Source organism: Acipenser ruthenus, chromosome 2 (assembly GCF_902713425.1).
Source record: "Acipenser ruthenus chromosome 2, fAciRut3.2 maternal haplotype, whole genome shotgun sequence".
Lineage (NCBI taxonomy): Eukaryota > Metazoa > Chordata > Actinopteri > Acipenseriformes > Acipenseridae > Acipenser > Acipenser ruthenus.
In genome coordinates, this window is record NC_081190.1 from 9,948,165 (window position 1) to 10,059,582 (window position 111,418).

The 111,418-nt window shown below is 39.9% G+C and overlaps 4 protein-coding genes across 9 annotated transcripts in view; 1 reads left to right on the plus strand and 3 right to left on the minus strand.

Moving 5' to 3' along the window:
• Nucleotides 1-15,215, plus strand: part of LOC117962571 (urea transporter 2-like) — an 18,326-nt gene extending 3,111 nt beyond the window's left edge. For both annotated transcript variants that reach the window (XM_034925586.2, XM_034925589.2), the window contains exons 5-9: nucleotides 2,435-2,627; nucleotides 5,257-5,404; nucleotides 5,793-5,927; nucleotides 6,113-6,162; nucleotides 14,496-15,215. In XM_034925586.2, coding sequence (XP_034781477.2) covers nucleotides 2,435-2,627; nucleotides 5,257-5,404; nucleotides 5,793-5,927; nucleotides 6,113-6,162; nucleotides 14,496-14,678 — 709 coding nt within the window. In that variant the 3' untranslated portion in view covers nucleotides 14,679-15,215. The remainder of the gene's footprint in view (nucleotides 1-2,434; nucleotides 2,628-5,256; nucleotides 5,405-5,792; nucleotides 5,928-6,112; nucleotides 6,163-14,495) is intronic.
• A 13,058-nt stretch (nucleotides 15,216-28,273) lies between these two features.
• On the minus strand, nucleotides 28,274-61,384 carry LOC131697728 (leucyl-cystinyl aminopeptidase-like). Of its 2 annotated transcripts, none has more exons than XM_058988784.1 (18): nucleotides 60,930-61,384; nucleotides 48,982-49,831; nucleotides 47,809-47,947; nucleotides 46,956-47,087; nucleotides 45,801-45,921; nucleotides 45,112-45,263; nucleotides 44,166-44,279; nucleotides 41,870-42,001; nucleotides 41,150-41,281; nucleotides 40,464-40,615; nucleotides 39,724-39,815; nucleotides 38,819-39,002; nucleotides 37,867-38,023; nucleotides 36,870-37,054; nucleotides 33,719-33,880; nucleotides 32,853-32,993; nucleotides 31,334-31,415; nucleotides 28,274-30,344 (listed from the first exon to the last, which is right to left on the minus strand). In XM_058988784.1, the coding sequence occupies exons 1-18, from the start codon at nucleotides 60,946-60,948 to the stop codon at nucleotides 30,213-30,215; spliced, it is 3,078 nt and encodes a 1,025-aa protein (XP_058844767.1). In that variant the 5' UTR covers nucleotides 60,949-61,384; the 3' UTR covers nucleotides 28,274-30,212. The 2 variants fall into 2 exon arrangements, with proteins under 2 accessions (XP_058844767.1, XP_058844762.1); XM_058988779.1 differs by having other exon boundaries at nucleotides 28,275-30,344; nucleotides 39,724-39,818; nucleotides 60,930-61,383.
• Nucleotides 61,385-63,443: 2,059 nt separating this feature from the next.
• LOC117404068 (endoplasmic reticulum aminopeptidase 2-like) lies at nucleotides 63,444-80,377 on the minus strand. 4 transcript variants are annotated; one of them, XM_058988820.1, is made up of 20 exons: nucleotides 80,243-80,377; nucleotides 79,643-79,715; nucleotides 77,824-78,496; nucleotides 77,308-77,446; nucleotides 77,057-77,191; nucleotides 76,505-76,625; nucleotides 75,825-75,979; nucleotides 74,861-74,974; nucleotides 74,435-74,566; nucleotides 73,875-74,006; nucleotides 73,589-73,654; nucleotides 73,138-73,313; nucleotides 72,711-72,790; nucleotides 72,397-72,580; nucleotides 69,485-69,641; nucleotides 67,084-67,268; nucleotides 65,662-65,823; nucleotides 64,861-65,001; nucleotides 64,645-64,726; nucleotides 63,444-63,988 (listed from the first exon to the last, which is right to left on the minus strand). In XM_058988820.1, the coding sequence occupies exons 3-20, from the start codon at nucleotides 78,327-78,329 to the stop codon at nucleotides 63,836-63,838; spliced, it is 2,820 nt and encodes a 939-aa protein (XP_058844803.1). In that variant the 5' UTR covers nucleotides 78,330-78,496; nucleotides 79,643-79,715; nucleotides 80,243-80,377; the 3' UTR covers nucleotides 63,444-63,835. The 4 variants fall into 4 exon arrangements, with proteins under 4 accessions (XP_058844803.1, XP_058844795.1, XP_058844798.1 ...); XM_058988812.1 differs by lacking the exon at nucleotides 80,243-80,377 and having other exon boundaries at nucleotides 79,643-79,974; XM_058988815.1 differs by lacking the exon at nucleotides 80,243-80,377 and having other exon boundaries at nucleotides 79,603-79,974.
• An 873-nt stretch (nucleotides 80,378-81,250) lies between these two features.
• LOC117966184 (endoplasmic reticulum aminopeptidase 2-like) lies at nucleotides 81,251-99,098 on the minus strand. The gene is made up of 19 exons (XM_058988840.1): nucleotides 98,983-99,098; nucleotides 97,511-98,172; nucleotides 96,079-96,217; nucleotides 95,075-95,209; nucleotides 93,390-93,510; nucleotides 92,580-92,734; nucleotides 91,442-91,555; nucleotides 90,635-90,766; nucleotides 89,783-89,914; nucleotides 89,329-89,397; nucleotides 88,636-88,811; nucleotides 88,457-88,536; nucleotides 88,024-88,207; nucleotides 87,016-87,172; nucleotides 86,528-86,712; nucleotides 85,944-86,105; nucleotides 84,397-84,537; nucleotides 84,124-84,205; nucleotides 81,251-83,571 (listed from the first exon to the last, which is right to left on the minus strand). The coding sequence occupies exons 2-19, from the start codon at nucleotides 98,011-98,013 to the stop codon at nucleotides 83,425-83,427; spliced, it is 2,814 nt and encodes a 937-aa protein (XP_058844823.1). The 5' UTR covers nucleotides 98,014-98,172; nucleotides 98,983-99,098; the 3' UTR covers nucleotides 81,251-83,424.
• Between the last annotated feature and the right edge of the window lie 12,320 nt (nucleotides 99,099-111,418).

A 111,418-nucleotide genomic window follows, 5' to 3' on the forward strand; every position in this document is an offset into this window, starting at 1 on the left:
TAAGTGCTGGCATTAGAGCAATCAGCATTCTCTTAAAATGCATCTTGATTGGTAAGATTATCACAAGTATTAGTCAAAGTCTACAGCATCAGAGAAGCACAGTCATACTACTATAGGTCAAATATACCTGAAATATACCTGGAAGCAAAGAAGGAATGCTGAGATACAGGCTTGTGTTGTTACTTGAGGACAAGGCTACTTGCCATCTTTATTAAATGACCTGTGAACATGCCAGTGCAGAGATATGGGACATTCATGCTTGAAATAGCTCTAATGTTCAGTTATTGTGTTGTTTATTTGATAGTTATTTTGATATGGCTGAAGCATACGTAATGGTCACGTGGTAAGTGGCAGACGCCCTCTCAGCCATGTAGTTTTGATTCTATGGCATGATACTGTACCTGGTTTAGTTTCTCTCCCTTAAACCAGGTCCAGGCATTAGTGAACAATATCAGCATTTAAAACATTACAAAAATGTATCTTGACTGGTGAGATTATCACAGTGGTTAATCAAGGTCTAGAAGACCTGAAAAGCATAATCGGAGTGCCGTAGGACAAATCCAGTATACCCAACAGCAATAAAAACAATAATGGTATAGTACAGGCTTCCTGTGTTTCATAGACTACCTGCCAGCTTTTTTAAATGGACTGAAGTTGTTGTTGATGAAAACAGAAATGGGGAGATATGATATATTTAAGCTTCAAGTAACTCAAATTTTCGAAAATCAATTGCACAAGAGTATATTACACAACTCCCACAACCTGATACATAATACAAATACAGTAGAACCTCAGAGTTACGAACACCAAAGTTACAAACTAACTGGTCAAACCAACGGCCCACTTCTTGCTGGAAGTATGCAATCACTCACCCATGCCTACAATACAACCACAACCCAGTTTAAACAAACAGCAACATTAACCTACTGAAATGGGAAGAACTGGGAAACGCAAAAGTGCAGCACTTTCAATTGAAAAATAACATTACAAATATTGTGTTTAACTTGACCGAGGTATCATACTCAGAGAAGGGGGAATTTGCATTGTTTAAATTTCTCAAATCATGGAATTGAAGTGATCACCACCCCTGTATAACCTGTGCGATTCTGTGTGTTTGGATGAAAGGAGAACAATGTGCCAATCATTGGTATCTTATCTTAGTTGACAGAGGTAACATCTGTGAATTAAAAAAAGAATGTATGATTAGAAAATGAGAATTGAAGTGATCCAAACCACTGCATAATCAGTGAATTGTAATGTATTTACATGAAAGAAGCAAGTTGTGTGAGTAGGTTTTGGGTTAACAGACCAATGTCAAGCGATGAGAGTGGTAGAAGAGATATTGCCTGAGAAATGTTGTGGTGGAGTGTCCCGCCCCTATGTATTTATTTATTATTATTTATATTATTGTTTGCGGTGCAGATAAAAGCGCCGCGTATTTGTTATTTGTTATTTATAATTTAAAACCCTGTGAGGATGCGTGGCTGCTCAGCTACTGATTACCAAACGCGTGCAGACTGTGGCCGAGGGGTAATAAGATAATTAACAGCTAGTTAACCCCTCGGCCAGAGTATAAAAACCTGCAGCTGTCAGTGCTGCGGGGTTGAGTGTACAGAGGAGAGTACGGGAGAACACGGGAGAGCGAGCGAAAAACAATTGCTATATTTAAAGATATACTTGTTTCTGTTTGTTTGGCCATCGCGCCTTTTTGTTTTGTGTTTTGTTGTCTGTTTAAATCTTTTGTTTTGTTTATTTAATAAATCCAGCTGACCGCCGTTGCGTTCAGTTTCACCCGCCCATCCATTGTTTTGGTTCAGTTACTTCCTGGTCCGTGACGTCACCACACCTCACAACTGCAAGCCATCCTGCCACAGATGTATGTGGAGATCTCTTAAGCAGGAGTCAAAACTGTAGCATTTGTCGAGATTCGGACATAATGGACGGAATTTTCTAAATGATAAGAATCTTAATGTAAATCTCTTCCACTATTTAACACCTACCCCGATTTGGAACTAAAAGAGAAATCTTAGGGCCTGCACTGACAAAACCTGGATCTTAATTTCAACCTTTTAACACAAGGCAGTTTCCGTTCCTCTGATCCACAATCCTGGTTCCCATATTTATTGATTTTCTCAGATTGTACATTGCAGCATTAAACACATTCTAATGTAGCTAACTCATAAAAAGGATGTCTAAAGTTCTACAATGGATTTCCGTTTAGCAGCTTATCAGTCAGAAACTCATTTCAATGCCTACTGTATGCTCTTCACATTTACTGTACTATAAATGCAGATAATAACCAAGATAACCTTACTGCTTTTTTAGTTTGTTTTTTTTCATGTGCTGGAGCTGAGAGGTGTTGGTTGTGCTGTTTAGCACTATAGACCTTGGGTACCTTGCAAGTTATGCTTTTTATTTCTAAATTATTTTTCAGCCCAATTGTTTCAAGTGCCCTGGCTTCTATCAACAGTAAATGGGGTCTTCCAGTTTTCACACTGCCCTTTAACATCTTAGTCTGTCTGCACATGGTGGCTACCGGACACTACAACAAACACTTTCCACAGGTCCTAATTGAGCCAGCAAGATCCCTGCCAAACATCACATGGTCAGAAATCAATGTGCCTTTGGTGAGTAGCAGCATCTGAATAACTGTGTCTATAGCAGGATATGTACTTCCATTATATGCACTTGAGTGGGATAGACTGTTTATATATGTAGTAACACTTTACATTGTGTCTCTAATTACTGTCCATTTACATAGTAGTTACTTAGTAAATACATGCATACTTACACAATTACAATGTTATTATGCAGTTACAATGTACTGAATGTGTACATTGTTTTGTATGATATAACCCTAACCCTAATCCTAGGGGTGAGGTTAGAGGGGTTGGAGGAGCAGCGGCGGAGAGAGGGCAGAGGACGAGGGCGAGAGGACAGAACAGGGATGTGAGAGACAGTCATAGCAGGACAGGCAAGACAAATAGGCACAGTGGGAGCGGTGGGGTGGAGGGTACAGATCTGACTAGTAGATGGCATCTTCCAGAACGCTGTTAGGTTCTGTTAGGAACTTAGCTTTATATTTTTAACAGATGTTTTTTTTTTCCCCTGATTTCACATAAATCACATATTTTGTCCTAGATTTAACCACAAAAAGTCCAGATCTAACTAAATAACAAATTCATCATTTAAAATCAGCCTATAAATCTTTTTTTTTTTTTTTTACACTTAGCGAGTAAACATTTAGCTGACATGTTAAATCCGGGTTTCTAACAAATAAATCTGAATTATTATTATTTTTTTTAAACTTAGTGATTCAACATTTACCTAACACATAAATCTGAAAAGCATTATCATTCACCATGAATCCTTTTGTGGAGAAGAAATAAAATAAATAAAACTCAAAGAAATAGAGTATGGGTACAGCACACTAAAACAAAGGAACAGTTCGGGGAATACCACCGGCTTGTTAAGGAGCTAATGTGATTGTTATTATTGGTCAGCATTATTAAAACAAGAAGCGTCATTTTACAGAAATACGAAATCAGTGTGTGGTGAGTACACTTTGACTAAAATTAAGGTGAAATAAAGAGAGCTAGACATACCCTCAATTTCCAATTGTTCTGCTATTTCTTGCCATGTGGCGTCCTTCTTTTTATTGTCTAACCACTGACACTGGCATCATAAAGAACATTATAGTGGTTTGCAGAAGTATTCACCCTCTACTAATAATGTCACATTTTGTTCAATTACAAATAATGTAGGCACATTTTTTCAAACAAATTTTTTTATTCAAAGCTGTAGTGGTTAAACTGACCACTGTTATATGAGGGGGAGGTTAAATGTCAGCAAAACTTGCAAAGAAAATGTACAAAATGAAATTTACTGGTTGCATAAGTATTCAGCCCCTTAAGTCAGTACTTGGTAGAAGCACCTTTTGCAGCAATTACTGCTATGAGTCTTTTTGGATAGGTCTCTACTAGCTTTGCACAGTAGGATGGTGAGATTTTTGCTCCAGTTCTGATAAGTTTGTTGGGGATCGTCAATGGACTGCAATCTTTAAGTCTCACCATAAATTTTCGATTGGATTCAAGTCAGGTCTTTGACTGGGCCACTCAAGAACATTAATTCTCTTCTTGTTCAAACACTCCAGTGTGGCTTTGGCTTTGTGCTTCGGGTCATTGTCCTGCTGAAATGTGAATTTCCTCCCCAGTTTCAGAGTCTTGGCTGACTCAAACTGTTTTTCCTCAAGGATTCACCTGTACTTTGCACCATCCATTCTCCCCTCTATCCTGACAAGCTTCCGAGTCCCTGCTGAAGAGAAGCATCCCAATAACATGATGCTGCCACCACCATGCTTGACAGTTGGGATGGTGTTGACTGGGTGATGTGCAGTGTTGGGCTTGCGCCAGACGTAACGCTTGGAATTTAGAACGAAAAGTTCAATTTTTGTCTCGTCTGACCATAAAACCTTTTTCCACATCTGCAGTATCGTCTGCATGCTTTTCGCAAACTCCATACATACTTTAAGATGAGGCTTTTTGAGTAATGGCTTCTTTCTTGCTACCCGTCCATACAGGCCAGCTTTGTGTAGGGACCGGCTTACTGATGATGTGTGAACACTGTCTCCCACATCACACAGAACTTTACAGATCTCTCAAAGTCATTGCTGGCTTCAGAGTGACATCCCGAACCAGTTTCCTGCTTGCCCGGCTGCTCAGTTTGGGAGGGTGACTTGATCTGGGTAGTGTCTGGGTGGTATGATGCATCTTCCACTTCTTAATGATGGACTTCACTGTGCTGAAAGGGATAATCAGCGACTTTGAAATTTTCTTGTACCCTTCTCCTGCTCTGTGCCTCTCTACCACTTTATCCCTGACTTGTTTCGAAAGCTCCTTGGTCTTCATGGTTGCTTTGTTGGATCACGTTACAGCTTGAAAATCTTTATATACCTGAGGGAAATTATCTACAAGTTAAACCACTTTGAGTATAAACATTTCACTAATTTTATGACCTTTCAAACAAATCATTTGCACCTGAGCTGATTTAGGGCTGCAGTAGCAAAGGGTACATTTTGACCTTCGAAGGTTCGAACCTTCGATGGTACTAATTTGCATAATTTATTGGTGACGTCACCATAGCTACTTGTTTATATTTTATTGAAAATCCTATTATTTTACAGGTAAGCCATATAAATGGAATAAAACATTAAAAATACATTTTCGCCTTTCTAAATGAGCCTTTATGTGTTCCCAGTTATTCAGGGCGGTGCCAGTCGGTGTTGGGCAGGTGTACGGCTGTGACAACCCTTGGACAGGGGGCATTTTCATTGTCTCTTTGTTTATCTCATCTCCAATTACCTGTTTGCATGCAGTAATTGGTTCCACAGTTGGTATGCTTTCAGGTAAGATATTTATCATATTTTACTCCTGCTTTTCTACCCGATTTGAAATATCCAGTACAAATTTTGCAACCCATTCTGAACATCAAAACAAGCAATATTTTCTATGATACCAAAGCCAACATTTCCTGTTTTTAATATTATTCCCAGCACAGAAATCCTCCTCAAACAGGTGTTAGCTCTGACAGTAGTCCTATAATCTCTACCCATGCCTCTACCTGCCATTATTCTGTGCTCTGGTGAATACAGTAATTTCCCCAAGAGAATTCATAGCCTCCTTGGGTTATCTAATAAATTAACTGATGTCATCAAAACTTGCCGTGGTGGTTGTCTTTAGAACTAAGCCTATCATTTATTTTGAAAGCACAATGTATGTTTTTCTGACTCTTAGGTCTGGCCCTTGCATCCCCCTTTCAGAAGATCTATGACGGTCTGTGGGGCTACAACTGTGTGCTGGCCTGTATAGCAATAGGAGGGATGTTCTATGCCTTGACATGGCAGGCTCATCTTCTAGCAATCACCTGTGGTAAGAGTCATTTACTGTAGCAAGCTGACTGGACGTTAATGCTTGATGCTTGATTCTTCAAATAGTACTTCATTAAGTAAAAGAAGTTCTGAGTTTGCTTGCCATGCCTTCCAGGACGTGTCTGATTCTAATGTTCATTATACTAGTGTTTAATTCTGTTTGTTCTTGTTTGTTTTCTTTTTTAGCATTTTTCTGTGCATACCTGGGATCAGCTATAGGCAATGTCATGTCTGTGGTAAGAACAAGGCTTTAAATATGAATACAGTATTGTACTGCAATCCCTGCGCATCTAAACTTTCAGTGTTGGCCCACATGTGCAAGTATACTTCGATACATTTGCACTGTAATTTTCCCATGGTTATGCTATGCATTTATCATAGTTTACCAGAGTTTGCCATGTTTTTAAATATGCTTCACCACACCTCTCTGGGCTTTACAATACTTACTTATGTTTTAACGCAGGGGTTCCCAAATTTTTGAGGCCCACCTGTTCAGCTGCATTAGGCACTACGGCCCACTATTAGCACTCCTTGGGAACATGTCAAATTAAAAACATGTTGTATGTTTACACCCTCTAACATTATAAATAAACATAATCTAAACTGTCCTTTATTCATTTGAATAAATATTGTGAAAGATGAAAATCACATAGAATATGCACGGAGTGAAAATAAAAAATGCTGAAACACTAATTTTAGTAAATAAAATAAATTGAAAAAACTAAACAGATGTTTGTATCAAACATTTAAATGAGGTACCTTTGTATAATTGAATTTTAGAAATGCATTTATTTTTCTTGGTCATCAAACAAGAAAGTGCATGTCTCTTATTATTCCCATTCATAAATACCTGAATAGGAATCACTTTTGATTAAAACCAGTACAACGTGCACAAAAACATAATGCTTAAATCCTAATTTCTGAACACTGTGAAACTAAAACGTCCAGCCGTTATTTGTCATGCTGAGAGCTGTCATGCACACAAAATACGAATGCGCACAATACAGAAGGAAATGAGCGCCTTGCATAAGTTACTTTTTTCGCCAATACTCTGTACAACCAAATACAACGCGCAAAATCACATTCAGTTGGCTTGCAACATTACTCCCCCTAAAAAAAAAAAAAACAGCTGCGCCACTTAACCAAAAGAAAACATATGAAAATAAATCAGTCCAAAAATGTTTTTTTTATTATTATTATTTTCCAACAAAACATATTCTAGCGTTATTTTAAGAAGACTGTGAACGAGCCAGTAATCAATAAAATAGCAGTATACATACATGCCAACAGTCCCTATATGGTCGGGACAGTCCCGATTCCCTAGGAAATGTCCCGGGTCCCGATGCATAGGAAGAAAGTCCCGATATGTACCCATAGAAAAAAATAATTTATTCTGCACAGTACTTAGTGAAAACAACACGCTGTGCTCTTTGTGTGGCTGATCTGCTGATCACTAAGTTATACAAAAGTAAGAACGCTTCATTGTGTCTATTTTTATTGTCATGATGGTCGTGTCGTGTTGAGTTGGGGGGATACGTCTATTATATTGATAATGAGTGTCTGGCTTGCCGCTTTCCTTGAAAAAGACAGAGTTTTTTGTCTTTCTGTCTTTCAGCGGACCCCCCCTGGGTGGGCCGCTCTCTCTTTGCTGTCTGTTTTATGTGAGCGGCTGTCTGTGCAGCCACCCGCGAGCGAGTTGTCTTTTCCTATAGAGAGCTACACAAGTATCCTCCACGGGGCTAGGCCTGCCGTATCCCCGCTGTAGAGTGACCCAGCCACGCTCCCTTCCTCGGGGCTAGGTACTACCGTATCCCCGTCCGAGCGGAGCCGCCGGCCGAACCTGACCGCTGCGGTGTGTCGGTTCATGTGCGTTCGGTGTACTCTCTCTCCTTTTCTTCCTTCTTATAAACTGTGATTTTTGCTTGACAAAAACTTCTCCCCAGTCACTTAGCTAATATTACCATATATGGATTGTTATTCTTGTATTAGGGGAATCAACTTTGTGGGGCCTGATAGAGAGTGTGGTAGAAATTTGGAGTTTGTGACTGTCACAAAGACGACCGGAGTGGGTGGCGTCAGACCAGAGCCAGGAAATAAACAACAGAGACTTGGGGTTTTGGTGAGGCTGAGCGCGTGATCGCGCTCAGCATTTAATTATCAGAACAGAAAATAAAAGGTTTGAACAGACAAAAACACTGGACACGGCACTATACGCCAAAATAAAAGGACAAACAAAACGAACTAAACAGTGCACAGACAGACGAACAAAACACGGTGAGCAGATTTAACTATTCTTTACTTTTCACAAATACCTCCGTCTCCAATCCCGTTCTCCACTCACCGAACACCCAACCCCGAGTGGAAGAAAATGTGTCTATATATACTGTTGTGCTGGGATTCAATTACTAATTAATTATTCACTTGAATCCCAGCACGTGAATTAATTCTGTGCAACCCCATGCTCACATATTACATTTAACCAGCACGTGAAGTGATTTGTGCCCTCCTCGTGCCTAAATACAAATCTACACTTTTTAAATACACGTGAAACACAGACCCGTTTATATCCCGTGTACCAATGACTATACACCAACATTAACACACGCACGCAACATACAACACATAATATGCACACAGGGGCGGGGCACATTGCCACAGTGACAGGTAGAAAACATGTGTGCGTGTGGTCTTATACCACACATAGTTCTTTGTTTTTAGTTTGCATGAAATGTATTTGCTTACGATTGTAAGTCGCCCTGGATAAGGGCGTCTGCTAAGAAATAAATAATAATAATAATAATAATAACCTATGGGTGTGTTAAGAAATAGATTAGTGCTGTAACTGCAAGATGTGCCAACATGTACCACAGTCACGTACTATGTTTGTTATCTAGTTCTGCTATAAGCAAATAATTATTAGGAACTGGGTTGGGTTGCATGTGAACTTCTCCTATCTAATTTCTGCTTAACAGTGCCTTTTATATTATATTATATTATTTATTTCTTAGCTGACGCCCTTATCCAGGGCGACTTACAACTGTTACAAGATATCACATTATTTTGACATACAATTACTCATTTATACAGTAATTGTATGTCCTTTTGTGCTGTAATCACGCTATGTGGTTTTGGGTGGTGTGTTCTATGGAAATGTTTATGCATTATTGCATCAGCCTAGCGTGCAGAGCTAGGCTAGGCAGAGCTGCACGTAGGCAGTAATTCTGGCTATACCACTTTGTGACATACCTTATTTGGATGTAACTCTCCCTCTCTGTTTTGAAGTTTTCCTAATATGGGCCTGTTATATAACTTCCTGTAGTAGCAAATGCTTTATAAGGCAGAGCCGGACTTAGTTCGGAGAGCTTCTTAGCGAATTGCTTGCAGAGTCTGTGTTACTCTGTTGAATGCTCCAGTTTGCAAACTAATAAAGTGTGAATTTGCTCCGATTTGTCTCCGTCTCATTCGTTTCCTCAGTACGGGACAGGTGCCTGCAACATTGTATGCAGAAAATTCCACCACAATAGCCTGATTCTCTTGTCACAGGCTGCGTATTATCCAACACCAGTGTAGAAGCTTAACGCATACGATACTTGGTCCCAGTACGAAGTGTACGCAGAACAATATTCACAGCGCATACAACGCGCAGGTGTTCGTTGCTCCTTTCCAAAAGTTACGCACAGAGCGCAGAGTACTCAACTACGCTCCCGCTGCGCAAGGCATCTGGAACATTCTAGGACAAGCAGTGCTGTGCATGTTGCTCGCATTGCGTAGGCGCTGAGCTGCTAGTGCATACCTCGTGGTGACGCACTATACAGTGCAAGCCTAGTCTGTTGCGCATTAGTTCCTAAAAAAAAAAAAAAAAAAAGGAGGGAACTATGCTAAACAAGAACAGACCCATGCCGGGGTTCCATGCCTGTACGGCTTGTAACGCCAGTATCCCACAATGCGCTCGTTGCTTAAGTACTGCTCTACTAGCGCATAGCTCGTGGTGCTGCACGGTAATACCAGTGCGCACTGAGCTCAGCTCAAGCGCTGCACGCGGTGTACATACTACACGGTGCAGGCGTAGTTGGTTGTACACTAGTGCCCATATGCTGCGTAGTACATGGTGCACTTGTGCCCATGGTACCCGGCGCAGGGTAGGCGGTGTTAATAGCCTTAGCTGTAGCGCTAGCGAAATTTACACTGTGTTAGTACTTGTGGGTCAAACGCAGTGAAAGCAGTGCTTAGTGGTATGCACAAGCCAGACGTCCTCGAATGCAGTACACAGTGCGCTTGGGACGCACAGGTTATTGCGTAAGCACTGCTCAACCTGGCACATAGCTCACGGTGCTGCACAGTATCTGTGAAAACAGGATACTCAGTGCGCATGGGGCTCAGCATACCTTGCTGTAACGCTAGTAAGTGGACACACTACGTTAACACTTACCAGTGTTCAACGTAGTGCGAGCAGTGCCTCAGTGCTAATGCACAAAGTCAGCACCATATCGGGGTCCTTCCCTGTACGGCCTGCGACGCATCATACCCACATGACGTATGGTGCTCGGTAGGCAGGTGCTTAGTACATCAGGGCGCATAGCGCCTCGGATGGTTGATGCACGAGGTGCCTCGTTGCCTTCTGCCTGTAGAAGGTGCTTCACTCCGCGGTAAGCTACGCGCTGCCCCGGTCGTGTGACTGCACGTAGTCCAGGCTAGACACCCCTGTCCAGTTACTATGCTGTGTTTACTCTTTTTCTGCTTAACAGCCTACATCGCATTGCGATTGCAGTCTGCTGAAAACCTTACAGCGATTGCTGTTTTCTGCTTTTCTCTGCTATTAAGTCGCCCTGGATAAGGGCGACTGCTAAGGAATAAAATAATAATAATGTTGCAGTTTAAAAGCAATGCTGAGCCCCACTGTCGAGATGCTTACGCCGGCTTGTTTCAGCCTGCCTACTCGGTGGGCTGGTAAAAACAAAACAAAATCAGTTACCCGCATTGCCATGGTAACTATTATTTTTACCCGCACAGCTTGCGTGGAGGGTGTGTATTTTCGTTTCTTTACTGCCTTGCAGTTTAGAAATAAAAAATAATGCAGCGATTATTTCCACCGGGACCCAGCGCTGCTAGCCCCGCTGCTGAGCGGCTTCTGCTGGCTTGTCTCAGCCCGCCTACTCGGTGCGCTGTTTAAAAGCAGTTACACGCGCTGCCGTGGTGACCGCTATTTTACCCTCACAACCTTGCTGTTGTGTGTGTGTTATGTGTTTTTTCTTTACTGCCTTGCAGTTTAGAAAAATAAATAAATAAATAAATAAATAAAAAAAAAATGTAGTATGATATCAAATGGCAGCGCTGCTTCGCCCCGCTGTTGAGTTACATACGCAGGCTTGCTTCAGCCCGCATACTCGGTGGGCTAGAAAAACAAAACAAAATCAGTTAACCGCATTGCCGTGGTGACTGATATTTTTACCCACACAGCTTCTGTGGTGTGTGTGTGCATTTGTTTCTTACTGCCCGGCAGTTAGAAATAAATAATAAGCTGATTCTTCCACGGGGTCCCAGCTCTGCTGTGTCCCACGGTTGAGTTGAATCCACCGGCTTGTTTCAGCCCGCCTACTCGGCGCGCTTGGTCACCCGCCTGGCATGGTGAATGTGTTTCTCCCATAGCTGAATGGCTGGGTATAAGCCTGTATGTTCCTGTTACTGCCTTTGCAGTTAAAAAGAAATAACAGGTTGCTGCTCCTTGAGCCTGTGCTCCACCCTGGTATACGCTATGCGCTGCCACATTTATTATTATTATCCACGTTGTGTGACTGCACGCGGTCCGGAACCAGGTTATCGCCGCTCTACACCATGGTGCAGCACCGTGCGCACCCCTGTACTGCTCTCCTGGTTGCCTACCGCAGCCACTCGTTTGGGTATCCACCCCGGTGTATGCTTTGCGCTACCCCAGGTTGTGTTTACTTCACGCGGTTAATGCTGGGCGCCCCCAGTCGGCACCCTCGGTGTTTAGATACTCCATGCCTCAGTGCTTAGCGCCACAGAATGTGAATAACACCTGCACTCGGTGCCCCGATGCTTCGGTGCACCAGTACTGTATTCTACCTCACTCAGTGTCCTCGGTGTGTCTGCACCCTTGGTGCCTGAGTGCTTCAGTACACGGCTGAGCTGTACGCGGCGCTGGGCCTGGCCAAGCAGCAGGCTCAAGCCCTTGCTGTGGCCCTAGCTCAGCCAATAGCGCCGGCCCTGGAGCTGACCCCGCCTGCACCGGTGGTTGCCCCGGATGTTACGCGCTGGCATCTGCCGTACTCGGCAGGCTGTCTGGCCGGGCGAATGGCTTATCACACTGGACTGAAAGAACGCAGATTCCACGTTGCTGTTCGTCTAGTGCACAGGAAGTATCTCCGCTTCGCCTTACAGGGGAACATCCTGAGTTTTCTGTGCTGTGGTTCAACCTCTCCTTAGCCCCCGCATGTTTCAAAGTGCATGGATGCCATCCTAGCTCCCTTGCGGCTGCAAGTGATCAGGGTGATGAATTAGCTGAACGACTGGTTGATCTGCCCAGTCGCAGGAAGGAGCAGTGGCCCACACAGTGCAAGCCTACCTGTCGGACGACAGAGTGACTGCCATTTGCAACTGTCTGGCCCTGTTCAACAAGGGTTCACAGTATGATTGGTGTTGTGTTAAAAACTGTTGGGTCTGATGGCCTCGGCTTCATCACCCACCCGACTAGGGTTACTCCACAAGTGCCCAATCCAAGTGTGGCTCAGTGCCTTAGGCTGCACCCCAAGCGCGACAGACACCGTCAGCTGACAGTGTCTCGCCTAGGCTGGGAAGCCCTACGCTGGTGGAAGCAAGCCTCTCTTCTGAGCGAAGGCGCAAGCATAGGAGTGATACACAACTGTCAATTGGTGATGACAGACGCAGCCAACTCTGTTGGGGGGGCCGGTCTGGGCAGGTGGAGGAGTTCGCGGACCCTGGTCGGATCGCTGGACATAATGCGTGGGAACTGAGAGCAGCCAACGAATGGTCCAAAGCGTTTTTTGTACGCTTTCCCACTTTTCTAGGAAAAGTCGGGTTAGAGAAGCAGCAGTTCTCCCAGTGGCCAGGAGAATGTGTTTTTCGACCCTGTGCCAGCTGTTGTATAGCCAGCCCTGGGAGATTACATTTCGTTGGATCTCCTCAGTCAGGCGGAAGGCTCTTTTTGGCACCCGGAGCCACGCAGGTTCCAGCTATGGGTCTGGCCCCTGTAAGGGACTGCTGGCTAGCCCTAGGGCTATTGGACGCAGTTGTGGGTACCATGCAGAGCGCTAGGGCGGACTTTTATACCTATAAGTGGAAGTATTTTCAAGCTTGGTGTCTGGCTGGAAACCATGACCCCATCACTTGCCCTAGGCCAGTCATATTGCAGTTCCTGCAGGAACTGCTTGGTGCTGGAAGGTCATCTTCCACCTTGCCGGTGTATTCAGCGGCTATCTCTGCTTGCCATGCCCCCGTAGATTCTATGTCTCCGGGTGTGCATTTTTGGCTACCCATTTCCTTAAAGGCACACAGTGATTACACCCTCCTAGGAGGACTGTTCTCTCCGAATGGAGCCTTAATATTGTACTAGAGGCTCTCACGAAGGCCCGTTTGAGTCCTTAAACTCCATTGAGCTGAAGTATCTGTCTATGAAGACAGCCTTCCTCTTAGTTATCACCTCCGTAAAGCGGATCAGTGAGCTGCAGGTGCTGTCTGTGCACAGCTCCTGCATGCGCGTGTGGGAGGATGGAAGCGGAGTGTCGCTGCGCACCAACCCCGCTTTCCTCCCCAAGGTGATTACAGCTTTCCACATTAACCAGTCTGTGGAACTGGAGTCTTTTCATCCACCTCCGTTGCTTCAACAGAGGATGAGAGATTTAATTTTCTCTACCCAGTGCGGGCATTGAGATGTTACGTGCTTAGGACAAGAGCGCTGCGTCAATCTGACCAGCTCTTTGTCTGTCACGGAACACAGACCCTAGGACAGCACCTCTAAGCAGTGTCTGTCACGCTGGATTGCAGACATGGTGTTGACTGCATATCATGGTACTGGGTTACACACACCTGGCTGAGTAGATACCTTAACACTGCCCTTTTGTCAGAGCTCTCGCTTTACATCCCACCTACAGGTAGGCAATCTGTTAGCTCTGATTTGTGAATTTCTGCTTTGATTGACAGTCCGCCAGTACTGCTTTGCTACACTTTATTTTTCTACAGTTACAGCGGACGCTGGCACCTGCTTTTCGTTATTAATAGAAAAAAAATACATAGAATGTCATTGCTACCGCAGCCCACAGTTTGGGAACCCCTTCTTTAACATACTTTCACTATGCATTATTTCATTTTGCTAATCATTTACTATGGTGAACTTTTATAAGGGTAGGTGGGAAAAGTATAGCCTTCAGTGAAATGATAGTCATGGAAATAAGGGTTCTGTTTCCACGACACTGCATTGTTATCAGATAATACATTGGATTACAAAGAAGCCATATGTTTGTTGGAGGTGTCTTGGGGTTCGCCTCATGGTTTTCCAATCCTAAAACAAGATGTTGTTTGTCTTGTTTTGCAGTTTGGGCTACCTGCTTGTACCTGGCCCTTCTGCCTCTCTGCGCTCACCTTCTTGCTGATCACCACAGAAACCAAAGCTATATACAGACTGCCCCTCTCAGAGGTGACCTACCCAGAGAGAAACCTCAAATATTTCAAGAAGATAAGAAAAGCTGAAGCAGATTTGACAGATGTGCAAACATAGTCTTAAAAGAAGTCCTGTAGTACACTTTTAAAACTTAACACATTTTTGAATACTATATATAGTTTTAGAAGAAATAACATTAGATCATGTACAATACATAAGAATACAGGAAGTAAATAGATAAACAGACTCAATACGTCATTAACTGTGCAGTAAATGACATGACAAACACATGAATAGATTTAAATAGAAATAATTGAATGGTGTTACCATGTGTTTGACACATTATTTAATAACAATGTAATTGCACAGTGAGTATTTAGTAATAACTCTTGAATTTGTATGGCATTAATTGATGAATAATACTCTCTGTGACCATAATGTCAATAATTAGAATATGTGTTGACTGTTAAATTATTGATGTTTTGTTGTTTTTTTACCTGGTCTTTTTTGTACTGCATGTATCATCATTTTTGGTCTTATATGAATACTGTATACCCACACAGATGTGTTCTGTCTTTGGCAGCCCATACCTGTATTAAGTATACATGTATTGAGTTGGCAACAGGTCCCTGTATTAAAGGTTTTCAATCTAAATGTGCATTCATATAACCATGAAAAAACATGCTTTAAAAACAGTACCTGTAATAACCTACCCCTCTCAACTGAAAGAAGCACTTCCAATCCCATTATATTATTATTATTTATTTCTTAGCAGACGCCCTTATCCAGAGCGACTTACAACTTTAACATTATACATTATTTCACATTATACAGATATCACATTATTTTTACATACAATTACCCATTTGTACAGTTGGGTTTTTACTGGAGCAATCTAGGTAAAGTACCTTGCTCAAGGGTACAACAGCAGTGTCCCCCACTGGGGATTGAACCCACAACCCTCCGGTCAAGAGTCCAGAGCCCTAACCACTACTCCACACTGCTGCCCTATATATATAGTGAACGATACGTTCTGAGTTTGATTGTGGTAGCCAACTGACTATGAAAGGTGACAAGTAGACAGAAGTTCGGGGTGAAAATAAAGGCACTTATTTTTAAGCAATTATTTTCAGTTATCACCCTTAAAGAAAATAATAAAAGAAAACAAAAGAAAACCTTTCTGTTAAACTCACTTCTTCGCCCCTCTCTAGTACCTTGCCCGAGCTGATCTCATGGCAAGTAACAGCAGGTATTGCTTCCAGCAATGGTACAATTAGTCCATGGTTTTTATTTATCCAGTGCTGGCTGCCAAGGGTTAATCTGGCCTTGGATCATTTATAGCAAGCCAGGCAAGTGTCCCATGTTCTTTGTTTGGTACAATCCACAAGGCTGTTGAATGAACGTGTTGGTGGTCCTTTTCCAGGTAAACAGGTACGTAATCCAAGGTTGGTTTTACCCTCTTAACCAGAACGATTGCAACCCTGTGTGGTCCTTGAGCACCCTCTGCCGGGGAACACTGGAATGCGCAGCCTACTGCTTGGTAGGCTCCTGGCTGATTTGTAATAAAACAAACTTTCACAGTCCGTATGGTTTGCTTGTTCTTTCCCACTCACACAGTCCATTTAAACAAACGTTAATTTAAATGCACAAAACCTTTAATTCACAAATCCCAGACAATTATAGCCATCTCACAGTCACCTTGACCGTAAGATAAAAATGACGTTTCTTTTAATTTCGTTGATGCAACCAGCCTTAATTATATTAACACAGTCCCAGGAATTCGGCTGTTGCTTAAACAAATGAAAAGACCAGTCCACAAATAACTCGCGTTTATATCCTCAGTGCGTGCACACACTAAACACTCTGAAATAAAGCTGAAATCAAGAGTCCCGTTTGTCATAAACAGATTAAACGTTGCACACAGCAGGTAAGTACTGTATGCACATCACAAACACAGTCCTAATATCCTTGTGGCTTCCTTGTTTTTAAAAACAGGTACAACACAGAATGCTGCCTTTCTTTCAAAGCAATACATAATATTGAATACCATCAGTATGTGGCTTTGGTTACTCACGATAGGGTCTTTGTATGACGCCTACACGAGATCACTTCACCTGCAGACACATTGCAGCTCCACCGGCCGGCCAAACAAAGCTCTGCTCGCTTTATATTTGTATGCGTCCCTCCACGCAGGTACCGTTGGTTATGGACTCTGAAGTCGGTTCTGGTTATAATGTATACTGTAGCCCTATCGAACCCTTGTCTCCATACAGCTTCTGGAAACACCGCTGCTCTTTCTTTATTCCGCTGTAACTGTGCTTCTTTGGCCCTGTCCACACTATGCCTTTAAACCGTATTAGTTACATTTAAGCCGGCTTAAAAGTGCTAAATATGGTTTGCGTCCACACTGCGCAGCATTTAATACCGTACTCGAGAACCGGACGAGACCACCTCAGGCGGTAGTCTCGAGTCCGGTTCTAATTAGATCGCATCAGGTAGTGCAGTTTATCACAAGTGTGGATGCTGTAATACCAAAATACATTTTTTATGTATCCTCCAATAATATTCCAAAATGCTTTGTGGTATGTTTGGCGAAATACTCAGAGCAGGCGCCCGAAGGACTTGCTATCAGTGTACACTCCGCACTAGGTATTCATTTTTATTCTTCAAAAAATCTGTCAGGACATCTCTGTTAAACTAGTGGGGAAAATAACAAAAACACAACGTTAAATTAGGCAACTGCAAAAATGAAATGCGAGTTAAAAGTAGGATCGGTGATGAACAAATTACGTAATGTGTCGGCTGTTTTTGAAATAAAATTAAGAGGACCAGAATTAGGCTCAGGCAAGATATGAAGGTAAAAACAATTATTGTTTTGTAATTAACAGCTTTTCTGAGTTTAATTATGAAACGGAATCAGCTCAATTTGTTTAAAGGGACTTAACTTATGAAAAATAAAACCTGAAAACTTCAAGCCCTACTTGTGTGTGTGTGTGTGTGTTCGGATTTACTTTTTTCCGCAATACTTATATTTCATTTATGCAATATGGATCTCTGTTAATATGGGGCATAATACATTATTTTAAACTAAAATACAGTGCATGGTGAGATACCATCGAATTAATTTCCACGGTTCGTTGCTGGAAATTGTAACTGAACTATTCTAATGGTGTGTGGACGCATTAAGCCTGAGTAAACATGAAACGGTACTTCAGTGTGGACGCTTTGAGCTGGATTAATTAGAGTGGTTTCGAGTACGGTTCTCGAGATCAGTTATGTAGTGTGGACAGGGCCTTTATTCTTTGCTCCACCGACAACAACACTCGGTAGCTCAAACTTGTTCTTACAAGTCAGCGCACTTACATCTGTAGTCTCCACCGTCTCTATACACTCCTTCTATCCAAAACCCCCCCTCATTTGTTCTGTCCGCTTTTTAAACCTGCATCAATTACCGTGGACCGATCACCTGAATCTACCTCTCAGGATTATGGGGATTGAAGTTTCTAACTCCTCCCATTTTACAGTGTACGCTGTTGTCTTCTACCAACAAACGTCGTTTTTGTTTTGAACTCAGGGGCCAGATATCAGAATCCCCACGTTCCTGACATCTTCCCCTAGTGTTCCAAACTGACAGTTTGTTACAATATATACTTTACACCTTTCTCTATTAAATGTCATTTGCCATGTGTCTGCCCTGTTCTGAATGCTGTCTAGATCATTTTGAATGACCTTTGCTGCTGCAACAGTGTTTGCCACTCCTTCTAATTTTGTGTCATCTGCAAATTTAACAAGTTTGCTTACTATACCAGAATCTAAGTCATTAATGTAGAGTAGGAATAGCAGAGGACCTAATACTGATCCCTGTGGTACTCCACTGGTTACCTCGCTCCATTTTGAGGTTTCTGCTCTAATCAGTACTTTCTGTTTTCTACATGTTAACCACTCCCTAATCCATGTGCATGTGTTTCCTTGAATCCCTACTAGTGGTGCGGTTAACCAGAGATATTCCCAAAACCTTGCACTTTGGGTTAGAAGCATGAAACCTGATATGAATAATCATTAATATGCTCTAAACATTTTCTGATATGGAACCACGCTCTCTTCCTAAGTGGCAAAATGTTAAGCTTTTATTTTTGTGTGTAGTACATATCTGAAAACTGCAAGCACACTAAAACTATTTATCCAATTGATCATACATTGTTTTTCAAACAGGTTATAACAAAGATATAATACATGTCTGTTACAAAAGACATAAATATTTACAGTACACAACAAAATATTCACCTATTAGCATATTTTCTATTATCATATTCAACAATAACCTGGCAGAACAAAATGAGCACAATCGTACTGTCAAGCAAGACATCTCCATTTAACTAATCATGGAAGCAGTTTCCTGAACAGTTACAGAAGGCGGTACATTTGAGACTGGCCTTGTAGCATTTGCACTGGCCTCTGCATGCCCTCTTACAGCTACAGTGTCTCAGCTCATAGCATGCGTCATAAACGTGATGAAGGGTTGTCCACATTGGTTTCCACCCAGAACCGTCACTCTTCTGCCAACCCCAGCCTGCAGGACTGGGTATCTTGGGATCCCTTTGTAGTGCTTGACCCCATATATGTCCTTCCTGTTAGGCTGACGCATGCTGTGCTGTTTCAGAGCTGCCTGTGTTGGTGGGATGTTGTCCAAGGCCCGTGACCTTGAAAATTGCTGCTGCCTAGCCTCATTGACCTTAGTCAGTCCACTGGTTCTATCATACATAAATACAACAAATTTCTCTATGAGAACCATAACATTGTCTGGAATGTGTGGTGGGGCTACAGCTAATGTCAGAAAAGCATCTGTCACATCGGGAAAGGCATTCCATGTGTCCCATGCTGTCTTCTTGCCTTTTCCGGCAAAGAACGAGACTGTGTCACACCCGGTAAATCTATGATACATTGGCAGTGCCTTTGCTTTCCATGAACCTAATGCTGCTGCAATGTCATGTGCAGAAATGTACCTGAAGTGTTTGCCTACACCGAAGAATATCCATACTTCAGTAACTGGATTGTGTTGTATGTGAGCCATTATGATTGCAATCACATCTGTGTCTGCTGTCCTGACCATGGTCCATTGATGTCCATGGTGTGCTGCATCTGACACATGCAACATGTTGCAAGTGTCTGCTTCCTCGTGCATACATGGCTCTATGGTACTTTTGTCCTCCCTAACGGGTGGACTCAGTACTACTTCACCAAGAGTACTGTACACTTCTTTGTCATCCACATGTATCAATGCAAATTGTTCTGCTAGAAGATGGAACAGTTCTGTTTTGTTTTCATTCACACAATTTCCTGGCACTTGTGAAGAGGGAACCACCCTTCTTCTCATGCCTGTACCTCTTTTCGCTCGCATAGCTGCCTTTAGACTGTCCGGTTTATAAACATCCCAAACAATGTCCAACCTGTCCACTGACTGGAGCTGTCTTATGATGTATGACATGAATACAGTATCTATATAATCCTGGAATGTCTTTGATGTGCCTGGTGACAGCATTTGAACTACTACAGCACAATCCAATACCGTTGCATTCACTTGTGGGGTGCCTTCTGGAGCATGGGAAAGAGCCTCTAGTGACACAAGATCTGATTTTGTGCCAGATTGCATTTCACCCGGCTTAGACAGTGATGGGGGTGAAGGTTGATTTTCATGTGTGAAAAATTGCTCCAGATTACCATCTAAAACTGGCATGCAATGTACAGCCGAGAGATTAAAGCACAGGCATCCTTCAGAGCTGCTACCTGCCTTTTCTCTTTTGAAGGAGCTATTTTTTGGTAAACAGTGGTAACTTGTTTTTGTGCAGTGGTTCTGTAATTGGTTTGGATTTCTCTATAAATCTCTCCTTGACAAAGAGGTCATATTGTGCCTGGCCCACTTTGAGCACATCTTTGACTGTTTGCACTATATCAGTGTCCATGATGTCTTTGGTGTCCAATGTGAGAAGATGCCCACTATCCTCTTTGAAAGGGTTGCCCAGAGTTGACCAGAGCTATAACCTCCTTTGCACAATATACCTGTACACTTGGTACATGTTCATGGTGTTTTGTGGATTCTTTGCTGCTATTGGTGTCCTCAAATTCTTGGATAAGCCGGGATACCTCTGGTTTTGTCAATAAAGTTGATTCAAAAGAAGACCCTTGAATAACTATAATTTAGATGGAAAACAGGGACACATAGTGTTGAATAATTTGAATGCTAACAGTAAGTTGTAAGCAGATGACTAATTTTATCTTTTGAATAATAATATTAATACATTAATAATATTATATTAATTATAGAACGAATGGTATTTTATTAATTATGAATATTTTTAATTAATTATTAATGTTATAAATATAAATTATGATATTGTGATGAAGTGTGGGGCACTGTGGTTGAAGTCTTTTGTTTGTTTAGCTTGGATGTTTTTTTTTTAAGCACTGCAAATAATAAACTCACAGGTGCCGACCTGTTTGAACCACATTCCTGGGAGTTTGACTTTTTTATGCTAGAGGTCAGTGTAAAAGGTCCAGAGGAAGTGACAAACATAACACACATTTTCAGAGTTGCCACTATATATATATATATATATATATATATATATATATATATATATATATATATATATACATACTATATATATATATATATATATATACAGCTCTGGAAAAAATTAAGAGACCACTGCAAAATTATCAGTTTCTCTGGTTTTACTATTTATAGGTATGTGTTTGAGTAAAATGAACATTTTTGTTTTATTCTATAAACTACTGACAACATTTCTCCCAAATTCCAAATAAAAATATTGTCATTTAGAGCATTTATTTGCAGAAAATGACAACTGGTCAAAATAACAAAAAAGATGCAGTGTTGTCAGACCTCGAATAATGCAAAGAAAATAAGTTCATATTCATTTTTAAACAACACAATACTAATGTTTTAACTTAGGAAGAGCTCAGAAATCAATATTTGGTGGAATAACCTTGATTTTCAAGCACAGCTTTCATGCGTCTTGGCATGCTCTCCACCAGTCTTTCACATTGATGTTGGGTGACTTTATGCCACTCCTGGCGCAAAAATTCAAGCAGCTCGGCTTTGTTTGATGGCTTGTGACCATCCATCTTCCTCTTGATCACATTCCAGAGGTTTTCAATGGGGTTCAGGTCTGGAGATTGGGCTGGCCATGACAGGGTCTTGATCTGGTGGTCCTCCATCCACACCTTGATTGACCTGGCTGTGTGGCATGGAGCATTGTCCTGCTGGAAAAAACAATCCTCAGAGTTGGGGAACATTGTCAGAGTAGAAGGAAGCAAGTTTTCTTCCAGTAAATTGGGAAGTGTCCTTAAGAATGTATAATAAAACTAGTATTATATATTAAAATCTTTCAAATTAGGAATCCATACTAGTGTAGAACAAAAAAGCATCTGTTCACACAGGAAGAAGGCAGCAATCTATTGCAAGACATGAGTAGGAGGCTGTGTGGTCCAGTGGTTAAAGAAAAGGGGCTTGTAACCAGGATGTCCCCAGTTCAAATTTCATCTCAGACACTGACTCATTGTGTGACCCTGAGCATGTCACTTAACCTCCTTGTGCTCCGTCTTTCGGGTGAGACGCAGTTGTAAATGATTCTGCAGCTGATGCATAGTTCACGTGCCCTAGTCTCTGTAAGTCACCTTGGATAAAGGTGTCTGCTAAATAAACAAATAATAATAATAATAATGAGTATCATTTTCAGATAGAAGCTGAAACAATATTCTATATTTATTTATGGTCTTAAACATATTTTTAATCAAGCAATATCTGTAGTCTAAACAGGGCAATTTGATTGTATATATACAGGATTTAGAAAAAAAATATTGATAAAATGTATTGGTTTCAATTACGGTGACCAGAGGACACTGCCAATTGAGTTCCATATCCAGATATATTCAGCATGGGTCAATATATAATTGTACCAAATTTCAAGCTTCTAACCCAAAGTGCCAAGGTTTTTGCTTAACCACCTCACGTACTGCGTTCAGTTTGATTGCAGGATCAATACTGTTACTGTTACTGTTACTGTTACAGGATACTGTTACTGTATAGGTAATTTTCCATTTTGGATCTTATTATAGTTTCCATAAGTTTACATATAATAGAAGTCAGTTTTTATTTGTCAGTAGTTAGCTAGTTTTGTTTTGTCTCCCTTTTTGTGGCTCGGTATTACATTTTGAAATTCTCCAGTCTGTCGGTACAACCCCTGTCTCAAGAGACTGTTGCATGATCTTGGTTAATGGTTTGTAAATAACTTCTTTAATTTCTTTGAGTACTATTGGGAGTATCTCATCCGGTCCAGAGGATTTGTTTATTTTAAGAGCTACTAGTGCCTTTAACACTTCTGCCTCTGTTATGCTAAAAAAACTGGATAGGAACAGGTCGACATGTGGGGCATGTCAAAAAGCTTGCAGGTAGTCTATGAAACACAGGAAGCCTGTACTATACCATTATTGTTTTTATTGTTGTTGGGTATAGTGGATTTGTCCTGTAGCACTATGACTGCGCTTTTCAGGTCTTCTAGGCCTTGATTAACCACTGTGATCTTAACAGTCAAGATACATCTTTGTAATGTTTTAAATATTGTTCACTAATGCCAACACGTGGTTTAAGGAAGAGAAACTAAACCAGGTACAGTATCATGCCATAGAATCAAAACTACGTGGCTGAGAGGGCGTCTGCCACTTACCACATGACCATTACGTATGCTTCAGCCATATCAAAATAACTATCAAATAAACAACAAAATAACTGAACATTAGAGCTACTTCAAGCATGAATGTCCCATATCTCTGCACTGGCATGTTCACAGGTCATTTAACAAAGATGGCAAGTAGCCTTGTCCTCAAGTAAACATTTAAAGTGAAAACAGATAGTTTTACATTAAACCTTGAACCCTTTTTACAGCCAAGAGTTTTTGTCATAGATGTCACCCCGCAGCCAAGCATTTATGACTGTTTTTAACTCTTTAAAGTGTTATAAAAAAAACTTATTTGAGATTTCAAGCTTTGCTCTCGCGATTTATGATGTCACATAACCCCTCGATTAAATATTGCACTGCAGCCCGGGCCCTAACCAGAGCTGCCATTCTAAAAGGTGAAACTGAGGTTTCAAGCTCTAGCTGCAGTATTTATATGACTGCTTGGTATTTACTATTCAGCCTCCAAATCAATGTTACACGGCAAACCGACAGAGAAAATTAAGGAATGTTTGCTTGTTTCTTTATTGCTCACAAAATGTAAGCAAAAGATACGTATTTTTCTGTTATACCAAGTTCAGTAGAGAGGTCTTTTGAGCCATGGTGGTAGACTGAAAATATTGTTTCCCTTTAGCTGGTGCCTCCATCTGCCATGTCTTACCGTTCCTGTATAACAATAGGAGGGATGTTCTAGACCCTGACATGGCAGGCTCATCTTCTAGCAGTTGCCTGTGGTAAGAGTCATTTACTGTAGTAAGAACAGTCATCTGTGATTCTAGCTTTGCAATTTGTTCTTATGTTTGCTTTTATGAAGGTGGAGTATGGATACTATTTTTGAGAATACCTTTTCATCACCTTACTGATTATAAAAAGTTTTTTTTTTTTTTTTCTGTGCGTACCTGGGATCAGCTATAGCCAATGTCCTATCAGTGGTAAGTGTTGTGCATCAGATAAAAAATGGTTTATTATTTCTCTTATAGAATTGTAATTAGGAGGGAGTCAGCAAAGAGTACCGGTAACTTCTGAGTAACTTGAAATCATGCAGCTATAAACACCATTTGGCCATTTTTAAATCACATATTCGTTGAGATATAAATATGGCAGATCATTTTATTCTTACTTGGGTATTTATGTAGAAGTCAGATAAAGCGAACTAGAGATGTGTGCTGCCACCAATCCAGCACCTTGCAGCAAACCTCGTTCAACGAGGGAAGGGTGGCTTGGCCACCGATCTAACAGTGATGGTAGCCCATGTCCTACCACTGTTAAGAACACTGCTAAATCATTCTGAATCAACTCGTGTCCTACCAGTCCCAATTAGAGGGCAACTTCCTCTGAACGAGGCTGAGGACAATTTATCATGTGTGTGCATTACCAGATAAAGCATTGAAATCTATCGTGTGCTCCGTCTTCCTTTCTGAATGAAATGATTTCCTCCATCAAAGCGACTGGGCCCTAGAGAATTTTTTTCAGTACGGATTTCAAACACCTTCTGTTGAGAGTCCCTGTTCAACCCACAATGGAATTGCTCTGCTGTCGATGGAAACAAAGCTGTTTCTTTAGCGTTTTACCCTTCTGCCTCTCTGAACTCACTTTCTTGCTGATCACCACGGAAACCAAAGCTATATATGGACTGCTCCTCTCAGAGGTGACATACCCAAAGAGAAAAACCTCATAACACAGGTAATGTATCTTGAAAATACATTACGTTAACGTGTTAACTTTCAAATGTTACGTTGATAATCGAATTCTAATTGTGTGAGAAGTACTGAATTCAATCTGAAGTATGTAAAAATGTGAGAGTGTCTGCAAGTGAGATTTATAAACACATTTACAACACTGAAGCTGTCACGTGTAAAGCTCACAAAGGCTTTTTAAAGATGTTAAATTAGTTTAAACTGGTCTGTAACCACTTTATAGCGGGTTTGGTTTTATTTTTAACCAGGTGTTATGTTAATCATGATGTTTTTAGTGGCAGTCTAGAAATCAATGCAGATGTTTTCATCGGGTATTGCTTATGACTATTTATTTTACATGTCTCCACTGCTAATGATTTCAATGTCTTCAAGTCCATAAAAACTAACAAATCAAAGGGTCTAAATCAGCAGTTCAAAGATTCCTATGTATTAAAACACACATTACCAACCAGCTTGTGATACACAAGTCGTTGTGTTAAGAGAAGCTTCAGATGTCATTTGCTCATTATGATTGCAAGCACCAATAGGGAAGTGTTGCGGGGTGGGGGGGGAATCTATGGGCTGGTGCTAACTGCTGTGCATTGTTTTTCTAAAACAACTTACTGTAACACTGACTGATTGCCTTACTTTGGTCTATAACAGTATACAATACTTTTCTCCCAATGGATTTACTCTCCTGCATAATTGCTACAGTAGCTCCAGTCACCGATACAGTGATCTAGTCCAGCAAGTAGAATAGGGCTGGAGTTCCATTCTTATAAAAGCACACTTTTTATATGTATTGGGATGCTAGGAAATCATGTACTGTATATGAACACAAAATGAAGACGCAGGACACTTATTTTCAGATATTGTACCATCTATTAAACCAAGAGCCAGGTGCTGTGCTGTATCATTGGAAGCTATCAAAGCCTGTTCATGGCATTTGCAATTGTAAATGAGGTTACCAGATTCTTGCTAGGTCTAGGTAACATAAGCATTGCGTGGGAGGGTTTATACACACATGGAACTTCAGTTCCATGCCTACCTTTAGGGGCCATACAAGATAAATTAGCTTCAGAATATACTCACCAATGGTTGAGTTTTTCACCGGTAATATTCTCTCGTGTTCCGTTAAGCAAAAACTACACACACACATTTTTAGGTAAATATTTATTCCATATCACAAAAAGCCACACTATGTTTTTACATGCCTCAATATCAGTGCTCAAAACACGATTAGTTTGAAATAAAAAAGAAATATATATATATAGGCTTTTCCTGGAACTTAAGAGTACAGTACAAGGCAAATTCAAGAGCTGCAAGCCTACAAATAGCCTTAAAAAAGAAGAGATAAAAGAAAATACATATTTTATGTATAATTATATATAGATTATTATTACTTTGATTTTACTTTTATAAACTGCTTTTGTTAAAGGCGTTTTAAATAACCTTCACAGTTTACATTCACCGTTCAAGTTTAAAAGAAACAAAACTGCCACGCACACAAAAGGAACCAGGAGTCTTAACACTTGTGCTTACCCTCCATGACAGAAGTGTGGATTTGTGATGGCTGTATGACACATTGGCTTATGGAGTGTTAATTTAGCAATAATGGTCAATGTCCTCCTCTGAAACACTACAGGCCTGATGCATCACAGATTTCCACTCCAGTGTGCAGAGTTTTGCAGCTTTTTTTGAGAAAGTAAACAAAACTGCAAATTGTATACAACGCTTTACTGAGATTCCATATGACCTGGTAGCTGCACTAGCAAATGTCTTTCCACTGCCCCTGTACTGTGAACAGCGTTGCCCCTCTCCCCTCTGTAACTGTGCTCTCTTTGCAATCTCTTCTGTAGTCGCACCACACAATAAGATTCTATTTACAACCTGAGAGATTAATGGTGATGGCACGAAGTATTACAGGCCTGTCTGTGAAGACAGTATTGTACCACATTAAGGTTTTCTTTCCTTCCAGTGTTAGAATTAAAATAACATGTTTATTGAAGCCACTTAATTCCTTTCAAGGCGGAGGGGCACAAATGAAAAAGAAAAGAAAGCTAACATGAAAAACAATAAAGGCCCCCGGGTGTTTTTCCAGCACTACTTATAAATCTTTTTTATTTTATTTTTTTATTTTTTTTAAACACTTTAGGATATCAATCACTGGCTATGCCTATTAAAGAGAAAGTACAGTATCATGCTGTCATCATAGTTATTCATCCCACTTCTCATCCATTCAGAGTGTTTCTGGGTTCTGACTTTCCAATACAGAGTCTGTATCTAAATCAGTCTTTACCTGGATTTAAACTCTCTTTGACCTTGTCTGGAGAGCTTCCCAGCACTGAATAGACCTCCTCATTCCATTCAAACCAGGTGTGACCTTTCAAATCTGATGTCCTCTCAGACATGAGAGGTGAGGGTGCACTGACAGCCTGCAGGACCTCAATGGAACGAGGAAGTCTAAGGTAGTCACAACATTCCAGACAAGCTCGCAGAGATACAGATAGATAGAGTGAAAAAAAAGACAGAACTCAATATTGGAATAGCACAATCGCTCAACATACCTGAAAAACAGCATAAAAAAGTTTAAAAAAAAACCTTTAAAATAAATGACTTTCCTCTTTAAATACTAGCAAACGGGGCGCTGCCATGTGGTCATAATATCTATAAAAGCTGCCTCAGAAACAGTGACCAAGCAGTGCAACAACAAAGTCACTGAATGCATGGGTGCCAACATCACTTCCAGCAAGAATAAAGCTTTGCAACTACAGTAATTATGTACAATAGGTATCTCTGGGGATCCAGATAAGATTTGAGGAGACCAGTCAGGTTAAATAGTCTTGTCTGATAAGTCATACCTAACTGCGGCGCACTCAGGAACTACTGACCACTTCAACACAAAGATTTACAACATGCAGGTTGTGATGACTTGAAGCTATACAAAATGGATGTATGAATAAGCAAGGGATGCATTAAGAAAACAATAATACAAAACAAAAACACTTAATAATCTGGACCATTATGTTAGCAAACCAGAAAAAAAACGACAAACAAAAAAAACAGTCCTGCTTGTCATTCCATGTCAAAATACAATCCTCAAATCTACAGAAAGGAGAAAGATTGGACAACAGTCTTATATGGACCCCTCTGACACCTTCTCAAGCTCTGAAACAGTGCTATTTATTATATATATATATATATATATATATATATATATATATATATATATATATATATATATATATATATATAGACACACAATTAAGATAACCAACATGTCCAATTGAAAACATCCAAACATTAAAAAAAAAAAAAAAAAAAAAAAAAAAAAAAAAAAAAAAAAAAACTCCCTGAAACCCTGGCAGTGCAGCAGGACAACAACAACATAACAGAAACAAATGTACCGCAAAAGCAGCAGTGCTTCATGAGCTTGCATATCCATTGTCAATGCATTTCCATTCTCTCAATGTCAATCTACTGTAGACTCCATTTTAAAAACTCCACCGAGGCTTGGCAAGCCTTCAAGGCATTTGAATGGATTTCGGGGCCTACCTTAACCTTTTGCGGACTCTGAAAACTCACCCCTTTCCAGGTCCGCCTGACATAGCTTGACTGTAGGGCTTGTACCTGTGCAAATATCCACCTACATTATACAGTCTTATACCTTTCTAAAATGCTAAAGGTCTGAACATTATTACGAAAACAATGTTTTACTCTATCGTAGAGTATACCCTGCGAGTACCTAGTTTGAATGTAAAACAAAAAAAAACGTTTTAAAACTCCCTGAAAAAGGAATTTAGCTTCAGAAATGTGATCGAAATTATAATGGGACCGCCGCAAAGGTTTGACACCCCCCACCCCCATGCAATAAAAACGTGCTTGTGTTGTTCATTCATAAAAGCTACTACTGAGGTTTCCCCTCATTTACTTTAGAGAAGTGGTTCATAGCTAACTCACAGTAAATCTTCAATCAATTTAACATGATTTGTGCCACTCTTGGAGCAAAACCCATTAAATAAAACCAATCTAGTTAAAATATACCTACAGAACTGACATACTGAATTAAAACAAGGAACATTAAAAGAAACTGAAAGTAGTTCTTTCAGATCTGAAATATTTAGAATTGAGTAGTTATTGCATGCTAATCCTTACTTAAGGTCAAATGATATGAATAAACCTTGTGTTCTTTATTATCTAAAAAAAACATGAGTGCCATAAAGGTTATACATCTTTACACCAGTGTGTACTTAAATAAAGACTTGTGTGAGCCAGCAGTCGAGCCTGTGGTGCAATTTCATCTGTCTTCAAATTCTTTGGTTTTAAAAGAAAAAGAAAAAAAACAAAACAACTTTCCCTCAGCTGTTCTATAAAGCCACCGCATAGTGTACATTCAGTTAGGACCAACGTCAAGGTTATGACCCCATCAAAAGTACAGAGGGGTTAACTGAGGATGAGCCCAAGCAATCTTTCCGAGATTGAGGTGAGGACGCACTAAGAAGTTCTAATTCAGAATCCCGTTGTTTTAAGCACGTGAAAAACAAATGCCCAGGACTCTATGAAGAACACATCCATCCAGGGAAGCTCTTGTCATTCTGGAGACTGCTGCTGGAAATTAATAAAGCATGGGCTGTTTTTTTTAGAAGCCTACATACAAAAAAGCAGCTACAGAGAACAGGCAGTTTTACACTTTTTAAATTTGATTGAGGGAGAGAAGATCCATCACAGACAAGTCCCCTCACTGTTTTTCTAGATTAGCCTGTACACTGATTCAGTCCTGCAATCCATTATCTGTACCGCAGTGCGTATATACATTACAGGTGTAGTAATAAGTACACACCACACAATAACACACATACAGTAAACATTTTCCGCCATCCTCGTGCTTTGTCATAAATCTGTAACAAAAAAAAATGCTATTTTGATGACACTATCTTTATATAACAAATACCTCCCTCCATATTTACACTATATTTTTTTTTATTTTATTTTTTTTTGGTCTGTAGCTTAACATACCCACATTAACAATGAAAAGAAAGTTCTAACCAAAAACAAAACAAAACAAAAAATCTCTATATAAATAAAAGGGATCAGAGTGGCCCTGAGCTAGCTAGAACTCCTACAAGTGCAAAGGCTGCTGTTGCCATGGTGACTGGCCTCTCCTGGTCTGTAACCCAAGCAGAGCAGGACGTTCCTGTGTCCTGCACAGCACTGCTCTCAGCTCAGAGAGAGTGACTCAGAGCCTCCACGTTCCTGTCCATCCACTGGATATTGAGTTGTATCGTCTCCACTGCTTCCTGGACGCTTCTTAGCTGAGAACCCTTGTCCTTGAGAGACCCAAAGAAGTTCTTTACCTGCAAGGGAAGGTGAGCATTAGCAGGGAGTGGTGTGTCCAATCAGTATCTACCGCAGAGCTGCCAAGCTCACTTCTCAACCCAAATCAAACACAAGAAACACGGACGCAAGGGTTCTAGTGCGTGCGCATGTCATGAACAATAAGTTCATTACTGTGCTTCGGGGGCAGAGCCTCTTTAAATCCTCCTCACCTCAAGTCCTGTGTAAGACTTATAAAAGATTAATATTAGGAAGAATCGCTAATGATTAAGGGGATGATTTTCAGCTTGGATTTAGAGTCAATTTATTCTTTGCAATCAATTTCAAAAAGCTTGTTTTGCTTTTACATTTCAACTCAAATGTAACGTACCATTTTTCTCAGTGCAATTTGTCAAATGCAGTTATCTTTTTAAGTACCAGAACTTTATTAAAAAAAATCTGAGATGTACTTAACATAAGCTACCAAGCATTGAAACCTGGTTTCAGGAGAGCAGGAGACCTAGTTTGAGACAACTTTGCTGCATCAAACCCCTCATCTACCCTGGTGTGCCATGCAGTGGCCTGAAACCTAGTCTCCTGAAACCAGGCTCCAAGCCACAAAGATCTGAAAGCTATAAATAAGTGTGATTCCAGGCCCCTTGGACATTATGATCTAAATATGTCCAAGAATAACATTTCATGTGTTTCTGCTTTTTTCTGGCTGTGTACGTTTGTAAGTCGTGTTAAGGTCATGTCACCCTTACAAAGAGAATGTAAACTCAAAGGGTTTGTATTGGGATAAAAAAGTTACTAAAGCAACACAGAACAATGTTTATGTTATCTCTGCTTTTACTTCCTTGTGCAGTCTGTTTGATGAACAAGCCCAAACAATCACACATAACACTATCCCATATAAAGTTTGCTACATTTAAGAGAAATCTGATACGTCTGGTAAAAAATCCCAAAGTGTAAGCTGGTAGGAATTCCCTGTTCCTGGTCTTCTACATGTAGACTGGAAGTCACTTCTTACCTCAAACAGATGCGCCTGTGTTGAAAACTCGGATGTTGTTCCCATGACAATGTTGTGAATTGCAAAGGAGCCGAGATTAAATCTAAAACAGAACAAGGTCAGTCAACACAACGTACACAGCCTTTCCAGGTTCCTATTATAATATACACTTTAGTATGCCCTATTATTTAACCCCAGTACACCCCTACTTCACCATTTAGAATGTCCAGTTATGTACCCTCACCACAGCGATCCCCACAACAGCTCAAGGGAACGGAACACAGTGGACGTCCTCTGGGGGACAAAGGTCAGCCCTGCAGGTGCCCTCTTTGAGCTCAGGACAGTTGGGTCCTCTAGGAGCATTGAGAACAGCCGCTCCCTGAGGAATATCCAGTGAAGGCCGGCAACTTTGCACAGCCAGGAGGCGAAACGGTCTCCCCTGACTGTATGACTCACCCTGCACAGCACACAGTCATGCCTTTACAAGGTGGCTCACTCTGGGGTCCCTAAAATATCTGACCCTTGAAACTAGGAAGCAACACCCCCGTTCCACAGCTTCTAAAAGAAGTTCATAGTAAGATTGTATTGAATTCCCGGATGTGTGGTTGTTGATACATGGAGCACAAGGTTTAAGAGTACACTTGGAAGAATCAGTGTGTCCCCATCCCTTTGGAAACAGGATGCAGTTCACACCCAAACTGCTGGACTACAAGTTGCATTATAAAATGTAATATTATATATATATATATATATATATATATATATATATATATATATATATATATATTTTAGCTCAATGAGCCAGCTGCCCAACGTTTCGATATGTTGTACATATCTTTCTCAAGGCAGCCTGTGTTTGAATCAAAACATTGGAGGTATTTATAGGTTTTTGACAGCATGACAACTACTTGTTATTGTTTACATTCAAATCCATGATTTATTCTTACATGATGTAATGGTGTTCTATATATTGTGACATCATTTTTACTTCTATCTTTGAATCTGTATTAATTCTAATTAATACTACTTTATATAAACTTATATTTTTATTATATCATGCAATGCTGGCTCTAAGGATCAGTCTAGATTTGGCCTCCCCAGCGCATCAGCATGCACAACTTTTGAATGAATTTTGTTTATTTATTTAAATGTTATATATTTATTGAAGTTAATTAGTTCATTCTTTTCTGTTGAGTCCCGCTGGCATAATCGTGTTCAGTCTATTTATCCATTTACTTTCTTTTATTCTTCTCTCTCTCTATATATATATATATATATATATATATATATATATATATATATATGGATCATTCTCTGCTATAAAAGGTACCAAAAATTGAATTATCCTTAAAATCAGGTTAAGAGGAGTAAGATAAACCCACACAAACACATTTATAAAAAATACGTTTAAACTAGGACTGCCAAAGATGCCATTTATTGTTTGTCAAATCTATGTTTTATGGCGTGATGCCTCTGTTACCAGAAAGGGTATTAGAAATGAAAGAATTGGGAAAATGTTTTGTGGTATATAATAACTTACTTTTTTATAATTTTATCCCAGTTTTCTTTGACAAAGCCCCAGGCATACAGGTGTCCTTCGAAGTTCTTAGAGATGGTAGTGAGGATGAGAGGGAGCTCCTGTGTCCGAACATCTTCACCATTCAAGCTGGTCTGCATCAGCCTGGGTAAGAGCAACACTTGTAAAAAGAGAATGGAACTGGAGCCAGACACTATGCGCCCTCTGCTGGCTACACCCTGTAAAAACTGATACAGTAAGTTACACAGTGAAGCTATGCCAGGTCCCATCTTCAATTATTGAGGATTTGCAGCTTAAATGTTTGATTTGATAAATTATGTACACCCCTGCCCTTCAATATTAAACCTAAAGAGACTGAAGCTAGTTAAATAAATCAACTAGTGCTAATGCACACTCAATATCTCACTGCAATCGCATTGTGCATTGAATTTCTAAATATTATTAAACACGATTATTCATTTATAAAACATTCTCCATTAAAGTATTTTTGTTTTTGTTTCACGTGTCCAAATATTTTACGTGTCCACAATCCCGAATGTCCAGTTACCTGCATATTCCCTCAACGCAGCAATGCCCATAGCAGCTCGGAGAACCAAAGAGTGTCCTCCGATCCCACAGACAACAAATGAAGCCATTACCTTTACTTCAAGTTCAGCACAACTATAAAGAACAGGTTTCGGGATTCCAACACACCTTTCTTACTTTGTTTTTGTATTCTAAGCTGCAACATGACACCAAAAACAATGAATGAATTAAAAGAAAGTTTTTGTATTGATTTCTTTTCTCAGCCTCAATGTGTTCAAGTTATTCTTGTGTGTGTGTTCTTTCAAAGCCGCATGTTACACATCATTACTTTTCGTCCAACCCACCATATTAGCTTCCTAATATCCGCACTGCTTGCCAATGCTTGCAACATCTTCTCTCTCTCTGCCTCAAATGAGGAGTTGCTGTAGGCCTCCAGCACAGAGTCCCAGCCGTCACAGTGTCGGATGCCGACTGTGAATACAGTTCTCATGAGATCTGCCGGTATGCTGCAAAGCAGAGGACATGGGCAGGAACGTTAGCTTCATGAAGCAGGCATTACCACAGCTTAGGTTAGATAACATGGCAAGACACTTCAGAGCACAGGAATATTTATCAGTCTAGTGGTTTAATGCTGGAAGTTGAAGGAATGGATAGCAGCATGGACTGCTGTAAAGAACCAAGCGTCAGGGTGTAATTGAGGCAGTAGATAAATATAAAACAATTTATCCAAATAGTAATCATGTAGCGCAGGGATTTTCAACCAGGGGTACGTGTACCCCTGGGGGTGCTTTTAAGGGTCATAGGGGGTACGCAGGACGACTTAGAAATGCACAAATAAAAATGAAAGTAAGAGAAAATAATGATTTTGAATTTCTTTTTTTAATGGTATTACATACTCTCTATACCACGGTGTATACTTATTTAATCTTTGTCTAGCAGCTCAAAGTGAAAAGCAGATGGGAGGGGGAAAAAAAACAAACCAAAAAAACAGACTATCACGTCCACATTTTCCACGTGCACGCATGTGTGATTTCGATTGCATGGATTTCCACTCCGATATGCAGGTGAAGCAGGCGTCTGGCGATTGTGCCTGGAGAGCGCTCTGTGCTGCTCATGATCTTTGCTGTTTTCAACTTGTCGTATCAGTGAAGCACAGTGTTTCTGCGTTTTTTTTTTTTTAAAGTGTAAATGCTCCGGTAAACATAAATAGTCATCACAATACTTTGCCGTTTTTTGTTTTATTTATTACCACGGCTGCATTTTATTAACAGCAATAGCGGCTGGTTGAATATGTTTTCGGTGTTTGATTTCTTACTTGCAAAAGAAAAACAAAGGAAGAAAACACAAGAGTAGAGTCCCTGTTAGTAATTATAGTTTTATCTTGAGGTTAATATTTTTGATAGGGTACTGTAAACATTTTAAACGGAACACATAATTATGCTGAGGTGGGAAGTAAATAGTAATGTAATAAACACTGTAATAAACATAAACACAATAAAGCAGACTATTTTGTATTATTTAGAATGACTTTGCCCAATAGAAAGCGAATATGAGGGTTTCCAAAGATTCATAAATTAAGTTTTAAGAATTAACACCCTACTGTTTGGTTTTCTGTTTCAGCAATTTGTCAGTTCCCCCCCCCCCAAAAAAAGTGTTAACCTGATTATTCTGCCTTTTACTGAAACTGGGTACCATTCAGTGAGCAAAAATTCAAAAATGCATTGAGCACAACTGGCAACGCACGGGAAAAGCAGACTGGGAAATGCCAGCAACAATTGCGACTGTTTAAAACATGCTTTCAAAAGTTCTTAACAAATTGATGCAATTGTAAATGTTGCAATTGTAAGCAGCTTCAGTACATCTCATTATAATCGTTGCACTACCTCCACCCCTTTTTGCAAATTTATGCAGGAACGCCCATATTTACATATTTTTCTAAGGTAGATCCGCAAGAGAAACTACTGCAAAGAAAAAAAAAGCATTCCCTAAAAAGTCACTAACAGCATTGCACATGTTAGTACATTTCACCTTCCCACTCGTTTGAGACTACTGCGACAGGTGCAACATTTTAGTACATCTACCCCTCAGTTGTTAATCCATTAAGAGACAAATACTTGTTTTCTTTGAAAGAATCACATTGATACATTCTAATTTTGATGTTTCTTTACAGAAATAAATGTCATTCTTTCATTTTGGCTACAAACTGCTGCGTCCTATTTTGAGGACAGTTAAGTTTGAATGTGCCCGTAAATCAGGGCGGTGCAATTTCATGCCAGCTATGAAGTTCAACACAAAGAAAATTGAGCTTTAATCATCACTGTGGGTAGGAAAACACCAATAAAATGTATAATTTTTAGGCTTCAGTTTCTTATTTTATACAGTACACCCTCGCTATAATGGCCTTCATTATAACGAACCTGGCCCCTAGACCTAAAATAAAAAAAAACAAAAAAAGATAATATAAACATACACTGTCAAAATCCTGGTCTGTACGCACTGGATGCCACCAAGCAGGTTATCAGTCACATTTTACTACTACTACAAATATTAATACTACTACTAATAATATTAACTTACGCTTGTCAAGTGACCCCAGAGGTTGGTTATGCCTCCGTGATACGATTCGCTTGCACAGTTTGCATGAAACTTTTTTCTTTTTTGGTCGTCTGGGCAAAAAAAATCCCAAACAGTAGAGGGGTTTTGAGACATTTCTTTCAATAAAGCTTACGCTATACAACGCTTTGCTGTTGAGATGGTGAATGAATAAATTAAAGGTTTGCTTCTGGATAACACGAGCTGGAGCGAGGAGGGGAGGACGGTGCTCAGTTTTCGAAATTAAAATTATTAGTGTTACCGTATATTTTTCTGTATGTTTCAAACATATTCCACCACAGCACTTCTCTTACACTGTCTTGTACACTAGGTATTCAGTACATATACTGAAGCAATACAGCCACTAGAGGTACAAGCCCACTGCTTTGGAAACTATATCCTGCTCCATACACGGCAGCGGCGCCACGTTGTACGTAATGTATAACGATTTGGTAGCGGATTTTAATAACAACTTTTGTTTAAATAGGCATTATACAAATCAAAAGACAGAATTTTGCATGAACCTTCCGGCACACCCCTAGTTTTTTGGCTTGTTCAGCAACCATACGGCAAAGCAAAATTGATTCAAGAAAAAAAAAAAAAAAAAAAGGAGGACCTGATGAACTTTTCATGTCAGGTTGATTTGGAAAAAAGCTCAGTTTGGGACCCCAACAGGTTTGTTACAGCGAGGGTGTACTGCATTTAGACTTAACTATTGCAGTCAGCAAAATTAGAGAAAGTTATCATTACAATTTAGTTAAAGAGAAAATTAAAACAGGTAAATGAGGACAACTGCACTTAATGGGTTAAAATAAAGTCCATTGTTTTTGTAGGGTCCTGTGGCAAATATCTGTAGTTGGTAATGTATTGCATCATAGCCGTTTAATATCTCTTATCCTTTACCTCACGTTGGCAGGAGATTTTGTCCAGTTCAAGAATATGTTCTTGGCTTTTTCAATGCATATCTCGTGGTTGTAAGAGCAGGCAGATCCCAGCAGTGAAGACCTGAGCTTTTGTTGAGTAATGGATACTTCTTCATTCCAGCTCTGGTTAGCAATTAGTTTTTCAAAAAGTTCCAGAATATATGCCTTAGAGGAAAAAACAATTATATAAAAAAAGCATCCAGAAGGGAGGGAGGGACAGACAGGCACAATGTAAAGATTTGTAATTTAAAACACCAATAAAAAGGCACCGTGTACTAGTTTCTAATAATAAAATCCCGATTTTAGGCACTGGATAGAAAACCTCAAGCCACTACTCTACTGAGTTTACAATATAATTATTTTAGTGGTCTTTCATTAATTAGGTTGCACAAATTGCTTAATGACATGCAAGCCTGGTGATTATGTTTTTAGCAGAAAGAAATAACCAACTGTGAGCCCTAACATAACACAAGAATGAAATCTGAAGATGCTGCATTTCTTCACTTAACACTTTTATACCAACTAAACAACATTTCTCTCACTCCATTTTTTATACCAAGATATATACAAATATTCAATCTTACATCCCAAAGGTAAATCAAAATACAAGTGACAGACAGGCAGACAAAGATAAAGCCAGACAGAAATTTGTGTTCAACATATTACAGTTGTAAAATATTGCAAGTATTGTAAGGTTTAACCCCTGAAGGTACACAAGGAATTGAGTGGTTGTTCAAACGGTTTCTTCTTAAAATACATTTGAGAGCGGCTCAACTATCACGAGGAGGAAACTGGAAATTTGGATGACCGGATCCAACCTGTCAGTAAATCTCAAAATTTAGAAAGCTAGCATCATTTATATCTGTGTCCCTTATATGTCCCACATATGTCCCTTGTATCTTAAAAGGGCTATAGGCTACTGTATCTAAATGGTTTGTATCACAAAGCTCTGCAGTCCCACTCAAAGCCAGCCTCACCTTCATCCTTGCAGTAAGTTGCAGTAATCCTCTCTTGTCCAGAAGTCTGTAGATATGGTTGAGCTGAAGCAGTGCCTCAGTCACTGGGGGGGTGCTGGTCTCATTGACAAGGTAACAGGTAAGATTTAGCACCTGCTGAATAGACACCTTGCCCAGCCTAGGAAATCATTAATAATAAAAGATACAAAAAATACTGGTACTGTTTTCAAAATCATCTGGTGCCCAGTAAGTCATACGTACAAAATTCAAAGACTGTAATGTACTAATACTGCTACTGCTCACATAGTCATGGTCATAAATGCATGCAGCTGTTTGAAAGTGTAAGTGCTGAATGTATTGGGTGGCAGGTTGGATATCAAGTACAGCAAAGGACCCTGGGTACCTGATCCAGCCCTGGCTCAGCTAGTCTTCTGCTTCCACTCGCTTGTAAACACTAGAAACAGGTTACACTATTATTGCAGGTGGTGCAGGGGTGTATTCATGGCTTCTCATGCCTCTTTTTACTGGAGGCCTTGGTTCAAATGTCCACCTTGCCCCAGCGGTCAGTAGTCCACATCACAAAGCCAGCACATACTATGCCGTTATTGGCAGCGTCTGCTTGAGAGACACACTGGGCTGAATGGCGGGGGATGTTCAGGTAAGCACTGACCTCACTTGTAGGGCTTTGAGGGACTCATGACAGCTCCTTATCTCTTGCCCAACTTTAACATTTCACAAGCATCACATTTACAAACAACAGCTCTAGAAACATGATCAGACAGACTAGCAAGTCTCAATAATTATAATAATAATAATAATAATAATAATGATAATAATCTCCACTCCTGGTCTCTGTGCTGTGCTTAACGCATTGGTTGCGGTGAACTCTTTTTAGGATTTTAAAAACTTCAATAGTCTCCCCTAATCCTTATTTGTTCTTTGTAACTCATTCAAACTCAAACATCCTCTGTACCTGGCAAGTCCAAATATGTCACTGATGAGGCTCGCTCTGTCTTGGTAGCTGAGAGCTGAATGATTGCTCTTTAATAATATAATCAGGTCTCTCCAGCCGTCTTCACCGTAATGCACCATGTAGAATCCCTCCATGTCAATGTTAAATTTCACCCACTGCACCTCTTCAGGAACGTATATGGTGGCTGGTGGAGGAGAGAATAGAGCATGTCAGTGATGGGACACGACTTCATGAAATGAAACCAAATGCGAAGTTCAGCAGGGAGCAGAGGAGTAGCAGGGTAAGAGACACCTGCACCACGCTCCTGTACTGAACAGCACACATCACAGGCTCACCACGCTCCTGTACTGAACAGCACACATCACAGGCTCACCACGCTGCTGTACTGAACAGCACACATCACAGAATCACCACGCTGCTGTACTGAACAGCACACATCACAGGATCACCATGCTGCTGTACTGAACAGCACACATCACAGGCTCACCACGCTGCTGTACTGAACAGCACACATCACAGGCTCACCACGCTGCTGTACTGAACAGCACACATCACAAGCTCACCACGCTCCTGTACTGAACAGCACACATCACAGGCTCACCACGCTCCTGTACTGAACAGCACACATCACAGGATCACCACGCTGCTGTACTGAACAGCACACATCACAGGCTCACCACGCTCCTGTACTGAACAGCACACATCACAGGCTCACCACGCTCCTGTACTGAACAGCACACATCACAGGATCACCACGCTGCTGTACTGAACAGCACACATCACAGGCTCACCACGCTCCTGTACTGAACAGCACACATCACAGGCTCACCACGCTCCTGTACTGAACAGCACACATCACAGGATCACCACGCTGCTGTACTGAACAGCACACAGCACAGGCTCACCAGACTGCTCCTTCAGCAGGATCACACTCTTGCAGCTTGAGGCATTACTGCAGCTGCTGTTGATGGATGTCAGGGGAACCTGCCACAGGTAGCTGCTGAAGAATCACAACCAAAAAGAGTATCTGTTTAAAGAGACTGCAGAGGCTTTTCACATGCTGTTTTATTATTATGATTTATTATTATGATTTATTATTATGATTATTATTATTTAACTCCATATGAATTGATTTATCAGCTAGAAACACTAGCTTAAGATAGAAAACGAATATGGCAATATGTATATCTATACATTTAGAGTTATCTTTCAATACAAGACGCTGAAACTTTGCCATGTGTTACTCTTGGGTAATCTTTCTGCTGAAACCGGTACTAAATCGGCAAGAAGTTATTAAACCCCCTGACCAGAGGGTGGCAGCAGAGCCAAACTAATAAATGGTGTTTCGTCTTTGTTTGCACACAGACAGAAAAACAAAAGTAAATACAAAAAATTATATAAATATGCTACTAGAAAATGACCCTCCCAAACAGTCTTATCAGCTTGTGAATGAACCAACAACTACATTTTTACTGCAAAATATATGCAACAAGAAAGTTCTAGGTCATCTAATTATTGACAAAGGTAGTACCCAGTATATCTTCGCTGTTGTTTGCTTAATAAAAGCACATAGATATAACTTTGCCAAGTATTTTCTGCAGGTATAGATTCCCCTTATCAGTTTCAGGGAGGCAGTTTGTTTCACCTGGAGCTGCTAGATGAATTGTCCACACTCAGTAAGAAGCGTTCTTGCTGAAGTGTCATCTTCGTGCCGTTCCTGGTGACTGTTACCAATGGAAAGCCTTTCTGAAGGGTCCACGATTTCATCAGCTCTGTGATGTTAGCCTTCTTTGTAAACTGTTAAAGGCACATGGCAACAATGTAATCACCTATTTCAAAAGAGACCACGGTAACCATTCATATACCGCACCACAAAGTCAAGTTCTAAAGGTATACATTGCTAATTTATCCATTTATCATGTCAGTTAAGCAGAGTGAACACAAAGCCACTTTGTGGCTTGGTTTCAGGAGACTCGGTTTCAGGTCACTGCAAGGAACACCAGGGGAGACTTGGGATTTGATACAGCAAAGTTGCCTCAAACTAGTTCTCCAGTGTTCTCCTGGAACCAAGTTTCAAGCCTCTGTTCCTGAAAAAGTGGCTTTGTGTTCCCTCTGCTTTGCATTATTCAAGCAGGGCCTCTACTAAAGTACTTCACTACTAATGCCGTGTTGTTGTTTTTGTTTGTTTCTTTATTCTAATCCCCTTTTCCGTTTGAAATCATTCAGTTGCTCCATTGAGGATTGTATTGGTCATGTTTCTCGTGCAATGCTGTTTGCAGGCTGGCTGTTTTTACACACAGCACGATATAAAAAGGACCACCGTAGTGTTACCTGGGACATGCTGGCCCACAGGTCTTCACTCTGTGTGTTTGCATTTTTGTGCTGGCTTAGATAATGAACTACTCCTTTCTGGAACTGCTCTTCGGTCAACGACGATTTGAGCATCAGCAGAATGGAGGCGCCCTGCATCAAAGTATGAAAACAAGAGAACAGGTGAACAAGCAATACTAATGATGCAAGCCTTTACAACCCAGAGGCACAATGACCTATTTCACTTCTATATTACAGAAATGTAGTATGGAAAATGAACAGAGCTTATTAAAAAGAGAATATCAAGGCATGTGAATATATGTGATACATATACAAATCACAGGTGTGACGTTTTACTCTACCAGTGTTACCATATTTGTGTTGTTTAATATTCCACTACTATGCTCACAAGTAGGTATAGTAACAAGACTGCGGCTGATTAATTAAGCCCTGGGAGATTTGACAGTGCCACAGACTGAACCTGTTTCTTTAAGTGATCCTAGTAACAGTATGACAGGTGCAGTTTTGCCATTATCTACTCCACCAACAGATGACATAATGATCATTCAATTCAAGCTACTGCATTTTAGTTGTAGCACTTTTAATATTTTCACAAGGACAGACCATTTTGAATTCCTAAGTTAACTCAATGTTTCAAACATTACCTTCTCAAATATATAACCCTAACCCAAGCATTACCTTCTCATATATATATAACCCTAACCCTAACCCAAGCATTACCTTCTCATAGGACACGGAATCAAACATCTCCTCCACCTGTTCGGCAGTTGCCACCTGATTCGTTATGGGATGGGAGGAGTTTAATGAGTCCTTACCCATTGCCCTGAAGCGCATGGCCAGGAAATCGTCCCCCTGTCAGAGAGAAGAGGGGAGAAATCATTGACGCTTGTAGTGAAATGTGGCAACGGTACAGCCAAGTATTGAAAAGCAAGGTAAATACTACAGTAAATGCATTGAGAAAGCATGGCGAATCACTGGGAAACACAGAGCGCAGTAACAAGGTAAACACTTCGTATAAGCAAGGGAAAAGCATGTTAAAAATGACTATGCAAATAGAATGTGGTATAGAAAGTTGTGATAGGGTGGAGAAAAGGGACATAAATAGAGGATATTGAATGATCGTTCGTGGTATACACTTTTTATTCTCCTTCCAAAGGGAACAAAAACTGTATAGCACAAAAGATAACTCAGTATTCTGTTAATACCAGAAGTATATATTTAAAATAAATACCAATACATTTTTTATATAAGGTCCGCCCAATTTTAAATATCCTGCCGGCGACCTGGCCCCTTCACTCTTTTTACTCAGGCGCTGTAAGAGACTGTAAGCGATACACCACTGGACAGAGCAGTCAGAGCTTTAAAACAAGGTCCTATTCGTCTATTTCTGGTACAGAACCATGTCAGGAGAGAGCAGTTAAGGCGAGTGTTTTGCATTGTTGCTGCTGCGCTGCAAGACAAACCTACCCTCGGGGCAGTAAACAAACATTTTCACACAAAATATTTACAAAATAACAGAAATGGTGACATAGAAGGCACAAGGACCTATTTTCTGATAAATATAGATATTTGTTTTTTGTGTTTCTGGATCAGATGCACGAGACAAGAGTTGTTAGGGTTAAACTGTTAGGGTTTCCATTGTCACCACCGTGCTGGCCATTCAAGCCAGTGAATAGCTCCATCTTGCGCCACATTAACAGGGTCACTGGGGCATATAATTTGAATGCCTTTTTTTTGGCACATATTCAAATAATTAGGTTTTTTTTGGTTGCTTTTGGTCCCTTTTGTATATATGGTCATAATTCCTTTATTTATTATCCAGTTTGTTTACATTTTTTTCCATTTTCCCTACATGTAGTTTCATTGTACACTGTCACATTTGAGCTGGCCATGCTAAAATTATTTTTACAAACAGTAATGTTTTTTTTCTAAAAAACATCTCTCTTTTTCTGTGGTTTCTGTTATCTGTATTGAACAGGGCGAGTCTCAGACTACTTAACTTTTTTTTAGTGTGTGCATTCATTTCATGTATGACATGTACCTGTAACCTTTATAGTTAAAGAGTTATAGCCACAAATCTAACAGTAAAAAACAGGTGAAAATAAATTGGACCCTAAAGGGTTAAACCAATTCATTCAGTAATTCTCTTACCTTAGACTATGCTATTTCAAGAGAGACCATTGCAACCATTCGTATACCATACCATGAACTCAAGCTCGAAATCTAATCCATCCATTTATTATGTCAGTTACATTATTCAAGCAGGGGTCTACATTAAAGTACTTCGCTACTAATGCCCAATTTTTTGTTTGTTTGTTTCTTTTTTTCCAATCCCCTTTTTCAGTTTGAAATCATTTGGTTGCTCCATTATTGAGGACTGTATTTTGTATATTGAGGATCTTCATGTTTCTCGTGCAATGCTGCTTGCAGGCCAGCTGTTTTTACACACAGCACAATCTAGAAGTGTTACCTGGGACATGCTGGTCTGCGAGTCTTCACTCAGTATTTGCAATGTGGCTTATCCTAGCATGGTAAAGGCTGACTGAACCAACGTCTTCATTTCTTGAACAAATAACCCTTTCCTTCATACATATTCAGACATATCAGAACTTCTGTGCGTAACTGATTAATCAGCAAACCCCAGGTCCACTACTGAGTGATAATAGACCTCAAATGACTTTGAAAGTGCTGTCACCGAGTGAACTATCTAATCGGAGGTCCATTATCTCAGACTGGCTGAATCACTCAATGTTCTCTGCACTTAGCAATCACCTTGCACAGAGAGAGAAGCCTGAACAGTAGCCCTTACCAACAGCCATTTTAATCTTTCTTAAATTTCTAATAGAAATAAATTCCTCCTGCCAGTCACTGATTCATGCTGGAATTAACCTTGGGCAGCACTTAAACCATAAAACACTGTGCTGCCGAGCAGTGCTTCGATACAGAAGCGTGCCTTTATTCCTGTAATAAATCCTCTCTCTCACGTCACATTCGCTTTTATACCAGGTATACTTACAACATTTAGATCAGGGAAAATTCTCTCAATGGACATGTACTCCATGAAAGTCGCAAAGCCTTCGTTAAGCCACAGATCATTCCACCACTCCATAGTGACCAGGTTACCGAACCACTGAAAAAACAAGAACACAACAACACTGAAACACCTCAAAATCGATGTAGCTTCACTGAGGGGATGAAGAAGTCTGGAGGTGGTTCCAGGTCCTTTACAACCAGCCAGCTGGCTTACATTCAATGCAGGTGTGTATCTCTCTCAATAGCTTACTGTAACTATAAAGCATGGCACTGCTAGAATGTGCATCTAATACCAATAATAACCGCCATATCCCAAACAGTTTTAAGTATTTCACAGTCGTGTTAATCCCCACATCTCATTTTAAAAGCATTTCTGCACTTCTTGAAGAGGGGAGTACAGTGCAGGGTCAGGGTCAATTCCTGTTTCTCAATTCCCATTCCATTTCAAATTCCTTTTAAAATCAATTCCAATTCCCACTCCCTTTGAATCAATGCCAACACATCAGTGATCAAAATTGCAATTAGCAGCATTCTGTTAAAATGAGCTTCTCACAGTGGCAACAAAATTACTTAAATTGAAGTCACTGCTAGTCAATTAAACTGGCTTCAAATGAAAGCAGCTCGACAATCACAATGATTAATGTGTGTTTAAAATATCAATTCCAATTCCTTTGAAAGAATTGGAAATTAATTTTAAGATGGAAATGGTCCCCAGCCCTGATGGCACGAACAGGCTTTGTTTGTTATGTGTTGTGGCATACAGCAGGTGAACCTGACACACTGCCAGGCTGACAGGTCCTCCACAGGCTAGGAGAACTGCTAAACAAATGCTTGCACTGCCCCATTTAAAGTTGGCAATGTAAATCAAAGCAGATAGTAAAACAGCAGGACAGGACATTCAGATTAGAGCAAAGGAAGTACAGAAGTACCTGATGGGCCAGTTCATGAGCTATCACTATGGTAACCAGCTGCTTGTCCAGCAGAGAAGAGGTGTTTTCATACAGGAGGGATGTCTCTCGGAAAGTGATTAAGCCCCAGTTCTCCATGGCTCCAGCCTGGAAGTCAGGAATGGCCACCAAATCTACCAGCAAGATATTGAACAAAAACAAGGCAATACTATAAAACAAACTCAAGATAGCGATTCAAGAGAGAGTATTGTGCAGTAATTATCAGTCTATTGAAAGGATAGTGTGTCTTGCACTGGGGAAGGCGTAAACCTATAGTTGGTTAAAGGGATTTCAGCTCAAATTATGATTGACAGAAATATTGTATATGGCTCATTTTTTGTAAATGTACTCGCTTTCACTAATATGTTTTCAGTCAGTTTTTAAAGGAATATTACATTAAATATGATTTACCCAATTATTTTTCAGACCCAAAGAAACACTGATCACCAAGAACCTATCCCATATGCAGTAGAAAAGCACATGTTGTTTGAAACCCTTTATTGCATTAATAACAGAGATGTCATGGAAACACATTTCTCATCTGCTGTAACTCCTTTGTTCTGCAAGCCTGGTCCATCAGACTTCAACATTCCACTCTATCAATTCAGTGTAACAATGTATACTTCTTAACAAAAAAATGAACACAAGGATCACAGATGCCAGTCAATTACCTAACTTCTGAAGAGGGTAGTGCATTTGAAAATAGCAATTATAAAAGTCCAGCAGTTTTATTGCTGTCTCCAAGGCATGATTCACTTGGTCCAACTTGTCAGGAACAGCATAGACAGAGACCTAAGAAGCAGTGTGACACAGGTATTAAAACAATGACATAATAGAATAACTAAAGAGCACACTGGTGCACAATTGCATTATATCACCCTGTATTTTTTAGTAGACTGCGGTCGCCTATTAAAAATATTCAAATTACACACGTTTCGTTACATGACAAAATTAAATCTAAGTCCCAGCGAATGCTTTTGCTTGTTTCTTGAAATTCATATTAACGATAGTTGACTATTACCAAATCAAAATCCTAGGGGTTTACAGATACATTACTGCCACTGTATTACCAAATCAAAATCCTAGGGGTTTACAGATACATTACTGCCACTGTATTACCAAATCAAAATCCTAGGGGTTTACAGATACATTACTGCCACTGTATTACCAAATCAAAATCCTAGGGGTTTACAGATACATTACTGCCACTGTATTACCAAATCAAAATCCTAGGGGTTTACAGATACATTACTGCCACTGTATTACCAAATCAAAATCCTAGGGGTTTACAGATACATTACTGCCACTGTATTACCAAATCAAAATCCTAGGGGTTTACAGATACATTACTGCCACTGTATTACCAAATCAAAATCCTAGGGGTTTACAGATACATTACTGCCACTGTATTACCAAATCAAAATCCTAGGGGTTTACAGATACATTACTGCCACTGTATTACCAAATCAAAATCCTAGGGGTTTACAGATACATTACTGCCACTGTATTACCAAATCAAAATCCTAGAGGTTTACAGATACATTACTGCCACTGTATTACCAAATCAAAATCCTAGGGGTTTACAGATACATTACTGCCACTGTATTACCAAATCAAAATCCTAGGGGTTTACAGATACATTACTGCCACTGTATTACCAAATCAAAATCCTAGGGGTTTACAGATACATTACTGCCACTGTAGACCCAAATCAAGGTCAAAAACAATTGTTTTCATGTACAGCTTTCACTCAATCCTTTGCAAAGCACATATTAACTAAGTAAACCAGCACTGGCACCAGTTACCAAGGGTTACCAGTTACCTACCAGAGTGCCATTGGCTTCCATGCTGATATTTTTGAAGTCAGCCACAATGAAAGCCACAAGGTAGGTGCTCATGGTAACACTCTTGTTAAACACATCTTGATAAAATCCACCAGACACAAGAATAGTCTTGTTCTGCAATGGAAACATGCAAGATTAGCACAAACCTAATTAGCATTGCAACACTAAAGGTACAGTACAGAACTTCATACCATATCAAACTTTAATATAAAATCTGCTTTTGCTACTTACAAACACGATGGAAATGGAATGCCTTCATCGTATCTACTAATATACTAAATTTGGCAAATTCATGTGTGCAGAAGCACTTAAATACGGAGAAGACCAATGCATTTAGCTTTTGTGCTTGGATTTATGATGCAGAGGCTGGTGGGGTCAGTTCTAATGTGCAGAAAGATACCACACATGAATGAAGTCACAATGGAGTAATGTGTATGATCTAAACTCAGGGGTACTAAACAATGGGCAGCTCATACAGGACAGTTTTCTAGTTAAAAAATAATTGTTTCCTATGCTGGCAAGATGCCATTTCACCCTGACATGCTTGCAGTGCACTAAACAACTGCAGATCTAAATACAGCAGGCCTTGCTTGTGTTTCCAATAGGGGTGCTTTATGACCCCCCTTGACATCACAAAGGTAAATACAAACCCAATGATAAAATTAGGTTTTTATACATCATTTAAAATAGACCCCAATAGCCTGCAACCTCAATACTGCAATGGAGTTTAAATATAGAACCACAGTCAGTTCAGTGTTACAAATAAGAAACACATCCTGGATGGTTCAAAGTCAGCACTTCAGATACGTTTAATTAACAGAAGATTAAGGAGTACCTTTGGCATGTTTGAGAGACTGATGTATTCCTTATCTCGGTTTATCTTAATTAGATACGTAGCCTTAAATGCTGGTTCATCAAAGCAAGGGAAAGCCATCCGAGCAGCTAAAGGTTCGAACTGCGTCGCAGCGAGCCACCTGCCGAGAACAAGGAACGAAACAATAATCATACAGCATTATCAAAAGAAAAATCAATATGCATCTGTTACAAAGTGGGGTAGTTTAGCTAACGGAATAAACCTGAGTAGTTAACAGGCAGAGCTGGACTGAGACAGGTGACGAGGAATAATGTTGAACTTAAACTTAACCACCCAGCTGCTTATCCCGCGATTTCCACGTGGAGCGCATGTGAGTCCAAATTCGTCACTCCCGGGAGTATATTATCCCGTGAGACGTTATGTTGTGATCTATATTATAATGCTACAATTGTAAACACATTGCTGATATTTGGTTATTTAAGTTCTACTGAAATACTGTATTTCCGTTTCTCATAATCAGAATAAAAAAGTGTGTATTTAAAGAAATACAGGAAAAATTGTTTTTTTGAGGGCTAAGAATGATAAATCTGCAAAAAAAGAGAGCATTTTTAACATGGAAATTGCTAAAATAAATGAGCAGCTGAGTGGTTAAAAAGAAAGGGCTCACCTACAGTATGTGTCTCATTTATGCTTCAAAAGCTTAAAAGGATATGGGGAACATGGGCAGTTCAATACTGGTACCCAAATGTTCAATGAGATTGGGGGGGGGGGGGGGGGGCACCCTGCCCTAAATCCACAACTAACAAATCGTCAGCTGCGAACCAGAAACAAACAACACAGACTTGGGGTTGTAAGCAAGTAGTCTTAAGTTGTTTCTTCTTCATTTTTAGAATCAGAATTGGTGTTTTTTACTTTCAGAAAAAAAAGTGAAATTTGGGAATCTAGTCCAATATGCTGGTACTTAAATCCAGGATGTCTTGCCATTTCTGCTGTTCTAAATGCTAACCTTTCCCCAACAACTTTGAACCTCAGACTGTACAACCATTGCATACCCTGCTGGGGCTCTTTGATAGAGGGAGAAAGGCTGTGAAAAACACTTTAACCAACTTTAAATGTACACCCTCAAGTGGATTCTGACAGGGACTGTTATATTGAGGAGCAAGAGTACACTAAAATCCACTTTTTTTTGTTTACCTTTGTTCCCCATCTTTGTCTCGGTATGAGCTTTTATAAAAGCCATAGTAGCTGTCTGAAAGATTAGCAGAGTACTCAAGTTTCAAATCGTAGCTTCTCCCTTTCTGAAGAGTTTCGGGACACCGGACTGCAATCTGCTGCCAGGGGTGGTACTCCACATACTGGGCCGGCATGGGCTGGTTTTCCCCAACAGGGCTGATGGAAATCTTAGAGATGTCAAGGCCAGAACTGTGGAGCACAACATTCTTGGTGTCTTCATTGACTTTCACAGTGATGGTAACAGAGCCTGTGAACTTCATAGTGGTCAAGTTGGGCTGGAGCGTTAGGTCATAATGGACCGGGCTGACAGCTCTAGGTAATCTCATGCTGGTCCAAGGGAAGAGGTGACCTTTGGAAGCTATGGGGTAGATGAGTGCCATTGACTGGTTGGCTTTGTGGCAGCCTTCCTTGGTGAAGGTACACTTGGGCAGGAAATAAATGACCATGGCGACCGAGGCGACGACCACCAAGACAAAGGCCCCAACCAACAAACTCCTTGCAGATGGGAATGAGCAGGCCCTGCCCGCCACCTGCCCGCCGTAGGGAGACGAGTTGGAGCGCAGGCTGGAGCTCCGGTTCATGAAGGACATTCCCAGCAGACGGGCTGAAGACTCATAGTCCTCCTCCTCCTCATCGAGCTCATTCTCCCCCAGCCCTCGCACCAGCAGCCGGGAGCTCCGGGGCTCGTACACCACATCGTCGGGCTCCAGGGGGTACGTGGTAGGCTCCTTGGCCAGGTCAACCACATCAGGCTCCTCCTCGAACATGCTGTTTTCAATCATGTTCCTGGGCAGAGAGGCACATTCTGAAACTGAAAAAAAAAAAAAAAAAAACACACAAAAATATTAAACCTGAACGCAAATAACAGTTGGGATACCTTCAGTTGTCTTTTAACAAACTTTTTTTTTTTTTAAATATAGTCATTGCTTGTGTTCTTATATTTGAGAATGTAACCACTTCTCTACTAAAAGTAACTTGTGAGATGCTGTGGGTACTTTGCACTGAATCAACGCAGGTTTACTTTGTTGGAGACGGATCTCTCAGGAGGCCCTTGGGGAAAGGAGGCTCATTTTGTCTGTCAGAAATGTATCTGTCCATAGCTGGAGCTGGGAACAGAGGCTCCAACACCAAAATATTAATGCTCAAGAAGAAAGCATCAAGAAATTACCTAAAAAATAAAAAAAGGTTCCTTATACAGCGTTGGTGCTACACAAATAAAAAACATGTATTATTCTTGTTCGTTAAAAACTAGGTAGTAATAATAACACTGAATCGCAAAACGCACCAGCATGCACAGTTTACCACATCTAAGCCACCAGCACTGTTTATGGATGCTTGCAATGCACCTGCTTGATATAACAACAAGAACAGTGGCAGCAGTGTGGAGTAGTGGTTAGGGCTCTGTACTCTTGACTGGAGGGTCGTGGGTTCAATCCCCAGTGGGGGACACTGCTGCTGTACCCTTGAGCAAGGTACTTTACCTAGATTGCTTCAGTAAAAACCCAACTGTATAAATGGGTAATTGTATGTAAAAAAAAATAATTCTTTGTAAAATTGTGATATCTTGTAACAATTGTAAGTTGCCCTGGATAAGGGCGTCTGCTAAGAAATAAATAATAATAATAATAATAATAACAACCCAGAATGCACCTGCAATGACAGCAGCTTGTAATGTGTTCATTGTGACAGGGCCTTCTTCACTTGGCTTAATTACTTAAGAGAATGAGCAGACACTGCAGGTTGACCTGTGACCACAGCAACCCTGCAGTTTAATAAGGGGGCTTTTATATGACTTACAAGTAGGGTGTTACAAAAAACAAGGTGGGTTCTCATTTAGCAAATATCGATATTCAGCTAATCTTAGAGGAGATGGAAACTTGCAACCAAGACATATCTTCACCTCGTGAGCACAACAATTGAACAAGAGCTTGAATAATGACAAATTAACCCACAGTCACAAGCCCTTAACTCACGAGTCTGAAGAATGCTTTAGCAGATTGCTGGAGGCTTCTTTAACAAAACTATTAAACATTTCATACATAATAGGCTCAGGGTGCCTTTCAACATGATCAATATTTTCTGAAAGTGTACAAAGCACGCAATGGGAGATGACACTTGTATAGCGCATGAAATGTTCACATGTCTGTCTGAAGTAGTACTACAGACAGCAGAGATGTCACTTTTGTCAGAGTTCATGATATTTCACACAGCGCACGGGGATTAAAGAATTTAAAAGGCAATAGTGAGTCAGCTCCAGTTAATCAGATTAAATTCAATTTTATTAATAAAACAGAAGAGTGCATATCACAGGAAAATGTTGTTTCTATTGTTAAAGTCAACATATTTTTTGCCCTTTTTTTGGTTTGAAAATGTTGTGTATGCTTGCTGTATTTGAGGATAACTTTGGACGCCCCCTGACTTGCTCATCCTTTCTCCCCCTGGGATAAACCACAATTGGATTACTTTAGTGTTGCATCAACCCCTTTTATTCTGGGAGTAATCCTAGGATAACCACAGGCACTGTGGTGTAGTTGAGCCGGAACTCGCATGATAGGCAAGCTAAGTCACATGACTCACATCTCCCACAGTGTCCGACTCAGTCAGCAGTCCTCTTGATGCAATGAAAAGAGCATCAGGAACGTCTTCTACTACCATCTGCTTCTTTAAGAAGACTAAAACTGCTGACGAAGACGACAGCAGCAGCGCATCGACTATGACTGTGAACACAAACACAAGCAAAGCTCTTCCCGGAATGGCATACAGTTGAGGCGTCTACTTATTACATAACGAGATACATGCATTACCTATTATACGTGTTACTAGAAGGTCAGTATACAAATACAAATGTGAATTTGTATTATCATTCTTGTTTAAGAAAAATCTATCTTTAGTTGTGTTCCGGGACCTTCAGATTTAGCGCTACACCACTGGTGTAAGCCCTTTTAAGACAAGAAAGCAAAATGTCATCAAGACCCACTGTGTGGCACTGGAGCAGAAAACAGGCATGCTTTAAACATGTGAGCTGAGCAATGTGCTGGCAGCACAGCAGTCCCAGAGGAGAGCAGCACTAAATGAAGGTTCTGTCTGCCTCCTAACTGACACTGTAATACCAGCGCCTGATCTGCTTCACAGGCTGCAATTCTGAACAGCCTGTGCAACAATACTGCAGTATTAAAGCATTGGGTACTGGTGACACTATGACAACCAACGCTATTGCTACAAAATGTATTACTGTAGATTTATCTTCGAAGCTGATCTCTGGGTTGTATTGTGGCCGTGCCCACATAACGAAGTGGCACAATAAGCGTGTCACCGTCTGTCCTTAATTGTTTATGAGGAAGCCTGGCCAGGTGTTATGTTCATTGCTCTAATAATTTTAAAATCGATCAATTAATGGCCACTCCCTTTTCATTGCCTATATAATAGGGCGATGGATGTTTTGGGACAAGAAGTGAGGACTAACATAGTTTTATTGGCTCATCCGTGACGGAACTCATTTTTTGGTCTGCTGTTCCGTGTGACGCCACCTTCTAGCAACACATTGCGGCTTCACTGCACTGTTTGTTTGGTGGAAGTTATTTGAAGTTCATTTTCTAGTTTGCTTTAGGTGTAATTTAGTTTATTTATTTGGAAGTCATTTAGTAGAGAAAATTTTTTTTTTTATTTTTTATGAGTCAGGTTCTGCTGGACTACCATAAACGCCACAATGAAGCAACTGGTCTGGGTATTACCATTCAAGGATCGACCTGCTTTTCTTTCTCAATGAATCGTGCAGCAGCGGGACTTTGTTGGAGTTTAAATTCAATCAACACGACTCTTCAAATCATCGGGGGAGATCAAGCTGGTTTATATTTGTTATCCATAGTTACTGGCCGAAGTAACGCTGACAGCTTGGGGTTTTTCGTTTGTTCTGCTTGGAATAATGTGGATAATATTCTTTCATCCCGTTCGGGACATTACTTTTTGCTTGTTTTCCTTTATTCATTGTGGATACATCTGGGGTTTTTCCAGCGTTTGGATGTACAGAACATTTGTTTTTGCTTTGTACTATTGGTTCTCCCTGGTGCTGCTAGCACCGTTACTAACTTCCATCTGAATTCATTGAAATGTTTTGCTTGTGTGTATTTTTATTCTATTTCTGTTGCTTGTGATTATTGTTTTGGTTTGTATATTAGTTGCTGACTGACACAGTCATTGTGTGAATTGTCAATTTGCTATAATTGAATTGTTACTAGTCAGCATTTATGAGCAAATATAAAGAAACTGATAACTCCATTACTCATGTGTCTGTTTGTCATTCAAGTTCCTATTTAACTATACATATGTACTGCTGTTGGGCACATATGGAAACAAAAACCTTGTAGAATCAGTGTAACCTTCGTGTTTTACGCTGTCAGACAGTTTTTTCTGTTTAAAATATTTCTGTAATAGTAACTATTGGACAGTAATTTGGGTGTTTATCTGGAACCCTACTAAATTGGCTAAAGTTAAAAGCTGCTCTGTTACAGTATTACATCCCAATACATCAGAAGTATTTTTACAAGCCAAGATAACAGGCAACTCAGGCAAGCAAGCTGTGTGCATGTGCAGGACATGGCAAACGTATTAAACACAGAGACAAAAGTCTTTCTGTGCTCCATTTGAGAGGTTCCACTTGTGCAGCACTGAAGCCAGCAGCTCCAGTAAGAGAGGTATTCAACAGCAGATCTAGGTCATCTCGCAACACAACATACTGCACATCCTGTTTCTCACTCGGAGGCTGTATGCCTTTCTGCTATCTGGAACATGAAGATTCACTGTTATAGCAGAACCATAAGCTCCAATAAAACACAACACACATTATGAGCAAGATGATTCCTGGCATATGTTTGCCAGCAGGTTGCTAGGTGACAACTGGTCTTTTGGAGATAATTAAATATAGCTCATATATAGACAATTAAATATAGCTCATATACAAGTAGTACTTGGAACAGCTTATCAACTGCTAACAAACATACCACCCTGAGCAGGTATAAGTGTCTTTAGAGCTTTTACTATTGACTTTAACAAAGAGTGTACTGTGCGTGTGTAAACTGATTGCAGTCTAAATGAACTGTGTTTTATTGCGATGAACTGAAACCTGCCTTCTTGCAGGCTGTTGCCACCAGGATACAGAATGCCTGTAAATTCACTGTTTATCTCAATGGCTGTTAAGATCAGCACAATATTTAAGAAATTCAAGCCGTCTTGGTTTTACTGATTTTAAATGCTGCCCCTGTGATAATGCTGGGTGTGCATCTTGCAGTTCTCAAGGCTATAAATACACTAAAAACAACCACGGAGGTTAGGTCAAGGCAATGTCACGCTGAACTCGTGGTTTTTAAAAAAGGAACAGTAGCTTCACTTCATTCTACAAGAGTGTATTCATGCAATTTGGAATGAATCTTAAAACACAAGGTAGTACAGCAAAAGCCCTGTAACGCTTTGAACACAAGGGTTTCAATTCAATGCAGCTTTTAAACTCTGTGTCCTGAAACTATTATATGCACTTTAATATTGACTAGAACTAAAACAACAAAACACAGCTGATACAGTATATGAGATTCCTAATAAGCAGGCAAAAACATATTGGGTAACTCATCAATACCTACAACTGTGTACAGAAAACATTGTGTGATAATGTGAAATGCACATCCATCACTGGGGACAGACCCCTCCAGTAGAAGATGATGCAAATAAACCACAAGAGCATACAATTACAATCAGAACAGCAGCAGAACTGTTTGCTGAAATTACAATTGCAATGCTACTGTGTTCAAAGGCTTCGTTACTGTATTCTGCGGTCTTTATCTGTATGATGTGTAAACAGAGGACAGCAGCTGCTGTACTGCTTATCAGACAGACTGGCTCCAGGCTATTCATTATGAAACTGCCTCAGATGAACAAAGTGTAGTCTTAAACAATACGTCCCTCTCTTTCTTCCAGGCAGCTAGTGCATATAAGTTAGCTACTTTAACCTTCTACAGCCCATCCCTCCACCCACACACACACAGAGATAACGTGTTTAATCAACATCACAATCTATAAGTTCTACACAAGAGCCCACTGAATACCCCCTCCATCCAAATCAATGTACGAAAACAATCACTTGTCCCTACTTCTATTAACCAGCAGGCCACGAACATTAGCAGCAGCAACAACAGTGCATGTTATCCAAAGGACTGGCACTGGCATCACTCAAATGAAACCCTACTTCATGAAGTGAAATGGTTCACTCACTGACTGCCGGGGTTTGCTTGCTGTACTGTATGAATTACACCATGTCTTACAATGTCTCAGCCCACAGATCACACTTAAACCACTGGCACTGGGTCTCTGTGTTTGCAAATTACAGAACGAGGCTCGGAAAGCTTCTACTGAAGCAAGACAGCGGGGATGAAAACCCCAGAACTTTAACACTGGTGTGTTAATAAGATCAATTAAAAGAGAGGTTAATGATAGCTCAGGGCACCGGAAACGAGGTGGTCCGTCATGTGTACGTCCCATGGAAGAGGAATACATTTCAAATAGCAGGTCGACAAACTCCATCTGTTTCAATTCGAGTGTCACGGATCCCATGGAAAGAAATGACCAATGAGATCCCCCCAGGCACTCCCCACACAGAAGAGGAGTGCAGTCAACGGGACAGGCTCGGCTGCAGCAAGACATGGGAGGCAGTCTGATGTGTGGCTCTTCATGTAGTGAAGAGTGCAGCATATGGGGGAGGGGATAACACACTTTACTAGGCAGCAAAGTGCAATTCGAGGCTTAAAGAGTTCAGCATGCCACAAGGACAGTATCATTACTCTATCTAAAAACATTTAAAAAAGACAAGACCTGCTGGACAGCTATTGGCTTTGTGAAGCGGAACACAGTTTGGTTTAGGTTACAGTAAAATGCCATTAACGTCCTGTCTTTGTGCTTAATTTAATGTCATTATGCAGTTTCTGTGTTTTGAGGGAGTCTTGAAGAGCACTGAGCTATTCGCATCATTTTAAGAATAAAGACAGATGCCTCGTTCACTAATACACAGCGCTCCAGATAAGGTTTTGGAAGTAACTTATCAATTTTAACACAGAGATTAAAATGTGTTTTCAGGGGGCAAAATGCAATATTACCTTGAAGTCGTGAGTAATCTCGACAAATATTGTACAATCTTTAATGATAACGGATTAGGCATTAACAAAGAGCCTTCCATTTTAACTGCAATATTACTTTGAACTACTATACAACCACGCATGTGTTCTACAAGGTTCTTTATCGGCTCAGCGCATTTTTTTCGAACATGTTAAAACTTCAATATAAAGCCATACAGATAAATAAAATAAGGACATGCATTAATATGTTATAAAACAGTTTGTTTAATATTATAGGCACCTTTTTTTAGTGGTTGCCTCCAACGATGGTTCCAGTTGGATTTGTAGCTGGACTGGGGAATTTACTTTTCAACCTGTGTAGCTTTGAATTTTTCTTATTCTTACTGTGATTGGCTGCAAAGACAACATGGCTTGCAAGAGATTGGATAATGTTTGTTAGGTTGGTTATTCTTGTGTACAGTTTCCTAGTAACTGAAGACATTGCATTCTGGGAGATGTAGTTGTTAGTGGAGGTTTTAGGGGAGGCAGACAAGCTGTGCAGGAAAACTGCTATGTGTATTTTACGCATTCAATTTAAATTTAGTGCGTATTTCTGATTTTTAATGCGTAAAAAACGGCAGGTATGCAGCTTATCTGGGCCGCTACACAGTGTGCGGACTTGACTTATGATGAATAAGAGCTCAGCTCAAACATGAAGTGATTTAAACATTCTTTGTATTGTGTAAATGAACAGGTACTGTAGCTGGCAGCACCAGAGGCATTCACACATTCTGCTGCATGTGGAAACCTGTCGAGCCACTTCAAGCTTTTCAAATGAAATAAATAACACCCACGCGCTTTATCAGATAGACTGCCGTTCATCAAATTGCGTGTTTTTAACCTGAGCAATGTCACGGGCTTGTCTTACCTTTCAGTCACTTTGGAAATAACTGCAGAATACACAGAGATGGTATTAATAACTGCATCGAGATGATATTAATAACTGCACTGAGATGTTATTAATAACTGCAGAATACACAGAGATGGTATTAATAACTACAGAATACACGGAGAGGGTATTAATAACTACAGAATATACTGACATGGTATTAATAACTGCACCGAGATGGTATTAATGACTGCAGAACACAACGAGATGGTATTAATAACTACAGAATATACTGACATGGTATTAATAACTACACTGAGATTGTATTAATAAATGCAGAATACACCAATATGGTATTAATAACTACCCTGAGATGGTATTAGTAACTGCAGAAAACACTGAGATGGTACTAGTGTGAATTGAGATGGTTATGATGTGCATAGGGAGATGCTACTTCTTCATTCAGTGTTTTAGTTTTGGTCTAACACATGGAAGGGAGATATGAATCAACAAGCATGTGATTCACATGCTTATAAGCAAAAGGTACTTTGATTTTTAACTATAGCTAATAAAGTCTGAGCTTTTTAAGGTAGGGCCCAATTCTTCTGCTAATAAAATTGGCAGCTGCACAGATTGCTACAGTATGCAATAAAAAAGGTGGTTCACTTAGAAAAATATCAAGTATAATATGACAGGTGCAAGTGCTCCATAAAAAGTCATGGAGCAGTTAATGTGTCTGGAGTCGTGGAGCAGTTAATGTGTCTCGAGTCGTGGAGCAGTTAATGTGTCTCGAGTCGTGGAGCAGTTAATGTGTCTCGAGTCGTGGAGCAGTTAATGTGTCTCGAGTCGTGGAGCAGTTAATGTGTCTCGAGTCGTGGAGCAGTTAATGTGTCTCGAGTCGTGGAGCAGTTAATGTGTCTCGAGTCGTGGAGCAGTTAATGTGTCTCGAGTCGTGGAGCAGTTAATGTGTCTCGAGTCGTGGAGCAGTTAATGTGTCTCGAGTCGTGGAGCAGTTAATGTGTCTCGAGTCGTGGAGCAGTTAATGTGTCTCGAGCAGTTAATGCAATAACAGTTTTTTAAATCTAGGCGGCGTCCCCGGTGGGTCACCTGGTAAAGACTGCCTGCGGAGTGCAAGAGGAGTCATGTGATCAACACCAGGGTTTAAAGAAATCAATCCCTCTCTGTTCAGCATTCATCAAGATCCCAGTACATTTTACCTTGTGTACAGATGCCACCCTGTGCTAAGAGCATAGAACACAATTCAAAAGATTCCAGTACATCTTACCTTGTGTATAGATGTCACCCTGTGCTAAGAGCATAGAACACAATTCAAAAGATTCCAGTACATCTTACCTTGTGTATAGATGCCACCCTGTGCTAAGAGCATAGAACACAATTTGAAAGTAAAGAAACAGCACGACTTCAAGTTTAACAGTAGTTCCTGTGTGCAATCTTGGCTTTTCTGATTGAAGTTAATACACTGCATGAAGGGCGCCTCTTATTTTAAATAATTTTGTACAGTTTGAGAGAACCAACCAAACAACATCAAGAGACACCCTTCACTCACTCACTCAAACCCACATGAGCACCCCACCTTATTCACTTCCCTCTAAGTGTGTGTGTGTGTGTGCGCCAAACTCCATGAGATGACATCTCTAACAACATCAAGAGACACCCAACACTCACTCACTCAAACCCACATGAGCATCCCTCCTTATTCACTTCCTTCTATGTGTGTGTGTGTGTGGGTGTGTGTGTGTGTCGTTGCTTTTCTGTCTTCTGGATCATCAATCATTTGTCCTGGACTAGTACTGTACTAGACTAATGTCAAGAATAACACAGAAAACTATTTTATCTGTATGTTATCAGCACAAGCTCCCATTTGTAACCAATCAGAGAGACTACAGCTTTATTCTATTTCATATGTCTTGTAGATTTAAAGAATACATAAAGAACATGGACATGACTTCAGGTGAACTGGGAACACTGTTGTCTCACGCAAAACAAAATGTGCACAATAGTATCACAAAACAACCGCATGCTGTCAACACATTGTTAAAAAAAAGACCTGGTACACATGCACCTGACAAAAACGCCACGCTGACATCATGAACACTCTAGAAGCCCAAAGTGAGTCATTGGAACACACTTTACAAGTACAAAGAACCAGAATGGTGGGCCTCAAGTGACAGGATTTCAAAGCAAACCCAATACATTAAAAAAAAAGAAAGGATTTGTTCCACAGCCAAATGTTCTGATGCTGACAATTAGGGTGTGCAGGGTCGTCAGCATCTGCCATTTTCCTGCTAGTTTCCAGATCAGTAAATATTAGCATAATAGTGTGCTTCCCTCCTTCCTACGTCATAGGCATCAGTATTTGTAATGTATTAGCTGTCCTGGGATGGTTATGTTAATACAAGAGAACCTTTCAGAATGCTTCTTGAAGCTCAGATTCCACTGTGCCACCCTAGCGGTGCACTCCTCAGCTGCATCCTTACACAGGCACACACTTTACAATCTAACGCTTAACCTGATTAACTGGCCCTCTCAACACACAAGGAGACAGAAACAGGGGTACATGAGAATCTGGTGCACCTTCATTGGGAAAACGCCTGCTTACCTGCTTCAGAGTTAAGTACTGTACACAATGACAGGTTGTTAAAGCTGCAACCCAAAGACGAAACACAACAAAAGCAACTACAGAAAGGGAGGCTCATACACTTTATGAATCATGGTTCCTGTTTCACTATTCAGAAAGGGTATGCAGGTATTACATAGCAATATCCATAAAGGCTATTCCCCAACCACCTCTTCTATTGCAACTTGACCGAGATTCCCGCTCAATAAGACATGACTCAAAGTGATCGTCAACACGAATTTGATGCCCTGCCACTAAAGGCACCAGTTACTGTTGTTACACGTGTGGTGTGCATCCGAGTGCATACAAGCTGCACCCACGTAACAGTGCGGCACCAATTAGCTCAACAAAAAAAAAGTGTAGGTGTTTTTCAGTAACTCGTCAATGCACAGCATAAGGAAATATCAATGTGAATTTTGTATTTATTGACCAGTGAATCTCATAGCATGGGTCTTCAGAAAAATACAAATGATATAAGTGAGAATTACAAATCGTGTGCCCCAACTCTAGAATGGTTTAAGCCATCTAAATAATTCTAGAAAAGGCTACCCTTGCACATAAGATGAAAGGGACTTTGTCACATTGTCTTGTTCCTGATTATTGAATCTCAACTCTCAGACAAGCATATCAATGAAATAGGCAAACTTGAAAAAAGTTAATCGTTACTGTTTCATAGTTAAAGTACGTGGCACATAGATATTTACAGTTTTTTCTGTCATGATCTGTTCACGATTTTATTACACTTTCTGTGTTTTTTTTTTTTTAAATAAATAAATAAATAAATAGAAGTATATATATAAAAGCTGTATGTGTATATGTATGTGTGTGTATATGTATGTGTGTGTGTATATATATATATATATATATATATATATATATATATATATATATATACACACACACACATGCATCAGTTGGTTTATTTTACTGCTGCGTATAGCCCCGCCTCTCACAGTCTTCGCAAAAATAACAGCAACAAACACTTTCGAAAACACCTGCTGTCCTGCTCGGCACGTCCTTGTATTAATAAAACCACATGTCATCCAGCTTCACAGGACAAGGCGTAGTGATTTCGTACTACATGTCTTTTCTAGTATCGTTTTCTATGTCGATAATTAACAGCACGCATCTTGACCTTCCCTTGATCCGCTGTTACTGTACCTACATTTAATTAGGGCCCTGACAGTTGCAACTTTGTGCCCTGCAACAAGCCGACCACTTTATGTATTGTGTTTGCTAGGTAGTAGCGCGAAGAAATCAACTAGCATACTCATGTCCTTATACTCACGGCTTTGAAAGGACTCCATTCTGTACACGTCCCGTGTTTTCTTCTTCGGTAGTTTTCTTGGGTGTGCAATTAAATCAGAGAACAACACAGCACTCACAATCACAAATACCTCCTCCAACCAGTCTAACAGGATTGATCATTCCTCTTTATCTCGTTTTGCATTGCCACTTTCTAATAACAACGCAGGTCACTGATCACGTGAGTACAGCAGACAGGAGCTGTATAAGGTCCCGGAATATTTTCGTTGTTAAAGTGAAACCAATGAACAGTTGAAACAAATTCTCGGATCGCCTATACAGAGCAGGGTGTACCGACTATGTTCATCTCGACAACATTTCCTTCCCTTTTCTCTCAACCATGTGATACTGATATGATCTTAGACCGAAGCAAACGATCGCCTACTCGGCCCACAATAACCTCTTTCAATAACTGTATACTTTCAGTCAGGTTGTATGTACTTAATTGCACTCTTATCAGATAGGAAGGGGAGGAGTTGTGACTTCCTGTAGACAGCAAGAAGATGAATGCGACTGTTTTTTTCTTTCTTTCTATTAAGTACAGGTTGTTTTAAGCACCCAAAGTACTGGAAGTAATTTGGTACCAGGATGCAACTTCTAATTCCTGTATTGAATTAACTGCATATTCCAAATTAAAGTATACAAAAAGCAAATAATACAATATATTCAATCCAAGAAACTGAAAACGCATGGTAATAATACACAATAAATCAAATAATAAATCGAATGCATCTGAATTTATTTCTGCTTTAACCTTTGATACAAAACCATCACACTCCTGAATTGCTGTAGATATATTTTTGATTTGCCCTTTCCAGCCCAGTGATGCCAACTGGAATCACTGTTTTAGGGGCTTAGATTTCAGTATTTGCTCAAAATAAACATTTGTCAACATTGGTGGTAATAAAGGCAGCTATTGGTTAAAATCTGGACCAATGGTAAGGGATATGAGAGAAAGGGGGCTTGCATGGTCATGTGACTTAGAGTGCATGAACTGAAGACGAGTAACTCCTATTCTTCCAACTTGATGATGCCAAATGTACTCGTGTTGAATACTTAAAATAAAATGTGCAGTTGCAAAAAATGTTAAAATTTGTAATATTTAAGGCATTGTACAATAATTTTATTAATGACTTTTCTTTCTGATGTGTAGAAATAGATGTGGGCTGGAAAGGGTTAGGAATAAGAGGGTTACTTTATCCATGTAACTAAGTCTACACAAATGTATTTTTAAAAGAGTACCCTTTTTGTTTTGTATGGGACAACATGTGAATAAGTGAAATGCAGTGTGTTTTCACCACTACCAACTGGCTCTTTACATTGTAAAGGAAATGAACATACAGACATGTGTAGCGTGTAGCGTATAGCGTATGTCATGTCGTGTGCATGTTCAGCAGTTATACACGTGTGATTGGAACACTGGGTTTTCATTCACAATAGTACGGGTTACATTACCACACAATAACTGCTGAGCCCTAAGCCTCATTAAAGTGTATAGAGATATATACAATCACATTAGACAGCTACTTACACTTTCAAATGTAATGCCTTTGTTTTTTAATATCACTACCTAAACAAAAACAGAAAATCACTAAAAACAAAAGGTTACAGTACGCACAATGAAGTACCTGCAGAGATGAACCCTAATTGAACTTGATTATTATATCTGATGATAACAAACTGAGTGCCACCACAATTAAATGAGTAGTATACTTCTGGTTTGGTGACTTTCCCTGTCTGAAAAGTCTGTGTTACTGTCTGTAGATAATATGTAAATGTGTCTTGCTTTATACTAGATTTATTTTCCCCCATAAGAGTTCTTTAATTGTTTTTGTGGTAGGACAGAAGCTATGCTGTGTAAATAGCATGTGGGGGGGGGGGGGGGGGGGGGATTGTAAATAGTGTGTGTGGGATTGCAAATAGTGTGTGTGTGGGATTGTAAGGTGGCAGGGATAGGGTTAAATCTGTTGTCCCTGCCAGCAATCACATGTGTGGCCATTCCCCAGTTAGGTAATTGGTGCTAACTGGGGAGTGGCCACGTGTATAAAAGGAGCAGAAAGCCTTTGTTTGTTGGAGGAAACTAAGTGAGTGTTTTTGATACGTTAGTGAATGTTATAGTGAAGGTGACTGTCCAGACTACAAGTGATGTATTATTTTGTTTAAACATTTTATTTTGACCCTCCTAACTCCCTCCAACAAGCAAAGACTTTCTGGCTCCTTTTATACACGTGGCCACTCTCCAGTTAGCACCAATTACCTAACTGTGGAATGGCCGAACCTGTGATTGCTGGTAGGGCTACATTTAACCCCATCCTTGCCACCCTTACAATCCCACACACACACACTATTTACACTTCTGCCTGACCAGTTTTATCTGTATCCTATTCACAAAGCTTTTACCCACATAGAATAACAAGCCCTATTCACAAAACTTTAGTTCATTAAAGCATGTCTTAAATAAAGTGTGATTTTCAGAAACAACAGTATGAAGCCACAGTCAATCAAATTGTATTTTATTCACAAAAATAGTGATTAGTTTTTCTGTTACTAACTAAACTAGAAATAAAACTACATGCAACATCTGTAAGCATATACTGTACTGTACATGCATGACTGTTAAAGAAAACAGTTCAATTGAACACAATGCTGAATGTCTGAGCTTATACTGGTCACAAACAGTATAGTCCAAGTATAAAATAGTTACAACAGTACTGCGAGATGGAGCATAACATTATTGTTGAGTAGCTTCTTGCTCAATTTCTACCATTATCATTTTGTCTGAATCAGGTTCAATTAAAGTAGATCCAGATCAGTTTCTGTTCTCGTTTTCACTCTCTTTGAGACAAATCCAAGATCTCTAACTTCCCTGAGTTCTAGCTTCCCTGAGTTCTAAGTTCTCTGAACATTGTCCACAAGCCACTTTCTCAACACATGCAGATTTCTCTCCAGCCACCTGATATTCTTCTGAATCACTTCTATGACAACTTGAATAATCCTCAGTTCTTGCCCCTGTCCTTCGAATGAATCGAAAAACACCTTGACCTGCAAAACAATGAGAAAAAAATATGAACATTTAAATTGATGATCATATTTTTCGCTAAAGAAATATACTGTTAATCCATGTTAATCCATTTGATCATTAATATTCAACACAATGTGTGCAGAGAGGTAGGCAGAGGATCATGATGACAATGTGTTGTTTAATGTCATTTCCAAACAAACAACTCAATTGGATTGAGATCCAGGGAATGTGGAGGCCATGGAAGATACTTGAATCCTTTGTCATGCTCCTCAAAGCATCTGTGCAGAATTCTAGCACAGGGGATGGATGCATTATTGTTTGATCTTTATCTGCAATGATGCTGCAGTAAACCAGGACAGATCTGCAGAGCTGCAGGGATCACATGTCGCCTCATATGATCAAGCTTATGCATCTCTATGAGGACGATGCCAATTCCATCAGGTAGACAGGTCCTAATAAAGGGACCAGGCAGTGTTCAAAACTCTCTGGAACTTTACTCTAAGAGGTTTTCAGGCCGTCTGTGTGGCAAGATAGATTAAACCTGGTTTAAATTGCCATGAGTAGCATCATTCTACCTAGCTTTCCTAATGCAGAGACAGGGCACACCAAAATTAGTGTACGCTCCTCAAATGCAAAACGAGACCCTACACAGTACATCAAACAGTAAAGTGCTGACCTCTTCAAGCTCTTCTTTTGAAGAAAAATGTGATGTTGTGCCAGATATGAGGGCTCTTATAGAAGATGACCCCAAATGGAACCTGGAAATCAAAAAGAATGTATTGACACCTGCATTAAACATCTCTTTAGGAATGAATACACACACACATTTTCAAAAGAGGCCTGACTCATACCAAAGTGAAGCTTTATTACAGCCACAAAACAAAACACTTACTTTTCTAATAGTTTGCTCCAGTTATTCCTCACAAAGTTCCAGGCCAGAGCCTGGCCAGCTGGGTTTCTGCTGATGGTTGCAATGACAGCTGCAAGGTCCTGTGTTCTAATCACCTCTCCTTCCATGCTGAGGTCGATTAGCCTGCAGCAGAATAAACTGCATATTTATGTTCTGTATTTACTGCATAACCTAGTTCCGCTGTAGTGGAGATACGACCCTGAGGGCCAGTGTAGGATTCACCACATCTTTTCTAAGTCTCAACCCCGTCACAGTGGGATGGTTTAGTCTCCTTGTTTATCCAATCCAACATCTCTATTTCTGAACTCTTATAATAAATACTCAACAATGTTTTGGTCTTCCAGCAAACTTATAGAATGCCTATAAACGTAAACAATTGTGGACTACGCAGTAAGATTTATGCTGAGGGTTCCAGTGGTGCAGCACTCAGTGTTGTATCTTCATTCATTAAAACACCACTAGAGGGTTAGAGCTACAGTACACCAAACAAACTTGATTCAGTTGTTCTGTTTTGCTGTGTCACTGCAACACCATTATTGCAAGATGAATCATAAAAGTAAGTGTATCCCTTACACGTTTAAACAATGTATCAGAAATGTAACCTGATGCAAATTCAGATGGTCACTTTTTTTTATTATTTTTACATCATGATAACCATGACCTACTGCAGGAAAAATGATAACTAACATAACAATCCCGTTTAAGAAGAGAACTGCAAACCTCCATCAATCAGATGAGCAATGAAAAGGAGCGTACCTGTAGCCCACCAGCAGCTGTACTTACTTTGTGAGTTTGTCGGTATCTCTGCTCTGTGTCAGTGCAGACAGAATCTTATTTTTCTCTGTGGCAGACAGCGAGACCCTGTAGTACTCCAGGAGCTGGTTCCACCCCTCTGAAGTCTGGGCTCCAATAAGGTACACTGTCCTCAAGACATCAGTAGGCAGGCTGGGGGGGAATTAACAAATACTTTGGGGTTTTCTGGGAAAATATTGCAGCAATCTGGAGGTTTTCCAGCAATACAATTTACTTCATGCTTTTTGTATTGCTTTTGGGACAATAATACTGACCTGCATTTTCACTTGCATCCTGACAAATTAATTGGTCCCATTCTGTGGCACATTTTCAAACAGCAAGCAAGGTACTAAACATGAAGCAACTGCAAGTATTGTAAATGTAAAAACATGCTGTCCTGATTAAAAGTTAGGAAATCAATTCTAGTCCAATATATACATGTTTGTTTCATGCAAATGTATTTTTAAAAATGAACTTTCAACTAATAAGTGACTGATCATCAAACCCTGTCTGAGTTATGCATCACAGCATTGCTTGGTGAACTCCCATATATACTGTGAGTGTGAAATCAATTACTTTATTGATCGGTCACCAATTAGATGGGAATTAAAGTGTAAATATACTTTAGCATGAATGAAGCATTAACATATTGGACTTTATGATACGCATAATCAATTTTTGGTATTCATTTCTTAAAGATCTTTTATATAAACACTACCTTTGTTTAATGTTTTGGGTAATGAAGCCTAGATAACAGGCTCCTCTAACATCGACCCATCAGCAATCAATGAATTCAGTTTTTCTTTTACCCATGTGTGACGGGGTCCCCCTGCCCCTGTGCATATTATGATTTGTATTTAGTTTTTGTTGTATTATTTGGCAGGAATATTATTTGTTATTGTTTTGTGGTTAGAATATCTCATGAGAATGCGTGACTGTCAGCCACTGATTATTTAATTAGCTGACAGTCACACAGAATTACTAAACCTGTGCAGAAAGTGCCCGAGGTGATAGTAGGATAATTGATAGCTAGTTAATCCCTCCCTTGGCTTTGGCTGCATGGAGTTGAGTGTTTGGCGAGAGGAGAATGGGAGTAGAGTAGGAGGTAAAGAGAATAACTATAAAGAAAACAATTGCTATGCGTGCTGGTTCAATACCAGCACGATACCTGTGATCATTATTGTTGATTTATTTGATTGTTTTGGCCCACGTGCCCTCTTGTTTTGAGAAAGTGTTTTGTTTAAATGTTTTATTTAATAATAAACAAGCCACAGCGCAGTTGTACCCCAGTCTGCTATTGCTGGTGTGTGGTTTCATTTCCTGGTCTGGCGTCACCACACACACGCCATCCTTGTCACACCATGTTAAAAGCGAATCTCGTTTGCCATGCGGTACTCCTAGCGGGTTACTGACCTGACACTGCCGTTTGAGTTCACCCAACTTGTGAAGAGCTGGTTTGCCTTTTCAATACAGGGAGGGTACCCCAGGACACAGGCCAGCCCCAGGAGTTCAGTTCGAAGTCTCTTCTCTGACACTGAGCCTCCATCACTCCAGGTCTGCTTGTCAATCACACTTTTAAAGTACTGCAGGATGTATCTCTGAAACACAACATTATTGAGAGAGTAACTTTTATACCTGCTTTGGGATAACAATGGGCCTAAACTCTACTTAACTATAGGCCTATTTTACATTTTAACTGGAACAAAACACAGCGAATGTTGTGCAAGCACTGCATAGAGTAAAGAATAACAGCACTGCTTATTAAAGAATAACAGCACTGCTTATTAAAGAATAACAGCACTGCTTATTAAAGAATAACAGCACTGCTTATTAAAGAATAACAGCACTGCTTATTAAAGAATAACAACACTGCTTATTAAAGAATAACAGCACTGCTTATTAAAGAACAGCACTGCTTATTAAAGAATAACAGCACTGCTTATTAAAGAATAACAGCACTGCTTATTAAAGAATAACAGCACTGCTTATTAAAGAATAACAGCACTGCTTATTAAAGAATAACAACACTGCTTATTAAAGAATAACAGCACTGCTTATTAAAGAACAGCACTGCTTATTAAAGAATAACAGCACTGCTTATTAAAGAATAACAGCACTGCTTATTAAAGAATAACAGCACTGCTTATTAAAGAATAACAGCACTGCTTATTAAAGAATAACAACACTGCTTATTAAAGAATAACAGCACTGCTTATTAAAGAACAGCACTGCTTATTAAAGAATAACAGCACTGCTTATTAAAGAATAACAGCACTGCTTATTAAAGAATAACAGCACTGCTTATTAAAGAATAACAGCACTGCTTATTAAAAAATAACAGCACTGCTTATTAAAGAATAACAGCACTGCTTATTAAAGAATAACAGCACTGCTTATTAAAGAATAACAGCACTGCTTATTAAAGAATAACAGCACTGCTTATTAAAGAATAACAGCACTGCTTGTTAAAGAATAACAGCACTGCTTATTAAAGAATAACAGCACTGCTTATTAAAGAATAACAGCACTGCTTATTAAAGAATAACAGCACTGCTTATTAAAGAATAACAGCACTGCTTGTTAAAGAATAACAGCACTGCTTATTAAAGAATAACAGCACTGCTTATTAAAGAATAACAGCACTGCTTATTAACCCTTTGGGGTCCTATTTCGGACCTGGTCCGACATTGCAATTATTCCTATCCGGTCCATTGTCGGACCCTGTCCAACATCATCAAAAAAACGCAAAAAACGGGTTTTTAGTCATTTTTTCTGCGGAAAAAGCCGAGAAAGCCATTCAATGGCCAAATGGGATCGACAGGAGCCGAGACAAGCCGATAAAAAAAATAAATAAATAAATAAAATAAAGGCGTATCTCATGGTTAGTCATACATGCCCCTGGCATTACATAGGGGCGGTCATAAGGAAACAAGCTGAATGGTACTGTATCAGCGAACAGAGATTATCACGGACATTTGCAGAGATTTTTTTTGAGATGTTATAGTAATAAAATAATGACTTGGATTGCATAATTGAGGTGATAAAACGAGTGATCAGGAGATGATTGATCGGTATGTACGACTATAATTATTATTATTATTATTTATGTATTAGCATATGTGAAAGCAATAGCGAACGAAAGGGTGGGGCGGGGCTGGAGATGCCTAGTGAGTGCTTTGTTGATATGTAGGGCCTTTTATACCCGTTTGACTGTGAAAAAAAATACTTTTAAACAGCGCGTCTAAAATTAACTGCGCGTGTGAAAATAAATTTGAACCTGACGCGCCTGATACACACTTAATAAATGGACTGCAAAGGGTTAAAGAATAACAGCACTGCTTATTAAAGAATAACCGCACTGCTTATTAAAGAATAACAGCACTGCTTATTAAAGAATAACAACACTGCTTATTAAAGAATAACAGCACTAATTATTAAAGAATAACAGCACTAATTATTAAAGAACAGCACTGCATAGACTAAAGAATAACAGTGCTGCTTATTTAATGCAAGTTTGTTTAATTGGGACTTTAGATGTAACAGCAATAATTTATAATTCCCCAGTCTGCCAATAATAAACAAAGAGATTCTGCATTTAAAAACTATGACAAATTACCAAATTGTGGGCTAGAGATAATGTAGATGGTTAAAACCCCAATACATTTAGCACAACATTATGCTGTGTATTGTATTTAATTGTCATCCTTACTACTATCCTGCTCTATAGCACCCTTACAATCACTACATTCCAGCACCATGCCACAGGAGGACTGGTGCCAGTTGCTGGGAGGTAGAAGGTGAAAAAGGTATATACCTTCAGACCTTCTGCCACGTCTGAAATACCCCTCCTCTCCATCATTCGGTACAGCACCTCTAGGTAGCCCACGCCCTGCAGCAGCGGGATGTTCTCTGACTCCCGTCTCAGATAGGAGGTCAGGTCAAGGGCCCGGTCCAGTGAAAGCCTCCCAACACTGAGCACATTGTAATAGAAACAGAAACAAGCATATCTATTAACATCCAATTGGAAAGGAGTGGTGTTTCTCATAGCATATCTATTAACATCCAATTGGAAAGGAGTGGTGTTTCTAAAAGCATATCTATTAACATCCAATTGGAAAGGAGTGGTGTTTCTCATAGCATATCTATTAACATCCAATTGGAAAGGAGTGGTGTTTCTAAAAGCATATCTATTAACATCCAATTGGAAAGGAGCGGTGTTTCTCAAAGCATATCTATTAACATCCAATTGGAAAGGAGCGGTGTTTCTCAAAGCATATCTATTAACATCCAATTGGAAAGGAGTGGTGTTTCTCATAGCATATCTATTAACATCCAATTGGAAAGGAGTGGTGTTTCTCAAAGCATATCTATTAACATCCAATTAGAAAGGAGCGGTGTTTCTCATAGCATATCTATTAACATCCAATTGGAAAGGAGTGGTGTTTCTCAAAGCATATCTATTAACATCCAATTGGAAAGGAGTGGAGTTTCTCAAAGCATATCTATTAACATCCAATTGGAAAGGAGTGGTGTTTCTCATAGCATATCTATTAACATCCAATTGGAAAGGAGTGGTGTTTCTCAAAGCATATCTATTAACATCCAATTGGAAAGGAGTGGTGTTTCTCATAGCATATGGATTTGGCGCATCATGGTCTGAATTACATTCGGTAGCATTTCCTTTTGGTTTTTTTGTTTTTATTTGTGAATGTAGTGTCCATGAAAGATGAGGGATTACAGACGTGCTCAAATTTGTTGGTACCCCTCCACAAAAAACGAAGAATGCACAATTTTCTCTGAAATAACTTGAAACTGACAAAAGTAATTGGCATCCACCATTGTTTATTCCATATTTAATAGAAATCAGACTTTGCTTTTGATTTTTTATTCAACATAATATTGTAAATAATAAAACAAATGAAAATGGCATGGACAAAAATGATGGGACCGCTAACCTAATATTTTGTTGCACAACCTTTAGAGGCAATCACTGCAATCAAATGTTTTCTGTAGCTCTCAATGAGACTTCTACACCTGTTAACAGGTAGTTTGGCCCACTCTTCCTGAGCAAATTGCTCCAGCTGTCTCAGGTTTGATGGATGCCTTCTCCAGACTGCAAGTTTCAGCTCTTTCCATAGATGTTCGATAGGATTCAGATCAGGACTCATAGAAGGCCACTTCAGAATAGTCCAATGTTTTGTTCTTATCCATTCTTGGGTGCTTTTAGCTGTGTGTTTTGGGTCATTATCCTGTTGGAAGACCCATGACCTGCGACTGAGACAGAGCTTTCTGACACTGGGCAGTACGTTTCGCTCCAGAATGCCTTGATAGTCTTGAGATTTCATTGTGCCCTGCACAGATTCAAGGCACCCTGTGCCAGGCGCAGCAAAGCAGCCCCAAAACATAACCAAGCCTCCTCCTTTCACTGTAGGTATGGTGTTCTTTTCTTTGAAAGCTTCAATTTTTCGTCTGTGAACATAGAGCTGATGTGACTTGCCAAAAAGCTCCAGTTTTGACTCATCTGTCCAAAGGACATTCTCCCAGAAGGATTGTTGCTTGTCAATATGCATTTTAGCAAATTCCAGTCTGGCTTTTTTATGTTTTTCTTTCAAAAGTGGAGTCCTCCTGGGTCTTCTTCCATGGAGCCCACTTTCACTCAAAAAGCGACGGATGGTGCGATCAGAAACTGACGTACCTTCACCTTGGAGTTCAGCTTGGATCTCTTTGGCAGTTATCCTTGGTTCTTTTTCTACCATTCGCACTATCCTTCTGTTCAATCTGGGGCCAATTTTCCTCTTGCGGCCGCACCCAGGGAGGTTGGCTACAGTTCCATGGACCTTAAACTTCTTAATAATATTTGCAACTGTTATCACAGGAACATCAAGCTGCTTGGAGATGGTCTTGTAGCCTTTACCTTTACCATGCTTGTCTATTATTTTCTTTCTGATCTCCTCAGACAACTCTCTCCTTTGCTTTCTCTGGTCCATGTTCAGTGTGTTGCACACAATGATACCAAACAGCACAGTGACTACTTTTATCCATTTAAATAGGCTGAATGACTGATTACAAGATTGGAGACATGTGTGATACTAATTAAAGAAACTAATTAGTTTGAAATATCACTATAATCCAATTATTTATTATCTTTTCTAAGGGGTACCAACAAATGTGTCCAGGCCATTTTAGAATATATTTTGTAGAATAAGCAATAATTCATCTCTTTTCACAGCTTCTTTGCTTTATTCTATGACATACCAAAGGCATGCAAGTATACATGATAAAATAGCTTTTAATTTCATCACTTTTCAGGAGGAATGAAGCATTATTTCAATGAGCTGTATGGGTACCAACAAATTTGAGCACGTCTGTATCACATTCAGCTTTGGTGCAACATTTTGTGGTGGCTTGGAAACCCTAAACAATGATCAACTTGTGACCTGAGCTAGATTTGAACCCCTTGAGGCACATTAATTTGCCTGCTGGGCCACCAAGCCCCAAGGTTAACAAAAGGGAAGAGTTGAACCAAGTGAAGTGGGATGAAATAGCCTGCTGGGCCACCAAGCCCCAAGGTTCATGACGCAACAGCTCCAGAATCTACCTACAGCAACTACAATATTATTCTGTGATTCTTGTTGTATACTTATCAGTCTCCAGTGCTGTTCACGTGAGCCCAATCTTTTTTTTTTTTTTAAAGGAGAAAGAAACAACAACATGGGATTTTATTACCTGACCAGCTGAAATGCATTGTGGATGAGGTTGGTTCTGTCCTTGTGGCTCAGAGCAGTGTGGTTCCGATCCAGTAAGTGAATCAGCGAGTCCCATCCATCTCCCTCATAATGTACAACATAATATCCATTCATATCAGCATTGAACTTCACCCAGCTCACCTCTCCCTCCAGCTCAATGGTATCTGCATTACAACAAGCGGTTATGTGCATTACATAATTGTGTACATAACATCCGTGACTTATACAACTCATAGAATCTGAGTCAAATACAAGTTTAAAATTGCAGAAAGGTAACTATAACGAGTACTAGACCTGATTTTGTTCTCAGTAAGTGTCTTCCAACACTTCCAGATTCGCTGGTAAAGTAGGTGAGAGGAACATGCCACAGGTACCTATCAGGAACAGGAGAACACTTTTAGCATGTTGATGGCCATTGTGATCTCCAGCCTTTCATTGCTGTCCTACAACAATCAACATTGAGCTCAGGGAACACAAAGACACTTTTTCAGGAACAGTGGCTTGAAACCTGGTTCCAAGAGACCGGGAGATCTAATTTGAGGCAACTTTGTTGTATAAACCTACTGGTCTCCCCTGGTGTGCCATGCAATAGCCTGAAACCTACTGTAGTCTCCTGAAACCAAGCTCCAAGCCACAAAGTGGTTTCATGTTCCCTCAGCTTTAGAAACAGAGGACACCGAGGAGCTGATGTAAGTATTTACACGTTATGAACCGATCGTACCCAGACTGCAGCGCAGCCCATTCAGGGTCTTCCTGCAGTACTCCTTTCAGGAAACGCTCCTGACGGATTCGGACTTGCTTGCCACTGCGCTCCACAACGACGAGAGGAATCCCCATCTGCAGGGTCCAAGTGTCCATCATCTCTTTTAGATGCATGTGTTCTTCTGCATGGTGGTACTGAAATATGTGTAAAAAACGACAACACGCAGCTCAGGGCTGTTCATTTGAAAGTAGTTTATACATGGTACAATGCAAAACCCTCTACATAGGCACAACTGCCCTAGCCTTTGGTGCTGTTTTAATACACTAGCTTATTACTGAAGTAGTCAGATCGATAGGCTATGATTACTATGCTACTCAGAATTTATCCCACCCGTGTCAGGCACTGGAGTGTGTAAATACTGAGGCATTGGGAATGGCGAGCCCCCTCCTGCTCCTTCACAGTCACTTACAGCATGTGTCTGTGCTTGTGAGCGTGTGTAGCAGAATCCTCCAGTGAAGTCTTCTTCTGAACAAGTCTGTTGTGGATAAATAATAATAGCCGGATCAGATCTGTTAAAAGCTGTTATCTACAGCTTTTGACACCGATTTAAATTTTTAGGTTTTATAGTGGAGCTGGAGCACTCCTGCTTGATACATTCAAATGTAAATTTAAGTTAAAAAAAACTGAATACATACTGTTATCCCTAAGTTGTGGTTCCAGTGCCAGTTAATGTAATTTCAAATGAAACAGCTTACATTTGCCATGGAGTCCCATAAGTCGTCACTCTTTGCATTCTTGTAGCTGTACCTGCGCAGGTAACGGATAACTCCATTCTGGAAGACATCTTCTGTAAGGAAGTCTTTCAGCATGTTGAGCACACACGCGCCCTGTCACAAGAAAACATCTATAAGGCAATTGCCTCATTATTTGATGATTCTGACAATTCAGACAGTTCAGATCAGAACTGTGTACACCCAACAACAACCAATGATTATTAACAGTAAGCATCTCAATAAGGGCAAGACATGCTTAAACAGCCATGGCGATGCTTCTTGGTCTTTCAGGAAAGCAATTGATTTGTTTCCCTGAATAACACATTGAGCACAAAACGATACAGGACAAATACAGCAATGTATATACAACTGGATCCATGTAATAGTCAGGGGTGGTTGATACACAGAGGTATATTTCAACCCAGACTTTCACTGTTCTTTGTCCCCTATAATACTCCTCCCAATTGTAAAAGGTAAATCATCAAGCTGTAAGTAAATGTGTCCCTTCACACACACACACACACACACGCTGTATACTACACCTTGTCATAAGAGACTGCATCAAACATTTCCATGATCTGAGTTGGGGTTTCTGCTGGGTTGGTGATCGGATGAGAGGAGTTTAGGGAATCTCTTGCCATGGCTCCAAAGCACACATTTAAAAAGTAGTCATCCTGGAAACACAAAGAGCTCCAGTAATTTCTTGTATAAGAGTTGACCCCGGGAAGATTGCATGGTGTTGTTGCAGTTTGCCATGCTTTCCTCGTGCTTATGGATTTTATTATGGTCCATACTTGTCCGTCTGATCGGTCTTTATCTGGCTTTCACATTGCTTTACTACACTTTTATTGTGGTATGTCACAGTAATCTTGTTTGTTTGTTGGTTAACACTAACATGCATCATACAGCTTTCTATTTGGAAATGTTAGTGCAGCAAAAAGGATAGAGGAAAGCGAAGGCATACTTACAATCTGAATGTCTGGATAAGTGCTGTTGACAGACACACGCTCCATGTACCTGGCAAAGCCTTCATTCAGCCAGATGTCATTCCACCACTCCATTGTAACCAGGTTACCGAACCACTGAATGCAAGGGTCCAACAGGAACAGTTAGAAAGCACAGGGACAGGGATGGACAAAAAACAGAAGCACCTACTGTACAACATGCGGGATACTCTTTCCTATACACAGCCCAGGCTAACACAATCAAATGAATGGTGTATTCGTCTGGTTGTCACTTTCTCACCAGGTGAAGTAACACGGCTCTTCTTTTGCATGCACACTCACCAGGGCTGGGTTCAATTGCTGTTTTTTCAATTCCAATTCCTTTTTAAAATCAATTCCAAATTCCAATTCCAATTCCAATTCCAATGACGGTATTGAAATTGGGAATTTATATTTTACAGACATAATAATTGTTGCGATTATACAACTGCTTTCATTTGAAGCTAATTAATTGACTAACAAACAGCGGCTTTAATTTAAGTAATTTGTTGCCCCTGTGAGCTCATTTTAACAGAATACTGCTAATTGCAATTGTGATCCACGACGTGTTGGAATCCATTAAGAGGGAATTGGAATTGAAAAGCAGGAATTGACCCCCTGCATACAACACCTGTCTTGGCACAAGGTTTATGTATCATTCATCAAACACAAATGTCAGAATGACCCTCATACCTGAGCTAGCATATAAAACAGAAGATTCGCGGAGTGGAATCCATTGTTTGTCGATTGCTTGTACATGGCCCCTATCACTCCGGACTGCTTCTTGCAAGAAGCACAGATGACTCATAAATACTCCCTTAGACAGTAGGCACAATATGAATGCGTTACATACGGGCGACTACACTATATGCATCCCTGCAGGTATAATTATGAATTCATAAGGCAGACCATATTTAATATTACACATGCATGGTCAGTGCCTCAGTACCTGGTGAGCCAGTTCATGTCCTATGACCTTGGTAATCCACAGTTTATCTGCATCACAGGATGTCTGAGGGTCATAAAGCAGAGACGTCTCTCTGTAAGTAATCAGGCCCCAGTTTTCCATGGCACCTGACTGGAAATCTGGGATAGCAACAAGGTCTAAAAGAAAAAAGGAAATGTGAGCATTAATATAGCATCTGATACAGCAAAATATATCAAATAAATAAAAAGGGACTTGTCAACATATTGGGCAAAGTTTACTCTACTTTAATCAAAGAGAAATACAAGACTTAACACTAACAGATGAGAATGTTAATTCAAGGGCTCCTTCACACACACGTGTCGTTATTTTCAAATTCTGAATTAATAGTAGTTTTTTTTTTTTAATTGACTTTGAAAAAGGTGGAGCAACTTTGCACTGGAACAAAATCTTTCAAAACGTGACCCATTGCTTTCACTACAGTGAAACCTGAAGTGTAAAATAAATGCAGAGCAGACATAGTAAAATGCGAGTGAACCATGAATAATCTAATAGAAATACAGTTACAGCACTGAAGCGTAAACCAGATATTTATCAAACGTACTGCTTGCTGCTATATTTACTCGAGTCATAGCTTATAGGCTATAGGTACGTCTTCACAGAAGACATTCCTGCATTTGAATTAAAGAGTGTTCAGTACTTACCCTGTTTAGGCAGAGGATAGCTTATATTAAAATAATGCTCATAGAACTCCAGTATTTTTACTGCTACTTCAAGAGCATAGTGGGTTTGATTCCACTTCTCCGGAACAGCATAAACTGAGACCTGTTAACAGATCAATGAAAAAAGCTAGTATCATTGCTACAGCATAGTCGTGTCCCACCAAACTCTAGTGCAATTTACAAACTAAAAATCCTGTAAAGACAAGCTGTATTTATCTAATTTGATACAGTACATTACGCATAGACTTAACTTTTGTGCTTAACAAAAAGAGAGTAAGTTATCTTAACAACACCGATAAAGAGAAACATATATACTACAAGTAGATGCCAGTTAAAAATGCTCCAAAAAATTACAAAGTAGCCTGTCCTTAAATGAGGACAATGGCACTTAATGGGCTAATCATTTTCAAATAACTTTCTGCAGAGCGTGACACATCCTTGCAAATGAGTCCTAATGTCAATGAAATGTACATCTAATTAGAAAAGAATGCTCTCTTCTAGTGTGTATCTCCAAGCACGAAAGCACTTGCTTACCTTGATACCTGAAGAGGTGACAGCACTCACAGCCCTGAAGTCACACACTATATACGCTACTAAGTAGGTGCTCATCTTAACACTCTTATCAAAGTGGTCTTCCAACAGCCCCCCTTCAAGCTCAAGGGTCATTTTCTGTGGAGGAAATAAGATACTTCAAACAATGGCACAGTAATAATCTGTATAAAGCCTACTGTGGTCTGCTTCTAAAGTAAGATCTAAAAAGCTACAGTACGGATGGTGCATCCTACCTTGGGCATGTTTGACAGTGCGAGGTGCTGTCTTTCTCTGGATATTTTAATTGAGAACGTGGCTTTAAAAGACGGTTCATCAAAGCAGGGGAATGCCATGCGGGCTGCTGTGGGCTCAAAATCTGTGGTTGCCAGTATCCTGTTTATGAATGGACACATTAATGCTGAATATTAAAATTAGTTTGATCATGACAAGTTCTATATTGAATAACACTGTCAGACTGTTATTGATCGATTCTCAACAATTGAGTAAACAAGGGAACGAGGAATCTCATTGCTTTGTTCCATGTAATGAATAGTTAACTTCAAATTTCATAAAACCAATTAGTTGGAAAATGCGAGTATGGGCACACCCGTAGTTAAATAATTTGTTGTATTAGTTTCTATAACCAAGGGTAAGTGCCAGCACTACATGCAGTCAAGCACTGATGAGGAGGCAAGGGTTGATATATACCTGCATCTCACTAGCTATTATTTCCTAGCCAACACATATTAATAATTATATAAACCACACACCTTTTTTCACCATCTACTGTCCGATATGTGCTTTTGTAGAAGCCATCAAAGCCTTCCGCCAGACTGGCTTGGAATTCAATGCAGAGGCGGTACTTTCTGTGAACTGCTAATGGCTCAGCAGCCTGCAATGCAATTTGCTCATGAGATGGGTACTCCAGAACACTGACATTCTTTCCTAGACTGTCAGTTTCCAGGTCCTCTTCTGGGACGATGGTTGCTCCGGTGATTTCTAAGTCTTTGCTGTGCAGGATGACGAAGCTGGTTTCCTCTTTGACCAGCACCTCAATCTTCACAGTCCCAGTGAAGTTCAGACTGGTCAGATTGGGGTGGATTCGGAGGTCATAGTGAACTGGTACGATCTTATCAGGAAGTCTCACCTTGTTCCAGGGAAATAGATGACCATTAGTCGCTATGGGATCCTGATGTGCTTTGCAAATAAGCGCAAGCTGAAACCACGCTGACATTTTCAGCACTTGGAGGATTAGTATTTTCCCCATAGCAGACATAGTTCAATAGCCTATTCTTGCAATTTAGAATTATATTGTGGAAATGAAAGTAGAAGCTGAGAGTTGCCAGTCACTTTCTGCTAATTGGGTGTGAAACCCAAGCAGTGCTGTGACGTGTGAAATGTCTGGTAGGGGATGACCTCACATGTGGGCTGCCAGTGCTCATCCTAAAGAAATAGCGACAGCAAATTAGAAAAACTCCACCCGACTCATCCATACTGAAACATGATGATCACACATTAATTAGGCAGAGGAAACGGGTTAATAATCATGGACTCCAGGGATGAAGTCTGAACTCCTCTCTCATCCGCAGCTCCGTCTGAACAGTGTGGATAAACTGGCTGACCAGTGTGCGTGTGTAAAGTATAAAAATATCAAGTCATTAATGAAGAACCGCCATGAATCTGCTCCAAAATAAGAATCATTTTCAACTTTAGACAGGTTTACAGAGTTTTGTATTTTCGTTGAGCCAAAGAATGTAAATCTAGAGGGAAATGCACATTGCAATCTCACAGTGGTTGGCATACTAAGTACTGTAATATGGGATAACCAGTAGACACTAATAAGAAATGAGCTAATTACAGATTTGAGATCCAATCCATACACCACACCATGAGGGCCCAGGTGGCAAGATAATTAATGTCACATGCAGGTTCATGTTAGTTATACAGTTCATGTGTTTATCTATCTGGCATGGTTTTGCTGAGCTGTAAAATAAAGAGACTGTGTGAATGATTTACACAATTATAATAAAACTAGTGAGGAGTCAGGAAGTGTCACCACAGCAGACCAGAAGTAAACAGCACAGCCAGACTGACTGGCATAATCTGAGAAGAGTATTTGGGCAACAGACATCAAAAATACCCATAACAAAATATAGTGTTGCACATCTGATGCACAACCCACTTGTGGAAAATAGGGTAAAATAGTGGCCACATTATTCATGTATGAGGGCTCAGACTACTGAAAGAAATTCTATTTTAGCCAGACATTTTTTAAAGGCACTTATGTCTGTCACTTCAGCAGTTCAAAATATCGGGCGGGTCGCCGTTATTACATATTACCACCTGGAGGGTGCTTTAGTGCGAGCAAAAGGTGAAAATTCAGCACATCAAGCTGGAGAACATGACACGATGTTTGTTACACAATCTCTATAAATATGCATTCTTACTATGGTCAGTTACAATATGTTTTACAAGGGGCATTTCTGCTAATACGATGATACAGCTAAAGTTAAAATAACAGTTGAAAAGAAAAGCACGCAAATACATACAATATATACTAGGCTGTGGCTTTGCCGCTCAAAATAATACCGTAAATATTCTTGCTGGTCAATGTTCAGTAGTGGAGTACAGCACCCGGGCACATCCAGTTCAGCACGGGCTACTGCAGAGGCAAATTACAATTACAAATGGACGAGATAGGAGCAGTCGTCACCCAAACTCTGCCTCTAGTACTACAGCACTTTCACTTTTGTTTTAAAGGGCCAGTTTGTGACGTTAAGTTTAAAATTGTACAAATTACAATTATATTAGATCTCCATGATCTCTATAGTCGCTTATATTTAGTCAGAATGTTTTACTTTTAGCAACCAGAAGAAAAGAAAAAAAATGCTTTCAACATAAACTTTACACTTACTACCAGTAACTTCCTGAATACAAACTGTAGCAACTCGCGCTTAAAGCTACAGTAACACTTAAATATTTCTGCACCATCATTATAAACGACTCTTACTTATCTTCAGGGAATTGGAAATAAAGTTGTTACTTTTTTGTTTTTTTATGAAACATAAGCTAAAATGTAAACAGAAGGCTCGAGGTTCTTGACAGACAAAATTGTATCACAGTTAAGGTAATTTACTGAAGTTAGTTTTAGTATTATACACGTACGTCTACTGCAGATTTACTTCTCACCTGGTAGGTAACACGGTACACCATCACTTCACATAGGGTGACCAGACGTCACGGTGTCCCGACATTTTGCTCAAAATCTTTCAAAAGTCCCGGTGTAGTGTTAGAAAGTGGTACATCGTCAGATCCTTGAGCCATGTAACTTCAGAAAGCGATGCGTTGTCACGTTGAACGTGGTACACTGTCAGGTTTTGGTACAGGTACAATCAATTGTGATCTGATGGGTGTTTTCCTATTGTCAAACAGAGGTACGTTTACTATTAATTTTTTTGATTTGTTTTGTTTTTGTTTTTTGCAAACTCAAACTGGAAACAGACAATCAATTTCTATAAATAGAAAAAAATAATTCACAACAAGTCCACCGCAAAGTTGCACAAATACAAAAATGTACAAGACCCAATGAACTGCATATTATCTTAATGATAAATTACATTAACAATGATTTAAAAGACTAGAAAATATGATAAATTAAATTTAACAAGATGTGAAGACCATATTATTTTTCTTAATGGTTGAAAAACATGATACATTACATTAGCAACGATGATGTTAAATATGATCAATTCAATTAAAAAAAGATGTAAAAGACTCAAAAACAGCATAACGCACCAGATTTGAATGCGCGGGTCCCTGCTTTCTTAGCTTAAATTGTTTAGGCATGCGCGAGCAAGCGCACTGTGCTGCGTACCGTTTTTTACAGCGTACCTGAAAATAATGCTACATCGGTTTCAACTACTTCATGTAGCGCGACACTCTAAATAACTTTTATCAAAATAACGTTTATGGCACCTGCAGTGAAAACTAAATAAAATAATAATTAAAAGAGGATGGCTGTTTAAATAACCATTAAAATGCCCTATATCTGAATGGTTTAGTCTTATCAATTATTTAACAATGTGTCCCAGTTTTGATCTTTGAAAATCTGGTCTTGAGAAAAATAAGCTTGCAAATACATACAGCCGACTGGCTTTGCAGGCCAGGCATGTCAGCAGTTGACAAAAAACAGGAAGCTTTAGAAAACATCATTTTATTTGATTTGATTTTAGAAAACAACATGATTTCATTTGATTTGATTTTAGAAAACAACATGATTTTATTTGATTTGATTTTAGAAAACAACATGATTTTATTTGATTTGATTTTAGAAAACAACATGATTTTATTTGATTTGATTTTAGAAAACAACATGATTTTATTTGTTTTCAAACAGTTTCAACACGTTTGACTTAAACAGCAGAAAAACAAAAACAAAAAATGTTAGGTTCGGTTAGGTATGGAAAGGTACGATTCATCAACAGAGTACGCAATACTATAGGATTTTGACAAGTAAAAAAGTACATATTTTAGAAGAGACTGCTGTTCTGTCTTGTGAGGGGACAAACCATTTTAACACGATACTAGCTTTATAACATTACCATTGTTCATCCTCTGTGCAGAAAAAGAGAACACAGAGGCCCGCTGTGCTGTTCAATGAAACATTATACTATCCGTGATTACAAAACACTTGATGAATTAAGTTTCTTTAAACATAGAGCTAACTAAACAGGTCCTCTAAAACAAATGGAAGAGCACATCATCACCTGTTACAAACCCGACTAGGGGAAGCACCATGGCGCTCCTTCATATATACAACATCGATATTCAGCAACCATGAGCAACGCTCACATCGTTTATATTGAGACAGAACACTCGTGCACTGAACAACCTCAAGTGTTGTTTCTGAGTATAACTGTTAGTGGGTGTACAGTAGTTACAGCAGCTAGTGCAAAAACTGCAGAATTACAGCTCACCCTGAGTGATGCTTTTCCTTTCCACACCAGAAAGCATCAGACATGCCTAAAACAACTAGTTTCTTACCTATACAATCTCTTGCACAGCAGAACAAAAAAATAAAATGACCATAATGCAAAAATCACTCTTAAACATATACAAGAAACTGGCACATGTTGGACACCAGTGCTAGGGACCCTTTACTGCTGAATTAGCCGTATCCAAGGGTAACTTGGATTAACTTGAGATATTGATTTACATGTACTGTAGATTGCACTGGATTATCCTGACTGCACTAAACTATATGCAAAATGGCTACGGTGTGCAACATGAAGACTCCCATTGCATAGCAGTTTGAGCCATTCCTTGTTTTCCTGTGAACATTTCTTGTAAATTACCTACCTGTACCGTAGGCGTGTGGTAAATTGTATTAATCTCATGTGAGGCTCTATTAACATGTATTAAAAACTGCAATGCAACGGGAGTCCTAAATTATATCTGGATGACTTCATACATTTTCATTTCTGTTATTACAGTATGTGTTGGTATATTTCATGATGTGATGTATGAAAGTGTGGTTTATGAGTATGTGGGAGGACTGAATTGAATTCAATGAAACGAGAGGGATTGAGAGAAGTGATAAGTGATATTTTGTGATATTCCATCCAGAACATACACATTTTATGGGGTTATTTGTGTGGGTGTTTGTTTGCTTAATCCTCAGTTTGTCGACCTGACACGTAACACCAGCGCCCCCTAAAGACGCACCAGTAAGTGAAGCTCATTTCTCATGGGCCCCTCGTTGACTGGGTTGATTGAGCACCTGGCTCACAGTCTTCATCTTACCAAGTTGCAGTGCTTCCATGTTATGCATGGATATATGGGTACTACAGGTGAAATAATTACTAGTTTTACAACTGCGAATTTTTGCACACAAAAGTAAGCGATGGTTACCTCATCTACCAACAGGTGCCAAAATCAAAGATGGTACATTGTTGAAGCATCCCACAGTGCTGTTCTAGAATGATACAATGCTGATGCATTCCAGAGTGCTGTTCTAGAACGACTCAATCGTAGAGACTTTGAAGGGGTAGTAGACTCTCCTAAGTAGAGTGCAACAGCCCAGTTCACCCATTGACGAATTCTTCATTTTGAGTCAGTTCAGGCACCTTACAGTACAGTATATAGGGCCTTAGTGACTAGGGTTGAAGCCACAAATCATAGAACAATAACTAATAACACATTCTTTCAACTCCACTCCAATTAAAAATAGCCTTTTTTTTCTAATCTCACACCATTAACAAACAGATGGAAAACATGTTGTCCAGCATTTCCAGTTGCAGGTTCCTCTTTCTTCAGTGCTGTTCTGATGTCACCAGTCTAGCCACAGTGCCCCCTCTTCAGTACAGGCGGTGTCACTGCAAGCTCTTCAGCAGCCAATCTCTCAGTGTCTCCAGGTTCCGTTCCAGCCACTTGATGTTTTTCTCCAGGTTCTCTATGGCAACCTGGGTGACCCTGAGCTGGGAAGATTGCTCTCTTATGGACTCAAAAAACATTTTCACCTGAAAAAGTTAAGTTTGTTTAGAGCCTTGTTGAATTTCTTAAACATCCTAATTGTGCAAAGCTTTATGTTACAAAGTACAGTATGTGGTAGGTGTATTTTAAAAACATTTAATATTTAGATGTATTTTAACAGTTGCCAAGGCAATAAACTACATAGAAAAATACATGTAGCTGCTCCTTCCTGAGCTGTGTCAAGCTGCTTTCATAGTGTTACAGCTGTTTTACTTTGCTCTGAAATGATGCCAGCACCTGTCGCAGGGCCTACTGTACAGTACGGCATTACAACTACTGCTTCCCCTTATGATTTTGCTGAAGATCACTAAATATTCCAGACTTTATTTTCAATGTGACAGAGGAAGCCAGTTTAGCCTGCCACAACACTACATGTTAATGTCCTGTGCACACACTCACTGCACAGGAAGTGTACTTATAGTGTTGTGGCAGGAAGAATAGGCTTCACCCATCAAAATGAAAATGGTCTGGAAATATTTTTACTACAGTATGTATTAAAGGAATACCAGCTTTTAAAAAATGAATAAATAGGACTGTACCTCCTCCAGTTCTTCCCTGGAAGAAAATTGAGCTGTTGTGCCAATAATGATATTTCTTATACAGGATGATCCCAGATGAAATCTGTGGAGAAAAATGAGATCATTTAAATGTATTTCCCTTTTAAAAGCAAGGGAAGCTTGAGCACCTTGTATTACAGGTAGAGAGAGGTCAGTGTCTCTTTACAGTGATCAGCTCAGGCGATGTAATCTATTAATAACATCACAATGAACACATCTGAAAACAAGCAAGCCTATGACATGGAAAATACCTACTTTTCCACAAGTTCACTCCAGTGTTTCTTAACAAAATCCCATGCTAGGAAATGTCCGATGGGATTCCTGCTCACGCTGTAGATAACTGTGGACAGATCCTGTGTCCTGATCACATCCCCCTCCATTCCCAGCTCCAGCAATCTGGAATGGGAAAGACATTCAGAATGAATGAACAAGACTAGCCTGTTCAGGGCTGATAGGGCCTGCAGGTTCCCATAGACCAGCATAGCCATCGATCTCTAGGGCTCACCCAGAATGAAGACGTGACGCTTGTCCTTAAAGAGTAATCAGCTTCTCTCAATTACATTTTCATTATTTATTTCTGTACTATTAATTTGCAATCAGTACGAGTGGTCTTAAATATAACTCAGTTATTGTTTGTTTCTTTTGTGTTCTTAAAGTGCTTTGTTTTTAAGTGTGTGTTAAGGTAATAACTGCTCAAAAACACAGCATATCAGCAGAGCCAGTGAAAAACACAGCATATCAGCAGAGCCAGTGAAAAACACAGCATATCAGCAGAGCCAGTGAAAAACACAGCATATCAGCAGAGCCAGTGAAAAACACGGTATATCAGGTTAGCCAGTGAAAAACACAGTATATCAGGTTAGCCAGTGAAAAACACAGTATATCAGGTTAGCCAGTGAAAAACACAGTATATCAGGTTAGCCAGTGAAAAACACAGCATATCAGGTTAGCCAGTGAAAAACACAGCATATCAGCAGAGCCAGTGAAAAACACAGCATATCAGCAGAGCCAGTGAAAAACACAGCATATCAGCAGAGCCAGTGAAAAACACAGCATATCAGCAGAGCCAGTGAAAAACACAGCATATCAGCAGAGCCAGTGAAAAACACAGCATATCAGCAGAACCTGTGAAAAACACAGCATATCAGCAGAGCCAGTGAAAAACACAGCATATCAGCAGAACCTGTGAAAAACACAGCATATCAGCAGAGCCAGTGAAAAACACAGCATATCAGCAGTCTGTGAAAAACACAGCATATCAGCAGAACCAGTTAAAAACACAGCATATCAGCAGAGCCAGTGAAAAACACAGCATATCAGCAGAGCCTATGAAAAACTCAGCATATCAGCAGAGCCAGTGAAAAACACAGTATATCAGCAGAGCCAGTGAAAAACACAGCATATCAGCAGATCCTGTGAAAAACACAGCATATCAGCAGAGCCAGTGAAAAACACAGCATATCAGCAGAGCCAGTGAAAAACACAGCATATCAGCAGAGCCAGTGAAAAACACAGCATATCAGCAGAGCCTATGAAAAACACAGTATATCAGGTTAGCCAGTGAAAAACACAGCATATCAGCAGAGCCTGTGAAAAAAACACAGGATATGAGCAATTTCAAGAAGAACCACTCGGAATGATTGAAACATCAGAAAAGGCTAAGGAGACAGTAAAAAAAAACAACAACATACACCTTAAGTTTGAATTCAGCCACACATACAACAAAAAAAATCAACTTGTTTGCATTTGATCCATGTTCGGTAAAACCAGAGTGGATTGCATTTGTACCCTGCTGTACATACCTTAACAGCTTCCCGGTGTCCTTGCTGCTTGTTAAGGCTCCCAATATTTTATTCTTCTCGGCCCCCGACATTGAGACCTGGTACTTCTCCAGCAGGTACGCCCATCCCTCAGCGCTCTGAGCTCCAATAGAATACACTGTCTCAATCACATCCGTGGGTAAACTGCAAGCACAAGAGGCTACTGGGGATCATGCCACAAAAGGGTTTTACTGCAGTTGTAGAAATGCAATACAGATCCATGTAGCATTGCTTTACTACAGCAGCAGTTACACTCACTTATTTCATATACGTGCCAGGGTGTGTTATCCCCTATGCATTTACCAACTGCTTGTGAATTGTGGATTTTACTCCTAGTGCCCAAGCAGAATCGCTCCCTGAAGAAATTACACTTTGTTTTATTGTATGTTTTTATCAGAAGCATTAGGTCTTTAAATAATATGCTTGTAGGTTTGATGTAAATATTATCACCATATTATTTAAAGGCATAATGCCACATGCTGCCAGCAGTTTGGAATCATAGAAGCTCAGCCTGCAGAGCTAGATACAGATACAGTGAGAGAAAACAAGAGTACAAGTCCAAGAACCTGAGAGTGCTGTTGGATTCAACCCAATCAGTGAAGAGCTGGTGTGCCTTTTTAACACAAGGAGGGTAGCCGAGGTCACAGGCCAGTCCTAGGACCTCAGAGCGAAGCCTTCTGTCTGACACTGAGCCTTCGTCGCTCCAGGTCTGCTTGTCGATCACAGCCTTGAAGTACTGCAGGATATAATTCTGGACACATGCAGTACTCAGATTAATCAGTGAAGACATCAATGGTGGTTTTTCATATGCTGGGGTCTATTTTAATGAGCAAATCAAATGGTGGATCTAGCCAAGATTGAAACCATCTGAAGTTTCCTAGCAATTGACCCATTTATAAAAGCCACTAAATACAATACAATAGAGTGGGAAGAGATTTAGGGTGGCAGTATTAAGACCCAAAACCTGTTTGCATTATTAAACAGACCCCTGTGAGTTTCAATGGTTAACATTACACAGATGGTGTGTATATTTTGCAAATTGATTTAAACATGCCTTTAAGTTTTGAGCCACGTCTGTGATGTTTCTCTTCTCTATCATTCGGTAGAAGGCCTCCAGGTAGCCCAGTCCTTGCAGCAGGGGGATGTTATGGGCTTCGTGTCTGAGGTAGCGACTCAGATCAAGGGCTCGGTCCAGAGTCAGCCTCCCTGCACTGGAGACAAGAAACTTCATGAAGCCTCACCACAAGTCTGATTAGAATGTTTTCATTGATTAATGAACACTCGTTCTTTGCTCATTTTACACCTTACAGAAAATACCACAACCAGGCACATAGGTACTATACCCCAAGACTCTGGAAAACAGTTCCCAAAGATGACCATGATCTGCAGCAAAGTGCAATAATTCATATCACATATTGAAACTAATTTGTTTGGTAATTTATTGTGACTGCTGCGTATAACCTGACCACTTTACTGCATTTAAAGAAGTCCCTATTAAAATAAGCCCCTAGTTTGTAGTTTTTAAACAAAAGATTAGTTTAAATAAATGACTTGATCAATCACAATGTGTAAATGGTAGTAAACATAAATGAAATCTTTATATCATTTAACAGGATTAGAAAACAATATATTTGTGAAAGGCTGTTATGATAGAAGAGACATCCTAAATCGTTTCAGAGATACCTGACTGCCTGTCTTTCCAAGCGCACTGGTTATTGTACTACATGGTGTTATTTCTTCTCCCTAGGTTCTTATGGGATATTTAGTGCAAGTTCTCTGTTTTTTTGGTTTCAACAACCTCCAGCTGGTGGCGCCAAAGTGCTATTTTAAAATGAAAGCAAGAGAGAAAAAAAAATATTTTCTGTGGTTTAACCGGTTTGCATTATTCTGTATTTTCCAATGCATGGCTTTCGGTTTGGAATTAAGAGCATGGACCCTTGCAGGAAATATCACAGGACTCTCCAATTCCTTATTATGAAGGTGAAGTCCTATACGGAAACAAGCTTGCAGACTCAATCCATTGCAACAACACAACACAGAGCAGACTGCAAGACAGTGTTACCTGACCAGCTGGAATGCATTGTGGATGAGGTTGCTTCTGTCCTTGTGGCTCAGAGCAGTGTGGTTCCGATCCAGTAAGTGAATCAGCGAGTCCCATCCATCTCCCTCATAATGTACAACATAATATCCATTCATATCAGCATTGAACTTCACCCAGCTCACCTCTCCCTCCAGCTCAATGGTATCTGCATTACAACAATTAGAAGAATACAGGCAGTGACAATCACTGAGAAGCATTCTCACAAAGCTCTTTAAAATGGCACAGATTATGCTCTCAATTTTTACATACACAGTATGTTAGTTACTTTTGTACATTGACCAATTTAACAAAGTGTGCTTTCCTTCAAAATGTAAGTCAATTTATGGCAGAAGCAATCTAAGTGTTACCAGTGTGAATAAACCATTTACTGTACACGGTTACATTGATGGAATACCTGACTGTGTCTCCAGCAGATGTCTACCAATGTTTTTTGAGTTACTTGTGATGTAGGTCAAAGGAACATGCCAAAGGTAGCTGGAACACAGAAGTTAAAAGACAGATGAAGATTATTAAACGGCATGTGGCCCTTCAGAACCACAGCAGCAATGCAGAGAGTGGCAGGCTGGATTGTACCCTTGCTGCAGAGAGGACCACACAGGGTCACTGTGGAGAACAGCCTTCAGGAACCTCTCCTGTCTCAGTGTGACTGTGCTCCCCCTGCGCTCCACAATGATCAGAGGGATTCCTTTCTGAAGAGTCCAGGTGTTCATCATCGCCTTCAAATCCAGGTGCTCCCCAGCATACTGGTACTGCACAAGTACAAACAGACATGAACAACGTACTGTTCTCTCTCAGTGAATCTCCATCCCTTTTGACAGTTCCATTTTAAACCTCGTTCATTTTCACAATCTGAACAGCCTATTAATCAGAGGTTCTCACACTTTTTGTTTTTGTCTGGGGCACCCCTTTATGAATAGGGACCACCAAATGAAAACCGAGTAAGTGTAAATGTTTAAGTATAATATTGGTTGTAAGTATCATAAAGCCTGTCTCTCACCGCGACAGTCAAAGAACATATTTCTGTACGTTTTACAAAACAGAAGTTTCTAGATTTTCCTGGGGACCCCCTGGTCACCTGCTGCTGCCTTCCAGTGGTCCTTGGACCCCCAGTTTCAGAACCTTTTTGATCAGGTTCCAGCATGACTGAAAACTGACTTGAATCAGGGAGATACAACCGTGTTTCTGTCTGAAAACTGACTTGAATCACAGAGATACAACCGTGTATCTGTCTGAAAACTGATTAAACAAATGTATCAGTATACTTACTGCATTTTTTGAAGCCTGACTGCTGCTATAGCAGAATTCACCTGATGTGAAGTCTTCTTCACTGCAGGTCTGGTAATAAAAGACACATAACAGTCAATATTTAAAGTGTTGTATCTGATCATTTCATCAACTTTAGGCATACATTTTTAAATGGCATGTTTCTAAACTTTAATATGTGGAATCTGTTGCTAGATTCAATGACACTTTTGAATTCAGTTACTTTCAATATTTTTGTAATTCTGACTTTTGTATTCATCCATTCAGTATTTTACAAACAATTTTGTCAAATCAGGTTAGTCTGTTTAGAATGGGGACAGTGAGAGATGTCGCTGTGTGTTGATGGAGAGGGCGTGTGGTGAGGATATAAAAAGGGTTTCCAGACAGTGAGAGAAGTGGCTGTGTATTGGTGGAGAGGGCGTGTGGTGACTGAGGATATAAAAAGGGTTTCCAGTACATTTGCAATGCTGTTCCACAAGTCTTCATTCTTGGCATTTCTGTAGCTGAACTTCTTCAGATAGCGAACGATCCCACTCTGGAAAATGTCTTCAGTGAGAAAGCTCCTCAGCATGTGTAGAATACAGGCCCCCTGGGTTGTCAAATACAACAAGATATTCAATTAAGTATATTGATACAGTTTCATAAACAAGTTATATAACAGTTCTGTAATATATATATATATATACACACACACACACACATATATATATATATATATATATATATATATATATATATATATATATATATATATATATATATATATATATATATATATATATATATATAACCTTGACATTGGTGTGCTACAGCAGTCTGAAATGTCTTTGAATCAGAAGGCTTGTGTAATAGATTGATGCATTGACAACATAAAGAGATGCACACTTCACTGCTGCTGAACCAAAGCTGTGTATTGTGCAGACCTGTCACACATATATCTATACCCAATAGTGCCATCTCCTGCATGCAGCGAAAGCTGTATTAAACAGTGTTACAGAGTGACTGGGAACTGCAACATAATCCCGAACAGACTGGAGTCACAACATGACAGCTTGTATCAGATAGTTTGTATCAGATGGAAATGGCATTACACTAAGATTAGCTATACTGTTTATTTCTTTGCGTTTAATTCTGGATACACATATAGACCATACATTGTGCTGTAACACACAAGATTATGTGTACCCCACTCAAGGTCAGAGTGTCCAGCCGTGGACCCCTGGTATGTGGATCAGCTTGTATCGTACAACACCCTACAATCATGCATGCTCTGGCTTCCATGCCAGCTGCATGGAAACAGTGACCGCACCTTGTCATATGAGACAGTATCGAACATTTCCTTTATCTGCGTGGGGTTCTCTGCTGCGCTGGATATGGGGCGGGACGAGTTCATGGAATCCCTTCCAATGGCCGCAAAGCAGGTGCCCAGCAAGTAGTCCCCCTGAAAGAGAAGAGAGCCTTGGAAGTTAGGGTTACTTTGTATCATCTAGATTCCACAGTCCATTGTGTTACTATACAGAACATACATGCATACACTATACACAACGGATCTGCTGCTGACACTATACATAACTGACACAGATTGTTCTAATTCATTTCTTACAAGTTAAACGCTTCCATCCTCGAGGTCAGATCCCTAAAAGAATTGAATCTGTTCAGTCTTGAACAAAGAAGACTACACAGCGATCTGATTCAAGCTTTCAAAATTCTAAAAAGGTACTGACAATGTCAACCCAGGGAACTTTTTCAACCTCAAAAAAGAAACAAGGACCAGGGGTCACAAATGGAGATTATATAAAGAGGCATTCAGAGCAGAAAATAGGAGGCATTTTTTTACACAGAGAATTGTGTCTGGGATCCTTCAAGAAGCTGCTTGATGATATTCTGGGATCAATACGCTACTAACAACCAAACGAGCAAGATGGGCTGAATGGCCTCCTCTCGTTTATAAACTTTCTTATGTTCTTATTCTGAGCAGGTGTAGTATGGTGTGACGCAACCAGTATACAGACTTGAAGTTTAATTGTTATGTAGTTCTATCCATTCCCAATTATTGTTCATGTCCTTCGGGTTTAAAAAGACAAAAGATCACCAAGTAAAGGGTAGTAGTACTGACCACTTGCAGTTCAGGATAAGTGGCATCCACTGAGACAAACTCCATGTATCTGGCAAACCCCTCATTTAACCAGATGTCATTCCACCACTGCATGGTCACCAGGTTACCGAACCACTGGAGGGGAACAAAGGAAACAGGGGGGTTATACCCAAAGGAAAGGGCTTTCTACAAATGCTTCTAGAAACAGAAGCAACAATTCTTGAAAATCACTTCTGACGGCTCTAAAAACAGGAAAGAATGAATCTGTTTTATTTAGCGACAAAGTCACCACCCAGTGTAACAATGTACTATAGATGGCTTTTTGCAGAAAATACAAAAACATGAGAAAAGGCAAAAAATCAATTGTGAACACGTTGCAAAGAGAAAGGACTTTTGTGCTGCTAACTGTAACCATGTGTTGAGGAATTGTAAATTACACAGCCCCTGAAGGGACAACTTTGGTCTGAATTTATTTAGTATCAGTTCACCAGCAAAAATAGAGGACTATTATGCAGTTATCCTGATGCTAATGCATTACAAACCTGGCTGGTCCTGACCTATGCTGTACCTTTATATTCAATACTTTATTATATTTTTAAAGTGTACATTTCTATCTAAACTTGTCGTTTTTTTACTGGTACCTCAGAGGAATCAGCATATTTGTACCATATATGGATGAATCCAAGTCACTATGCAGTGTTGACAATACAAGACCATTCACAAACTGCGTTTCCATACAGTAACACTTTACAGTAAGTGTCTAATCACTGTGTATTTACATAGTAGTTACTTAGTAAACACATGTGTACTTACACATACTTACAATGTTATTATGCACAGCTACATGATCTAACCCTAACCCCACTAACCCTAACTCTGAACCTAACTCCCTAACCCTAACTCTAAGCCTAACCCTTTTCTGATACAATTGTGTACTTACATATATCATGCAAAAAGATTGACACATTAAGTACATTGTAACTATGCACAATAACATTGTAAACATGTACAATTACACATGTATGCACTATGTAACTGCTATGTAAATACTCAGTAATTACAGACACTTACTGTAAAGCATTACCCCGTATTCTATCCTGACAGTGTCATTTTTCACAAGCTCTTATCAGCACAGCTAGAAGACACAGGAGATGTTTACCTGATGGGCCAGTTCGTGGCCGATCACCATGGTAACCCAGAGCTTATCTGAGGCTGAGGAGGTCTCAGCATCGAACAGCAGGGCGGTCTCCCTGTAAGTGGTTAAGCCCCAGTTCTCCATAGCACCGGACTGGAAGTCAGGAATAGCAACCAGATCTAATAAATACAATAGGTGGCTTTCTGTAGATACGGCTTGCAAATCACAGAACAAACCTCTGTACCCATCTTATCCAGCAATAACACACATAAATACATGCTTTACACACATACACTTTGGCCAGCAGGTGCTTTAAACAGTATGTCTATGTCTTTCTGTATTTATTCCATGACCCCTTGTTTTATTAGTGGAGGGGTGGGGGGGTGGGGGGGGGGTATAACAAACCCTAAATATAACAGGATCTAAAGCCGAGTTAGAATTAAATGCACAATACAGTATGTTGAGATCACTGAGCTCAGAGGAGCAGGCAATGCTGGAAATCTAGGTTAGCGCCTTGCCAGTTCCAACTGATCTTTATATTTCTGTACAAAACGAATACACATGCTTGTGCTAGTTTCACAAAATACACAGCCAACTCTGCTTCTTACTCTATTTCACATGTATCTTTTTCTTTTACTTAGAGACAGTATAGTACAGTAAATGAAGGAGAATGCTGGGGTTGGTCAACATTGGGGAATGTTAGAACTCTAGCATTTATATACAATTTAAATTACATTTAAAGGCACATTCTAGTGGCTGCCTTAATGATTTAGGTACTAAGATGAAAAACAGCATTGTGTGCCAGCTGGCCCAGCCTGGCGAATCGCAGCTTACCCTGTTTGGGCAGAGGGTAGTAGATATTGAAGTACTGCTCGTAGAACTCCAGGAGTTTCACTGCTGCTTCCAGAGCATAATGGGTTTGGTCCCACTTGTCTGGCACAGCATAAATGGAAACCTGCATAAGGAAGTTCAAAACTTTGTTAGATGAAGGTGGTACAGTCAGCGCTGCCTAATCGGGATGTCTGCTTAAATGGGATACAACTCTGGGAGACGGTTCTTCCCTATGCTATTTATGTTGTTCAATTTAATTTAATTCATTTAATTGGAATACAGTATTTTCAAATGGTGTGAAATTATGTAAACCACGTTGAACTCTTGAAGGAGCTGGAGTCTCCTGTGGTTTCTCAGGCTGCTGTGGCAAAGAAAGTTGGCGTGTCTTGCCTTGTGATAAGATGTGATTTCATTCTTTTTCATTTCATTTAATTTAGAAATTAAAAACAGCAATTCATTTTGTTTAGGAATAAAAAAAGAACAATTGACATGTTTTACATGATGTATTTAATATGTATTCATAATGTGATGTCATTTCATTCTGTTTCTTTTCATTTAGAAATAAAAAAAAACAGTACAAATACTTCTCCACTCTTGCACATGTTGTAAATTATGAATGTAAGTGTGACTAAGGTCCTCTCAAATGCCTCTCATTTAATTGGGACAGCCACTTATTCAGGATATGTTTACATGTCCCGATAAAGCTGCACTCTCTGTATATCAGTGCTAGATTTTCCCCACTTTAAAATTTATTTTTAAACACTGTAGCTCAGTTTTCTTCAAGCTGAATGAAAATGTATTGTAGATCAAATACTTACTATCCCTATCAAAAGCTTTTCAAGCTTTTTATACTTCTGTGGCAGGATAGCAGCAGAGGGAAGACTCAGACAGAAAATGCAGTGAAACCAAAATATTTTAATTGACAAAACACAAATAAAAAGGCACGATGGCCAACCAAAAAGACGAACACAAAAACAGGCTCTAAACCCGAACTATACAAAAAGACTCACTCACTCACTCACTCACTCACTCACTCACTCACTCACTCACTCACTCACTCACTCACTCACTCACTCACTCACTCACTCACTCACTCACTCACTCACGTCTTCTCACTGTTACAAACACTCACCCCCTAACATACCCAACCACTCCCTTTTATACAGGTGCCTGGGCTAATTGGGCAATTCGCACCTCATTAGCCCAGGCACATTCCACACATTCCTCACACAAATTCACTGAACCACACCCCAAACTCACTCATATCCACTCTAAACAATACAAAAAACACAAAACCACCACAAAATAGGCTGCACCCCATTACAACTTCTTAATAAACATGTTATTAAAGACTGCTCGTACCTCTTTAAGCACATTTCCTTTTGTAAAACTCAATGTCTTCGCATGCCAATGTCAAACTAGATGTAAATAAAGCGTATTCTGTAGCGGTTACAAACACTGTAGCACTGGCTACACACAGAGAACAAACGCATTGGCTGCATGTGTGGAATAAGCCATCCCAGCAATCGCCAGAAGGACTAGAACGTGTACAAATAGAACAGACAATAGCCTTATTGGAGGGTGAGGTTGACACTGATGATGCTTCCAATGGAACTCAATAAACCCTTTGTCTTCACAAGCATTACATTAGAAATGGATGTTAGCGTTCAGTGCTGTAAAAAACCCACCTCTATTCCAGTTGAAGTTATCTGACTGACTGACTTGAAGTCGCACACAATAAAGGCCACTAGATAGGTGCTCATCCTCACGCTCACATCAAAGTGATCTTCAAATATTCCACCCCCCAACTCCACTGTTTTCAACTATTGGAAAAAAGACAAAGTTACCATTAGTATCTGATGATGTGACTTTTCAACTCCAACAGTAATGCTGGACTCACAGTAATAGAAGGAGTGCATGGCAGATTTGTTAGGTCACAGATGTGCTTGCAACTAGGATTCTACAGGCACTGAAAAACTATTCAAATTCAGAACAGGAGCAACAGATCAGTAAACATCACAGAGGCATCTGAAGCTATTTAACAGAAAGACATACACTGAGGAGACTCACAAGTACTGTTATTGATGCTGGTTCACATAATCTAACACACAAAACACTCTCTTGAAACAGAGCTTCCAGTGTATTTAACAGCCGGGGGGAACTGGGACCCAAGTTTTTAAAACGCTACACAGCACAAAACCTAATAGACCCTGCCTAATCTTAAATTTCCCAAACTGTGCTCCGTGAGAATATCCCAGGAGGTCCCTAACTAGCCTCCAGATTAGACAGCTGTACTGTACTGTACCCATTTCTATATACAGTACCAAAACCAGCAATCTACAGGACTACACATATCACAGAATACAATAAAAAAAAAAACAGGTTTCAACATTATTTACCCAATGTTACCGAATGATAAAATACTCAAATTAACCAATCACTGATAAAATGTAACCAAATAAAAATATGTTTAGACTGTACAACTGTGCACAGTCTGTATGTGTGTGTGTGTGTGTGTACAGTTTGTTGTACAAATACTTTCAAGCGTTACATACATATGTGCTGTAAAAGCCTGCACAAACTGTGAAAGAGAAAAGAGATTAGCTTTGTGAATCCATTCAGTTACTCTCCTGCATATATGGGATTATTTCCAGATAAACAAAACGCAATCCTGGAGTTCAACAGCAAATACCTTGGGCATGTTGGAAAGGGCGATGTGTTTATCGCCTCTTCTTATTACCACTGAGTAGTTTGCCTTAAACACAGGTTCATCAAAGCAAGGGAAAGCCATCCGTGCTGAAGTGGGTTCGAAGTGAGTAGATGCCAGAACTCTAAAGAATAATGAAAACCCATGAGGTCACTGTAACAGAACACTAAAGAATAATGAAAACCCATGAGGTCACTGTAACAGAACACTAAAGAATAATGAAAACCCATGAGGTCACTAACAGAACACTACAGAATAATGAAAACCCATGAGGTCACTTTAACAGAACTCTAAAGAATAATGAAAACCCATGAGGTCACTAACAGAACACTAAAGAATAATGAAAACCCATGAGGTCACAGTAACAGAACACTAAAGAATAATGAAAACCCATGAGGTCACTTTAAGAGAACACTAAAGAAAAATGAAAACCCATGAGGTCACTTTAACAGAACTCTAAAGAATAATGAAAACCCATGAGGTCACTAACAGAACACTAAAGAATAATGAAAACCCATGAGGTCACTTTAACAGAACTCTAAAGAATAATGAAAACCCATGAGGTCACTTTAACAGAACACTAAAGAATAATGAAAACCCATGAGGTCACTTTAACAGAACTCTAAAGAATAATGAAAACCCATGAGGTCACTAACAGAACACTAAAGAATAATGAAAACCCATGAGGTCACTGTAACAGAACACTAAAGAATAATGAAAACCCATGAGGTCACTAACAGAACACTACAGAATAATGAAAACCCATGAGGTCACTGTAACAGAACACTAAAGAATAATGAAAACCCATGAGGTCACTAACAGAACACTAAAGAATAATGAAAACCCATGAGGTCATTGTAACAGAACACTAAAGAATAATGAAAACCCATGAGGTCACTAACAGAACACTACAGAATAATGAAAACCCATGAGGTCACTGTAACAGAACACTAAAGAATAATGAAAACCCATGAGGTCACTAACAGAACACTAAAGAATAATGAAAACCCATGAGGTCACTGTAACAGAACACTAAAGAATAATGAAAACCCATGAGGTCACTAACAGAACACTAAAGAATAATGAAATAGTGAAATGTAATAGCAAAAAAGTCGGACCCGCTGCCAATATTTTATGCCTCCCCAATTTTTGGGGCCACCAGCAGCTACTGCATGTGCCAAGAAATATTATTATATGACTGTTATGCATTGCTGTGATAAAAGTCAACTCAATTTTACAATTTCATCCCAACTGCAAAAGTACACAGATAGAAAGCACATTTTGATATTCATACTGATTTTTAATACCTAATTCTGACTGTACGCCAAAACTATGGTAACGGATTCTCGTTTTAACTAATGCCTAGAGCCTTTTACATTTTATAAGTGGTGTAATTCATTAAAGGTTTTAGCCTTACCGTGTTTCGCCATCTTTTGAGCGGTAAGTACTTTTATAGAAACCATAAAAGCCATCAGATAAGTTGGCTGCATAATCGATACAAATAAAGTACTTTCCTCCAGGAAGCAACATGTCAGATGAAACGAGGGCTATCTGTTCGTGGGGCGGGTACTCCAGCACCTGCAGCGGCTTTCTTGATTGGCTGGCTCCAGTCTCTTCCTCAATGATTGCCTTGGTGATTAGGAGATCTTTACTGTGCAGGATGATGGAGTCGGTGCTCTGCATGACATCCACTTCAATTCTGACCGAGGCGCTGAAGTTCAGAGTGGTGAGGTTGGGGTGCACAAGGAGGTGATAGTGGGCAGGAATGACAGTATCTGGGAGTCTCAGCATGTTCCAGGGAAATGGCTCACCGTTTGTAGCCACAGGAGTCAGTCCCTGAAACAATCTTTGGCTGCCTTGGGCATAATTTGGGGCAATTACAGAACACAGAACAAAAGCCAATACTACCATTAACACCATCGTTAGGATTCAAAAATATATCTATGAAATAAGTGGTTAAAAAAAGATCTAAACAACTTTGCAGTCACGTGGAGATGTTGCTGCGTATTTGTGTTTCTTGACCGACTGAAGAGCCCAGTTATGGTAATTAAGAATACTTGACAGTGAAGTGTGTGCAGCCTGAAAAAAAAGAAACAAAGAAACAGAAAATTAACCTAAAAAACACAACTGTTCAACTGTTGTGGATTCAAAAAGATTGTTAAAAGTCATAAAATTAAAAAAAGAGTGTGGATGGAATAAAGGTAAATGTCTGCCAGAGAAACTGATATGCAACATGTAAAAAAACTTGTTTTCAATTGGCAGCATTCATGTTCAGCCTACATACTATTCATTTTGCATTTACTGTAGTCAGAGATTTTGCATTGTTGCTGAAATAACAGAATACCTTTTCTTTTCAGGAAGATAATCTTTCAGCTGCAGGAGCTTACATTTAAAATAGGGCGCGAAAATGCAAGTAATATTGCAGGGCAGTAAAAAACAAAGTTCAACGACATGACAGCATTGCAAGTTTGACATTTTTAAATTTGTGAAAGGATGGAGCGTTATTGATTGCTGTATACAACTTTCTTATTAATGGTTGGCCTTGTACTGTACAACAGTACACTGTCAATACATTCCAAGCTAGAATGTAATAGCAATACACAGTACTTAAATTATATGCAATAGCAATTCAAAACAATGTATCTTACATTACTGTAATAATTATATACATACTGAATAGATGACCTGCTAAATAGCCTCAATTTTCAAGGTAACAGTAGGCTGCATTGACAAGCTATTATCACAAGTGCCTCAGACACCACGTAAGAAAATAAAACATGAAACACTGTTGTTCTAAAGCACGTGCACAACGCTGTTAGCAACAACATGCAGTGCATGTGAAATCAGCTTCTTATCGTGTAGAAAGCACCATGTTAGGAACCAAATTACCTTTATTTGTGCTGCATCATTCAGGCCCTGCACTCTCTCCTCTCAGTGTGTCCTGCTTTTATTTTCACTTTCATTTCTGTGACCCACAATCCATTGAGCTTCTAATCTGTTGCTCCTGGCTCGTATGAATGAAGAATGAATAAACATGCACGTCTTTATTGTATTATTTGATGTTATAAAGGGATGTGTTATGGTAAAAGTTCAGCTCTGGTAAATATTAAGTTTTAACGGTAACTGTCAACATGTACCAAGTAAGGTGATAAATGTCCGGATTATGAAGAAAAATATTGCTTTTCGGACATTTACTGAAGCTTTTAGGTTATTCTTGAGATGTACCGGTAAATGTCCCTAGTAAAGTGGTATATTTATTTCTGACATTTGCTGCTTTACTTTATAAATGTCGACATTTAGCAATATTCAGACATTTACCATAACATATGTACTGTATATCTCAGGTGTCTGAGATGAGACCAGAGTCAATATAAAAACACCAGTGAGGAAACCAAGTACTGTATAGTCTGATTCACTCTATGCATGCTGTACAAACAGGACTTGATAATACCCACTTTTTCACCCCTGCATTTATTGTGTCTTGGCTATGTCCCTGTTTGTTTGTTTTTTTTCTGGATTCTTCTTCTGTAAATATTTTTCAGTTCAAGTTTCCCATGAACGGGCAATCTTGGGGTTGCCATGTGAGTGCTTTAACCGCAGTACAAAGGGATCAGTCAATCTGCAGTACAAAGGGATCAGTCGATCTGATCTGCTGTAACCGCAGTACAAAGGGATCAGTCGATCTGCTGTAACCACAATACAAAGGGGTCAGTCGATCTGCTGTAACCGCAGTACAAAGGGATCGGCCGATCTTCTGTAACCACAATACAAAGGGGTCAGTCGATCTGTAATCACAGTACAAAAGGGATCAGTCGATCTGCTGTAACCGCAATACAAAGGGGTCAGTCGATCTGCTGTAACCACAGTACAAAGGGATCAGTCAATCTGCAGTAGAAAGGGATAGGTCGATCCGCTGTAATCGCAGTACAAAGTGATCAGTCGATCTGCTGTAACCACAATACAAAGGGGTCAGTCGATCTGCTGTAGCTGCAGTACAAAGTGGTCAGTCTATCTGCTGTAGCTGCAGTACAAAGGGATCAGTCAATCTGCAGTACAAAGAGATCAGTCGATCTGCTGTAACCGCAGTACAAAGGGGTCAGTCGATCCCACTGGACAAGTTTTTTGGTCGAGCTTGTAACCCATGATCTCATCTCATGTGCAGGGGTCAGGAATATCCTTAACGGCAGACCATTATACAACAAGGGCCGTTCCTCCAGCGAAGACACTGGCTTGTAGAATGTGTACAGTTGAAGAAGGAACAGGTGTTGTGGTGTGTGTGTGGGGTGGGGGGGGGGGGGGGGATCACAAGGTCACAAGGTAAAGAGGGCTTACCTCTGATCAGACTGGTGATGCCTAACATCTGTGTCCACAACAAGTTCAGCAGATGTATGAAGCTGGCAGACTGCCTAGTTGGGCTGCTCTCTGTGGAGTTTGCACGGTATCTGGAGTGACATCCCCTAACCCTGACTCGATGACATCACTGCTCACTGGCTCTGGCTCCGGCATTCAATAAACCTGCATGGTTCAGCAGGATGCTTCTTTACCTCCTCACCATTCAACTAATGGCAAGTGAGTACTGATTGCTGTTATATTGAAACTTGTATTTGTATTTTAGGATTTGCTGAATTAACCCTTACAGGATTATCTTTACTTAAAGAGCATTTACCTTTTCCTTTTAATTCTGTTGTTACTACAGTATTACATCAAATGTGGCTATTCACCCAATTTTACAGGCCCTGATTAGCATGTATCTTGGACTGCCTTACTGTACCATTGGAAAGAAGCAAAAGATTAGTGCTAATCAGGTCTGTGAAAGCAGCCGTCTATCCATCAAACCGATCGACTGTATCCAGTATGATTTCTGTTTTCAATTAAGATCTTATTAAATGTTACCATAAAAATGAGACGTTTTTCTGCCCATGGATGTGTTTGGAGCATGTACTTGTATATCTGCATACATGTTGCTGAGAAGCCTCTTCTCGCATTAGCAGTGCTGTCTCGTGAACTCTACAATAGGTCTGCAATGCCAAAATTTACAAGTTTAATTGAATAATGCCAATAAAACAAGGAAATAGTATGGGCCATTAAGTGATGCAGTATTTTCTGACTGGATCTACTCAACAGTGGACTTAAATCTCAGTTAAAACATTTTTCATGCAAACATGGAGATGTTAACATTAATCTGTTCAACCAGTGAGACTGGGTGCTGTGCCTTTTGCCACACTAGCGCCCCCTGTCCAGTACTATGGGTATGGCAGCAGTAAAACCCTCCTGGTGTGCCTGGTCAGTGACTTCCTGCTGGACGACGTGGAAGTGAAGTGGCTGTCCAATGGAACAGAGACTTCCTCCGAGTACATAACCTACAATGTTGCTAAGGAGGATGACGAGACCCACAGTGCTATTTCTCTCATATCAGTCCCATCGAAGGAATGGGAGTTGTACTCCTGCCGGGTGAACCACAGGAGCACAGCAATGGTCATCAGCAAGAGTTACTTGGATATGGCTGGTAAGAAATTCTGTTTGACCTTTTCACTGCTTTTAACGAAAGCCCTTGTCATATTACCATAGCTTGTAATGTACCAATGATGAGATGTCTCTGTGTCATAATATATTGTTAAATGTAAAGGTTATAACAGGGTGCAAAATACAAAAAACAAGTTTGTTCTCTTAAAAAAACACACTGCCCCCTGCTGGCCACTTGGGGGTTGGTTTTGACCTTGTTGGGAACAATCTTGTGAGATGTCTTAGGTGGAGGCGTGTTTAAAATACAAGGAAGTGCAAGGAAACTTTAATTGTTCATTTGAAGATTATTTTCACAGCAATCTAATTAAGAAAATACCTAAAACAGAAAGCACAGTCTAACACTCATACATTCAGAAAACACACATGAGAGATAATCTTTCTTACAATGTAAATTCAAAATGTGAACTAGTATAAAAAATAAAAAAACACATATTAAAGTAAGTCATGTATAAGGGATTTTAACAATGCACAATACAAACACTGTAACATTGTTTTAGCTTTACAAGATGAAGACTTGGAAAACACTTGCTATGAAGATAACAGCATTGGCACTGGAGGTAAACACCCTGTGTTTGTTTGTGTTTTGATTTTATCTGATATACCCTAACACCCAGCGTAATACAATCTCCTGACTTATACTTAAATAGTGTGAGGGGCTGTTTTATACAGTAGTGTGCACATTTATTAGAACACCCCATTGCTTCTGTAGTTTTGATTTGCCGTGCATATTGAATCTATTTTGACAATATTAAATTGTCAAAATAGGCAGCTTAGTGATTGTCTAATTTAATTGATGACTTTAATAGCATGCAATTAATTTAAAATAGTAAGAGTAAAAGTTGTTTTACGATACCTAATTAAAGCACAAAGTGGTCTAACATTTTCACATGAGTGCCTGTTGTTTTTATATCACTGATTACTGATCAAAAATGTAAATTTTCACACCCTGAGGTTTTCATGCAGGCAGGTATATAAAGGATACAATGACACATACTGAAGTGTTGAATACATGTGCACACTACTGTATATAATATACTTCTACTTGTTCTCTGGTGGTAACACGTTATTAACACCCAAGGTCTTTCTTCTGAGCTGGGAATTCCTTTATTATAATTACACTAGTTACTGTAAATGCATACTGAATGGTGAGAACTCATATTTTCATTCAGACCACAGCTTGATGTCGAACAGCACAGTACCCTGTTATAACCCATAGCAATACAATGTTCTTCACAGAGATTGAGAATCAGACGGATGCAGCGGTACTGTTGGTGCTCCGAATTGTGCTTGTGAAGACCACTGTCTTTAACTTTTTGATGACTTTGAAACTTACTATACAATGGTAAGGAGTAAGGAGAGACGCTTATTCTAGAATGTGTTTGTCATATCTTGTATTTTTAAACTCAGTCATTGCTGTGTATGCAAAGAAAGATATGTTTATAGGCACCAGAAAAGTGTTTTCTATTATGATCTTGTTATACCTGGTGGCAGGCCTATACCTCTCTTTAATGTAGGTTTCCTGTTAATATACAAGACACAAAACCCAGCTAGAAGAAACAGAAGCACTCTATGGTACACTTTACTAACGGGGTTTGTTTGTTAGCAGTGTATTTCTGAAAGCATGGCACTGCTATACTGTAGATACTGCTGAATTCTGTGGGTGAGGTACTAGGTTATACAATATGAACTGTATAGCTACTCAGTGTATGGTTTATTTATTATCTTGATAGAAAGCCTCAAAAAGACTACATCTGCGATGATCAAGTGTTATTCTTCAGCGCTGAGTTTTCATATTGAAGACGGTTCTAAGCTGAAGACTGTGCCATTTGATGGTTGAACAAATCCCAAAAGGCTACCTGTATGACACATGAACAAGCAGTTTCCAAACTGAGAGGACTATGCAGAAAGCAAGTTTGACAACACTTCATTTATCAAAGCAAGCTCTTGAAGCCTGGCAGTACTGTATAGTGCATGGTATTGTAAACATCTGAATTCCACCAGTGTTCATAGAGTGCCATGACAAAAGAATACGGAACAGGCTGGTACTTTCTTGTGTGAAAGCGGTGGAGTTAAAGACTGAATACTTTAGAAGTAACCAGAACAATATACTCTGGCCTACCAAACAAAAAGTCAGTGTTGTTCGATTCAATTCATACCCCCTCATGTATGCGTGACAAGCTGCTCAACACCGGCTGTGGTTTTAAGACTTGTTCAGTTAGTGTTAAAGCCAGCATACAGATTACAAGGGGAACCACAGCAGCTGGATATTGAATTGCAGGTGTTTAAACGCAGAGCTGCACACGTTGTAACAGCCAATTCAGTGTAGCTGCACCTTATTCTTCTATGTTTGCAAATGAGATGCCAGGCTGGCATGTAACACTTCATTCATTGTTATCTAAAGATCTACTGTTCTAAGTAATTGATTGTTTAAAACACTAGCAGTATAAATTGTTTTTTGTTTGAGTAACACATTTACACTGGTGGGAATGGATAAATGTTTTTTACCCTGGTGAAGGTTCATGCTAAACCGAAATGCTTGTTTTTTTAAAATGTTTTTTTAACCAATAAAGTATTTTTTTGATATGTGAATTGCGGGGTTTTCTTTAATTTATTTTGATATTGTTTTTAACCCTATGCACCACAGTTGACTATTCTGATGTAGTGCAAGTTTTTCTTCTTCATTTCTTAGGAGACACCCTTATCCAGGGCGACTTACAATTGTTACATATCACATTATTTTTACATACAATTACCCATTTATACAGTTGGGTTTTTACTGGAGCAATCTAGGTAAAGTATCTTGCTCAAGGGTACAGCAGCAGTGTCCCCCACCTAGGATTGAACCCACAACCCTCCGGTCAAGAGTCCAGAGCCCTAACCACTACTCCACACTGCTGCCCTTATGTTTTGAAGTTCCATGGCGTATAAATACAATACCAAATGCAGTTATTTCAATATGATTAAACAGACCGAACAAGTAACAACAAATAAAGCTGTATTTAAAAAAAAGGACACCATGTACTGCTTTAAATTGTGATGGTCCCCTACTGTGATCCATCAGTGGGAGTGACTGACACATGTGGTTCAGGAAGGCACACTCACTGCCTTTATCATCCCTGCATAAGAGGAGTAACACGTTATACATAACATGCTTTCCCATACATGCCTGCAGGTAGGCTGACATAAGATTGGCTGCAGTACTGTTTGTATCCTGAGCACCTATCAGGTCTGCAAACATGAAGCCCAAGCTTCCCCCGGTCGAGGGCTACAGAGGTAAAGGTAAAGTGCAAGAAATCATCACAACATCTAGAGCAAAGCTACTGTGGTGACATGCCTTAGTGAAGTCACTACTAGATCTAGTGAATCCTTGGATTTATAAAAAAGATATCTGCATGATACGGCTCTGCTGGAAAAACCTGCCCAGCTGTTCAATTTGATTAGAACTACTTCAGGTGACTTGGAGGCAGCCACAGTTCTTAATTGTGTTTCGTTACAGTCTCTAAATGGCACAGGGGTCGCGTCCTGGGCTTCCACATTGTACATGTACTTATATCTTTCCTGCAATCATTTATCTTAAAGAGAGAATATGCCAGGCACATTCTCAGAAAAATAAAAGATTTACTTTGCGTATTTATGCTCCTGGAGTTGTAGATTTTCCCAGAGCCTTTTTCAGAGTCTTTCTAAAAAATCGGAAAGTTCATTCTCTCTTCAAGCTGAAAAAAAGATGCTTTTACTGAATCCAAGGCAGTGCAGTACCTACCTTGATGTGACATTGAAAAAAATCTCATTTTGAGGGGTGTTTATTTTTAAAACAGGATTTGGTATGCACATCGGTCAATAATGACTTCTCCTAAATATATGTACTAATTATAAGGAAAGAAGAGCATAGCTGCAAAAATTAGGGAGATAAAATACTGTCATAGCTATTCCGACCAGGAGGGGTCAAATTGACCGCTACATAGATAACATATTATAACAATGAAATGTTGCGGTATTATTTGTATTTATCAGTCGGGACTTGCCGCCATATGTTGATGTTTGATTATATCAGTCTGCACTCCTCAAGTGAGCTGTCTTCTGACATTTCTATTGTTTCAATGAGCCTCCTGATAGCCCATCAATCAGCCTTGACAGCTCACGACGTCTGGCTGTCTCCTCTGATCTATGTTTCAGATGCACTTTGGTTACTATATAAGTCACTCGTTTTTCTAAGAAATTCATTGTTATTATTATTATTTGTTTATTTAGCAGACGCCTTTATCCAAGGCAACTTACAGAGACTAAGATGTGTGAACTATGCATCAGCTGCAGAGTCACAACAACGTCTCACCCTGGTTACAAGCCCGTTTCTTTAACCACTGGACCACACAGCTTCCCCAATACACATTGTTACCCCAATACACATTGAAAATGGATCACGGAAGACGCATGACAGCAAAGCAGTGTTTGGAATTACTGCAAAGTTTACCAAACAACGATTCTAATACAGCAGAGATGGACAATGACGAATCTGGCTCTGAAGCAGACTGGGTTTGCGAAGATAAATCTTCCAGCAGCAGTGACAGTGAGGAGGATGCCAGCGAAGTGCCAGGACCGAGTGCGCAAAGAGGGCGCAAGAGATCCCGTGGGAGAAGGAGTAATCCTGTGGAAGGATGCCAGCCACTTCACCTGCATCAGCCCCTGCACCTGATCCAGCCGCTCCTTTACCTGAGGCAGCCGCTTCTCCAGCAGTAGCACCAGCACCACCTGGCACTCAAGAGGCTGGTAATGATGGCACTGTTTGGAACACTATAAATCCAGGTAGAAGGGGTGAACATAATATTTTGAGGGAAGTTCCAGGGCCCATAGCATATGCAAAACGTAACATTGATGAGAGCGCATTGAGTGCTTTTCACCTTTTGAGTGACATGCATACGCTTCACCATGTACAATGATGCACTGAAGCAGAAGCCCACCAACAACTACAAGATGATTCCTGGTCAATGCCTTTGGAGGAATTAGTATATGCCTGTGGAGCATTTGGTGCCAGAAGCCTGGGTTACTGTTGATAGCTGTGCCAAATACGCAAAGACAGTCTGCGGTAAGTGCACTGCATTTTGAAAAGAGCAACATGCATGTGATTTGTGCCAGCACTTAGATTGTAATGATTGTAAATGAAGCCCATTCTGTTCAAATGCTTATTTATTCATGTAATTTTGATTATAGTATGTCTGTGTATAAACGCATAGCTTTGGTTACGTATATGCGCTTTGTTATGTATATAAGACAATTGTTTGTCCTTTCATTATAATATTTATGTTGTTTTTAATATGCCGGTCAAATTGACCGCTCATGGTTGTTCTAGGTATGTGTATAAATGCGGTCGTTCTAGTGTTAATTTCATCTCCTCCTTGAACCCAGTGACTCTAAAACATGTGACAATCAAAGAAATCACCAGGGGATGTTTTTTTCAAATCTTGTAATCTTGATGACAGTGATCTGAATTTTGTCATCCTATATTTTCTAATCGAAATTACTTAAAAAAAAAAAAATGTAATCCAGCAGCGACATTTTCTGAAAAACCGGATCAAAACAATCCAGATAAAAGTAATCTCGATGACAAAATCTAGGATTACAAAATAAAGGATTACAAAATCTGGATCACTGTTATCCAGATGACAAGCTTTGAAAAAATGACCCCAGGAAAGGTCATTGCATGTGAAAGGCTGTGACCTCATGAAACCTGCCACCTGAGCCCCTCTTCAAAGAGGGGACAAGAGCGCTGCTTCTAATCAATACCACAGCCATGTGCAGAGTCTGACATTATCAAACCTGAGCCCCTCTCTTCAAAGAGGGGACGAGAGCGCTGCTTCTAATCATTACCACAGCGATGTGCAGAGTCTGACATTATCAAACCTGAGCCCCTCTCTTCAAAGAGGGGACGAGAGCGCTGCTTCTAATCATTACCACAGCCATGTGCAGAGTCTGACATTATCAAACCTGAGCCCCTCTCTTCAAAGAGGGAACGAGAGCGCTGCTTCTAATCAATACCACAGTCATGTGCAGAGTCTGACATTATCAAACCTGAGCCCCTCTCTTCAAAGAGGGGATGAGAGTGCTGCATCTAATCAATACCACAGCCATGTGCAGAGTCTGACATTATCAAACCTGAGCCCCTCTCTTCAAAGAGGGGACGAGAGCGCTGCTTCTAATCAATACCACAGCCATGTGCAGAGTCTGACATTATCAAACCTGAGCCCCTCTCTTCAAAGAGGGGATGAGAGTGCTGCATCTAATCATTACCACAGCCATGTGCAGAGTCTGACATTATCAAACCTGAGCCCCTCTCTTCAAAGAGGGAACGAGAGCGCTGCTTCTAATCAATACCACAGTCATGTGCAGAGTCTGACATTATCAAACCTGAGCCCCTCTCTTCAAAGAGGGGATGAGAGTGCTGCATCTAATCAATACCACAGCCATGTGCAGAGTCTGACATTATCAAACCTGAGCCCCTCTCTTCAAAGAGGGGACGAGAGCGCTGCTTCTAATCAATACCACAGCCATGTGCAGAGTCTGACATTATCAAACCTGAGCCCCTCTCTTCAAAGAGGGGATGAGAGTGCTGCATCTAATCAATACCACAGCCATGTGCAGAGTCTGACATTATCAAACCTGAGCCCCTCTCTTCAAAGAGGGGACGAGAGCGCTGCTTCTAATCAATACCACAGTCATGTGCAGAGTCTGACATTATCAAACCTGAGCCCCTCTCTTCAAAGAGGGGACGAGAGCGCTGCTTCTAATCAATACCACAGCCATGTGCAGTGTCTGACATTATCAAACGGGATTGGTTTGTAGTGCAGTCCTTGTTCTTGGTACAGTTTCCAGTTCGACTCAGCTATCTAACCTATCAGATATGGCAGGCTTGCCCTTCTGGTTTGGGGCTGTCAGTGAAGGCAGTGTATGTAGGATGAAAGGGTTTGTTATTATGGACAGAGGCGATGTACTGTCTTACATCAGAGGTTCAGAGATGCTGAATGTATGTTGAGCACCTTGAACAGGCTTGCTTTGACAGTATGTTGCTCTCTTTCCAGTGAGGTCCCTCTGTGGCATTAACCTGGGATGGGGGCCATGTTTTAAAAAGTCAAGCCTTTAAAAAATGTCTATACTCCTATAATTGTATTCACTGTGGATTGTTTTGCATTCCAGACTTCATTTTCCCTTTGACTGGCGATGCAGCAAGCACTGGGACCCTGTGTGCATTATTATTAATGTCATTGTTATTACAGTGGACTTTTATTTTCCAGCAGACTGCTGTGTTTAAGAGTCTTATTTTTGGTCACTACAACTCTGTCACTGATAATAGGGTTTCATGCCATCACTTTAGTAAGTAAGACCATTCAGGTGTCTGAAACTTCCTTTAAGAAAACATAGCTCTATAAATCACCTGTTCTGTGAGTGTTAACTCAAAACTCAAAGTTAACTGCCTGAATGAAGCATGTGTGATTGGACCCTTGCTGTACATGCTGTACACAGAGTCTCTCACTAGAGGGCAGCATGTCTCTCGCCAGTGGACTCAGCACTAAGGGGAGTTAGCCAAGGAGTGAACCGTATTACAGTACCTGCCAAATAAGCAAAGTGGTATTTTCAGTCAGAGGCTGTACTAGGTAAAACGAGTTTCTAGAAATAATTGTTGTCTCACAAGGTCTCATTCTAATATATGATCATGTAAGAAGGCAGATTCATTACTTTTAGTAGCAACCAGGTCTCATTTGCTTGAACTGTGAACTATGGAATACTGGTGATGGTATTACCGATTCATTATTTGATGCAATTAGCCTGTCTGTTTTATTTCATCAGTGCAATGTGAATAATGTGTGCTGCTGTTGAGAAGAGGCTCTCAAGTGGACACACGTCCCAGTGGCTTTACACAGCACAAATAATTTAATAAACACAAATATGAATTATTACATCTTTGTTAATGTTTGTTAATGTCCAGACCCCTCCTGCACCCCAGATGGTGTATTTAAAAGTCATCCGTCACAATTTGGATATTTACAACATGAAGAACTGCATTGCACCAGGATGTTTGCCTCACTGAACCAGAAATATAACGCTTTCTCACTAACGTCCACTTTTTAACCTCATATCACAAACAGGGGTTCAAATGTGCAACACACTGCATCCCACAGCCCAGGAGTATTCTAGTACTCTGAAACAAGGACCATGTATGGAAGGAGAAGTATGTTAAACCCACATTGAATTCAGGGGGTTACTTTCCTTGGATCAATATCTGCTTGCTGAAGTGCTGGGATTTGGAACAGTGTGATTCGTCCAGGCATTCTGTCTTTGGAGTTGAATGAGATGAAAGACAGATTACAAAATGAGATGGCCCAAGTAATTGTTAATCAAGAGAGTGAAGGCATAACCTTAAATTAAACATGGGCAGAACAGAACCAGAACAGTAAAGGGTTCAAAATGAAGAAAAGCAAGCTCAAAATCTTGTTTTTTTTATTATTTATTATTATGTTTTAAATAAAACACTTGCACACTCCATTTTTTTGAAACTGCAGCCAGTAAAATAGCAACACTTAAGTAACAACTGCGGTCCACTAGGTGGCAGTACAATCACATCTGAAACATGTTCCAACAGCAAGATTAAGGAGTTCTGAATCCTCTAACACAGGGGTGGGCAATCCTGGTCCTGGAGGGCCGGTGTCCCTCCTGGCTTTTGTTCCAACTGTGCTCTAAATTACTTAATTAGACCAATAATTGGTAATAATCAGTACAATTAAGTAATTTAGAGCACAGTTGGAACAAAAGCCAGGAGGAACACCGGCCCTCCAGGACCAGGATTGCCCACCCCTGCTCTAACAGGACACCATGTTTATAAATAATTTAAGTATTTACACACTGAGCAGTCACTCTTTACACAAAAACAGATCATGAATATCCATACGCCACAATAAAGAATAAAAGAACGGTGGGAGACACACAGGCATGAAGGCGTAAGAAGCGGTAAATTGCACTGAAAAACCAAAGGCTTCTACAGGCAGTCATTGTCTGTGCTTTTCCTTACCAGTGTCCCCTCCAAGAAAAGCTGCACAGAACTCTTCTCACAACACGGTTGCATGTCTGCATGAGTGGAAGAGCAGCAGGACTCGGATTCCAGCCCTGTGTACAGCAGCACATGCTGAGCAAGACTAGTCTGCACCCTGCAAGTACCTGCTATTGATGGCAGTGTAAATACATGTGAAACTGAAGGGTGGCTGCAACAGGTAAAGCCCTTGACAACAGACCTTTAAGAAATAGATCAATTCACCTAATAAACTTTCACAGCATTTTAGCTTCTGCCTTTCTCAAAACTTAACAGCAACTTTTGATGTTCCCAAGTACACAATATACATATTCATATACATTATTATTACTACTTTGCAGCCAGTGCAAAATATTAATACAAAAGAAATCACATATTTAATACACTACCCCTTGCTACTGAGCAGAGTTTTGAGTTTAGAATTGGCACGCAATGACCTTCACATTGCATGAAAGAAAAGACTGCACAGTAAACCTAAATGATCAATTGAAAAAGACTACCTGGTTTTACTGCAGAACTAACAGATACACCTTTTGCTTAAGTGGATGAAGTCCAGTGCTTCTGTTTACAAATTTAATTGTATATATCACTGCAGCATCATTTTCTATACTAAAATGAATGCCCAGGTCGATGCATGGGTTCTTTATACAGTAGATGAATGAGACAATATAAAGAAAGTATTTCCAGAATGTTACAGTAAGGAATAAACATTTTAGCCTGGGGAAGAGG

Bases quoted from the DNA above. Each gene is read 5' to 3' on its own strand.
- LOC131697728 (XM_058988779.1), bottom strand. The intron at 45,922-46,955 runs GTAGGTAACTGG...ACTGCTTCTTAG, and splicing joins TGGAAGCCAATGGCACTCTG to GTCTCTGTCTATGCTGTTCC. The intron at 40,616-41,149 runs GTAACACTACGG...TGCCTTTAACAG, and splicing joins TGTGGGCCAGCATGTCCCAG to TTTACAAAGAAGGCTAACAT.
- LOC117404068 (XM_058988820.1), bottom strand. From the start codon at position 78,329: ATGTCTGCTATGGGGAAAATACTAATCCTCCAAGTGCTGAAAATGTCA. The intron at 77,447-77,823 runs GTGTGTGGTTTA...ATTCATAAACAG, and splicing joins ACAGTAGATGGTGAAAAAAG to GATACTGGCAACCACAGATT. The intron at 72,581-72,710 runs GTCTAGTACTCG...GTTGTAATGCAG, and splicing joins CTTACTGAGAACAAAATCAG to ATACCATTGAGCTGGAGGGA.
- LOC117966184 (XM_058988840.1), bottom strand. From the start codon at position 98,013: ATGGTGTTAATGGTAGTATTGGCTTTTGTTCTGTGTTCTGTAATTGCC. The intron at 93,511-95,074 runs GTGGGTTTTTTA...TTCCTTATGCAG, and splicing joins TAACTTCAACTGGAATAGAG to GTTTCCATTTATGCTGTGCC. The intron at 91,556-92,579 runs GTAAACATCTCC...GTTCCCCTCCAG, and splicing joins GCCACGAACTGGCCCATCAG to TGGTTCGGTAACCTGGTGAC.